Source organism: Lactuca serriola, chromosome 9 (assembly GCF_051521515.1).
Source record: "Lactuca serriola cultivar US96UC23 chromosome 9, Lser_US96UC23_V15, whole genome shotgun sequence".
Taxonomy (NCBI): Eukaryota; Viridiplantae; Streptophyta; class Magnoliopsida; order Asterales; family Asteraceae; genus Lactuca; species Lactuca serriola.
The window spans coordinates 198,005,003-198,149,181 of NC_136416.1; the positions used below are offsets into that span (position 1 = coordinate 198,005,003).

General features: G+C 37.4%; 1 protein-coding gene across 1 annotated transcript; it reads left to right on the top strand.

Annotated features, from left to right (window-relative positions):
• The first annotated feature begins 25,578 nt into the window (after positions 1–25,578).
• LOC145073410 (ABSCISIC ACID-INSENSITIVE 5-like protein 7) lies at positions 25,579–28,437 on the top strand. The gene is made up of 5 exons (XM_079019955.1): positions 25,579–25,729; positions 26,570–27,458; positions 27,560–27,622; positions 27,790–27,819; positions 27,988–28,437. Exons 2-5 carry the CDS (start codon positions 26,589–26,591, stop codon positions 28,057–28,059), a joined length of 1,035 nt encoding a protein of 344 aa, XP_078876081.1. The 5' UTR covers positions 25,579–25,729; positions 26,570–26,588; the 3' UTR covers positions 28,060–28,437.
• The last annotated feature ends 115,742 nt before the right edge of the window (positions 28,438–144,179 follow it).

Consider the following 144,179-nt stretch of genomic DNA (forward strand, 5'->3'; position numbering starts at 1 on the left):
TTTCTATACAGTCTTGTGGAACGCTAGTAGGTTCATAACCTGTAGGTGTTGTGAACGATGTGTTCACCGGTGTACTCTATCCCCCTCATGGTTGCCTTTAGGATATCTATTGTTGAGGAAACCCCTTAGCAGTAATGTCCGTCTCGATGAAAATCCTAGATTAGGTCCCTTGAGATAGATCTTGTTTTAGGGACGTAAAGTGAGGATAACGGGAATAGGTAATCGGGTTATTGTTGGTTGGTGAAATTAAATATAATTTATTTATTGTGGGTTGAAAACCCTATATGCTCACCAGGCTCCCAAGCCTGACCCACTCAGTTTTATTTGTATTACAGGAAGTGGCGCAAGGGGCATAAGGTGGATGAATCATCGAGTTGTTTTGTTTACAAGTCTGTATATGTATATATTTGTTGAATGACTTGTAATGTTATCATTTATGCTTTATGGTCTGTATCGGAACATGACATCCCGAGTTTTGATTATATAATGAAAATGCATCTCTTGATGAAATGCTTTGATAAATATTATTTTATCATATTTTGTTTTGGGAACAGATTCCACAACTCTTTTATATCAAAAGGCTCTGAAATTATTTTAAAAAGCATAAATGAAATCGGTCTTTTCTGGCTGTGATTTTAGGGATGTCACAGTCTACGGCTGCAATGTCGGCCCGTTTAGATAGCAGTAGTTCTGGACTTTGGTCCAATGCAGTAGTTCAGTATGCTTAATGTCTTTGTGATTCAGACATGTTTGTGTATTAGTTAGTCCGGACCTTGGTCCGATGCAGTACGTAGTATATGTGCTTATGTTATATGTTATGATCATGTTATGCTATGTTTAGTTAGTCCGGACTTCGGTCCGATGCAGGGGGCAAGCCCCTAGTAAGTCTGGACGTCGGTCCGATGCAGTGGACAAGGCCCAAGTTAGTCCCGATTTCGGTCCGATGCAGGGGGCAAGGCCGCAATTAGTTCGGACTTTGGTCTGATACAGGGGCAAGGCCCCAGTTAGTTCGGACTTCGGTCCGATTCAGTGGGCAAGGCCCAGTATGTGCTTTATATGTTATTGTATGGTATGTGGTAGTTTGGGGGAGCTTACTAAGCTTCGTGCTTACGGTTTCAGTTTTGGTTTCAGGTACTCAGTTTTCAAAAGAGGAGCTCGAGAAGATTGCAGTGCACACACCATTTGTTCAGCCTGGGATGTTTATACTCTGATATACTTGACAGTTGTTATGATATTTTGAGATACATTGCTTATGATTTTTATATGAGGTTTATTGACTATGGTTTTTATTATTAAATTAAACGAAATTTTCAGACTGTGTTTTTGGGATGTTACAAGTTGGTATTAGAGCCTTGGTTTGAGGGATTCAGGCACGCTTTCGGGTGTGTCTGAACTCAAACTAAGGATTGGTATAGAAATTTTCAAAAAGAAAACCAATTTTTTGTAAGAATGATATTGAGGAAAGAAAAAAGTCTTAGAAAAAGCGAAAAGAAATTTTAAAAGAAAAGAACTTTGAAAATAGAAAAGGGTGTGGTGCATGCAATCAGCTGAGCTCAAGTAAGTACTCCCAAATTACCCATACCAGTTTATGTTATTATTATCAGTTTCAGTTTTAGTAGGACAACATGCTAGAATAGGACTAAGGATCTAGGAGGATGCCTTATGTGCCTGTTATATGTGTTCCAGCTTTATGAGAATTGCATGCTAGTATTGAGTATACAGTAGTAGGATAGCCTGTTTAGGTTATGTCTGATAGTATGAGCTTAACATTGTATGCTAGTATAGTTTCTTGTCATGAGGATAGATTTGTTGGATTAGTGTCTAAGTTCATAACTATTTTGGTATGTACTTGACCTGATGGTGCATGGTCCTTTTGGGCTGCCTTCACCAAAGCAACTTGATAGGATGAATTATGGAGAGAAAGGATTAAATATGATTTATTAATATATTATGGGAATAATATATTAAAGGAGAAATCATATTGTTTAATTAATATTAGTCAATAATTAATTGGTAGTTAGTTTTGTGACTAAAAGAGATTAATTAAACTTAAGGGACTGGAATTGTAACTATAGGATAATTGCAATTTGGGCCATGGATTGCCTTTTATTATAAGGTGGACAAATTCTATGGGGGAAGCCCATATGAAATCGTCCAAGGCCTTATGGAAAAGGCTCCATGGGTTGCTTAGGGCTTAAGCATCCAAATTAGGGTTTCCATGTTAGATAACCCTAATTGCCTCAATATATATAGATCCCTTAAGGACCAAAAACGTGACTAAGCATCTTGCTAGGGTTTCACACGTTTTTGGGCAGCCTCCATCCTCTCTCCTCTTCATCCTCTTGCTTATTGTGTTTGTGAGCCATTAGAGGAGTGACACTTGTGACTCTAAGCCTTCCAAAGTCAATTCAAGGAAGAATTGGGATTGTTATTGCTACATAACAATCAAGGTAATATTATAAACCTATTCTTATGTTAATATGATTACTTGAATGCTAGAATTAGGGTTTATAGTCTTGGATAACTTGCATGTACAATAAAGAAACCTAGATCCAAGCATTAGGGTTTGTATGAGCACATAGGATGTTCTTAGGACCAAAACCCATCAGTGGTATCAGAGCCTAGACTGTTTTCAATTGTATTGATGCTTAATATGTTTGAAAAATTCGATTTTTTGGATTCTGGAGGCTGGACTCGCCGAGTCCATAGCTGAACTCGCCGAGTCCATGCAGACTCGACGAGTCCAAGCCTGGCTCGACGAGTCAACTCGTCAGATGGAGTATATCTCGGGATTTCTTGCTGTTTTTGCTTTGGGATAGTTACCTTATCATATTAGATCAATATAAATCCGACTTTATGATATATTTGACTATATTCTTGATCTAATTGAAGATATTTATCAATTAATAAGATAATTGTTTCCTTATGTGATAATTGATTAATTATTTTGACTAAATTGATAAATTGTTTTGCAAGAAATCATTAAATAAATCAAATATGGATAATTATGTAATTAAATGTTAATTTAGATTATTTGTTATTTGATCCTTGTTATTATGAAATGTTTCATATTTTCCCCTTTAGGTTTTATAGTTTAAATTTGAACCCAAAAGTTTTGTTGTTTTGAAATTTAAATAGTTAAAACCCTAATGTTTTGAAAAAAGGTTTCAAAACTTGCCCTCAAGTTTTGGAATTTAAATTTTGATGTATATTTAAATTCTAAACCCTAATGTTTTGAAATGTTTCAAAACTTGCCCTCAACTTTTGGAATTTAAAAGTTGATTAAAAGTTTAATTAGGAATGGTAAATTCTAAAACTTTAGTATTGTTTTGAAAAAGTTCAAATCACACCCTTATGGTTTTATTAATTAATTAAGGTGTATAATTAAAAGAGGTTTAATAAATCCATAAAAGTTTAGGTTTACGATGTAATTGAATTAAAAGTATAATTGTTAAATTAGACCACCTAGTATTTTGAAAGTATAAAATACACCCTATCCTATATCTAACATTAAAAGTCTAACATTATATATATGTATGAGTAAAAGTCAGTCTTACTGTTAGTAGGTCTCATTCACGAAGCTAGTCTATAAGGGGTGTTTAAGGAAATTGCCTATAAAATGGCGATTGAATGGGTATCCATTCTTACCCACTGCACTCTTGACTATTGGAGGGTCGTTAGCCGAACGGGTAGGATAGGACAAAAACCTTCCATTATAAGTATAATGAAGTATTAAAGTAACTAAATGTTTTCATCAAATTCCCAATCTTAGTTACTTAGGCAAAAGTGAATTGATGCAACTCCATGAAATTACACTTTGTGCCCTTGCGAAGACGTTAGTGGAGCATGTGTGGTTTACCGGCACACTAAATGGTTCTAAGCAAAGGTAGCAAAGGGTGACTCATTGTTTGTCATAGTTCAGTGGAGCGTGTGTGGTTTACCGGCACATCGAATAGGTGACTATAACATGTGAGGGCACCATGTAAGTTTGTATGGTTATTCACACCCGCTTTGTGATCCTCGACATCCCAGTCACAAACAAAAGGGGCATATCGAGATTTAAACATGCCATTGAAAGTTCAATGAATCTCAAAGGATCTAGGAGTTTTCATAGATTTAAAACTTAAATTCTTTTTCATTTTTCGTGGTGGAAATTAGTGAATTGTCATTCACTTACCTTCAAATATTCTGCAATTAGGGTTACGGCATCCCTCTCCCGAGTTGTAGAATATTGTGTTGGGTCCTAGCCTTAGTATCTCATTTGGGTGATTTACTAAGGACTCAATCAATCAACTAACTTGAATTCGTTTTCTCCCGTATTGTAGATGTCAAAGTTCGACAACTATGGTTTTCTCAAATCCCGTGGAACAAGCATTCCACATGAAGATGATATTCCACGATTCGATCAAGGAACAAGAGATCATACTTCACTTCCTCCTCCTCCTCCAATTATTCTCCCTAACCCACAAGTTCGAAGGCTTGAAAAGTTCAAGATCACTCAAGCCCTTTTGGCAAGTAAACATAAAGAAGGAAAGCTGGTGTGTGCACACGTCCTAGGGATGAAGTCACACATTGATAGGTTAAGAATGTTGGAATCCGTTGTCTGTGAGGAGATGGCTGTTGATTGGGTTCTTCAGTCACTTCCTAACTCATATAGTGAGTTCGTAAGAGAGTACTATATGATGAACCGCGACGTGACCCTTATAGATCTCACCTATATGCTTATTGCTGCTGAATCAGCAATGGTTTGGCGCAATGGAAAAGCAAAGTTGATTGGTGAATCTGCCTTTAAGACCTATATGGATATAGACAATGACAACGAAGATCGAAAAGTTTGATCATAAGAGAAAGGCAATGTCTGAAGTAGTTCCATGTCATGTTCCAAAAGAGTCAATTTGCTTTTATTGCCAAGAGAATGGGCATTGGAGACGAAGCTGCCCCATTTACCTAAGAGATCTAAGAGATGGGAGAGTCAAAACGTATGGCTCTAATATAGGTAAAATCCATTAACTAACTCTTTTAAGCTTCTATTTTAGATTCCTAATACATAATGTGATAAGATTACATTTGATGTTTTTGTAGGATCGAAGAAAAGAAAGGAAGCTTAAGGGAAGAAGTGAGCAGAATCTAACCGTGAAGGAATGGATTTCAATCGCATTTCTCGAATATTAGATTCTTAAGCTACTACTTAGAGTTAGAATTAGATTGCTAAGAAAGATGTATTAGCATAAGTTTTTTAATGAGTTGCATTGTAAGGACAAATTTTTCCGCATAAAATAAATTTTGATTGTATATTATCCTTGCAATGGCGTGTATGAAAAATTGATGTTAAAATGTTTCTATTATTAGCAATAATGGATTTGGTTCTTATTATGTTATTTATGGAAAGTCGAGAGTTTACCAAATAGGGAGAGTTTCTCATCGCCCAAGTTTCAATTGGACAGAAACTTGGAATCATGCAACTTGGTTGCACGATGAATGAAAAATTTCATATTTGGAAATTAGACAAATTCATTGACAAAGTGTCAAGTGAAAGACTAGGAGATCGGGCACACAAAGTTGCGTGTTGATCAAGTCCATGATAAGAGTAACAAAGATATTCGTTCTGTTTTACTAAAAGTTTAGTAAATGTGATTATACTTACAAGATTAAGTGTAATTATGAATTGATTGAAAAGGTTTAAATCAATAGCAAAAACGAATAAGAAGAATTAAGTAGGCAGAAAGATAAAAGTTTCTCCATTCTAAGAAGAAGGGAGAGTAGCTTTTATGCTTTATGATAGGACTTAATGATTAAGAACCATATCTCAATTGATCCTCTAAGTGAGTCTTAGTACAATTGTATGTATAAGAAGAGGAATCAAGAATTGAAGAAATGGTTAAATCAAGAAGTCAATCATACTTCGTTCCAAAACAAGTCTTAGAGTTGAGATTGTGACATTGAGTGGAAAAGTATTAAGAAGGTTTATAACATTCATCAAATGTGGAAAGTTGTGATGTCTTGGATTAGACAAAGACCAACTAGGACCAATTTATGAAGTGTTTTGATAAAAAACTACACTAACTCTTGAATATTTGTTTGTCAAGTAATGTTTATTGACAAGAGAATCTTATATGTCAAGGAGTCAGTGGGAATCTTAATGATCTTGAAAGGTTTCAAGAGCAAATCAAATAAACCTTATCGATCATCACTAGCACACGAGTTGAGGTTTACAACCTATCGTGTTGACATTATTTTGTTTGTGTGCCAATCCAATCGAGTTAATTATGCATGAGAGTCCTATGAGTTCTCATTTGAATGCATAAAAGGCAAGGACCTTGATCAATGGAAAGTACATTGATAAGAAAAGGTGAGGTGCTTAACTACTTGGAAGACATGGTGGGCAGCTGTGCTACCATAAAGGCAAGAAATCGAGATCAAGAAAGTTCGATCCATATGAGTTTGAATTTGTCGTAAACTTTGGTTTTGACAAATTCACATGGATAAGAACAAATACACCGTTTAAATCTAAGTGTCATAAGATTTCCTCCTTCATGAAAATGATTGTGAGGAAATGCTTTCACTAAGAAAGATTTTAAGAAGATAGTGATTGTAAAATTGCATTCTCGAATTCGATTATGGTTACGGTATCCCTTTCCATAATTTGAATTGTGGGGTTTGGCAATTGTTTACACACACATATGAACTATCTAAGGCAAAGGTGTATAAGTTCAAGAAGCCTTGATAAAAGATTATCAAAGCACTAAGTATTAGAAACATGGACTTAAGAAATTCAATAGGTATTGTTTTTCTGAAAGTTAAGATGTTTATGAATACATGTCGAAGCTAGTGGGAGCATAAGTGTTATGTTTATAATAATATCATGATAGTGGGAGCATAAAAGTTATGATTGTATGATTATTAAGGCATGTATTGCAAGTTGACAATATTAATTATAGGAAACAAGAGTTGTACTTTGCAAAGTCGCAATGGTTGTAAAGTTGTTTTGCTATAATTAAGGGAGAGAATATTATGCTTCATTTCAAATCTAAAGGATTAGGTTGAGAAATGTTAATATATTTAGTCAAGGGTACATAGTGTGTTCTTAAAATTTCGATTATGATTACGGCATTCCTCTTCACAATTCGAATTTTGAGAACATAGCAAATGAAATATTATGGCGGAAGATTGATAAAGTATCAAATCTTTATGTAAGACATTATGCATCGTGTCCCATGCGCTTAGGGTATATGATCGATTGCAAATGCTATAATATTTGACCATTCTAAAATTTTCCAAATGTCTAGCGCATTTAGAGGGAAAAAGGAAAAGAATTGGTTTTGACTAAAATAATTAAACAACTATCAAAGGACAATCCATAGTTCGACGAGGATTGGTTGCTTGTGAGTAGTTGGAAGCATGGTATTGAAAGGACCATATGAACATTATTATGAATAGAAAAGATTCTATTAATAATGAGTGGTCATATGGAAAATGTGGAAATGTTTCCATATTGGATGGACCATATCGACATTATTATGAATAGATAAGATTTTATTAAGAATAAGTTGTCATATGAAAAATATGGAAGTGTGTCCATACTGGGAATTGAATATTGAAAATCTATGTCTAGATTAGAAACTTTTATGCAAAAGGATGTTCAAAGAATGTACTTTGAGTGAGAGACATCGTATCTAAGGAATTGTCTTGTAACAATCTCCGATAGAAGACTTTGTAATATCATTGGCAATAGTCTTTGTGACTTTGGTGCAGTGACATTACGAAAGGATCATTGCATAGAATATTAGAATCTAGCATATTTTATAAGTAAAAAAATTTGATATTCTCACACTTATGAAAAAGGATTTGGAGTTGTGAAATGAGAATGATTGGAGATGTGTTCAATTTGATCTATTTCACAAAGTAAAAAACCATAGGTAAACATTGTGTGCATGCTAGGAGCATGGGACAAGTGTAATAATTCAAGTAAGAAGTTGATTACCCAAAACGACAAATAATGAGTAATCGATATGGTGATAAATAAAAGGAGTTTTATTTATACTCAAAAGTTTGAGGCCATATGGGATTAGTATTATTCTTGTGTTTCACATTTGCATGTTTTGACTTCCAGAATAATTGAATTTATTAAGAATAATCGAATTATTCGAACGGGCCACAGTCGTTCATATGTTGGAAGTAGATATGAATGAAAACTGTCGTGAATTGGTGTGTGGAATGTCTAAAAGAGTATTAGACATAAGTAAATGTTTACTGCAACGTTCATGAGTGCTTATGAATATGATTTGAGCATTGGATTAAACCCACGCTCACTTGGATCATTCCATGAACTGTATCACGAATGATTGGTGAGACGATAACATCTTATATTCTTGAAACCGAGATGTGTGAGTTGTATCTTGCAAATCGGTTACGCATTGATAATATGTAAATGCACTAGTAACTTGGTGTTATAAAACATATTATTGTGTGTGATTCGGTTAGTAAGTGCAAGCAAGCATTGTATCAAAGTTTATCTGTTCCTTTTATCCAAAGTAGGATAAAAGCGATATCTTTGGGTCCCTCGATGATTTTGTGATGACAAACGTAAATGCTCGGCCGGGCTAGGGCTAATTTGATTTGTTCAATTAGTCAGTCGTCATAAATCAGGAATCGAGATATAGTACAAAGAGAATGATTTGAAATCATCTCTCATATGATATCTAGAATGGAGGAATATATGATCCCATATCTAAGGACATGCGTATCTGATAGGATCAGAGTTGACAGCGGCTTTGGAAAGCTACGATTGCAAATCAGGATCTGAAGTCATATGCATAATAGTTATTAGACTTATCCGAGTGTGAGACTGTTGGATTAGTGTCTAAGTCCATAACTATTTTGGCATGTACTTGACCCGATGGTGCATGGTCCTTTTGGGTTACCTTCACCAAAGCAACTTGATAGGATGAATTACGGAGAGAAATGATTAAATATGATTTATTAATATATTATGGGAATAATATATTAAAGGAGAAATCATATTGTTTAATTAATATTAGTCAATAATTAATTGGTAGTTAGTTTTGTGACTAAAAGAGATTAATTAAACTTAAGGGACTGGAATTGTAACTATAGGATAATTGCAATTTGGGCCATGGATTGCCTTTTATTATAAGGTGGACGAATTCTATGGGGGAAGCCCATATGAAATCGTCCAAGGCCTTATGGAAAAGGCTCCATGGGTTGCTTAGGGCTTAAGCATCCAAATTAGGGTTTCCATGTTAGATAACCCTAATTGCCTCACTATATATAGATCTCTTAAGATAACCCTAATTGCCTCACTATATATAGATCCCTTAAGGACCAAAAACGTGGCTAAGCATCTTGCTAGGGTTTCACACGTTTTTGGGCAGCCTCAATCCTCTCTCCTCTTCATCCTCTTGCTTATGGTGTTTGTGAGCCATTAGAGGAGTGACACTTGTGACTCTAAGCCTTCCAAAGTCAATTCAAGGAAGAATTGGGATTGTTATTGCTACATAACAATCAAGGTAATATTCTAAACCTATTCTTATGTTAATATGATTACTTGAATGCTAGAATTAGGGTTTATAGTCTTGGATAACTTGCATGTATAATAGAGAAACCTAGATCCAAGCATTAGGGTTTGTATGAGCACATAGGATGTTCTTAGGACCAAAACCCATCAAGATTTGCCTGAGTAGTTTCCCGTGTCTGAATGTTGCTTGCTTTGTGCTTGGTGGGACTCTGAGTGATGGGAGTTAGCCATTAGGTGAATACGTCACGTCACATATGATCAGGGTTGAATAATCTCATAATGCTGGATTTGGCCCTATTGCGCAGCTCTCGTCTGAGTTTAACCGTTGTCGGGACGAGTATTTTACTCGAAGGATTATCCGAGCCTCGTCACATGTGATGGTATTCAGGTGATGGCTAATTGGCATTATAAGGAGGCCTTCAGCAGCTGAGGACTGGTTTGGGTGGAGTCAGAGATTTTCCCTAAGGCAAGCCTAGGATGAGAGTAGCAGAGATCAGTAGCAGTAGAAGGGACTTGGTAGACTCAAGGCAGTTCTTGAGGAAAGTACGGATAGATGTGGAATGTAGTATGGGCCCGTACTACTGAAAGCAAAGGATCCATACTCGATTCAAGAGGGGCCAAGACAAAGCCAGGGAACTTGTAGTGTGTATGTGTAATCCCTCAACAGTGAAGGTGTACTTTGATAGTTATTCTGATATGCTTTCAGCATGGTGACGTTGCGTGGAAGGCCAGTGGGAGGATTAGGCGCCGGAGAGGGATCATGCTCGGGTTTAGGGACCGAGCAGCTCGAGGAGCGTATGGGAGAGTTTTTATCAGCTGAGATCACGCGTAGTATCTTAGACCAGACTCATGTGATCTTTGGCACGGTCAAGGAGAGTATACTAGAGATTTTTTATGAGAGGCTTGGAGCCTTTCGCGCAGAGATGATGGATTTGATAGGAGCGCGTGCGTTGACATTTCGAGAGTTTAGAGCTTGTGGAGCACCAGATTATCATGGGGGTAGGGACCCCATTGCTAGCAGCAGGTGGTTAGCAGATCTTGCCAACGCTTTCCGCACGAGCCGGTATCCCGAGGGGGACAAGGTCAGACTCGCCTCCTATCTTCTGAAGGGCAGAGCGCGGGATTGGTAGGAGGAGGTTGTTCATGCCTTGGGGGATGATGTCGCATTGGACACGATGTCATGGAGTGATTTCTTAGCTAGGTTCAGGGTTGATTTTGCACCAGTTATTGAGGTGCATCAGTTAGCACGAGAGTTCCAGGATCTTCAGCAGACTACTGAGACGGTGGTGGAGATCACCGCCAAGTTCAGGGAGAGGGCTCTCTTGGTTCCGCAATATGTGGCGGACGAGGAGATGAAGAAAGCTCGATATCATGAAATGCTGAGATACGACATCAGGCAGTTTATGAGCAGGTCCAGCTGCAAAAAGCTGGAGGATATGATTGCTCGGGCCAGATAGAGGGAGATTGACCTGGAGCAGATCAGGAAGAGGAAGCCGGATGAGGTTCATGTAACCACAGGTTCGAGAAACAGGCCCAAGGGGTTATATTCAAGATCGAGGGATTATCAGAGCCGCAGCCGATGCGGAAAGTGTGGCAGGACGCACGAGGGTGCGTGTAGGAGTAGTAGTGGTGGTGATTCTAGCTGCTTCCGGTGCGGCCGTACTAGTCATTTTAGCAGAGGGTGTACTGTTAACACCACTCAGGGGTCAGATCTGATATGTTTCCTTTGCAGTCAGTGGGCCACAGGAAGGCCTAGTGTCCGAGTTTGCTTCCGGCAGTACAGATGATATCACCTGTCCCAGCCACTTTGAGGATCACCGACGGCCGTCAGCACCGCGTAGAGGCGCCTGCGTAGCCGGTCATAATACATCTGGCAATGGGGCGGGTTTGGAGTGAATCGACTTTAATCAAAACCCTTTTAACAAATTTCAAAATCCGATCCAAACCCGCTCCATAACCCGCAGGGTTTTGAATAATCAAATTTGTACCCTTATCCACCGAATCAACGGATATCCAAACATGCCCCATAACCCATAGGCTTTTTGAATTATCAAACACATTTTACTTAATTCATAAAATAATATTTCTTAAATAAAACAAGTGTTGATTTAGAAAACACATTACATACTTGAGGACTTCCGGTTGGAATTAAAAATTATTATTGTAGTAACTTCTGATTTATTTTTTACTGTCAAATGTAGTGATAGAGAATAGCAATGACAAACTTTCTTTCATTTGATGAATGAATTTATTGATTTATGAATGAAATATTGATTGATGAAATATAAATGAAATGATATCATAATTCTTAGTAGAAGACTGGAAGTCTAGATGTCGACTCCTTGATTCTTACGTATAAACAGTTTGGTCTTTGACATTTTCTCTTTGGACTTTTGATTGGAATCAAAATTAAACTTAATTCAAAATTTATATGGGACGGGTTATAAACGGAGGGGATCAATGATGATCCATATCCGACCCTTTAATAAAAACGTTAGCGGCTATGGGTCATTAACGCGTAAACGAATGAGGGTCAAAATCCGCTCTATTGCCAAACCTAGGTCATAAGGATTGATGAGTAAAGTTAAAGAAGTTGAAGTGTAAATATTAACGAAAAAACTCACATACCAAATATGTAAAGTTAAATATATTATTTTTATTTAATTCTTTGAGAAAAGTTAATTAATTTAGTAGTTTTGTCTTTTTAAGTGTGCCTGTGTTCATTATTTCTTAAAGTAGATCGTACGACCGCAAACACCACTTATGATATTCCTTTTGGTTCTCGTCTTTAAAGCTTAGAAATATCATAAAATATCTTATTTGGCACTAAAATCAGATATTTGTGTGTATTCAAAACCGAATGGGAGGATCATTTATTCATTTGGTGTAGTGTCGTTTACTCGTTGTTATACATCTGCCGACATCGCCGTCGCAATCACTTGTCGACCTTCATGTCACTTTCATTATTCAAGTGTATACATATTTTCAGGATGATGCTAAATACGGTACAAATTATGTAAAACAAATGTCTACATCATAAAGTCAAAGATAACAATTACAAAATAAATAAATTATTAAATAAAAACACATGTTATAAAAATATTATTTAGTTTTATTACCTATCATTTAGGGTAAATATGAACGAAAATACTTATTATGAGATGATATATGATGTTTTTTGAGTTATTTTATATGTACTTTTGATTGTTTGATATACACCATGAGAGTATGTTTTGTGTATTTTTTGTGAGTGATGAAGGTATATTTAATAGCGAAAATTATAAATTTAGCTAAATACACTAACTATTTTGTAGAAAATAGCAAAAAAAATATATATATATATTATAAATTTAGTCCCTAAAATCGATGATGGATTAAATACATCTGCGATTTTGTCATTGCATCCGCAAACGTACAAGTGCCTAAAGCACTTTAGGCATTTGTACGTTCACAGATGGAATAGTCAACCTCCGATTTTGGTATCCGATCTGGGATTTCGTTGTGGATTTAGTATAAAAATGTTTTTTTTCTTCATTTTTCATTCTCTAAGTTGGAGAAACTCTCTCTCTCTCTCTCTCTCTCTCTCTCTCTCTCTCTCTCTCTCTCTCTCTCTCCCTATGCGATTTCCTTTGACGATTTCTTCAATAATATGGACGATTTATTCAACAATCCCGAAAATATAGCAAGATGTTAACTCATTTTATGTTTTAATCAACATTTATCCGGTGTATGTTTTTTATTATTTATGATTTATTCTATTAGTTTTTGTAAAAAAAATGAAACTATATTGTGTGTTATTTGGTAATTATGTTATATTTGATAGATAAAATATTATTTATTAGTAGCCTTGAAGTTTTGATGTTATTTGGTTAGTGGTTGTATTAATATACAAGTATAGACTACGTAAAATGTGCATTGGGTTGTTGTATTTAGAAAAATGGTTTCAATATGTTATTGTTTTTTACTTGTCGTTTGTTTACTTGTCGTTTATGTTGAAAAATGGTTAGAATATGTTTTTGTTTTTCAGCAAGAATATAGAAATTAATGTTTGAATGTTGGTTTATGCATTGTTTATGTTTGTAATTTGAATGTTGGATTATTTATTTCATTTAATATCCGAATATTTTTAAAGGAAATGGTTGTTTAGTTTTCTAATATGTTGTTGTTTTTTCAGCATGATTATAAAAATTTAAATGTTAAAGTTATTGTCAACTTAAAAGGATCGGGGTGTAACATTTGAGAAGTATTGGAGGTGTTACATGGTGCACAACGTGATAGTTTGGACAAACTGTGTTTGGTTACTTGGTAGACGTCCCTCATTTACAAGGGGACAGATTGTTGTTCCATAAAATGTTTTTTCATCAAATACAGCCGGACGCCGTTTTATCCCCAGATAACATAAAACGGTTATATTTTAGAGTGGGGGATACGAAAATGATTTATGGCCCGAAAGAGTTGTGTTTGATAACCGAGTTTAATTTTGGCATGTATCCCAAAATGATTGGCAAAAAAGTCTTAGAAAAAAAGTTAGTAGTAAACAAAGATGTTTATTGTGTGAAAGTCTATTTCCGAACCATACAAATAGTTCGGTGAAAATCTATGACTTAAAAAGTTTTATTTTAAATCATCATTTCTTAGAAGCTACCGACGATGATGCAGTTACAGTCTGTCTTATATACATTTTGTGTGAATGATTTTTGGGAAAAGAAATAAATGACCCGGTACCGCAAGACTGATATTTTTTTTTTTTTGCCGAGAATTTGGGTGTGTGAAACAAGTTTTTTTTTTGTTTACTTTAAAAGTTTCATATTATTAATGTTAATGTATATTATAATTAATATTTTTTTTTTGCCAGATTTTCTTGGGGTAGTTGTTTGTGGGAGTTTACCTATGACGACCTTGAGGATATGTGGAACAAGAAATATATATATTTTTCACTGCTGGAGCGTCGTCAAACTTTTAAATACTCCATTTCAGGATTTACGGCGCCATTTAGGGTATACAAATTTATTATTATTTGTAAAATGTTCTTGCTATATTAGTTATTTTAATTTTTATTACTATAATTGTGAAAATTATAGATATGGGTATATAAGATGCTTCCAGTTGTTCGTGTTGTGGATTTGCGTTAAGAAAAAACAGAGACACACCTTGGATGAAACGATGAAGTGGTACCAAAAAATTGAAATGAGTTGATATGAATAAGATTTTGAAATGACAAAGGTTTATAAATATTATTTTAATTTTAAAAAATTCTTTATTACACTTTTATATGCATTTTTCGTATGTTAAATTGTTTTAGGAGGGACGACTGCCAAGAAATAACATGTCCCCGAGTGATGATGAGATGACGTCTTCTTGTTATATGTCATGTCAAGATTATGTGTATGGTGAACGGAATTCAGTTTCATCCCCAGTACGGGACCATTTTAGGAGACAAAACGAATCTTCGTCTAGTATGTCTTGTAGTGGTTGCTCTCACGGTAGAGGTAGACCTAATGGGAAACCAAGCTTAGAGGAGGTGTTGAAACGACTACATGCACTCGAGCAACATGTGTTTATGAACCGAGAACCTACTGAAGTGTTTGTAGAAGAAGTGGATAATGAAAACATATGGAACAACATCAGTTTTGAGGAACCTACAGTATTCCAAACCAATTTTGGTGAAACGATTAGTTACACCCAACATTTTTTTATATAATTTGTTAACATACTTGTAAATTTTTGTTAATATTTTATAGCTGAAAATGTAGGTCGTAAAAGATGAGGTGATGAATAAAAATAAAACCAATGAAAATGTTTTTAGTGATGTTGAAAATGACAAGGTTATTATATTTATTACAAATACGATTTTAATTGTTAAATGTTAAGACGCCTTTTGTTAATAATTATAATGTTTTAATTTTAATGTAGGAGTTGGACGAGAGGATAGACAAACCGGGGCGTAGTATGAATAAATTCGATGATGATGTGTTCACTTTTGATGATAATTAACCTGAACAGGTTGTTATACTTACATTTATTTTATTGTTTCTTAATAGATTCACACATTTTTTACTTAATGATTATATCTTATTAATTTAGGTGTTAGAGGAAGATGTAATAATTACAGAGACCGTAAATCATTTTGATGATCATTTTTTTGATGGCAACGAAGTTACACCCAATAGACCCAGGGTTCGAAATCCATCAAAGTATATGTGTCCTCCTTACACCGAGGTGTTCATTTAATTTGAAAGCTTATATTATAATTATACCTTTTATGTGAATTATTTGAAACATAATGATTTACACTTTTCAGTATTGTTTTAGTTGCACACGACACCAAAGCAAAAGCGAAGACCAAAGAAGAAGGTTGATGCCAAATCAACAACCCCCGTTCCTCCTCCAGCATTCGTTGTTGTTCATGACATCTCGATTTTGCGCTTGCAACCTTATGTAATAGACGGTGAGGGTGTGTTATAAAATTTATTTATTTCATGCATATAAAGTGGAGCACCGTTTCTACAATTTGGATTTAGATAGAGAGTTTTGGAGTGCGTTGTTTGGGGCATACACACAACAGATGGTTGGATGAAGCAGTAACTAACTTTTATTTTATTATTGTAATTGCTTTTTTTTTAATAATTAATAACAAAAGTATCATAACTTTCGCAACATATGACGATTCAGATTAAATTGTTGATGGAGAGACGATTTGATAGTGATCGGTATACAATAATGCCTCTTAACTTTTTTGCTTGCCATTACTTGGAGGATGGTTTCGATTGGAGAGTGTTTATGTCTGGTATTGCTACATACCCCAACTTCATGGTTCCTCGGTGGAATTTGGATACGGTAAACTGCTATTTAATTTTAGAAATTACTTTCATTATTGTCGTTTTGATTTTGTATCGTGTTATGTAAACAAAATTATTATTTTAAACTTTGTGTAGGTCCTAATGTCGATTAATTCATTTCCTAATCACTAGTTATTTGAGGAACTACGATTGGATTCAATGAAAGTCCATATTTATGACAATCTCGGTATGAGTACTTAGTAAAAATTAGAGTCTGATGGAACCTTTAGCAAATTTGTTGCTCGGGTGACAAATCATTTAGACAAGATAAACTACTGGGCACAGAGGAACATCCTAAGGATTCCATTGGATATGAAATTCATTTTTGAAATGAATGTTCCCCAACAAAGTAGTGAGATGGGAGATTATGGTGTTTTCGTTTGTATGTTTATGGAACAAATAGTTTCAGGCCAACCAATACGTGAACTTATTAACCCATAAAATGCAGCTTTAGAGTTCCGTCAAAGGATGACAAAAATTTATTGGGGATCATGTGCTTGTCCCATGTAGTTGGATTATATACATATATATATATATATATATATATATATATATATATATATATATATATATATATGTATATAGTTGAATGTTGGATTTGATTATCAAGCATTAAATAATAATTCATACGTAATGTAGTACTTCAACGGTTAAAACATAACAATGACTCCACCATTTTTTTAACGTTACAACTTTAAAACATTAAACATAACAACAAATAGACCAAGTTACTGACGTTACAACTTCAAACTTATCAAAAAATTAAAATGTTTACAATTTGTAAACATCAATTGCCAAAAACCACACCCAACTACAAACCAAGGCTATCTTCAACATCTTATTTTCTGATTGAAAGTGTTTATTAGACTTAGCTACCTTAGCTATCACCATAGAAGATTGGTTCTTCTCTTCATCAACCAAACTGATAAACCCGCATTTTGGTCCTGTAAATTTAAAGATAAACAATAAGAATAGTTGTCATATAAATATGAGGGCGTAAATATTAAAGAACTAAAGATCATGATACCATATATGGGCAAGGGTAAAATAATCTTTCTGGGTTTTTAGCTGTACTTGATATCCTAATGATATGTTCACCTCCGCAATTACAATATGCCATTCGCCTGATTTTTTCTTATAAAATAAGTCTGACTTCACATATAATTTTCATGGAGTAAGTATTACCCATTTATACAAGAATTATGAACTGTAGGCAAGTAAAGTTTGACTATGAAATCAACTGTTTTGACTATGTATCCAAAAAGTTGAACTGTGAACTGTAGACAAGTATAATGTCTTGTCTTGCCAATTAGTAAAGTTTGGCTATGAAATCAACTGGTTTGACTATGAATCCAAAAAATTGAACTCTGAACTACAGACAAGTAAAATGTCCTGTCTTGTCGATTAGTAAAGTTTAACTATGAAATCAACTGGTCTGACTATGAATCCAAAAAGTCGAACTATGAACTGCAGACAAGCACCAAATTCTGTATATTTATAATTGGATTCGTGTGATGATTGTAAAACACTATCATTGCTTGTGAAAATGAGTACTTACACCGAAAGAAGCTTTTGTAACCTACCAATAATTCTTTCATAATCTTGAAAGAACAAAACCTAATACCTTCACAGCCATCAAGAAAACAGATACCAACCACTTTCTATTTTGTTTCGTGGCTTTGGGTTGCATGGTATGAAATCTTTATTTTATTGAGTTAATTAATAGTTATAGGTAATGTACCTCATTTACATTTTGCTTTTCACTAATATAAGTATGTTTTTTTATGTAGATCCGTACCTTCCTTAGGTGCATGATACGTTAATATATGTGGATTATTTACCCCTAGTTGGCAACCATCTGACAATAATGTACTTTGCGGTGGCTTTAGATGGAAACCATGAATCCTTACTCTTAGCAATTGGTTTGGGAACCTTAGAGTGTGAGGAATCTTGGCAATGGTTCATGATGAAAGTTAAAAGAATGTTTATGTGACGATAGAGTGTGAGGAATCTTGGTTTCAAAAGCAACCTATGTGATAAAATAGACTTTGTCGTTGAAAGAGTCTACCCAGATTCATATCATGGGTATTATCCTAAAGATATAGCTCGAAAAATACGAGATTTCGTCAGACACAATGATACCGAAGTCGAAACGTTGTTATGGAAGTCATGCAATACATATAGGGTTCATGATATTTACTTGTTTTTGGAAAGCTTGAAAAGTACATGTAGGAATCCACATTTCTGCACCTTCCTTAAGAGTCCACTTTTAATGTTAAATTGATTGATAATCCTGAAATGGTGAAAAATATATCCACGTCCACACATGAGTTATAACAACGATAATTGAGTTAATCATTAAGTCGATACAATCGGCGTATGATGAACGAGATGAAATTGCAGGTAACTTCATACATACTTATAAAGCTAGCATTTTTCTTTAAACCTTATGAATTTGAAACCTCCATAAAAATTTGCCAACACCTCATTCATTTGAAACCTCCAATTTTAATGAATATCACTCAAAAGTCTCTTAATAATGATTAGCAATTCAAATGTTTTTATAACTTATATAATATATTTAATAAACAATTAATCTATACTCTACTATAAAAAGGTCAATCTTTTTTAGTAGACACACAAATACAAATCACATACAAAATTCACAAAGAAAACAAGTTTAAAGTTTTTTTTATGTTGGTTTGAGGGCTTTGAACAATTTTTGAGTCATGCTATTATGTTGAAGTTTTTAATTTGTAAGTTTGTTATATACTAATTCTTTTTTATATTTTCTTGATTTAAGCATTCTTTTAAGAATATCATTGTATGTTGTGGTTGAAATTTTAATTTAAATTATATTAGATTAATGTTATGGATCATATGTTATGGAAGATGATATATATAATATTTAATTAACTATTGTATACATGTTTGTATGTTTATGTTTCTTCAAAACAATAATCAATTAAAAATCATGGATATGTCATATTATCCATGTAAGCATTTTTTAAAATGCAAATCGTCTATCTTATCACTTTATATTTTAATATATGTTTAACATTTTAATTATAACAATAAGCGGTTTTTAAAAGTTTCTTTCACTTATTAATAATAACAAGTGGTTTTAAAATTAATAAGCAATAATTCTAAATAATCAAATCAAATTACATGGATATGTCATATTATCCATGCAAGTCTCTTTTGAAATGCAAATTGTCTATCTTATCACTTTATTATTTAGTGTATGTTTCACATTTTAATAATATTATTAAGTGTTTTTTAAAAGTTTTCTTTAACTTATTATTAATAATAAGTTGTTTAAAAATAATGAATAACAATTTTAAATGATAATAACATCAAATTATAAATTACATTAATGTAAATAATCAATAATAATAATTGTTAAAAAAAATACTAAATAGATAATTATATTTAATTCTATTAATGAGGAATGTGGGTCGATGTCAATGAATATTATTGTTCAAAATAATAGAGATTATATATATATATATATATATATATATATATATATATATATATATATATATATATATATATATATATTAGTGTAAAAATATTATCTCAAAGTTAATATCAATAACATAACCATTTTAAACAAATATTTTTCAATATTTTAACAATATATTTTTAATCTTCGCTGCGCAACGCGCGGGAATTCGTCTAGTACTATACTTATAAAGGAGACATTTTTCCTATAACCTCATGCATTTGATACCCCCACATAAATTTCCAAGAACATCATGCATTTGAAACTCTCACACCTTTCACCTTCAAAGTAATTAATCACAAATCATGGTGAATTTAGAGCATGGCATGAATGAACAATTGATTTTCTTCCTACGTACTTATAAATATGTTCCTAACATATATATATATATATATATATATATATATATATATATATATATATATATATATATCTTATAATAGAGACATTTTTACACAAACCATATTCATTTCAAACATCCTATTTGAATGAATACCACTCAAAAGTATCATTATAATGATTAACCATTCAAACGTTTTATAACTATATAATATGTTTAATAGTCAATTAATGGATAATTTACTATAAAAATATCAATCTCTTTGAGTTGACACACAAATACAAATCACATACAAAATTCCCAAAGAAAAAAAGTTTAAAGGTTTTGTGTTGGTTTGAGGGCTTTGGACTATTTTTCGAGTCATGTTATTATGTTAAAGTTTTTAATTTGTTCTTTTTTTATATTTTTCTTTGTTTAAGTATTCTTTTAAGACAATCATTGTATGTTGTGGTTGAAACTTTAATTTAAATTAGATTAGATTCATGTTATGGAAAGTGATATAGATAATATTTAATTAAATATTGTATATATGTTTGTATGTTTGTGTTGCTTCAAAGCAATAATTAATTAAAAATCATGGATATGCGATATTATCCATAGTATCTATGTAAGTATCTTTTAAAATGCAATTTGTCTATCTTATCACTTTATATTTTAGTATATGTTTAACATTTTAATTATAATAATAAGTGTTTTAAAAGTTTTCTCTCATTTATTAATAATAATAAGTGGTTTTAAAATTAATAATCAATAATTATAAATAATAAAATCAAATTATAAAAATCATGGATATGTCATATTATCCATGCAAGTCCCTTTTGAAATGCAAATTGTATAACTTATCAGTTCATTTTGTGTATGTTTCACATTTTAATAGTAATATTAAGTGTTTCTTAAAAGTGTGATTTAACTTATTAATGATAAAAAGTGGTTTAAAACAAAATAACAATAATTTTAAATGATAATAACATCAATTTATAAATTACATAATGTTAGCAACAAAGAAAATGTATTTTAAATGAACATCATTATTAAATTAGAAAATAATTGTAAGGAATGTGGGTTGATGTCAATGAATAATATTGTCAAAATATTATGTCAAAGTTAGTATCAGTAACATAACCATTTTAAACATATATTTTTCAATATTTTAACAATATATTTTAACCTATGCTGCGCAACGTGCGAGAATTAGTCTATCATCATTATATACTTATAAACCTTGCATTTTTTCTTGAACCACATTCATTTGAAACTCCCATGTATTTTTTCCTTTCACCACATTCATTTGAAACTACCATGACTTTTCAATTTCTTTCTAATAATTATTATAAGTTGGTTAATAAGGTTAAATAAATATAAAACATAAAGTGTAATCATATATAAACTAAATTTCAATATTAAAAATATATATTTTCTTCTACTTATAAAGTTTGTGTTTGACTTTTAACATATTATACTTAATTTATTTAGTCTAATATGTTGTATGTAAACCATTATCATTCTAAAGCTACAACTTTTGATCAATTTGTATAAAATACTTAAATTATTAATTTAAATATAACCTTACAGTATCAACTTAAATATAAAATTTAGTTCAACTTAAACAACCCAAAGAATATTTTGTAAATAGTTAAAAGTGACAAATTATAGTGTATTTGTAATAATGATTATAAATTGGTTAATAAGGTTAAATAAGTATCAAACCTAAAGTGTAATAAAAACTAAACTAAATTTCAATATTAAAATAATATTTTTACTTCTACTTATAAAGTTATGTCTTCAACTTTTAACATATTATACTTAATTTATTAGATTTAATATGTTGTTGTATGTAAATCATTATCAGTTTAAAGCTATAACTTTTGAACTGTATAGACAAAATACTTCAATTGTTAATCTAAATATAACTATATATGGTCAACTTTAATATAAATTTCAGTTTCACTTAAAAAAAACCAAAGAATATTTTGTGAATAGTGAAAAGTGATAAATTGTAGTGCTAAATGCAAAAACTAAATTGTAATATCAATTCACTAAAATATTTCCTAAATATATTTTTATTATCAGTGTAATCATATATAAACTAAATTTCAATATTAAAAATATATATTTTCTTCTACTTATAAAGTTTGTGTTTGACTTTTAACATATTATACTTAATTTATTTAGTCTAATATGTTGTATGTAAACCATTATCATTCTAAAGCTACAACTTTTGATCAATTTGTATAAAATACTTAAATTGTTAATTTAAATATAACCTTACAGTATCAACTTAAATATAAAATTTAGTTCAACTTAAACAACCCAAAGAATATTTTGTAAATAGTTAAAAGTGATAAATTATAGTGTATTTCTAATAATGATTATAAATTGGTTAATAAGGTTAAATAAGTATCAAACCTAAAGTGTAATAAAAAATAAACTAAATTTCAATATTAAAATAATATTTTTACTTCTACTTATAAAGTTATGTCTTCAACTTTTAACATATTATACTTAATTTATTAGATTTAATATGTTGTTGTATGTAAATCATTATCAGTTTAAAGCTATAACTTTTGAACTGTATAGACAAAATACTTCAATTGTTAATCTAAATATAACTATATATGGTCAACTTTAATATAAATTTCAGTTTCACTTAAAAAAAACCAGAGAATATTTTGTGAATAGTGAAAAGTGATAAATTGTAGTGCTAAATGCAAAAACTAAATTGTAATATCAATTCACTAAAATATTTCCTAAATATATTTTTATAATCGTTAAAAGTTTAGAAATAAGTAGCTTAAAATAACTTACAACAACAATAGTTAAAAATAACTCTATATAAATGATTGTATTGTTACCTTTAAAATAAAATAAAAATGTTTGATGTTTTAAATGATACACTGATGAAAATTAAAACGTTAAGCAAATAAATTTTGAAAATGAATTAACAATAATAACAACTCTAAATAATATTAAACCATATATTATATTTAATTTTATTTATAAGTAACCCGCAGGTAGAGGTCATTCAAAAGATTGAGATTATGCAGTTTTAATAGATGTATATATTATCATATAATTCAAAATAATCAATATAGTATATCAACTTCGTATACGAATTATTATATAAAATTTAACAACGACATTATTGTTATATTTAAAGAAACATATATTTGTAAAGATTTCAGATATATAGATGCTTCTGCGCAACGCGCGGGCATTCGCCTAGTTATACTTATAGTTTGTTTTTTATTGTGTTATTATTTATAAATTAACAAATATACTCAAAAAATATCAAAGCGAATTCAGAAATACCTCCTTGTGGGTATACGTATTCGAGATTTGTTTCAATAACTTCCCATCTCCCACCAGTTACAAGGCAACCAAATATTCGATCATATTTTTAGAGAGATTTTAAACAAATTTTACAAAGAAATAACAACTAAACTGATAATTATTTACAAAAATTTATATATAATAAGGTTATTTCGTAGTCAAACTCATCAATTTCGTAGTAAAAAAAACCATCAAAATCACAGATGAAAACGAAAGGAAATCGTAGATGGACATAGTCCATCTGCGATTTTAATCTGAAAAAACAAGCTATATATACAGAAAAAAACCACCTGCGAATGTACAAGTGGGCGTGCTTTAGCCACTTGTATATTCGCAGGCGACTTCCTAAAATTGCAGATGGCTTTATTCCATTTGTGATTTTAGTGGCTAAAATTGCAATTTTGGTTTTTTTTTTTTTTTTTTTGGCTATTTTCCACAAAGTAATTAGTGTATTTGGTTAAATTTGCAAATTTCTCTATTTAATACTCCCTCCGTCCCAATATTATTGTCCACAGACAAAAAACATACAGATTAAGAAAAACATTAATTACCACTAACTTTATATAATAAAATGACAGTTTTTTTCTTACTTTACATTTAATGTTTCATTAAATGCTTAGTTTGTTAAGTAACAATGAGTGACTATTTTGGTAAAAATGTTATTTCTTTTTAGAAATGAACTATTATTTTGGGACAAACTAAAAAGGAAAATTGACTATAATTTTGGGGCGGAAGGAGTAATACCTATTTTTTTGGAAAACTAAATAGTTTAACTCATATAAATGATCTTTTTGAAAAAATAACTAACTTTTATATTTTTTTGGAAAATGACTACTTTAACCAGAAAAGGTCATCCCGGAATTCCGGGATGCCACAGTAGTATTCCGGAGAAGCGCTCTCGAATAGTAATTTTCTTTTTTTGTTGTTGTTTTCTTTATTGCAAAGAATAATAGATCTTGAAATCTGTAAATCTAACAAAAGTAATAATTGCATAAAGTTAAATAGGCTTTTAAATAATACTACAACGTTCAAATACAATTCATATTTTTTCTTCATACCCCAAAACATTCATGTCAATCACTTGCGATATGATATGTCCTATTTTTAAGTTGAACCCTCTATCGTATATGATTTCACCGTGATCAACATCTCCATGAACTAACACAAAAACACCTCACAATCCCCTGCACTGTCAAATTGTCTTGAAATCCAAAACATACAAAGACCAATGAGCACTCAGTATATTGAGAGGGATATAAAGTTGCATAAAAGGTTAGAATTAAATAATCATCAAATAACATTATTTTGGACTAAGTTACTAAAAAGAAAATCTTAAAATATAAATAATTAAACTAGTTTTGGATTAGTCCTAATGTAATTTCCAGATGTATTGCTACTCCAGAGCGTCTGTGTTATGTGCATTCCGAAGATATTCTTTGTATTTCGGACTAAGTTACTAAAAAGAAAATCTTAAAATCAAGCTACTAATTAAAGTGTAAAAGTAAAGGGCTTACCCTTATAATATATCATGATCATGTTTTATATCTCAAGTTTGAAATGTGAAGTAGCACTCAGAATGTGTCAGAATGGGTTTGTAAATCGAGATCCGAAATGTGTCGGAATAAGACCTGGATAATGGTTTTGTAAATCGCTATCCAAAATAAGTTATATTAGTCTGAAATAGGAATTCCCGAAACTCTTTGATGGGTCGGCCCAACTATTTAGTATGAATGGACTCCGAAATGACCTATTCTAGAAACAATGGTTATTTTGCAAAAAAAAAAGATAATAATAAAAATAATAAAATACAATAATTATAAAGGTTTCTTTTTTCAAAAATATACCAAAAAATGATTAGATTACTCGATTTGTCTTTTTATCTGTACATAATCTATGAAATATAAACTAATATGAATATTAATGATATTTAATTATAAACATAGACTTTGCAATAATATTAAAAGTTGAAAGGGATGTTTATCTAAATATACCCTTAACCAGTTAAATAAAATTTTCCATAAATCTCTAAAAGTAGAAAGGAATAGGTGAGCCTTAAATCCTTTAAATGCAAGACACTGAAAGAGTGGAATGAACACAAGACACTTGTCATCTCATCCATAGTTCCACTCCAAAAAAGAAGACAGGAAACGACACAATGCTCATCTCCTTCTAAAAGGGTAAAATCGTCTCATCAAAAATTTTATATTTCCTCAAGATATTTTCCTTCAACCTGTTTGTCCTTGCATGTTTCCCTAATAAAGATTTGTTTTTTTATCTTTTATATTTGCCATTCGATCTTCTTGCCTCAAATCTCTGTGGGTTTTCATGGATATGGATCTTTGAATTTTCTTTTGGTTTCTTACTATAATTATTGTTGATGATATTTTTACTTTACAGAGGGAGTTTAGTGGTAATCATGTCCCTGGATAATGTTTAGCTCATTCTTGATTGAAATTGAGATCTTGGTGTATACGTGTTACTTCTTTTAAATTTTTATGATTTATTGTATGTGAATGTTTTATGTACTTTTCGTAGACTATATTGGAAATTCGAGGTAACTTAGCTATTTTAATCACATATATCTAATGATTTGGAATTGTTTCTTGAATTTTGAATGGGATAGAGGAAGCATGAAATTAAATGACATGGATTTTTGCTTAACGGATATAGTATATGGTAATTTATTTATTCCCAGTGCCACTGTGCTTCAATGATTTGTACTTCATTTAGAGGAACTTGTACATATTTATCAAGATTTATCCCTGAAAATGGTTGTAGACGTGACTACAATCCAATATTCCATCCCCATGCATGATTAAAGAGTTTAAAAAAAAAAATACCCTCTGAATGACACTTTGCTGGGTGAAGATATGATTTTGAGTCTTTATCTAATGTAAAGATATCAATAAAGTTTACTGCAATACCCTCATGCCTGCATTTAAATCTATTTCACGAATTTTGCATCTGTTATATCTCAAGAAACAATTAAAAAAAACTTTCTTGTTTGATTCCGATAGGTACTGAATGATGTGAGCAATGAATTCATTTATCAATTCTAAGAACTGTAGTCCAACGGCAAATTCGCCATTGATCAAGCAATCCTCCATATATGCGTTGACTTTTGATGAACTACAAAACACATTGGGTGGATCTGGGAAGGATTTCGGATCAATGAACATGGATGAGCTTTTGAAGAACATCGGGACTGCTGAAGAGATTCAATCAATGACATCAAACTTCAATTTGGACATAAATGTGAATTTACAAAAGCAAGAATCTTTGACTTTATCAAGAACCATTAGCCAGAAAACAGTGGATGAAGTTTGGAGAGATTTGGTTAAAGAAAATGATGAATGCAAAGATGCGGATCCCGTCAAAGAACCAAGTTTTCATCCACAAGAAAAACAACCAACTTTCGGTGAAATGACACTCGAGGTATTCTTGAAGAGGGCATGGGCAGTTTCGGAAAATAACCAAACTCAAGGGTACAAAAACATGATTCAGAATCAAGGGTTTCATCAAGAAGAATTCTTTCCAGAGAATAGAAATGAAGTTGACATTTTGCAGGGTGTTCCATCTTCAAAACTATCAAAACCACAGAAGGTTCTCCCAAAACCAGCTTCTTTCAGCTCCACCTCTTCAATAAATTTAGTGAATAATGCTCAGATGGGTAGTCGTGAAAATGGAGTTTCTATAAATGGAATGACTGATCTTCCAATAAAGACTGATTATCTATTGGATTTGTACCAAAATGGTAATTTGGATACATCTCCATCACCACCACCGTGTTATGGTGGTGGCCATAAAAGGAAAAAGAGTGATACGTTGGAGAGAAAGGTGGAGAGAAGGCAGAAGAGGATGATTAATAACAGAGAATCTGCTGCACGATCAAGGGCTCGAAAACAGGTCAACTTCATGAATATTCGTCCTCTCTTGTCTTCTGTAGTTTAACTCTAATCTTTCTATATATATGTTTATGCATATTCATGTATTAATGGTTCTAACAGGCGTATACGATGGAATTGGAAGCAGAAATTGCACACCTCAAAGAAGAGTTGCAAAAAAAGCAGGTATCTCTCGTAAAAAAATGTTCATTAGAAACAAGCGAGACTTCGGTTCTTGTCCCTATATATGTTAGCTACCTAGTAGCATGCAAGTGACGCCGACTGCAAGAAGAATAACCTATTATAGAAAGGTTCTGAATCTTTCTTTTAACTTGTTTTCTTGTTGTATTTAGGAAGAAATCATCGTGTTGCAGAATTTTCAGGTACGTAGTTGTACTTTTTTAGGTATCATGCATAAAACAAGTCCATTTTCGATGTTTAATATAGTAGTCGTCGTCTATTACGTTTAAAACCATATAATTTTTTATTTTGTTTTAGCAATTAAAACGTTGTTGCCAGTGAATATGATTAGCGTTATGCTTTTTTGGCAGATATCGGAGAATATGAAGTTGTGTGGAGGTGGAAAATTATGCTTACGAAGAACGAAGACAGGACCTTGGTAGATAACTCCACCATGAACCACCGTTATAATATGTTGAATATTAAAATAAAAAGGCTATGTTTTTAAAAGATCTAGTAGAAATGACCAAATCTGAAGCAACTGGAAACTTTTTAACCGTGAGTCAAGCATCAAGAAGCAGATTTGTCATTTCTGCTTTAGACATAAAGAGTTTAGTGTGTGTATATGTACATGTGATGTGTTTGTACGTACACATTGAATGGATGTGTTGGTGTACGTACCAAGAAGGGAGAACTTAAGGATACATAATTATTTCGGGCACCATAGGTATAATATGTTTTGGGGTTTTATAGTTTGATTCATCATGATGTTGTAAATGCCTTTGACATATATATTGAATTAAAATTAAGAAGATGTTAGTTATACCAAATTATTATATTTTCTTTGACCATAAAAGGCATAACAAGGTGGGGGCAATCACTCGTTTTTTACTTTTTGCTTTTTGTTTGTACAAAAATATGAATGTTCTTATCATCCAATATACCCATAGAAAATTTGTCGTGTAGAGTCCTTTCATGTGCAACAATCAACGTTTCAATCGTTTTTTTTAAGGTTTTAAAAGTTTTCGTTTATAAATATTTAGTGTGTTAAATAGGAGAGGAAACTACAATTATGTCGCCACGATAATATCCATCAAATGACAAATATCACGCCGAAAGAACTGTACAAATTCCCCGAAATGGGATTTTACAATCTTGATCCCACCCAACAAGTGGAATATGATAGGCAGACTCATTTTTTTTTTTAATTTCTTTTTGTGCAGAAAACATGAATTCTCTAGTTATATTATTTTTTTAGTACACAAATATAAATTCTCTCATCATCGGTATGATTAAAAATAGAATCGGGACAAATATTTTAGGCATCTTGAACCCCCTTCAAACTTTATTTTTTCTTTCATTTCTTTTTCTATTCTTGTTCAACCCTGCCCCTATTTTTATCTTTATTTTTTATAATATGAGCAGCATTCCCTCATTTTTAGGTGAATATTCCCTATTTTTAGGCGAATATTATTCATAAATCTTAGAATGGAGTTTGAAGTTTTAGTTGCCAATTTTAGTCTATTTTTTTTTTATCTTACACATTTCTAGTTTATTTTTATGTATTAATTATAATTTAAATGCAATATTTTAATATTTGTAATATCATGTTGTATATTAATTTATATTAATTAATCATAAATATAGAGTTTAATATTTATTTATCGAATACATATAAAAAAATTAAATATATATACTAAAAATTCATACACAGTAATATAATTTATAAAATATCGTAATCAAATATAATCGTGATCTTGATATATTTATTATAAATAAAATTTATTTATTTAATAATTATTTATAATAATGTAATACCTAATATAAATTTATTATATATAAACATTTTATTTATGATAATATAATTTGTAATACTTTTTTAATGAAAATATATATTTGTTAAAATCTAATTAGTAGAGGGATGTATTTGATAATATATATATATATATATATATATATATATATATATATATATATATATATATATATATATATATAAATAAGTTATAAAAATAAAATATTCTAGGAATATATTTTTTAGGATAAAAAATTGGATAGAAAATAGAATATGATTGGAGATGAAACACTATTTATCCCATTTTTTACTCCATTTAGAAGGGAAAAAAAGATATGTTAGAGATGGTCTAAGTTTAACAAAATGCAACTTAATATCCTATATTTAACCATTTATTACTTATTTATTATATGTACATTTAATAAGTATAAAAATTATTAATTAAATTTCAAATATTAAATTCATTACAAATTACATATATTTTTTTGGAGTTTTTTTTTTTTTTTTTTTTTTTTTTTTTTTTTTTTTTTACAAAAACAATGTAGTTTTAAAAAGTATTTACCAAAGATAGGTAGTTTAAAATTTATTTACAAAATAATTGTAGTTTTATTAAAAATAAAAAATAAAAAAACAACCAAACTTTGTTAAGATCATGATCCTATGTATGATCATTTTTAAGTTTGCAAGATCGGGATCATAAGATCCCGTAAAAAATGATATAGAAAGATAACTGATAATATATAAAACATTTTTACGTATCTCAGGGTCAAATAAATCAAAAAGTAATTGATCATATTATGAATAGCTTAAAAGAATATTAAAACATTTATAATTACAAATTCGTGTACATTCGTATCACAAATCAATATAAGTAGTTGTCAAGAAGATTTTACAATAACCTTGTGTAAGAATCCAAGTTAGACTTCGTTTTCATGCTACTAAATTTACTTGAACCTAGAAGACACAAATAAAATGGTAAGCTACAACTCTCTCTCTCTCTCTCTCTCTCTCTATATATATATATATATATATATATATATATATATATATATATATATATATATATCATCACATTGTTAACCGTATAATCCTAATGTGTCTTTTAATCATTCAATACACAATATAACATTACTGACATCAAGTCTGTCATTTATCATTAATACTAGCAATGGTGGATCTAGAAGTTTTCTTTGTAGGGGACACTATCGACTTGATCGTTTTTGGTTAAAATGGTAAAAATGATCGGGTCACAGTTGATAAGATGGTGGATTTTGACACTTTAAACTTTTAGTCATTCATGTTTGTTGATTGGTATATCAACTTAGACATATTTTAGGCTTTTTAATCATCTAATATGTATAATAATTCAACTCTTAATCTAATTAGTTTCGTTGATTAACCATTATTCATAAAATCGGTTTTGTTTATTGTAGTTGTTTAATTTATTTTACTTAGAATTTGTAATATTAAAAACACTTGTAATAGCTAATATAGGCATCACAATTTACAAAAATAAAAAACTAGGTCAAGCAATTTTGTGTACATAACTTCACTATTGATAAATCAAATATAAAAAACACAAAAACCAGATCAAGTTAATATAGAAAAACAAAGAGAAAAGACATAGACATATGTGTTGGATTAGAGAGACATGAAGATTGAGAGGGTTTTTGTGTTAAGCGTTGCATATATCATTTTCAAAGTTTGGGGTTAATTCCTATATAAAAATTCTAGTCCTAAAAATTTCATTTGGGGCATGTTCCCCCGTTGCTAACAAGGTGGATCCCTCCCTGCATACTAGACTTACAGTCAAGCAGACTACTATCAACTCTAATTAACCTCACCTAAGTAGAAATCAATACTATATATATATATATATATATATATATATATATATATATATATATATATATATATATATATATATATATATTACAAACTCTTCTAACCAAATTAAGGCTCTTTCTGGCATTACAGCCATTGAAGCTTTCACTATAACATATTCTTTCATGAGTATGCTAGTTTCACCAGCAAGGTTATGATTAATTTCTAATTCTCTAATGATAATATTACAAGTACCAAGGGTATTATAATAACATGATAGTAACATACAAGTGTTTGTATATTCTCATAACCTCGTGGTGTAACACTCACCAAGACTACCAAAAATAACTGATCCCAATACTATGGATGTTAAAGTCACGAAGACCACCACTAATTTTTAACGTCTCAAAAATAAGACAAAAAAAATCATTTTTAGTTTAACAAAACCAGTATTCCAAAACATTGTCATACAAATCCAGATGAAAAAATTTATTAATCAAGATGACATACCAGAGTAAATCAACAAAATGTGGAACGAGGTGGTGTGTGCCCTACAATCATCCCGAGCCCTTCCCTTTGGAATCTAAAACATAAACTAGAAATTGTAAGCACAGACCCTAGTGAGTTCCCCAAGATACCATATACCATACGTAATAAACACATAATGGGCCCTGTCCGTTATCGGGCCCCTCTTGGCATCGGGCCCCACCCGACTTTGAGGCCAACTCGGTATATAGATCGGGACCCGCCCAACATACATAAAATATATCAAAATAAAAACATACACATGCAATAATCACAAAGATACATAGCATACAAAATGGTCATCAGACCCCACCTAATAAGCATACAAGTACATAACACATGCAAGAGTCACACAGACAACTAGCATACTAACATATCATAATCATGGGTCGGTATTAGTGCCTTTGACCTGCTAAATACACTGAGGAAACTCACCTCGAGTTGTTGAATCACACTGATAAATCCCTAGGTGCTGGTATGACAAATCCCTGAGCAATCAATATCAAATAACATCCAATTAATAACTGGATTCCAAACCATAACCATTAGCCCAAGGCTAGGGTGGAAAGACCATTTTACCCTTTATCTAGTTTGGTCTAAGACTAAGGCCCAAAACTACAATCCAAAAACGCCTAATAACCAATTAATCATACAAGGTTGAAACATGGCTCAATTTTCCAAATTGGGACCCAATCCCTTTCATGGCCATAACTGAAGGCCTGATAATATTCCTAGACCAAAAATACTTGAAATCAGATGGCCCAACAAAGCCCTAAACTCTAATCCGAAAAGAATGGACAAAACCGAAGCCCAAACGATCCGAGGCCCACTCTGTTGAGTACGCGGGGCGTACTCAGCTTGTACGTGCAACATACTTACCTTAGGGCTTGTACGCCCAGCGTACCCTTGCATTCAACCATCTTCCTTATTAAACTCTTATTCCATAAAGACTTTACTCCAAAACCTAGGTTTGACTTCATTGAGCTGATTTATCACATAAAGTTTCTAACTTTACGTGCATGCATGGCTTATTGAAGCTCTTAAATTTAATAAGGACTTAATAGGTGACTTAATGAATGCATGTAACCATAAACCCCATAAAGCTTGCACCTTTATGCTTAAGAACCTCATAACATGCTCAGATCTAAAGACAAGCCCCATAAACGTCTTAACTCATCAACCTACCCAAAAAGGGACCAAAAGCATAAAAAATTAAGACATAAAGGAATCTAAGCATTCAAAATCGAAGGTATAAACTTGATACCTCAAAAATGTTGCAAAATGAGTGATGATTCTGGGTCTCTAAGCTTCCCACCAAGCTATACACCTTCAACCTTCTTCACTCTCTTCAAAATGATCAAAACAAGCACCAAGTTCTTCTTAAAAGCTCAAAAGGGCAACAATGGAGGCTAAAGGTCGATTTTAGGGTGTTAGGGCAATGGAGGCTGGTAAAGAGGCCATCCCTAGGGACTCAATGTCTTTATATAGGGTTAAACACCCTTAAATTAGGGTTTCATTAACCTCCGAGTACGCAAAGCGTAACCCTTGTACGCCCAACGTACGACGCCTCGTATCCACTATCAACATCACCTTAGTAGGCTAAGCGTACCATGTGGTATGCCCCACATACTACCTTCTCAGCTAGTACGCTAAGCGTACCATATGGTACACCCCGCGTACTACTCTAAGGACCATTATTGCAACAAATTAAACATAAAGGGAAAATAAGGAACATACCAAGATCCAAGTGTTACAAATATTTGTCAATGATATTTCAGTCACTAAGATTATTATGACTAACATTATTCCATCACAGTGGTATTCCCAGCACCAAGCATACCACTAACAATTAATTCTCACACAGCGGTAATTACAACACCAATCATACCACTAACAATTAATTCCCACATAGTCGTAATTATAGCACCAAGCACACCATTAATAATTTATTCCTACACAATCGTAATTACAGTACCAAGCATACCACTAACAATTTATTCACACAATGGTAATTACAACACCAAACATACCACTAACAATTTATTCATACACAATGGTAATTACAGCACCAAGCATAACACTAACAATTTATTCACTCACAATTCTAATTATAGCACCAAGCATACTACTAATAATTTATTCACACATAGTGTTAATTATAGCACCAAGCATACCACTAACAATTTATTCACACAATGGTGATTACAGCACCAAGCATACCACTAATTCATTCTAAATAATCTATAAAATATAATGTTAAAAATACTAAATCCACCATTGAATTACATTCCTCGAATAATAGTATTATAATCACCCATACTATCATAAATTCAGTCCTAGAAACTTACAATACGATGTCATTCTTGTTCTAATTTCATTAATGACATACAACCTTATCATATTACCTTACGGATAACAAAACTACTTTAGTCTAGCATATATATATATATATATATATATATATATATATATATATATATATATATATATATATATATATATATATATATATAGACACACACACACAAACACACACGCGTGCGCTAACGGTACACAAACATCTAGCTACCCAATAGGCATACAATGTTACTAACCATCCTATCAACATTCCACTCACTTGGAAGACATAGTAGCCTTCAAGGTTCTAAATGGCGTGAGGCGTGGCGTGGCGGCAAGGTCAAGCCTCAAGCTTAACGAGCCATGGCGTTTTTCAAGGCGTGATGTAAGACGACGATTTTGTATTAATTTAAAATTATATTACCACATAAATATAAATTTATATTAAATATAACTACTTTTTAGAAGTGTTAGATCAATAACTAGTAACAAAAATTTAACGAAAACCACAATACCTGTATCTTCGATTAGAAAAGACATAACAAACAGCAAAAAACCGTGTCTCAAACGAAAAAACACGCGCCATAACACGCCATAACGCTCCATGACGCGCCATATCACGCCTAGCCACGCGCCACGCATAAAAACAACGTTATGAGGCTTTTTGTAACGGTGGAGCCACGTCTCACGCCATGGCATGCCTTAGCGCGCGCCTTGGCGCACCTTTTAGAACACTGGTAGCCTTACAGTCACGTTAGCGACGATTAAATTCTATAATCTCTCTTGGTAATAATTAATATTACATAAACTACTAATTCATCCAGTAATAGTATTAGAGTAACCAAGACTACCATTACTATTCTATAACAATCCTTCAAACATAGTGTTGTAGACACTGAGTCCATCATTGATTTGTATTTCTCCACTGATGATATCACAACTACCAAAGCTACAATCATAAACTAATAATCCCAATCATTTTTGTAATTATGCTACTACAGAACTTCAATTACCATTACCAGTTCATGTTTCTTAACAATATTCAAGTATAGCGTTTAGACACTTAGTATGCCATTACCTTGTATTGACCGATATCAATCCACATGCATAGCGTTCATACATTAAGTCCGCCATTGACCTATAATTCTCCGGTACCAAACAACCAGTATAACCTTATGGCTTCCACTCCTAAATATAATTATTCACAATAATCATACTATTGTATTTATGTGACATCCTCTAAATTTCAGAACCAAAAAGAACTTTCTTTACGCTTTAAAAGTCATGATGCTTCATTAGTAGAAAATCCCAGTATTTAAAATTACCTTTTAGAACAAAGACTGTCTTAAATAAAATCCTAAGGTTTTCAAAATCAACATAGATAGATAAGTTACAATGTAAAGACCTAATGATCCTAAACACTATTGTAGGTTATCTCTTAATCACTTAGCATCCTAATTAAGTTCATGTAGTTTAATTCGTGATACATGTGATGCATACAAACTGAGTGGGTCAGGTTGGGAAACCTGGTGAGATACATAGGGTTTTCAATCACAAAATGTTATTATATATATATATATATATATATATATATATATATATATATATATATATATATATATATGTTAATCCTGCAAAACGAATTATTACCAAACAATATATAGATACATCTTTGAATTGGATAACTATAAACCAATCATACCTATCCCAAACTGATCCTTCTAGATCCTAGTCTACGATTATCAAGAAGAACTATCTCACCTGATAAACCACTTTAGAATAAGAGTTTGAATACACAACTAGGGGCTTCCTTGGTCGGTGTAGGTCCTAAAGGCACGCAAGCCATTAGAGTAAGCTCAAGTTACCTTAGGAGATGATTAGATATACCATTACAATTGTCTGATCTGGACCCACCATTTTCGGTCCTCCAAAAATAAATACTATTTGTACTCCGGTACGTATTTCATACCATTGACTTGAAAAGGAATTGTAACGAGAAATCGAATAGAATCAGAGTAAAACAAGCAAAAGATCAATTAAGAACACTAAATGTAAATAGAATCTAGTTTCAGCTCATATTACTCTCAAATGAACAAGAGTACAAAAGTAGACAACATTCAGGAAAAACTTGTTATCTAACTCTATGTTCAGTCCCTATTTATAGGAAACTGAGAGTACAAAAAATACTAAGTCTAAGAGTTATGCTTCGAACATAAAAATGACTTAGTAAATATATTACATACGAAATACAGTAAACACACTTCAACTCTTTACAACAAGATTTCGACTCTTACAATCTCCCCCTTTGTAAACGAGTCATACTACTCAATTCGTGAGAATCTGAGCAGTGAAGTGCATCATTCTCCTGATTTCTAAATTCCAGGTTAACACTTTCTTTAACTCAGTCTTGTCGCCTTCATTATTCTTCGTACAACTATTCATACGAACAATGAAATTCGTATATTGAGAAGTTGTGTATCTTTCTATCTAAGCAACTTGGAATAAGAATCTTTTGGCTTTCCCTTTTGTATATTTTCCTGCGAACACCATCCCAAATGGTTTTAAGAGTATCTCACAATCTTCATACTTCTTTAGTTCACGTTGTGGCTTCGAAGTAAACATAGAAAAAATTACTTTCCTTTCCATACTCGAAGCCAACTCTTCGTCAGTCAGGGCCAGACAATAATAATAATTGTCAATAAAAATTTTGATGTGAGCAAGACTAAGTCTGATCACCTCTTTGTCTGTACCCTTGTGTTGAGATGCTTCCATTTCCTTCAAGATTAATGCAACTTGAATCAGATCCTTCAAGTTCATTAGTGGGAAATCTGCAAGACTGAAGTCAACTTGTTGATTATTCGCACGAAAAACATGATACCTAAAGTTTTGTATCATGTTTTTGAACATCACATCTTTCTTTATTGCAACCACCTTCTTGATTTTGATGAGAGAACAAACTTCTTCAGGTTCTTTTCCATGTATAACATGAAAACGAATCTTCATGTGTCTGTAGTCATCAGAATTTTTGAACTTCTCACTTATCTTGTACTGGGCAGTTATTAACATCATTTCGTTGGTATGTAAATCAAGCTGACTCATGTCTGTGTTGGCAATGGAATAACTCTTCTTTGTCTTCTTTTCAAATGCATACATGTGATTGAATGCAACCCTTGACTCTATAGATTCGTAACTGTAGAGGTTCTTCGGATCTCCATTTTCCATGCCTGGAGGATCACTTTCCCTCAGCCTCATGATACTTTGAATATGCCTTTGAAGTTCTATCTTAACTTCGACTTCTGCTTTTTTTTTCTTCTTTAGACTTTTCGACTAAAACACCTTTCCCTTATCTTTCAAATCTGGATTCGGTTTTGAGGAACTTGAGCTTCCTCCCTCAATTGATGAACCAATTACAATTCCTTTGACAACAGGTCTTGCAAGTGGTTTTGTTGTCACAATCATTGTTGAAATAGAATTAGTGTTGATAGGTAATGAAATTGGAATTTGCGAAGTCAGTACCTTCCCTACAACCTTTGCATCTTCATTTCTATTTCCAATGCCTTCTCCCTTATTATCGTTTTTTGAACCTTTACTCATCCTCCTTTCTCCCCCTTGCACCCCTGTGACAGCAGGTGGGGCATTATGTGGTAACATTTGAGCAAACTTCGTGATATGAGCAACAGCCTTTAGGATGACTTGATGAAGAAGGTTTAACTTTTGAGTAAGAAACCAAGGAGTTAAGAATGATGTTGGATTAGGCTTGGGGACAACTTCTTTTAATTCTGCAAGAAGAGCATTCAGTTTCGCAAACTGATTTTTATCTTCATTTGCCTTGGCTTCGAATGTTGGAACAGTTGCTTGAAATGTTTGAATGAAATTAGTGACTTCCCCCGCTATAATATCAACTTTCTCCTTAATCGAATTTTAACGATCATTTACTTGATGAATTTCACTCGAAAATTCCTTCTTCAATTCTTCGAGTTTGAAATTCACATCCACTCATACCTTCTTCACATATTTTATGAAGAGAACATGCCTTTCTTTTGCAACATTTCGAAGCTCCTTTAACGAAGAGGTATACAGATCAATCTGAGCCTTGATCCGAAGTTCGTTATTTTTATCATTTACATGAATTTTATGTTAAAAACGATGCTCTACTGCTTTTAGCATCACATCAAATTTGATTCCTGATACATAATGCTTGGAGCCAGAGTCTACTTGAAATTGAAGAATAGAATTAAGCTTTCTATTTAGCACTTAAAATTTTTTTCCTGACATTAGCATATGATAAGGAATTTATTCTTCCTCTGAATCCAAATGCAAATATTCAATGTACCTCCGAAATCTCCTCCTTCGGTTTCATCATCAGAATTAGGTTTTTGTGGCTCAGTGGATTGTGAGGAAAACAAAGTTGTGATAGGTTGGTTTAGGATATTGTCAAAGATTGGTTATGTGGTGACAGTTGATGTAAGAAGAACAAATGGTGGTAACGAAACTAAGGAGGATGATGAAATGATTGGTAATGAAGTTGAAAGAAAAATGGGATGCGTAACATCGACACTCATTGAAGCATTTGCTCCCGTATCAAATATGTTAGCAGGGATGTTTGAAATAGGGACCTCGTCAGGAATTGACTTGGTCACCACTATTTCGAGTGGAATAGTTTTTGTGGTTTCAATAGAAATAATAGGAGCAGTGGATGAAATGATAGGAACAGAAGTTACCATGGGAGTAGACGAAATTGGTGGTGTATCAGAGACCACTTTGTTTTCGGACGAATCGTCACGAAGAACGATTTTATGTTTGTTCTTCTTCTTTGATATATGATTGATTACATCTTGAGCCCTTCGTTTTTTAGATGATCGAGAAGAAGGAGCAGGGATGTCACGAACAATAACCCCTTTACTACTAATTTGAACTTTACGAACTGTTTGTGAGTTATCAGAAAAATTTCATTTGTGATATAATCTTCTTAATCTTTTCAATACTCCTGTCCTCGAAGGGATCACCTCCTTTGAAGGCTTAACAAAACCAACCTCTTATGTTCGCTTCGTATCACTGTCAGGCTTGTTCATAGGAGACTTACGTGTAGACTTTTTCGTACTTATAACTGGTACCTCTGCTTCATCATCCTTCGACTTATTAGATTGTTTAGAAGTTCCAGCTTCGACTGTAAGCAAAACCCCGGTTTCCACATCTGGATTAATCTTCTGCAAATACTTCACAAGAATCTTGTGAGTAGGGTTCACCTTCTTTAGCATAGCATCAGGAATACGCGCTACACTTGGAAAAATATTCACATCATCCTCCACAACTTTCGGAAACTGATACTTAGCAAATTCAGCAGTAGGTTCATCACCAGGGACTTGGATTCCCTCTTTTTTATATACTTTCTCAAGAACAAGGCTCTAGTACCTTGCACACGAAATCCCCTTTACCATATTTTTGTTCTGCAAACTTTTGCCAAACTCCTTCCACAACTGAGTGGCATAGTCAACACTCAAGTCATAGTACAGACCCATTACCATTGCATACATTTCCAATCTGCCATTGTCAAGTACTACACTTCTTCCCTTCAGGAATCTAAGGTAAAATCCAAAGAAAAAGTTCCACATACACGGAAGTCCAGATTTCTTGAAATCACTAATCTTTTCGAGTGGGGGCTGGTAACCCATCTCGTTGAACATGTGTATGATTTGTGGATACGTAGGCTTGAAGAATGGTGGAGAGTTAGGAATATCCAGAAACTGAGTGAACATCTTCTTCGTCAATCAAACTTTCTTCTCATTAACCAGATTAAAAGTAATGACATCGGTAGCCTTGCTATAAGAAGCAGTTGAAGCAGCCATTAACAACCATGTCATTGGAACTACGAATGAGTTGAACATAGCAGTTGCTAATCCAGATCGTTTTAGGGAAACGATTAGCATCTTCAAGTCTTCTGGATATAATGAAACATTGGACTCAACTTGGTAATTTGTGCTTTGATTTTTCATCAATGGTTGAGATTCAATTTCTTCAGTGTTAGAGTTCTGAACAGCAGCCATTTGTGAGTTCTTGAAAGCTTTTTGGAAAAATTAGGGCTTTTTGTTCGTCTGTGAATTTTTGATCACGTAGTGATAAAAGGAAAAGGATTTTCCTTTTATATGTAAGCCCAAAATAATTTGAACCGTTTATCATTAATGAGTAGGCTACATCATTCCTTGAAACTCGCACCAGTAGCCGTTTATACCATCACGTCTGATAAAGTACCTTCAAACTAGGGCCAAGTTGCTAAACGATAACTTTATACTGTTCGTGAGTACAAAGTGGATAAGATCAAACCCTTCAGATTGGAGGTTGGGATCTTTCGTTTTTGGGATTCGAAACGAAGTCATTTTCCAATCTTGTGAAATCATCAGCCTAAGTTGGTATTACTTAGAACCTCAAGGATTGCGTGAGTGATGTGTGCCAAAGAAAAATATAAGAAGCAAATTAACAAAAATTTGGGTTCTGTGATGTCTAAAATTTAGACACGAAGTCAGTTAAACCCTAGGCAAAGGTTGCTTCGTTAATTATCAAAAGAGATAATCAAAAGCTTGTGTATGTTCTCGTGAATTACAATTGAATACTTATAGAGAAGTATCAAAGGGCTTCTTTTTCAAGGCTTCAAAGGGTGGCTTACAAATTTCGTTACATATCAACCTAAACATAAGGTGAGTAATTGTAACCGAAATTACTTGTTTGACCAATGTAGTCAGTGACAAGTTGCTTTGGCATATTATGTAAAAGTGACTAAGGAAAAGAATTGATACTCACACGGAAATCACATCCAAAGAAAAATATTTAAGCTGGATCTTGTTGGGAAACAAATGTCGTGGGCTTCAAACATTTGATCAAGACCTCTCATACGAAAGAATGTGATTTGGAGTATACAAAATTTTTGGTACTGAAAAAAGTGTTTTGTAAGAATCTGGACCGAAGTTCCCCGTCAATTCCTTAATGATTTTGTATATTTGGGTTTCACTTACATCACGATCTCATGATTTAAGATCATTAACACATATTTTTGACATGTTTAAGTCATGATTGGTTTTATCAATGACCTCTTGAACATGTGTCTTTGTGTGTAAAAAGTGTTAAGAATTTTGTGATGAACAATATGGTGAAAGATTCGAATGTACCTCTGTTAAACATGGACCAAACAATAAACTCTTAACTCATTTGAGAAGAGTAAGGTAGCTCAGTGACTAATATGAATGTAAACCTGATTGGGAAGAAACTTTCGTAGGAAAATTTCATTAAGGCTTTCATAAACACACATTGAGTCTTTGGAGGATTGAGTCGACATGCAACAACATGCTTCTAGGGACATCTTAATTAGTGCATAGTTTGAAGAAAAATACCTTCCCTAAGAACCATAAGCATGACCCTTGAAAAATTCTTTGTGTAAATATCTGTGATGCCTGATTAAAAAAATAACAAAGTAACAAAAATCTTTTTTTTTTTGGATTTTATATTTTTTAAAAGAAAGAAAAATATTTTTGTGATTTTGAATTTTTCGAAAAATGAAACATGCGACAAAAGAAATTCTTTTTGAAATTTTTGATTTTTCGAAAATGATTACAAAGTAATGAAAATATTTTTTGTTTTTCAGTTTTTCATAAAATAAAAAGACAAACTATTAAAGTTAAAAGATGATACCAAACACACGAAAATTTGCAGCTCCAATATACGAAAACGAAGCGTGTCGAAGCACTGAATGTGAACAGTAACCCCTGAATGGTTAATTCGATCAGCCTCTGAATGAAGTATTTTGCCTCTGAATAGACACCTTTTCACCAATAGACACTTCGTTAATTTTGTATGACTGATTCTGGTATAGAATTCGCATCTAACATTCTCAAACCTGCCAAAATTCTCATAATTTTTTTTCATCAAGAGGTTTTGTGAAAATATTAGCAAGTTGATCAGTTGGTTTTACAAAATTAACTTCAATATCTCCATCTTCAATGTGATCTTTTATGAAGTGATAACGAAGGGCCATATGTTTTGTTTTCGAATGTTGTACTGGATTATGACAAATGCAACACTTTGTGAATCACAATACAATGGAATTTTTTTCATATTAATTGCATAATCACACAATTGGCTTTGATTCCAAATGATTTGAGAAGTACAAGCAGCATCAGAAATGTATTCAGCTTCAGTAGTGGAAATTGCAACACAAGTTTTCTTTTTCGATTGCCAACTGACAAGCTTCCCATCCAATAATTGACATCCTCCAATTGTACTTTTTCTATTAAGAGTACATCCACCAAGATCTGAATCCGAAAATGCTTGAATGAAAAATCCAGACTTCGAAGGATACCACAATCCTAACGAAATTGTTTCTTTGAGATAACAAAATATATTTTTCACAGCTATTAAATGTGGTTCTCTTGGATTCGCTTGATGTCTAGCATAATTACATACAGAAAACATGATATCAGGTCTACTTGCAGTTAAATAAAGTAGAGAACCTATCATGCTTCTGAACAAAGTAAGATCAACAGCAGGTGTATCTAACGAAGGTGTTAATTTCGTTCCAACTGCTATTGGCACTCTTAGCTTCGTGCTATTCGTAATTCCAAACTTCTCAAGCAAGTTCTTCGTGTACTTTTCTTGGTTAATGAAAATTCCTTCTCTGCTTTGACGAATATTTAACCCAAGAAAATTGTTGATTTTACCCATCATGCTCATTTCGAATTGACTCTTCATCAAATTCTCAAATTCACTAGACAAAGCTGGGTCAATAGAGCCAAAAATAATATCGTCAACATAAATTTGAACAAGCATTAGATGATTCACAACTTTCTTACGAAATAATGTGGGGTTAACTGATCCTTGTTTAAATTTCGACTATTTTAAGAAATTGGTAAGTGTTGCATACCATGCTCTTGGTGCTTGTTTTAACCCACAAACACCCTTATCTAAGATGTATACATGATTAGGAAATTCTTTGTTAATAAAACCTGGTGGTTGTTCAACATACACAGTTTCTTCAATCTCTCCATTCAAGAATGTACATTTGACATCCATTTGATAAAAATCAAAGTCCTTATGAGCTGCATAGGCTAAAAATATTCGAACAGCCTCGAGTCTTGAGACAGGGGCAAAGGTTTCTTCATAGTCGATACCTTCTTGTTGCGAATAACCTTTAACTACTAGCCTAGCTTTATTTCGAATGATATTGCCTTCTTTTTCGGTTTTGTTTTTGAAAATCCATTTTAACCCGACAATCGAAACATATTTTGGTTTTGGAATCAATCTCCAAACCTTATTTCGTTTGAATTTAGCAAGTTCAGATTGCATTGCAACAACCCAATCTGAGTGTTCCATAGCAACCTTAACTGTCTTTGGCTCAATTTTCGAAATAAAAACATTAAACATGCATAATTCTTGATTCGTATTGAGTACCTTATTTTTCACACGAACTTGAGCTCTTGTTAAAACTCCATCTTGTGGATTTCCTATAACCTACTCTTTTGGATGATATTTCGTCCATTTCTCTAGTGGTGGATATGCTGGATCAAATTCCAATGGTGCATCTTCATATATATCTTCATTTTCAGATCCTGCAACAGAAATATTATCATTAATTTCATGAAATTCATCATTTTGATCAAGATTTATTGTATCTATTTCATTATGCACCCCCTCAAGATAATTGTCATTTTGATGCTCCCCCTCGAAATTATCATTCATACTACTCTTCTCCCCCTCGAAAGGATGCTCCCCCTCAACACCTGAAGGTATATTCGTATGCTCCCCTTCGAAACGAACATCTTGCATTCTTTCGCCATTTGTAATAGTATTCGAAGTTGAATCTCCAGTATGTTTCGAGGATTTGGGTATTTGATTATTCGAATGAGACTACCCAATATTAAACTTAAATGAACTAGGCATCTATAATAAGTCTTATTTCATTAATAGGTAAAACTACTAGGCTTCCAATATGTAATACCGTAAATTTTGAAACAAAAATTTTCATTTAAAATTAAATTTAATCTCATTAAAACAATCACAAAACTCCCAAAAATATTGAGTTATCAAAACACATGTTCATAAATTGTTTAAAACAAAATCCAGGATCCTCCAAAACATATCTTCAACTCGTGTGTGTGTACAATCAAGCCGGTGCTTTCCCGTGATCCTGAGAAGTACCTGAAACACATAACACATAACACGGTAAGCACAAAGCTTAGTGACTTCCCCAAAATACCACACATATCTCATTAGCCTCTCATGGCTATACTAAGATAAGACCCTCCGGTGAATGTGTCTCAATGGGACCCTCCGGTCCCACAACTCGGGTGGACCCTATGGTCCTAACTCAGTAAGCTCAGGATAATACACATCATAAATCACAAAGTCATAATGCAGGATATCACAATACTCAATATAAGCACATAAGACCATCCGGTGACACAAGATTACCACTCTAGGTAAGTATAGTGAGAAGACTTACCTCGTAAGCAAGCAAATGAATAACCTCGTACGCGAATCTCGAACTAGCCTTCGCCTAACACATAGGATAATCATCTCTAATCAACACTTAAATCATGAATCTAAGTAAACTACGTTATTTTCTCTCTCAACTCTTGGAATGGGTAAAAGACCATTTTACCCCTCCATTGTCCCCATAATCCCTGCCTTGACGAAACCCTAAAGTCAACAGAAGTCAACACTCAAGTCAACAGTCCATGTTGACCTGACTCGCCGAGTGCATCTATGTGACTCGTCGAGTCCCCTGGATTCCTCTGTAATGTCGCAAAAAATCAACTTAACTCGTCGAGTTGTCTCATCAATTCGCCGAGTTGCCCATGTCCAGACTCATCGGGAGAACCCAAGCTGACTCAGCGAGTCCATTTAGTCTATTTCCTTATTCAGAGGTTTTAACTTAGATCTACAATCCCAAACTCTAGATCTAGCCTCCCAAGGCTCGAATGTCACGTAAAGCTGCAAACTTTACGTTGATGCATGGCATATTAGACTCAAAATGCCAATACAAACTCCAACAAGGGTTAGATGCACAAAAGTTAGACTCTAGCTCAATAAAGCTCAAATCTTTGGGATCTCAATTCCTTCTACCGTCCAGATCTGAGGTTTCAACCTCATGATATGTTCAAAAAACTCATTGTCAAGGATGGATGGGAGAAAACCCATAAAACCTCCCTAAACTAAGATCTCACAAAGGAAAGGTCAAGATAGGAGCTTTTTACCTTTGCACTAAAGCTAACCACTGAAGAACTCTGAATCTACAGCCCCTCCTTGATCGAACACACCAAGCTCTCCAAATCCCCTTCAAAGGATGCACAAAACCACTTAAATTAGTCTCTCTTTCTCTCTCCCAAATCAAAAATCAATTAGGGTTTCACATAGGGAAGTTGGGTGGCTGGTGAGGCGGAAATGAGGGCTTAAGGCCCTTTAAATAGGATACAAACCCGAGAGATTAGGGTTTCTAATCGCAGCACCAACTCGCCAAGTTGGTTTAAAAACGCACGTGGTCAATTCGTCTCTACTCGACGAGTTGGGGCACCCACTCGTCGAGTCTCCCACTTAAGTCATAATTAAATATTTAAATATTATACCTGGGATTCGGGATGTTATAATTCTCCCCCACTAGAATCAGACTTCTCCCTCAAAGTCATGCTCCAGAAATAACTCTGGATACTACTCGCGCATCTCGGATTCCGGCTCCCAAGTCCACTAGGATCCCTTCCGATGTTTCCATTGGACCTGAACCAGGGGCACCTCTTTATTCCTCAAAACTTTCACTTTCCGATCCAATATTGCTACCGGCCTCTTAATGTAGTTAAGGCTCGCATCTACCTGAATGTCCTCTAATGGTACCACTTCTGTCTCATCGGCTACACACTTCCTCAATTGAGACACGTGGAAGGTGTTACGAATCTTGCTAAACTGTGCAGGTTGCTCCAACTGGTAAGCTACCTTACCCACTTTGGCAGTCACTCTAAAAGGACTGATATATCTGGGATCCAACTTTCCCCGCTTCCTGAATCGGCTCACCCCTTTCCACGGGGATACCTTCAGGAGGACAAAATCTCCAACCTGGAACTCAAGCTCGGATCGTCTCTGGTCTGCGTAACTCTTTTGACGACTATGGGGTTTCAGTAACCTCTGTCTGACATACTGAGTTTGCTCGATCGTCTTTAGCTCTATCTCAGTGCAACCCATCACTCGATGTCCTACATCTCCCCAAAAGATGGGAGTCCGACATCTCCTACCATATAAGAGATCGAAGGGAGACATAACAATACTGGAATGATGGCTGTTGTTGTAGGAAAACTCATCCAAAGGTAAGTAGGTGTCCTGACTTCCTCCGAAGTCCATAACACATGCTCGCAGCATGTCCTCAAGCGTCTGAATCGTCCGCTCACTCTGCCCGTCAGTCTGTGGATGGTATGCTGTACTGAAGTGCAATCGGGTACCCAACTCCTCATGAAACCTCTTCCAAAATCTGGAAATAAAACTCACATCCCGATCTAAAACTATCAATGCCGTCACTCCACGCCGTGCCACCACCTCTCTCACATAAATCTCGGCCAATCACTCTACAGAAGAGCTCTCACCGATAGCAAGAAAGTGAGCAGTCTTCGTCAACCGGCCCATAATCACCCATATCGCATCGACACTTCGCACAGTCTGTGACAACCCAAGTTGTCCCGTTACATTTCCCCGTTAATGTTAACGGAATATTCCACTGTATAAAAGTTCTGTTAACTAGAGGTCGTCAATTTAATAAACATCCTAATTGTTTACAGTTAAAATGCCGTTAATTCGTGATAAACGGAAATAAAACACAGGACACACATTTCCATTTATTTGGAAAATGTTAAGTTTTATTTTTACGACCACTAAATCGGGTGCAACTAAAAGCCCCGTTTAACGGCAGTATCGGGTAAAATTCCACTAAGCCCCGACTCGGAACCCTATATAAGGGTGAGTGGAGTCCATTTGGAGACTTTTTACACTCTCTCTCTAGACCCGTTTTCGCCCCGAATCCGCAACCATACGCTTCCAAATTGTAAGTCCGCTTACCCTAGCTTGTTCTAAACATTTCTAGCTGTAATTATAGCCCAAAAACCATCCAAGAAGGCATGGGATAAGGAGTTTACGGCCCAGGAACACTCTAGGGCCATAAACCCCCAAAATGGTGCCAAACATGCCTTTAAACTTGCCCTTAAGCTTGGAAACTAATAAGGGATATAACCTAGGAGTGTTTAAACATCAAAACACAATGAATTGGGGCATAAAAGTGAGTTTACGGCCCAAGCTCATGCGTAGGCCATAAACCCTTCAAAACCTTGTCTAAACGCCTCCAAAACACTCCCAAACCACACTAGGGATTAACATATAAATTAAGGGCTTAGTTCTTTGGCTTTAGATCACTTAAACACATAAAAATGAAGGATAAAAAGGAGTTTACGGCCCAGGTCTATACCAAGGCCGTAAACTCCCCAAAACATGCCCAAAAGGTGGTTTTTGCCCCCCAAATGACCTTAGGCTATTGCTATAAAATGCTAGGAAGGATATAAGGACTTAAACTCATGAAATGGTGGGGTAAAAAGGAGTTTACGGCCCAAGCAAGTGTCTAGGCCGTAAACTCCCCCAAACACATCCAAATGTTAGATTTAAACCCCCAAAATAGCATCACACTTCATTAGAAATTGCTAGAAAGGTAATAGGGGCTTGAAACTTCACAAGACACTAAGGGTGAGAGTTTACAGCCGTAAACTCCCTTAGGAGTGTCCCTAGGCCGTAAACTCCAAGTTAGTGCCCTTAGAAGCCTCAAACCCACTCTTGCCTTTTGGGAAAAGTGCTTAGACTAATTCCATGATGCAAGTAGAAGCTTTAAACACCCTAGAACCCATCACCATGAGTTTACGGCCGTAAACTCATGGTGAGATGTCCATGGGCCGTAAACTCAACATTGGGAGTGTACTCTTGGATAGTAAGCTCCATTCCTTAGCCATTGACACCCTTAAACGCTACCCGGGACACCCAAACACTTAACCAAAGTGTTTTCCCCTCCTGTGAGCGCGTATATTTGTTTAATTAGTATTAAATATACTAATTGTATGTGAACATATGTTATCATATGTTAAATAGGTCATTGTGTGTGTTCAAGTCCTTGCGTGACACTGAACGCCCAAACGGCACCTTCGTCGGACCTACTTACACCAGGTGAGTTCATACCCCTGAATGAACCTTTTAAATGTTTTTACATGTTTTATAGGGGGAAATACAAGTTAAACATGACAGTTATCGTATCAATCACATGTGATTGATAACCTGCATGCACAAGATTTTACCACTGAACACTGTTTTACCGAGTAGGACACTATAAATGGCTTTAAAAAAGGGTTTTCACTTGTTCAAGTTCTTACTTTTATTGCTTTATCAAAGTTCCATTTTCAAACTGATTTATGAAAGATTCCCAAAGATTTCTAAGGGTTTTCACACTTATTTTACCAAAGAATACAAATGCAATTTTCCTGAGTATAAAGGTTTTTCCAAGGTTTTCATATATACTTTTAGTTACTGCTGCTTCGCTTATACATATTTTATACTCCTACTCTGTAACGCTTTCACTTATACCTGAAGTCACTTATACCTGATGACGCTTATACTTATTCACACTCTTACTTAGTGATACGAGTCTACTTCGCTTATACTTGAGATTGACTCTACTTCACTTATACTCGATACGCTCTCACTTCACTTGTTGTCATCTCCACTTCGCGATACGCTTATACTTATTCGACACTTATACTTCACTTGCGACCACTCTTACTTCACTTATTGTCTTCTCTACTTCGCGATACGCTTATACTTATTCGACACTTATACTTCACTTGCGACCGCTCTTACTTCACTTGTTAGACACTCCTACTTCACGAGAATCACTTTTACTTGATACCCACTCAAGCATAGTTAGATGTATGTCTGTGCTTGTGTAGATGCATATAAATAATGGTTGAAGGACTTAGGAAGGTTTGTCCTCCCTATTTCCTTTTCTTCGTTGAGATGTGGTCTGGTGGGATCGGATGTCCATCCGAAGGTCGTTTGATTCATTAGTTATATACTATGTGTACAAGCTTAGGCATACGGGTTACTTCAGTCAGTTCAGTTAAGAGTCTCTACCTCAAGTCTACACTTACATTAGAAACCCACTATTGGGAAGTCTCTACCTCTAGTTCGGCACTTTCATTAGAAACCCACTATTTGGGATGCATCTTCAGGACATAGCCTTCTCCGTCGTCTAGTTGGTAACCAGAGTCTCCTGTAGGGAGAGCGGACATTGTGTGTATACATCTATACGGGATTGACACCCCCGCACCCTGACTGCTAGCTACAGTCCACGGCTCACCAAGCCAAGGGGTGACAAATGTCACATTATATAGATGCTTGTAGGGCGTCTGGTACTCTAGTTTCGGATAGTATGGTTACGAGTATCCCGGGTTACCTTATAATTCATGGCTTTAAGGTAACGGTATTCCGCTAGCTATTTACACGGTATGCTGGTAACTTATTTCAGAGTCACACTGTTTTGACCTTACAAGACGTATCTTTCATTTGATACTGTCTGGGGTCTGTCTCCTCTGTTTTGACCTCACAAGGCGTATCTTTCTGTTGGGCTGAAGATTATTTTGATGTTGCGTCTTTTGGGCTCGTTAGTTTAGCCTTGTATTCTTCGGTTTGGGCCTGTCCAACCGAGAGCCTTTTATGTATTGTATATAAGTTAAATGCTTGCATGCATATTAGGTTAAGATTGCTGAGATTATCGACATAGTGATTCATCAAGAGTACAATATTTTTCTTTAATCGTTCTTGTAATCTTCTAATCCTCTACAGTTGATGTTCTTAATCGAGCTCTTCTGAGGATTTTATTTAATCATTCGACACGTTTGATTCAAGCTGTTTAGTTCTTATTATTGCGTTCTTATTATTTTACACTCATAAACTTGTTCAAGATCTAATCGATCTTCATAGATTAAAAGTTGTTTTAATCCCATCAATTGGTATCAGAGCAGGAGGCTGTGTAATCGATACACATCTTTTCTGTGAAAAAGATTTCCATTAGGGTTTTTCCGCATTCATCAATACTTATTGAGCCGTCATATTAATTGACCTATCTTGATACTTATTGTTTTGCCCTAATCTGCTTTATTACAAGTCTGATATTTGAACAGGTTTTTACGATCATAATGGATGCGACGCAATCAAACCCTATTAATATTTCCAACAGCATCGGTTCAACGACAAAGATTCCGATCTTATACACCCATGACTATGAAGTATGGGCGCATCATTTTGAAGACTACGTGATTGGATCGGAGGATAATGGGTACCTCATTTGGGAAGCCATCATCAATGGACCGTTTTCTCATTCTGCAACATCCAGAATCATTAAGACACAAAAAGAGTACAACGATATGCTTAAGGATGTGAAGGATATTGCACAAGATGAAAAGGACAAATTCCAGTGCAATATTAAGGCTTTAAGGTTGATCAGATTCGCCCTTCAGTCCGACACGTTCAGATTGGTTAGCTCATGTATGGCGGCAAAGGAAGTTTGGGATAGACTTCGTGAACTGTATTCTACAGACGAGGATCTTGAACATTCTATCCAAACCTTGCTTCTATCTGAGTTTGGAGAATTCAGGCAAGGGGCCGAAGAAACAGTGACCCAGACGTTTGATCGCTTCAATCATCTTCTCAGCAAGATGATCAAACACGATATTGAAAGGAAGCTTATCGAACAGAAGGTTACTTTCTTGAATGGATTGAGGTCTGAATGGAGAGCAGTGGTTTCGACAGTCAAAGCTCATGAGCAGTTTAAATCATACTCTTTAGCAAAACTGGTGGGTATTCTGAAGTCCCAAGAGAAGATTGTGGTTCAAGAAAAGAACGTTGTTTCTAGTCTTGGTTCGTTGGCCCTCCTATTTAAAAGTAAAGCTGTGATGGAGGATGAAGAGCTCAACTTGGAAGAATATGACCTCACGACTGAGGATTATGCCATGATGGTATCCAATCCTAAGAGGTTCATAAAAAAGAGATTCCCCAGCAACAAAAACCGAAACTGGCAGGGGAGTTATAGCTCAGAAAAGGTGAACAATGAACCGAAGGCTGAGGAGCCCAAGAGGGAACCGAAGGCAGATGGCGATTCCGGAGTAAGTTGTTTCTACTGTGGTGGCAAAAACCACTACGCTAAGGACTGTGTTCTTAAGAAGATGGCTGAAAAGGAAGATGGGAATGATGAGGAAGCCGTGCTGCAGAAAAGACTGGATGAGTTGAGAAAGAAGAAGTCTACCGCTAACCCTTATATTAATGCTCTTATTGTGCAGGGTTCGGTCAATGACGATGAGTTCGGTAGCACAGAAGTTTGGTCTACTGACTCAGAAGACGAAGAAGTAAGGAAGCCTACTCATGGAAAGGCTTATGTGGCTAAAGAGGAAAGCAGTGGAGGAAAATGCTTCATGGTGACTGACGTGTCTCAAATGAGGGGATACAACACCGATGGAGGAAGTGATGGACCGAAGGTACAGGAGGATATGTGCTTTACGGCCAAACCACTCAGCCAGCAATTCAATGAGCTCGATGAACTGATAAAGAAGGTACAATCTGTTTTTATTTCATCTAAAGTACCACCATCCTCATATGAGAAAGAACTAAAAACTGTTAATACAAGAATTTCTCATTTAGATAGTTGCTTAACTCAAACTCGAGTCACCAATTCTAACCTGACTGATCAATTAAGCAGGGTGGCGTCGAAGAGTGAAGAGCGGCGAATGTGGATTGAGTTAAAAGAGTCGGAATTAGTTAAAGTTAAAGACGAAAACATTTATTTGCAGAGAGACAATTTAAAATTGTTAAAACAACGAAATGTTTTTTGTTTAATAGCTAAACGTTTATATTCCAATATTACTCAACTTCACTTGGATTGTGAGATAGGCCAAAAGATCCATCGCATGATTTTGCCCTTCCTAGAATTTAAGGAGGATGAAATCGATTCCGAAGCCTACAATTGTGAAAGTGTGATATCGTCTGATGATGTCAATCCAACCTACATGTATGGACTAGACAAAATTGAGTCCTTCATTAAATCCAAAGACCACAAGGACATGCTCAAAAATCTTTTGGATGAAAATGACAGACTTAAACTGAGAACCGAAACCATGCAAAAATTTGACTCTCTAAACGCCAACGTAAGCTCAGAAAACAAAATCGATGTTGAAAATGCATCTGAGCTTAACGAGGACGAAAACATGAGTGAAATTTCTGTAGAGGATACGGTTGACTGCTCAGAATATCTTAAAAGCGAAACTGAAAACCATAAAAATCTAATTTCTGAAAATTCTGTGGAGTTCGCTAGATTGTCCAAACAAAAGTCCCCGAAACTAGTAGAAAAAGCTGTTGTGTATCAAAAGGTCAGGACCACTCCGAATCAAGTATACAAAGTGACAGGAGTAACCGAACATCAAACAGCTGAGCTCACAGACATTGTAAACGAAGATAATGCTGATGGCTGTGATGAATACTTCTGGGAAGCTCCAATAGATAATGGAAACGAAACCGTTGGGCTATCTGAAAGAACCTCCTGGATGAGAAAAGGGAGATACATACCTGAACCATTGAATAAGCCCGATAATTTCAGTGAGCCAAGCACCAGTGGTACGAAAATTATTCCTCAGGAGGATGGGAGATCAGCAAAAGAAGACATTCCCTCTACTCCAACAGCACAAAGTGAAACCTCTTCAGACATTCCTTCTACTCCCTCAGTGCAAACTGGATCTTCTTCGGATATTCCCTCTGCTCCCTCGGCTCAAAGTGAAACTTCAAAGGAACCAGCCAAGGAGAAACCGAAAACGAAAGCTAATGTTCATCATCAACCTAAGCAGATGAGGGATAGGAAGATTGAAAGGAACCAAAGATACAGGAAGAACCTTTCTGAAAGGAAACAATTCTGGCACTCCCAGAATGCATACTACTCACACCAAGACAAGAATTTGAAGTATGAAAACAATCCTGTAAGAAAGCCTGAATGTTCCAACAACCGAAGGTCAAGGTTCGGTTCACAAGAGAATACCAACCGAAGGCAAAGGTTCGGTTCTGAAAAGGAATTCAACCGAAACCAAAGGTTCGGTTCCAAGAACAACTCCAACCGAACACAGAGGTTCGGCTCTAAAGTCAAAAGAGAACAAGACTCTAAGGTTAGTCCCTCCAATGATCAAAAGCAAAAGGGTCACCTAGAGTCATCAGCCAGAAAGTCCTCTCCATCCAAAACCTCTCATTCTAACTCTTCTCGTTCTTCTAATTCTTCTACTTCCACCAATTCATCTCCATCTTGCTCTAAAGCTAATCCCGCATGCTCTCAAAAACCTCATTCATCAGCCGAACAGAAGGGAAAGCAGAAGGTCGATGAATCCAAACCAGTGTCCAAAACGAACACACCTAATGCCAACAAAATAAAAGTCTTTACCATTAAAAAGAAAGATGAAACAACTCTAATAAAACGAGCATATCTAGTTGACATCTCTCTTACTATTCCTGTTCCCATGAAAAGCTCACATGGACCCAAGAAACTTTGGGTTCCTAAATCTGCTTAATTTTTGCAGGTTATAAGTGACGAGCAGTTTGACGAAGAATGGTACATCGATAGTGGCTGCTCGCGTCACATGACAGGGAGGAAAGAGGAGCTCAGGGAATACAGATCTCTTGCAAATGGAGGAAAGAGGAGCAGTTTCACGATTTACATGGGTTTTCTTTCTAAAGCTCAAATCTGAAGCGACTCAAAAGCTGAAAGTGTTTATCAATCTAATTGAAGTCCAGCTCAAGAAGGTCGTTCGCAACATCAGGAGCGACAATGGTCTTGAATTCAAGAACAGGGAGTTTGAAGAGTTTCTTACAGAAAAGGGAATTAGTCACAATTTCTCAACTCCCTACACACCACAACAGAACGGAATAGTTGAAAGACGAAACCGATCTTTGTGTGAAGCTGCCCGAACTATGCTAAGTTTTGCTTCCTTACCTCTTTATTTTTGGGCTGACGCTATTTCTGCTGCTTGTTATACACAGAACAGGTCCTATCTCAATAAGCGTTTCACGCTCACACCATATGAGATAATAAATAACAGAAAACCCAATGTGAAATTTTTCCATGTGTTTGGCTCAAGGTGTTTCATCTTTAACTCTAAAGAACACCGCAACAAGTTTGATGTCAAAGCCGACGAGGGAATCTTTCTGGGTTACTCACTCACATCCAAGGCGTACAGGGTCCTAAACAAACGTTCAAGAAGGATTTAAGAGACATACTATGTGACTTTTGATGATAGCTATGTCAAAAAGCTAAAGGCCATAGAAGTCACTGCCGGGGAAATCTTTCCTCAAACTGGCCAAGTCACAGTCTCGATCGCCAATTTATACGAGAAATTCCTGGAACTCTTTGATGAACCGGAAAAAGCTTCTCTCTCAGAAGCCGGTGCAGCTGACAACAAAGTTGATCATATGAAGCAAATTGTCGAAGATGCTGCAAGAAGAATGCATGAAGGAGAATCGCCCACTAATGAATCTCCATCCAACAATGCCTCAGTCGAGGGGGAGCCAAGTTCTCATGTTGAGGGGGAGCCAAGCTCACAAGTCCAGGGGGAGCCAAGCTCTACTACTTCAACCGAAGGTCCTTCACCAACCGAAGGTGCCTCTCCAACCGAAGGTCCTTCACCAACCGAAGGTGCCTCTCCAACCGAAGGTGCTTCAACGCCTGAAAGTCCTGCACCACAAGAAACCCCTGAATCTCATGTTTCTCAAGACTCATCATTTGAGGGGGAGCATGATGATATGACGCTTGATTACGATAGCCAATCTGAACCAGAAGAAATGATCAACGCTGAACTAGATCCAACCTTCGATCCGAATTACCCTCCTCTTACCAAATGGACCAGAGATCATCCTATTTCTCAAGTAGTTGGTGATGTATCTGAAAAGGTTCTGACCCGATCTCAACTGAAGGCAAAACAGACATCCTTATTTTCAAAGGTTGAGTTTTGTATGTTTAACTCATTCGTATCAAAAGTTGAACCGAAGACAGTGAACACTGCCCTCGATCACTCTGATTAGGTTCAAGCAATGCAAGACGAACTGAACGAGTTTGAAAGGAATAAAGTCTGGCGCCTAATTCCAACTCCTCCAGATGCTTCGGTTGTTGGTCTCAAATGGGTTTTTAGGAACAAAATGGACAAGGAAGGTAATGTCATAAGGAACAAGGCTCGTCTGGTGGTTAAGGGATACTGTCAGGAGGAAGGGATAGACTATGAAGAGACTTTCGCTCCCGTAGCTAGGCTAGAATCCGTTAGAATATTTCTGGCTTATGTTGCTCACAAAAACTTTGAGGTTTTCCAGATGGACGTTAAGTGTGCATTTCTCAATGGAGAACTCGAAGAAACTGTATATGTGGAGCAACCTCCTGGGTTCGTGAACGAAAGGTATCCAAATCATTGCTATATTCTGGATAAAGCTGTGTACGGCCTTAAACAAGCTCCAAGAGCCTGGTATGAAACGCTTACAAAATTTTTAAAGATGTCTAAATTTAAACAAGGTTCGGTTGACCCAACCTTCTTTCGCAAAAAGGAAGGTAACCACCTTACGATAGTTCAAATTTATGTCGATGACATCATCTTTGGCTCCACGAATCCCAGCTTAACAGCTGAATTCAGAAAGTTGATGGAGACTAAGTTTGAAATGAGCTCAATGGGTCCTATTAACTTTTTCCTTGGTTTAAACATAAGACAGGGACCCGAAGGCATATTTATTAATCAGGAAGCTTACACGAAGACTCTCCTAGCGAAGTTTGGCATGATGGGAGACTCAAAAGTCAAAGTCCCAATGGCATTTGGCACCAAGCTTACCCCATCTCTAGACAAACCGGCTGTCGATATCACACTCTATCGTCAAATGATAGGCTCACTGATGTATCTAACTGCTAGCAGGCCTGATATCATGTTTTCTGTGTGTTATTGTGCTCGATTTCAGGCAAACCCACGCGAACCTCACATGCTTGCAGTGAAGAACATCTTACGCTATCTCAAGCGAACCACCTCCTTAGGTCTATGGTATCCATCCAATTCCGGCTTCTTCGTTCAAGCCTATTCTGATGCTGACCTTGGAGGATGTGGACTCGACCGTAAAAGCACAACTGGTGGCTATCAATTTCTTGATGGGAAATTGGTCAGCTGGCAATCCAAGAAACAAACATGTGTGTCGCTGTCTACTGCCGAAGCGGAATACATTGCCGCTGCATCCTGCACATCACAAGTGATTTGGATCCAGAGTCAACTTCGAGACTATGGACTCAATATGAAGAAGATCCCACTATATTGTGACTCTGAAAGTGAAATTAGGATCTGTCATAACCCAGTGCAACACTCTAAAACCAAACACATAGCACTGAGGTATCACTTCATCAAAGATCATGTGGAAGATGGAAATGTCGAAGTTCACTTTGTAAGAACCACTGATCAACTGGCTGACGTCTTTACCAAAGCTCTTCCTGAAGCATCATTCAACAAAATATTGCAAGGGCTAGGTATGATGGAATCAGAGTCAGTACCTCACACTACCTCTCAACCTCAAACGTAAGAAGCGAAACCAACCGAACGTTCGGGTTCGGTTCAACCATCTGACTCGCTCATTACTTCAAAGGTAGTTTTTCTGTGTTGTATATTTCTTGTGCAATTTTGTTTTTCTTTGTGTTAAAAGTATTTATTTCTTGTATATCTAAATTCCTTCGTTTCTCAAAATTTTCCAAAACTGCAACCTACCAAAGGTTCGGGTTCGGTTTTTCAAAATTTTGTGGAACCGACACCAACCGAAGGTTCGGGTTCGGTTTTTCAAAATTTTGTGGAACCGACACCAACCGAAGGTTCGGGTTCGGTTTTCAAAATTTTGTGGAACCGAAACCAACCGAAGGTTCGGGTTCGGTTTTTCAAAATTTTCTAGAACTGAAACCAACCGAACGCTCGGGTTCGGTTTTTCAACTTTTTTCCAACCGAAACCAACCGAACGTTCGGGTTCGGTTTTTCATTTTTTTCTCAAAGTTTTTTTTTAAGTTTTACTTTTATTTTAGTCTTATTTTTTTTATCTTTTATTTTTTTTATTTTTCTTATAACTTTCAAAAACTCCAAAAATATTTTAATTAATTTTTCTTGTGTGCTTATTCGTTTATGGGGATATATTTGTTGACTTCTTACGTGTCCCTAGAAGCATGCTGTTGTATGTGTCCCAAGCCTCATAAGATTTTGAATAATAGCCTTCATGACCTGGTATACACAAACCTTGTCTTCCCAATAAGGCTAACCCATTTATTCTAATCGTGAGCTACCTCACCCTCTTCTCACATGAGTTAAGAGTCTCCTGCTTGGTCCTTATTTTCGCAGCAGAGGTACTATGTTTTCTTCAACCATCCCCATTACTCTTCTCCATTACATTCATTTCATCACTGTAACCCTTGAGACTCTCAGAAATTACCACTGAGGTTTATGGTTACACAACATCTGTGTTTATGATCTCAGTTTCGTGTCACTACGAGCTGAGTGTAACCCAAAAGTCAACACCAATGAGTTGATGGTGACCAATTAATTTGATCAAGTTTTCACCGATGCATTGACGAATGTACCCTCAAGGAATCTCAATTTTTCTTTTGCGTGATTCCAATGAAATTGTTACACACCATAACATTTCTTCCCAAGGAATCCAGTTTTACATTTTTTTTATCTGAGATTTCATATTAATCCAAGCCACTATAAAATCAACTCCTACCTACTTGTTCAACAGACTACACCGGTCTCACAAGTACTTTGTTCACTTTCATTCTTATATCAAGAATTGAATTGATGCATCAAAGCGAAACCACCCTTATTTAGCCTAATTAAAAGAAGCCTTTCAACATTTATTAATAAGTGTTTGATCGTAATTCAACGGGATTCCACACTAACACTTTGAGGTCTCTCTTGACTTTGAAGGAAGAGATTTGTGCCCGGGATCATCAGTTTCGTGTCATTATTGACATCACAAAATATCGTTAAAAGAGTTGCTTTATTTCTTTTTCTTTTACACTCTTTGCACGAAAATCTTTGATTTTCCCAAACTCCGTTACTAATTATTTTACAGGCTGGATTATTACTGGATGGTTACTAATGAAGTTGTGGTCAAAAATTAGCCACGTGGGTCATTAATTGAAAACAGCCGTTTAAAAGGGGAAAAGACAAAAAGTTGCTGACTCGGCGGGAGTTAAAAGGATAGAAATTCAAACGACGGTAAAAGGAGGGCGCGTGAATTTGAAACGGCAGCGCTGTTTCTGACACTTAAAGGACGCTACCCTCAGACAACATATTAGCGACGACAACTCGGCACTTCGTGCCTCCATCGATGCCCGCCTGGCGAAGCTACAAGAGGATCTTGCAGCTGAAAATTCTCTGATGGACGTCTTGGCGAGCAAAACTACTGCCCTCAAGGTCAAGAGCACGCAGCTTTCCAACTCCGAACAACAATTGGAAGCTCTTCGATCCGAAAGGGAGGTTATAAAAATGTGTGTTTCGGATGTCCACGCAGTATTATCAAACATCCTGGAAGCACACGACCCCATCCTAAACTACTTAGTGAGGCGCACCCTCGCTGAAAAAACTCTCTCCGGCCATGGACCTTTTAAGCAAGATTGAAGGCCTACCGAGTTTCGTGTCCATTCCGAAACAAGGGGGAGATGAGAAGAAGGGATCGAAACCACCTCCTTCCTCCAAAGCTACTCACACAACCGAACCAATCCCAACTGGTCATGCCTCGGGTTCGGGTGTGAAGAACAAGGGCAAAAACATAGTTGAGGGAGGAGATGAAGAAGAAGATGAAGACAGGGAGACCATTGCTGACATGTTAAAAAGAAAGAACAGTCGCAATGTTGATAATGATGCCAGTCGTGTGGCGCGTGAAGCTGAAGAAGCCGAACGAAAGCAAAAAGAAGCCCACGATCTCCTTGAGAGCCGAAAGCTGCTCTTCCCTGCCTGGACCAGGGATCGTTTGATAAAAGAGGCTATAGAGACTCCTAGCATACTATGGCTCGAGCCGGTGATATCATTCGACTGCAGCAACTCTATCGATTCGCAGTTTGACATGCCGCTGACTCGAAAGGCGTTTATCTTCCACGCCTTCTCTAACATTTTTGAAGTCCCGCATCCAAACGATGAGCTTGACAGGGAGCTTATTGACTTCTATCTGGAGGCCGCTCGCCCACAATACCTCACCTGGAGCGCCCAGAAGATTGTTAATGTTCGGGTGCTGAAGCCTTATGCCGTGGGGAGATTCACAAATGTTAAGTTCAAGCTCATCCGAGGATCTGCAAGAACTGCCCACATCATCTCCCTGGCGGATCTGCCGAATCTAAATCCTCATGATTGGATTGTCCTGTACAATATCCTGCTGACAGATGAAACCGAATATGGTCCCATCATAGACCATGTCAAAAGGATGTTGGCCTGCTACATCATGGAGGTTGCCCTAATGGATCAGGAGGTCGCCACAGTCTTCAAGAAGAAACCGAAGGTAGCTCCTGTGGGATCGGCCAGTGATCTCAACCAAATGAAAATGGGCAAGATTGATCCGAGGCGCAACTCAGTCATGTTCACTAGAGCTGAAGGACAGAAATGTCTCTTCGCTTTAGCTGACAAGCACCTTTACACCACAACTTGCTTGGAGCACATCTTATCAATTATCAAGCGGTGTAAGGAGAATTCGGCTGATGACATCAAGTACTTCGATGATATGATCAATTGGTACATCCGGTTTAGACAGACCATCCTCTCCATAACCAAGTGTCTGTTTAGCACCGTGAAAAAGAAGGTACCTGCTTCAGCTGCTGGCCCAAGTAACAAGTGAAGGTCTCGCTCCAAATTGACGCAAAGGGGGAGATTGTTGGGCTGAAGATTATTTTGATGTTGCGTCTTTTGGGCTCGTTAGTTTAGCCTTGTATTCTCCGGTTTGGGCCTGTCCAACCGAGAGCCTTTTATGTATTGTATATAAGTTAAATGCTTGCATGCATATTAGGTTAAGATTGCTGAGATTATCGACATAGTGATTCATCTAGAGTACAATATTTTTCTTTAATCGTTCTTGTAATCTTCTAATCCTCTACAGTTGATGTTCTTAATCGAGCTCTTCTGAGGATTTTATTTAATCATTCGACACGTTTGATTCAAGCTGTTTTGTTCTTATTATTGCGTTCTTATTATTTTACACTCATAAACTTGTTCAAGATCTAATCGATCTTCATAGATTAAAAGTTGTTTTAATCCCATCACTTTCATTTTATGTTGTCTGGGGTCTGTCTCCACTGTATTCACAGAATCCACTGTATTCACTGTGTTCACTGTTTTAGACCTCGCTAGACGTATCTTTCATTTGATATTGTCTGTGGTCTGTATTCATTGTCTTGGACCTTACTACTTGTACCTTGCATTTTCTACCTTCTGGGGTATGTGTCTTCACTTGTTAGACTGAACCAGGCATGTCGTTCGTTTGATACTTTCCTGGAGTCTATGGTTCCTTGCCTTAGTCAACAGTCCTCACTGCTGAGGCATATGATATTCCCTGATGTCGTTTGCTTTCCTCAATAATCAAAATCAGTATGTTGATAATGATAGCAACTTAGGGAAAACTACTTTTTACCACACATCACTGACCAATCTTTGTAAAAGGCTGCTTTATTTAAAGAAAATATAGGATTTTCTGGAAAGGACTCTAATACACTGAAATCTCTTAAACTATTACTTTATTAAGTTATTTGAATGAAATGTCACCAAATTCTTATGAACTCACCAGCATTTGTAAAAATGCTGATACTCGCTTTTCAAATAACTTGTATTCTCAGGTTAGCATTAGACAGGTACATCCCCGGAGTTGTTGATGAAGATAGCTTAGTACCATGCTATATTTATTCTATTACTTGTATTACTTTGATACCTTGTAATGTAACCATGTAAAATTATTCTATTAATGCAATGTTTTGTTGTACTTTGATTACTATAATGCATGTGTTGTGATACTTGACATGACGTCATCCACCCCAGAACGTTTACGCCGTTCCGGTTTTGGGGTGTGACAGATTGGTATCAGAGCATTGTTTATTGTGAGCTAAGTATATCAATTCATAAAAGATATACAACCTATAAACACAATGGAATAAAACACTCTGACCAAGAATTATACTTTAAAATATAACCATATTTTACCAAAGTATAATAACATCCAGAATCTAAACACTCGAACAAAAGTATCACAAGAAGAACAATAATAAAAGTCTTTGGATGTTGAACCCTACAGTCAAACCTGGGCAGTTATGTAATTGTAAGCTGGAATAAATGTAACCTGATCAACTACATTTATTCGAGATGCGATGAACGTGTGCTCGGGAGTGGTAGTGGTGTGCAACAGGTCTAAAACTTACCAATTAGGATTGTTAGAGCCAAACATAAAGTTAAAATACTATAGGAGTATTTTAGAACGCTAAAAGATTCACACTAATCCCAGAAGTCATATTCAGAAGATAAGAAACAAACAAGAATTAAAATACCATATGGGTATTTTAGGACGCATAGACAACCTTGCGTGAATAACTAAAAAGATCGTTATTGATATACCTACAACTACAGAGGGTGTACTCCCAAGGTTATATATAATAAGGACCCCATAGGCTAAGAATGTGTGGTTTCGCTCTATTTCCTTTTCCTCGTTGGGATGTGGTTCTAGAGTAGTATCACATATTCGAAGGCCTATCGGATCTAAGCTATATATGATTTGTATACCTTGTGTAATCGTAGCAGGACTCGATATGGATCATCCAGTGAAATGTTAATAATCTCTTAGGATTCTTTAGACATTTCCATTCTCGCACGAACCCTGTAGAAAACCCTACCCACTTCAGTGCTTGACAGAAGAGTTGATTTCGACCCCGAAGAGGTTTATTGAGAAGATTTCCTGTTCGGAAATAAATGAACTGGGTCGAGACTATTAAATTCACCAAGTGCCCGTATCTTTTAGGGACAACGGTGAGAGATTCGCCTAAACTTCGGAGATTCCCAGGCATCCATCATGAAGTGATGACACCCATAGTTGGAATCCGAAGAAAGGCGGAGTAGAAATTCAATATGTCCATACGAGAAGAGAACCCTAGGAAACTACCTGAAGGAAACCAACGCCGATTCCAGTCAAAGATACGAGACAGACAGCGGGAGCCGGTGCATGGAACCCGAGAATTGTCTTTTCCTCGTATTCGTAACGATAATTCACCCTTAAAATAATACAATTTAGTGAGTTAGTGGTTACACTACTCATGCTATGTGTTAGGTAAATCGTCGTTTCCCGTTGCCAGATACACGATTGGGGCGGATCCCCGCACCTCTATTGAGAGAATTTTAGCCATCTGCCCTTGTGAGCCTCTCTTTCCACAGTTTCGTTCTGAACTGTTCTGAAATCTCTCCCGGTTGGAGAGTGAAACCTTCTCCAGTATAAAGGTAACTTAGTAGGAACGACTCGCATCTTATGGCCTTTTTCCGATACTCATACACTCACTTCGATTACCAGGACTACATCATAGGGATGTAGGTCGACACTCAGACAACCAGTACCCGAGGCATGGGAAACATTTATGCCTAATACGTTCAGGACAGAAATGTACAGGGTTAACTATCGTCTCTCATTATCTTGTATTCCTTTCCACGTAGGAAAAACCATGCCACCGAAGAAGCATAACCAATCCACAAGCAAGAAACCTGCTCTCTTATTCGATGAAGCTACGTTCCAAGCTGCAGTCTCAGCAGCCGTAGCAACTGTCATGGCTCACCTGAACGCTAACACTGCCAATGTTAGCAAGGGCCCTGTCAGGATTTCAAATCCTGGCAATAGACAGCAGCAACCAACACTTCCACACTCAGGTACCCAAGAACCTCCACTGAACCCACTAAAGAGAAAACTCAAGATAGAGGAGGGAAGTACGTCGGCTCAAGGACCTTCCGAATGGCAACGAGCGGAGGCAGTCTATACCCCTGTCAATCCTTCCCTCCCGACTCCAAGAAGACCGTACCTAGGAGACCTTCCCCACTGCAGCAAGTGCAGCTACCATCATCATGGTGCCTGCCGGGAACTCTATTGTGCTAGGTGCCACATGTTGGGGCATATTGATCGCATCTGCAGAACCCCGATTGAGTTCATTACATCAACCACCAATGTGGCGACCCGTACAGTTTGCCACCTATGTGGTAAAATGGGACACTTCAAGAAGGACGGCCCAACCGAGGCAAAAGACAAAGACACAGAAGGAGCCTGACACTACTGCCTAGGGAGAAGCGGCAAGGAAACTCGTTAGATTTTGGTACGTCTCTCGATCTCGGATAACTAAACTAAGAACAATAAAAGACTAATTCAAATGTAAATTCTTCCCAGTAAGGCGAAAGTCGCAGCACTGTTATAAAATTTAAAATTCATTAGGTAAAACTATAATGGCTAAACATATAAGTTACGACCATGTATATTTAAGATGGACAGACCTAGAGTGAGCGAATGTCGTCTCATTTCCTGTTCCTCATTTGGTTGTGGATTTAGGGCGGGGTCGCTCAGTCAACAGTCCTCGCCACCTTAAATATACATGACTAGTATATGTGAGGCGATTATAGAAATGCCTTGTGAGAATTCATTCATGAAAAGATACTCTATTCGGAAACACTTAGAACTCTTTATAGTTCCGCGTCGACTCTATTGGTCCAAGTATCCACAGTAGTGATACATAGGACGAAACCCCGAGACGCCTAGAACTTGTATGCCTGTTCGGCACATGACTCTATCAATCTTCACTTTATACCAGGTTGAAGTGTGCCAACTTCGACGACCCTATCGATCATGGTTTGACTTCGTTCAACCATGTGTTCACCTTTAGTGCTGTGTAAAAGAACTTTCTCCGAAGCCATGTCGGCAAATAAAGGTTCTCCCAAACCTAAACCTAACACAAATAATCAAACACAATGCGATCTGTCAATCGTCCCTCTTAACTCAAACTTTCCGAAGTACCCAGGAGAGGCTACCGTACACTGTTGATCGACCCCTCGTAGTCAGATAAACACCGAAGCGAAAGACACGGCAGATACTCTAAGAAGACGACCACCATCCGAAGCATACTCCGTAGAATCCCCCGGGAGACCCTTCGCACCTTGCACATCAGGTTCGTGAACCCAGAGAATAGAACTCATGAGGCTGACCACTATAACCAGGTATACTGCTGGCATCCATCAAGTATTGGCGGTTAAGCCAAGCATGAGCTCTACCACGAAGCTCTTCGCAAAACGCTTTCACCCTATTCCATAAAATAGGAGCCGGAGTCAAGAGAACCACTGCGGGATGAACTAGTAAAGTCCCGAGTGATGAAGACCCTATACCCACTAGATTTGACCTAGACCGAGAAAACTTAGAACCTTCGGAAGAGTAGTTGCAGTAGATGCTCGCACTACTCATGCACCTCGTCCACCCAGTTATAGACAAGTGGTGCTTATCATCCTCCACCCTCTCGCATGGAGGAATTCGTCGTCGCCCAGTAGACTTTAAAATGCATTCTCCGAAGTGAACACTAGGATACCGAGAACCACAGGATAACCTTCGCAGCCAAGAATACTTGGTAAAGTGCGAACGTAGTTGCGTTAAGCCTCGTGACCCTGATCCCAAAGAGATTGTAGACTCGACACCAGCCTTGGTGTTAGTGGAGGGGTTATGCAGGAGCATACACTTTCCACGCTAGAATAAGCCACAATCTTAGAGATTCATTGGACTATTAGGTGTTCCACGAATACTATCTCACGCAGAGATAGTAGAACCACCTCCCGAGATAGTCCAACACTCGTCTGGTGAAACCCTATCTCCCCGACCCTCAGGGTTTCCGTATCTCAAGGTTCGTTGGTGCAGGTCCATTTTGCACAAGCTTGAGATAGACACTCTACAGCAAACCGATAACCATAGTCATGCAACGCACTCGATGATCTAGAAAGTCTCTATCAGCCAGTTGACGGAAAACACGAAACCAAAGACCACTCGAGATTCCTAAGAACCAACCTGAAGGACTACACACACAGTACGAGTGAGAACGTTAGGAACTTCGAAATGGCAATCACGCCAGTGATGATCTTGCCATAGAAGTACCCTATGTTCTAAGTGCTGAAAAGCTCTACCCTTCCGAGAGCTTAGGACCATATGAGAATCCCCATGGAGACTTGGTCCAACCCTTTTCAGGCTGCCACTACCTTTGGATATACCACGAGATTCACACCTGATCGATCCACTTCTTAGACTGGATATGTGATCTCCCGACAACACTCTTCGTGCCTCACTCATCTCGATAGAATCCATGAAGAACCCTAACCTCGTAGATACACCAGTTGGAAACCACTAGCTACACTAGACGGAATCCGCATCCCGTACGTGAGGGTCTGTTGGAATGACAAACACAGACCAGAGACCATATGGGAATGCGAGGACAACCGTATAGGAAGTACTCCCTTACCGCTACTCAGCCATTCATACCTACTTCCTTGCCTAGACCTGAATTTCGGGACGAAATTCCCTCTAACGGGGGGATGATGTGACAACCCAAGTTGTGCCGTTACATTTCCCCGTTACTGTTAACGGAATATTCCACTGTATAAAAGTTCCGTTAACTAGAGGTCGTCAATTTAATAAACATCCTAATTTTTTACAGTTAAAATGCCGTTAAGTCGTGATAAAAGGAAATAAAACACAGGACACACATTTCCATTTATTTGGAAAATGTTAAGTTTTATTTTTACGACCACTAAATCGGGTGCGACCAAAAGCCCCGTTTAACGGCAGTATCGGGTAAAATTCCACTAAGCCCCGACTCGGAACCATATATAAGGGTGAGTGGAGTCCATTTGGAGACTTTTTACACTCTCTCTCTATACTCTCTCTCTAGACCCGTTTTCGCCCCGAATCCGCAACCAAACGCTTCCAAATTGTAAGTCTGCTTACCCTAGCTTGTTCTAAACATTTCTAGCTGTAACTATAGCCCAAAAACCATCCAAGAAGGCATGGGATAAGGAGTTTACGGCCCAGGAACACTCTAGGGCCGTAAACCTCCAAAATGGTGCCAAACATGCCTTTAAACTTGCCCTTAAGTTTGGAAACTAATAGGGGATATAACCTAGGAGTGTTTAAACATCAAAACACAATGAATTGGGGCATAAAAGTGAGTTTACGGCCCAAGCTCATGCTTAGGCCGTAAACCCCTCAAAACCTTGTCTAAATGCCTCCAAAACACTCCCAAACCACACTAGGGCTTCACATATAAATTAAGGGCTTAGTTCTTTGGCTTTAGATCACTTAAACACATCAAAATGAAGGATAAAAAGGAGTTTACGGCCCAGGTCTATACCAAGGCCGTAAACTCCCCAAAACATGCCCAAAAGGTGGTTTTTGCCACCCAAATGACCTTAGGCTATTGCTATAAAATGCTAGGAAGGATATAAGGACTTAAACTCATGAAATGGTGGGGTAAAAAGGAGTTTACAGCCCAAGCAAGTGTCTAGGCCGTAAACTCCCCAAAACACATCCAAATGTTAGATTTAAACCCCTAAAATAGCATCACACTTCATTAGAAATTGCTAGAAAGGTAATAGGGGCTTGAAACTTCACAAAACACTAAGGGTGAGGGTTTACAGCCGTAAACTCCCTCAGGAGTGTCCCTAGGCCGTAAACTCCAAGTTAGTGCCCTTCGAAGCCTCAAACCCACTCATGCCTTTTGGGAAAAGTGCTTAGAATAATTCCATGATGCAAGTAGAAGCTTTAAACACCCTAGAACCCATCACCATGAGTTTACGGCCGTAAACTCATGGTGAGATGTCCTTGGGCCGTAAACTCAACATTGGGAGTGTACTCTTGGATAGTAAGCTCCATTCCTTAGTCATTGACACCCTTAAGCTCCATTCCAAGGTTTTCATGTTTACTTTTAGTTACTGCAGCTTCGCTTATACTTATTTTATACTCCTACTCTGTAACGCTTTCACTTATACCTGATGATGCTTATACTTATTCACACTCTTACTTAGTGATACGAGTCTACTTCGCTTATACTTGAGATCGATTCTACTTCACTTATACTCGATACGCTCTTCACTTGTTGTCATCTCCACTTCGCGATACGCTTATACTTATTCGACACTTATACTTCACTTGCGACCGCTCTTACTTCACTTATTGTCGTATCTACTTCGCGATACACTTATACTTATTCGACACTTATACTTCACTTAAGACCGCTCTTACTTCACTTGTTAGACACTCCTACTTCACGAGAATCACTTTTACTTGATACCCACTCAAGCATAGTTAGATGTATGTCTGTGCTTGTGTAGATGCATATAAATAATGGTTGAAGGACCTAGGAAGGTTTGTTCGCCCTATTTCCTTTTCTTCGTTGAGATGTGGTCTGGTGGGATCGGATATCCATCCGAAGGTCATTTGATTCATTAGTTATATACTATGTATACAAGCTTAGGCATACGGGTTACTTCAATCAATCCAGTTAAGAGTCTCTACCTGAAGTCTACACTTACATTAGAAACCCACTATTGGGAAGTCTCTACCTCTAGTTCGGCACTTTCATTAGAAACCCACTATTTGGGATGCATCTTCAAGACACGGCCTTCTCCGTCGTCTAGTTGGTAACCAGAGTCTCCTGTAGGGAGAGCGGACATTGTGTGTATACATCTATACGGGATTGACACCCCCGCACCCTGACTGCTAGCTACAGTCGACGACTCACCAAGCCAAGGTGTGACAAATGTCACATTATATAGATGCTTGTAGGGCGTCTGGTACTCTAGTGTCGGATAGTATGGTTACGAGTATCCCGGGTTACCTTATAATTCATGGCTTTAAGATAACAATATTCTGCCAGCTATTTACACGGTATTTTGGTAACTCATTTTCAGAGTCACAATGTTTTGACCTTACAAGACGTATCTTTCATTTGATACTGTCTGGGGTCTGTCTCCTTTGTTTTGACCTCACAAGATGTATCTTTCATTTGATGCTGTCTGGGGACTGTCTCCACTGTATTCACAGAATCCACTGTATTCACTGTGTTCACTGTTTTAGACCTCGCTAGACGTATCTTTCATTTGATATTGTCTGTGGTCTGTATTCATTGTCTTGGACCTTACTAGTTGTACCTTGCATTTGCTACCTTCTGGGGTATGTGTCTTCACTTGTTAGACTGAACCAGGCATGTCGTTCGTTTGATACTTTCCTGGAGTCTATGGTTCCTTGCCTTAGTCAGCAGTCCTCACTGCTGAGGCATATGATATTCCCTGATGTCGTTTGCTTTCCTCAATAATCAAATTCAGTATGTTGATAATGATAGCAACTTAGGGAAAACTACTTTTTACCACACATCACTGACCAATCTTTGTAAAAGGCTGCTTTATTTAAAGAAAATATAGGATTTTCTGGAAAGGACTCTAATACACTGAAATCTCTTAAACTATTACTTTATTAAGTTATTTGAATGAAATGTCACCAAATGCTTATGAACTCACCAGCATTTGTAAAAATGCTGATACTCGCTTTTCAAATAACTTGTATTCTTAGGTTAGCATTAGACAGGTACATCCCCGGAGCTGTTGATGAAGATAGCTTAGTACCATGCTGTATTTATTCTATTACTTGTATTACTTTGATACCTTGTAATGTAACCATGTAAAATTATTCTATTAATGCAATGTTTTGTTGTACTTTGATTACTATAATGCATGTGTTGTGATACTTGACATGACGTCATCCACCCCAGAACGTTTCCGCCGTTCCGGTTTTGGGGTGTGACACAGTCCTTGGTAATTTGGTGATAAAAAATCCATGGAAATTTGCTCCCACTTCCACTGGGGAATCTCTAGAGATTTTAACGGGCCATGTGGACGCTGGTGCTCCGCCTTAACCCGATGAAAGTTTAAACACCTCTCAACTACCCATGCCACATGCCTCTTCATACATGGCCACCAGTAATCTCTCTTCAGACCCAAATACATCTTAGTGGATCTTGGATAGATCAAGAATCTAGACCTATGTGCCTCCTCCATCAATATGCGCCGAGCTTCACCTGTATAGGGCACCCAAATCCGCCCATGGAAAGTCATAAGCCCCCGACTATCCGTCTCAAACTCGAAAACATGTCCGATCACTTGCTCCTACTTGAGGTTCTCTGGCCTCACAGCCTCCACCTAAGCCTCTCGGATGGTATATAGGATTGGAGTCATCATTGTCATCCTCATGAACACATCTTTAATAGGAGAACTCTCTGCTCTACGGTTCAAGGCATCGGCTACCACGTTAGCCTTTCCTGGTTGATATAAGATCTCGCAGTCATAGTCTTTCACTACATCCAACCACTTGCTCTGTCTCATATTCAGGTTGGGCTGATCCATGAGGTACTTCAGACTCTTATGGTCTGTGTATATGGTGCACCAGACTCTATAAAGATAATGGCACCAGATCTTGAGGGTGAACACCATCGCCCCTAGCTCCAAATCGTGGGTGGGCTATCTCTTCTCACGAGTCTTCAACTGCCTCGATGGATAAGCTATCACATGCCCCCCTCTACAAAAACACTGCACCCAACCCCGATATAGATGCATCACAGTAAACTATAAAGTCCTCCACTCCCTCAGGAAGGGATAACACTGCTTCGCACAATCTCTGGCGAAGAGTCTCAAATGAGGCCTACTGCTCGGGACCTAGGCAAAAGTAACACCCTTCCGGGTCAATCTGGTGAAAGGAACAACGATCTTGGAGAAATCTCTGATAAATCTCCGATAGTAGCCGGTCAAACCTAGAAAACTCCTGATCTCAGATGGGGATCTCTGCACCTCCCATGCCATAACCGCCTTAATGTTGGCTGGGTCAACCAATATCCCATTTTGATTAACGAGATGCCCCAAGAACCGGACCTCTCATAACCAGAAATCACACTTGGAGAATTTGGCATAAAGCCTCTCAGCCCTCAATACTCTAAGAATCTCTCGCATATGCTCCTCGTGCTGCTCTTTGTACCTCAAGTACAATAAAATATCATTGATGAACATGATCACCTATCGATCCAACATGGGTTTGCACACCCGGTTCATGAGATCCATGAACGCTGTTGGTGCGTTGATGAGCCCGAAAGGCATCAACACAAACTCTTAATGCCTATAGCAAGTTCTGAAGGCTGTCTTTTGGATATCCTCCTCGTAAACTCTCATCTGATGATATCCATATCTCAAATCCATCTTGGAGAACCAATATTTTCCCTGCAACTGATCGAATAAATCGTCGATTCTCGGTAACGGATAACGGTTCTTGACCGTCAGCTTGTTCAACTCCCGGTAATCGGTGCACATCTGGTGTGAACCATCCTTTTTCTTAACAAAAAGGATAGGTGCTCCCCACGGAGAGCTACTCGGTCTAATGAAACCCTTCCCCAGCAGCTCTTGGAGCTGTAAGTATAAGTCCTACATCTCGGGTCGCACCCGGAACCAAATCGATCCGGAACTCCACCTACCTCTCAGGAGGCACACCAGGCAACTCATGGGGAAAAACATCCAGAAACTCGCACACTATCAGGACCTTGGAGATAGAACTCGGCCTCTCTTTAGCAACCCGCGTATCCATCACGTACGCCAAGAAGCCCATACATCCCTGTTGTTGACTTTGTCTCACTCTGGCAGCAGAGCAGAAAGCTGATCTAGATCCGGTACCCTCGCCATACACCGTAAACTCTCCCCCAGTGGGGTCTCTTATGGTCACCATCTGACGTTCATAGTCAATCATATCTCCAAACCGACTCAACCAGTCAATGCCCACTATAACACAAACATTACCCATCGTGATAGGTACCAGGTCTATCGGGAACTGAACACCAAAAATCTCTAATACACATCCTTGGAATACATCAGTAGCGAAAACCGCATGCTCGTCGACTATAGAAAGCCTCAGAGGTCTACTCAACACCTCACGTTGGATACTGATGTGACGAATAAAAGCTAAAGACACGAAGGATCGACAAGCACCCGAGTCAAATAACACTAAAGCAGGCACATAACTCACTAGAAAACTACCTATATACAGCATAAAATAAGCACAACAAATCTCAAAAGAAAAATAAATTAGGAAATACGTACCACGAGCCCTTGGAGCCTCGGCCTTCACCGGCCGAGTATCAGTAGCACGCAAAGCAACAAGAGTGGAACCCTACGCTGATCCCTGAACAAGCTGAGGGCAGTTGACCTTCCGATGGCCCATCTAGTTGCTATGAAAGCAAACTGCAAACCCCTTGGGGCAACCCTTCGCCATGTGCCCTTCTTTGCCACATGTGTAGCAAATCCCTGCCCGACAAGATCCCTCGTGACTCTTACCGCACTTGCCACAAGTGCGGCCCTTCTGGCCCCCAGCTCTCACATCAGCGGACTTTGCCCGCTTTGTCATTGGCTACGACTATACCGGTATCCAGTCCCTCCCCTAGGACTCCCCTCCTCCCTGGCCTGTAACTCTGGCTCAATCTCCCTTCGTCGGGCATTGTTCTGCAACTCGGCAAATGTTCGGTAAGATGCGTTAGTCACGAACTCCCATATATCCCTCCTCAGAATACTCAAATAACGACTCATATGTGCCTGCTCAGTAGACACGTGCTTAGGGCAAAACAATGCCCTCTCACGGAAAATCCTCGAAATCTCAGTCACAATTTCTGTCTTTTGCTTGAGAGACTAAAACTCATGAGCCAACTGGTCCTCTCCACCTGGGGAACATAATCGTCTCGAAACAACTGCGTAAACCTCTCCCACATCAGTGCAACATGGTCTGCAGGAGTAAAACTAGCTGTCACAAACTTCCACCAGTCCTTCGCTCCCAAGTGAAGCTGGTTCAGTGCAAACCGAACTCTCAAGTGATCTGGTCATGAACACGTATAAAAGCATCCCTCAATATCGGAAATCCATCTCATGGAAGTAATTGGATCCCATGTCCTATCAAACTTTGGTGGCTTCGTGTTGCTGAACTCTCAGAACAACAATGAGTCAACTCCTAGTGGCCTAGCAGCAGCTACAGTTGTGGTGGCTATAGCAGCAGCAACCTCAATAACAGCAACGTAGCGCTCATCAAATGTCTCAATCAATATGGTATTAATAGACCCAAACATCTCCGGTATCGCTTCTCGAATAGCTGCGACCACCTCCTCATAAATGATCCGACAGATCTCCTCTTCACTAGCGCTACCGCCATCGGGGTTATGGCGCATACCCACCATGATGTCTCTAAAACCCAACAAAAAAATCTTTAGAGACTCACTCGAGCATACTCACACTCGATTTCCCATGCCTACATGCTCCTTAGTACCCTAAGGATTCGTACTTGGGCTGCATACAGATTTGGTGTTTTCAGATGTACGGGCCCAATACTACCTGCCACACCAACCTGTAGTCACCCCAAGTCCTCCTCCTTGGATCCTAATTCACACATACTCTATTATTCACGAATAACAGACTACTCTCTCAGTAGACCCCTCATATTCTCATTTAGGTACCCCTACTAGATTATCCCTCGACTCAAAACTCCTTCTACGTGATTCTTGCTAGATACTCCTACTCAGCACATACTCATGGCAACAAAAGAAAGCAGCAACTCCTAGGCTAAGGCATCACAAATCAGGCAACTCTAGCCCTAAATATGAAATACCTAGCCTATCCTCTAGCATGCATCCTTAACATCTCATAAATATCTCATAACACAAATAAGTAAAGGTATTTTGGGAAATCATCGTTCCGGCTCTGGCTGATTGTACACACTGCTCCAACTCGTTTTTCTCTTAAACTCTTTCTCATTTTGGAAAAATCATTTCTTTTAAAAAATCCCTCAAATCCTCAGTTTGAGTCTAGACACACCCGAAGGTATATCCGAATCTCTGAAACTAAGGCTCTGATACCAACTTGTAACACCTTAAATTTTGAAACAAATTTTTTCATTTAAAATCCACTTTAATCTCATTAACACAATGACAAAACCCCCAAAATTATTGAGTTATCAGAACACGTGTTCATAAACTGTTTAAAACAAAATCCAGGATCCTCCAAAACATATCTCTAACTTGTGTGTGTGCACAATGAAGCCGGTGCCTTCCCATTATCCTGAGAAGTACCTGTGTAAGTCCCCAAAATTGCTTGTGTATCAATCAGATCCAATTGATGGTGCGGAATCCCAATCAATTGGATGATGTCAGATCAATATAGAAGAGAAGGAGAAGAAGAATAACTTGAATCTAATGTAATGATGATATGATTGATGCTCCTTACAATAGATTCTCTCTCACACACACTTCTTTTCTCTAACTTTCTCTCTCTTCTCTAGCCGTCTTCTTTTTCGGACACTCCCACATGCACTCCTCTATTTATATGGACCTCTAGCCATACACATGTGTACAGTCGCACACCCTGTGTACGGCCGTACACAGGGTGTACGGCCGTACACAGGGTGTGCGGCCGTACACAGGGTGTGCGGCCATACACACGTGTACGACCGTACACACAAACCGCAAACACATACAACATTACATAAAAATATATTTTTCTGGAAAAGCAAAGTATAAACCATATTTTTGACCCAAAAATCTCCCCCTTGGTTTATAACTTTCTTTTCTAATTGGCCCAACAGACGCCGCCTAAAAGTAGCTGACTTTTCTTTTTAATCTTCATTGGGAGCTTGGCTTCAGCATTAATCTTCAAATTTCTTCACAGCATCAAGATGATCATATGAATCTTCAATAAATGACTTCATCTTGAGCAGTAGGTATTTCTGCAGAATTTGACATTGAACGCACATTGGGTGAGGAGGCTTCTTGTAGAAATTCATGAAAGATGGTGCTTTCAGCTTGAGAACCTTCAGAGAGAACAACAGAGAGAAATAATCTTCTGGATCACTTCAGCAGGTTCATAGATAGCAGCAAATTGATTGAGGAGAGTTCAATGCAATATGTCACATAATCTTCAAGTACAGCTTCACCATGCTTCTGGGGTTGACAGATTGAATATCGAAAGAATAATCTTCATTTCTTGCTCCTTCAAATGCGAATTCTTCGATGCTCATGGATGAAGCCTTGGCTCAGAAGATCTTCAATACAGTCTCCACGGGTCTCATCTACGCCTGAAATCACTTTTCAAGACAAAACAAAACTAAAAGAACAATTAGCACACATTTTTTTTTGGATTTTTTATATTTTCTGGAAAAATAAAAACAGAAAAAAAAATATTTTTTTTTGGATTTTCTGAATAAGAAATAACACTATTTTTGGATTTTTAATTTTTTGATTTTTGAATTATTTTTAATTCTCCCCTTCCTCTATGCACAAATTTAACAAAAATAAAATGATATCTAACTTTAAGAATGATTTGGGATCAAAGTTTTTAGACAGCCTTTATCCGCTTGTCGGTACCTTCCATCTTCACGTCTTTGTCTAGTCGATCGCCGGTATTGTTGTCCACTTAAACACGAACAATTGTGACAAAATTAGCACATACTATAAGTGACAAGACAATGTGATCCTAAGTTCCTAGATATTATATCTGATCCTAAGTTTCTAGATACTATATCTTAAGGACCATTCAGCTGACGCCGACTAGGGATATTGTTGTCCACCTAAATTGAGCAGCGAGATCTATAGACAATCTTTGAGTGTTCAATTTTAATTTGTACTGGAACATGTTTTCCGCTTCTAGATATGCCCCGGTAATCAAGGACTTCCAGAGTACTCCTTACATCGGATGAGCAGACCATCATTAGGGGAGAAGACAGATTCAGAGTATTATCACTTATAGTGTATATGCTGTGTAGCAAGTTGGATTGTTAGTCACGCAAAGGAGACAACATATGGCTAACAGATAAGTGGAATTTCATATATATATATATATATATATATATATATATATATATATATATATATATATATATATATATATATGAATAATATGCAGAGAAATAGAGTTGCATATGTTACAGTCCAGGTCGGATCTCTTCCAATCATGCAGTGGAGGTAACATATAACTAACAGACAGAAAGAAAGAAATTGATTTTCTACAGACCTAATTTATCGGAATTTACCAGTTGCCCCATCAATACCGGAATTAAGGACATAATCCGCACATGGAGGAAAAGTTAAACCACGGTTCCAGATACGGGTTCATTTAATGTGACGAGTAGATTCTCATATATATATATCTCCTTGCTCAACCTATCCAAGCGTCGTATTGTCAGGCTAAACGGATCTAACTTGGTCAAGATTTGTCAAGTCATTTGATTTCTTAAGTTCAACTCTACCTAGTCATGTCCATTTAGAATCTTTCGTGCCTAGCGACGCATCAAACCAGAGCATAGACCCTTCAACTTTGGGTATGTTACGCAGACTCAGGTTGCCTGTTATCACATAATCATATCACTTCCGAAAACATCTCCCTCAAGCACATTCTATAACCAACATATTATTATTTTTTGATTTTTGAATTTTTTTTAAATTTTCTAATTTTTGTTTTTGTTTTTATTTCTCCCCCTAAATTTGTGCATCGGAGAGAAACGAAAGTAAATGCGCAAATTTAAACTATCCTAAAACAAAATTTGTCTTTAAAGCGAATCAGCTTAAGAAAAACTCAGGAGGTCACCGATTGAATTTGCATCTAGAGGGTCTGAGAGCAGCACGCGTAATCTCAGAACAGATCCGAAAATTCTTCATGTCATTAAGCACAAACCCCATGTGATCCCTTCCTTTCTTCCCTTCCCGCAAAGGACACATACTCTCAAACAAAATTCCGAGTGTGGTACAGTTGAGAGATTCCTCCTATCAAGTGTCTGGAACAACCACTATCAACAAACCGAAGTCTGATGATATGCCTCCATAGCTGCTCCGACACATAGCGGGATCAGTTTGTCTTTGGAACCCAGTCCATTTTGAAACTGGGTCGACCTTTGTCATCTTTGCACGATACTCTCTCCCATGACAGATCATGTTTATCACAAACAGAAAATGTAGAAATATGAGAAGCATTAGATGATTTGGGAGATTGCACCTTCGGTACCCATCTGTAGTTGGGTTTAACCCATTTCTTTTTCGAGCGGATGGGTGCCTCGGCATTTGATTTTGAACTTGAAGCCGATCGTCGAGATGACCTTTATTTTGGCTTCACGGGAGCATCTCTTGTATTTGGCTTCTTGGCCGACATTCCCTTCTTGACCTTGGGATTTGATTTCTTGGCCTTGTGGGGTTGATTTTTAGCCTTCATGGCATTCCAGTCGCTATTTTCTAAATGTGGCCTTGAGGGGTTTCTTTTGGAGTATCTCCCTCTTGGTGTTTTCTGCCAGCCATGTGCGTAGTAGGGAACATATGCATGATTTGGACAATTTCTGGCAATGTGTCCAGGTGTTCCACAGTGAAAACATGTCTTTTTCTTCACTGTGGAGTTGTTTCTTCCTGCCCCTGGTGGCGTGTCCATGCCTTGTCTCTTGTTGTTCCCACATGCACACTTGCAACAAGAACTCTGCTGCGTTGAAATTGGTGGCCTGTATGTCTCAACGACAGGTTGATCAGAAGCAGTTGAGTTCGAAGCAACAGATTCAGAGTTCAAGGAGATGTTGGTTTGTTTAATGGTGTTCTCCTTGTTCTCATCCTTTGCTACTTTACCTGCACATAAAGTAGAAGCATTAATATATTCAACTTGAATACCTCCTGACACAAATCCAGCTGGTTTGCCATATCAAAGATGTGCCTCCCTGTCAATTTCGTCCTGTGTCATAGGGATGGATGTGTAGTTATGATTGAAAGGTGGAGGAACACTATCATACCCTAGACCCTTGTTTTGATTTTCTTTGAATTTTAATTGGGTTTCATATAAGGAGTCGACTGTCTTACTAGACGCAGTGTAATTTTTGAAACTAACATCTATTTTTCCACACTTAATTTTCAAAGCGTCAAATTCTTCAGTTACAGCATCAAGTTTTTTCTTAATGTGATCATAATTTTCACACTTGTTGCTGTAATCTTCTTGTAATTTCCGGAAATCCTTGATTTTGGTTTCTAATTGAGCTTTTAACGGTTTCTGTCCTTTCCTAAGAGTATAGCCTTCGTGTTTGAGGTCTTCATTTTCTCTTTTTAATAAATCGATTTGATCTCGGAGAAATTTAATAGTAGTTTCACAAGATGGAGTACATGAAACTTTATTTACCGGAATTGATGCGGAACTCATTTTCTTTTCTTTTTTTTCATTTTATTTATTTATTTATTTTTATTTTCCCTTTGACTTAAAAGCCGAGAAAGTCAACTTTAAAAGTCAAATTTAAAAAGTCAAACTTAAAAGTCAAACCGAAAAAGCTAAATTTGAAAATTTAAAAGTTAAATGAAAAAGTCAAAGATTAAAATCAAAGATTAAAGTCAAAGGTCAAATTTTAAAAGTTAAAGTCAAAATTTAAGGTCAAAGATAAAAATAAAAAAAAAAATTAAAAAAAAAAATTGGGTTGAAAATAGAATTTAAAAATAAAAAAAAATGATTTTTAGGGTTAAAAGTGCTAATTTTCGAAAATAATAACCGAGAAGCAGAAGTTATGTTTTAAATTTCGGAGGAGTGACACAAGGAGTATTCCAGATGTGATGGTAAGGCGCTGGGGCAATGACCTGGATGTCCAGGGTTCGATCCTTGGCACCTCAACTTTGTTTCTTTTTTTTTTTTTTTTTTTTTTTTTTTATGAAAGGGCTGCTGTGCGAGGTTGCTGCTTGCAAGGTGAGCCAAGTGCGAGCCGAAGACGCTGTTGATACGAGAGCAAAGCAGCTGAGCCGAGAATCCGAGGCGAGACCGAGCAACACACTCCGAGGCGTACACCGTGACCGCACACGTCCGAGCCGCACACTCCGAGCCGCACACCGAGCCGGCCGCACACACCGAGGCTGCTGAGCCACACACCTTCAAAGTCTGGCCGCACACCTTCAACATATTCGCGAAAAAAAACGACGTTTTTCACCCTTTTTTGCTCCAAAACTCGATCAAAAACTCGTTTTTATGAAAAATGCGAAGAAGTAACCCCCCCTATTTTTGCGAGATCTATCCAAAAACGCTATTGTCTTTTCAAAATAAGATCAAATAAGCTCCAGATCTGAAAAAATTGATTGATACAACCAAGCTTTGATACCAATTGTAAGTCCCCAAAATTGCTTGTGTATCAATCAGATCCAATTGATGGTGTGGAATCCCAATCAATTGGATGATGTCAGATCAATATAGAAGAGAAGGAGAAGAAGAATAACTTGAATCTAATTTATTGATGATATGATTGATGCTCCTTACAATAGATTCTCTCTCTCACACACACACTTCTTCTCTCTAACTTTCTCTCTCTTCTCTAGCCGTCTTCTTTTTCGTACACTCCCACATGCACTCCTCTATTTATATGGACCTCTAGCCATACACATGTGTACAACCGCACACCCTGTGTACGGCCGTACACAGGGTGTGCGACCGTACACACGTGTACGGTCGTACACACAAACCGCAAACACATACAACATTACATAAAAATATATTTTCCTGGAAAAGCAAAGTATAAACCACATTTTTGACCTAACAAGCTGAAATACATAACATAGTAAGCACGAAGCTTAGTGTGTTCCCCAAAATACCGCACATATCTCATTAGCATCTCATGGCTATATTCAGATAAGACCGTTCGGTCAACGTGTCTCAGTGGGACCCTCCTATCCCACAACTTGGGTGGACCCTCTGGTCCTAACTGTAAGCTCAGGATAATACACATCATAAATCACAAAGACATAATGCAAGATATCACAACACTCAATATAATCACATAAGACCCTCCGGTCACACAAGATTACCACTCTAGGTAAGTGTAGTGAGAAGACTCACCTTGTAAGCAAGCAAATTAATAACCTTGTACGTGAATCTCAAACTAGCCTCCGCCTAACACATAGGATAATTATCTCTAATCGACACTTAAATCATGACTCTAGATAAACTAAGTTATTTTCTCTTTCAACTCTTGGAATGGGTAAAAGACCATTTTACCCCTTCCATGGTCCCCATAATCCCTACCTTGAACAAACCCTAAAGTCAATAGAAGTCAACACTTGAGTCAACAATCCATGTTGACCCGACTCGCCGAGTGCATCTATGTGACTCGTCGAGTCCCCTCGATTCCACTATAATGTCGCGAAAATCCAACTTAACGCGTTGAGTTGTCTTGTCAATTAGCCGAGTTACCCATGTCCAAACTCATTGGGGAAAACCCTAGCCAACTCATCGAGTTAACTCATCGAATCGGCGAGTCCATTCAGACGTTTTACGTCAGATCTACAACCCCAAGAAGATTTAGGGTTATATATCTTTTGATTAATGTAGCAAATAATCAACCAAAATCTCATTTGAATTCCTTGGAAAGGAAGCACCAAAAGATTGGATGCATCTAATGGCTTTTACCCAAAACCCTAGCAACTATAAGACTTTAAAATAGGGAAATGAGAGAAATAATTTAGATATTGTATTAGGGAGTGGAGGGATGAAAATAGAGAACCCATAAAGGGGGTATTTATAGGTGAATAAGGAAGCTTAACTAAGGCAGATAGACCTAGATAACCCACACCCCAGTTCCTGGCTCCTAAGGCTCCTAGAAACCCTAGGAAGCCTCTAAAAACCGTCCTCCCTTATGGAAAGGTTCTGGAGGCCTTCAACATTGAAATTTTAAACATTATCACCTTTAGTCCGTGCACTTTCAATTAATTTAATTAATCACAAAATTAATTCCAATTAATATATGATTAATTATAAATTAATTAATACCATTTCTTATTAATATATTAATCATATAATATATTAGTAAATCATTTATTTTGATTTATAATTAATTCATCAATCATATAATAAATTAATAATTTTTCCTCTATCTCTAAAAATCATTTTATTCAGTTACTAGTTATAAAGGCAACCCAAAAAGGACTTTGCTGCTAATTCAAGAATATACCAATTTTTTTATTGGCTTAGACACCTTAATCCAATAGTCTCCCAAATGGATAAGTCTGTAACTACAATTGCAATTATTGACATTGAAGTAAACAACAAAGAGTGCTTTCCAAAGCCACTGCCAAACTCATAGTCAAATAAGCAACTAGCCCTAAGATAAGCGATCAACTGTCCCTTTGTTATACAAGATATCGTATGGACACGATACGTGGATCAGAATCAATCTCATTGTCCAAGATCCAGTTTCTTGATTTCCTGATTTGTAAAGACTTTATTTGACTCCAATTGAACACATCAATTAGTCCTACCTGTTCCCAACACTTATAATTTCAACATCAAATCATCAAGGGGCCCAATGATATTGCCTTTTCCTTGTTAGAGCAAAAGGAACGAATTTGTAACGTCCAAAAAATCGTAAGTAAAAATTTCATTTTTAATTCAACAAAAAACCATCAAATATTCATATCAAACCATCTAAGAGTATGTCAAAGCAAAAACAGTTATCAAAGTACAATACCGAAATCATAAAAGTGTGGAAACATGGGTGGACGCGTTGCGATCAAGCCAATCTCTTCCCCTTCGAATCCGAAGTACCTTAAACATAAACTCAAACCATAAGCACAAATATTAGTGAGTTTTCCCCAAAATAACACAAACCATACTTACAATGGGCCTCGCTCGAAATTGGGCCCCACCCGGTATAGATTTGTTTATAACATGAGATGGGCCCCACCCAACACACTCATCAGGCCTCGCTTGGCATCAGGCCCCGCCTAATATACATGTAAACATGTATGATACATGCAAGAGTCACACATACAACTAGCATTCTAATAACAATAACCAATGGGCCGACATTGGTGACTTCGACCCTCCAAAACACTGTGAGAAGACTCACCTCAATCAAATGATGAACAGTTACATAGGCTATTGCTATGATGGCTCCTCAACTGAACGCATTCACACTAACCCTAATAAATAATCAGGGTAATAACCCATAAAAAATGGCCTATATTATCATCTAACATACTAAGGGTAAAAGACTATTTTACCCTTTTCTCAATTGACCATATAATCATTGCTTAAGCCCAAAAAGACCTAAGGCCCAACAATGGTCAAACCCATAAAGTCCCAAGGCCCAAAAAGACCTAAGGCCTAACAATAGTCCAAACCCATAAAGAACCAAGGCCCAAATAATGACCCAAAGGTCCTATGGTGAGTACGCTATGCATACCACCCTATTATGCATCACGTACAAGCTCTAATAGAAAGGGAAAAATAGGGTTGCCTTGCCTTACGTTGAGTGTACACCACCTTACACCCAACATACTCCCTTGGTGACTAAAAATCATATTATGCACTTAATGCCTTAAGTATAACATTCAAATCACAAATATAACTCTTGGGAAACGTCTTAAATGATAAAGTAAGCTACTTGATGACTTTGCATGGCTCAAAGAGGCCTAACACCCATCTTATCATTCTAATTCCATAATATGAACATCAACTCTTGTAGGGTTGAGTTAAATCAATCCAGATGCCATTTTTATGAACAAGGGGCCTTAAAAAACACCAAAATATACTATTCTAAGCTTCTGGAGTAACTTATACTCATATGAATCAACCCAAGGGACCAAAAAACACCAAAAACCCTAACTAGCCTAGGTCTAAAAAAAGAATCACCTGAGACTTTATACTTTTTGGAAGATGATGAAGGTGAATAGATTTTGGATCCATAAGATTCTAGCCAACAAATGGTTCTTGAAAGGGTTCTTCTTGATGGGTTTTGAGCATTCTAACACTTCCTAAGTGTACATGCAACCCTAATAAACCTTGGATCTATGTTTGTCTAAGATACATGCAAATCATTATTTTTCCAAGGTTCATATCTTAACTAGCATGGCATGGGGAACATTGTAACAACGTAGATTTTTCAAACAAATTTTTCATTTTCAAAACCATCATTTTTCACAAAATAACATCAACATATTGTTTCAAATGTAGTTATCACAAGACATTTCCCCAGAATCAAAAAACATAAACTCCTCAAGTGTGTACGAATCATGCCAGCGCCTTCCCGCGCTCATCACTGGTACCTGAAACACATCACACAACAATTGTAAGCATAAATGCTTAGTGAGTTCCCTAAATATACCGCATACAACACATACGCCACTCAAGGCTATAATACAAGCTTTCGGGCGATATGTCTCAGCGGGACCCTCTAGTCCTGTAGCTCGTTGGACCCTCTGGTCCGGTCATAGCTCGGTGGGCCCTCCGGCCCGGTCTGTATCGTTGGACCCTTCGGTCCGGTCTATAACAACATACAACATACACATAGCACATAACACATAATCTCATACATAACACATAAGACCCTCTGGTCTACACAATATACCAGTCTAGGTAAGTATAGTGAGAAGACTCACCTCGATGTCTCGGTAAATATCTGTCTCGGAATAAATGTGATCTAGCCTCCGCCTAATCACACAAAGTAATACACTCATAAATACAACTGTACTCAACCCTAAAGGTCAACAGGTTCAACGGTCACTTTGGCCGGACTCGGCGAGTGCACTAGGGCGACTCGGCGAGTCTATACGTGTCCACTGACTCCCTTGGATCATCTCTTGACACGCCGAGTACTTCTCTGACTCGACGAGTTTCACCTGGCATGAATCGCGGGGCTACCACGACTCAACTCGCCGAGTCTCAAGAACAACTCAGCGAGTTCCGACTTGACTCAGTCCCCCCCCCCCGGACTCTCCCTGACTCACTCAGTCGACCCCTCAACTCGACAAGACCACTCGCCGAGTGGTTACGGGCAAACTTCATGCTACTCGCCGAGTCTGTTCTTCAGACTCGGCGAGTCCATGCCATGCATAAACTCAAACTCACTTCTGAGGTCAGATCTGTTCCATACAATCATAGATCTGGCCTCCCCAAGCATGATAATCACGTAAAGTCCAAACCTTGGTGTTCAAACAACAACTATTTGCTCCTATATGATGTTTTAGCCCCATATCTCATAACCCTTGGTCAAAACTCCCATGAATCCTCATAAAGCTTAAGGAATAAAGCTTCTCTGGACCTCTATGGATCCCATCTCAAGCCTCATCACAAATAGGGACAAAATGGACATCAAATATAACCAACAAAGGGGTCAAGAAACCCTAAACCCCCATGTTCATCATAATAACAGAAAAGGGAGCCAAAATATACCACCAAAATGATGCTCTGAGCTCCAAAACCGAAGGATGTCGACCTCCCTTGCCTCCTCTTAGATAGAATATCCTTTTCCTTGCCAAACAAGGCTTCAAAGGTAAACAATGGCCTCTTCTCTCTCCCAAAATGCTCAAAATCTCTTTAGGGTTTCTCTTTGGGGTTGGTGGCCGCAAATGACGGCCATAAGCCCCTTTAAATAGGTCTCAAACCCTGGAAATTAGGGTTTCATTAAACAGCGTGGACTCGCCGAGTCCAGACGCGAACCTGCGTGAAAAAACCGCGATCCTACTCGGCGAGTGTAGACTCCAACTCGCCGAGTCTCCTCACATCACCCAAAAATAAAAGAATAAAATTAATACCTGGGAATCCGGGGTGTTACAAACATGAATCAAATAAAGCTAGTAGAAATACTTACCTTGTAGTAGTAGTTGATTGCTTGGAGTTTTAGAGCCTAGCACCAATAGTGTGAATGCCTCAAATGGAAATCACAAATCACCACAAACTTGGAACTTTGAGAGAATAGTCATTACTATCTTGAAATCGACCCTCTTTCTTTTCTCACTTCAACTAGTGTGATTTCAAGAACCAAAGCCTCCTTTGTATAGTGTGGTGGATTAGGGTTACATCCATGTAAACCCTAATACCCATGTCTCTTCATTTCCATGAGATCCGTGGGTTCAAGCTCCATGGAGTATCCATGGACTTTCCATGAAAGCCTAGCCCATTCGAAATAAGCATTAGCCCACACTATATAAATATAGAAGCCCATATTTAATTAGTAATATCTTTGATCTATAAATTAATCCTAGATTAATTATAGATCAATACTAATTAAATAATATGATCTTATATTAATATATTAGAACTTATAATATATTAATAAATCATAACTTGTAGTATCCTCAAAAGATAATCCATAAATTGTTCGGGCGAAGTGCAACCTAAATGGACCATGCCGGGTCGGTTCAAGTACATACCAAATATAGTTATAGACTTAGACACTATATCCAACAGTCTCCCACTTGGATAAGTCTAATAAGTATAGTTGCAAGTATGACTTCAGGAACCGATCAGCAATCGTAGTTCTTTAAACTCTATTGAACTAGAACGCGCCATTTTGGATAAGTGATCATATAATCCTTTGTTCTAGATATCAGCTGGACAAATACATGGAACATGGTCTTACTTATTGTCCAGCATTTGTTTCCTGATTTCCGATTTGTTTGACATAGAACTTAACTAAACACATCAATTTAGTTCTGACCGGGCCCGGTACATAGGTCAAAAAAAATCATCGAGAGGCCCAGATATCGCTTCTAATTCTAGAAGGAACAGATAAACTTCGACTCATATGTTTGTTCTACCACTCATTGAATTATACACAAAGGCACGTTTTATAACATCCAGTTACCAATGCGTTTTCGTACAATCAATGCATAACCAACTTGTAAGTAACAAATCATATCTCTAGGTTTGAAGACTTATATGATATTACCGTCTCATGATCACTCGAGATAAAATTCCATGAAGTGATTCTAGTGAGCGAGGGTTGAGTCCAATGCTCAGAACTTATGAGCACTCATGATTGTTGTAGCCATGTCCAACACCTTAGACCTCTGCAACCAATCATGACAATCTTGATTCATACCTACTTCAGACATATGACCGACTATGGAGGTTTGAATAATATGATATACCAACCATAATTATTCTGGAAGTCAAAACATGCAAAAGAAATATAGTAAACGATTGACAAGAGATAGCAACACTTTACTCATAAATAAAACACCTTTTATTCATCATCTAATGTCAATTACACTTTACAACTGTCATAATTTATGTAACTACTAAAACTTATATCATCCTTCAGCCCTATGCTCTGAGCATGCTGGAGATGCTTAACCCTACTAGTCCCTTCGTGAGGGGATCTGCTGGATTCTCATCCGATGATACCCTCTTTGCCACGAGGATTCCTTCTTTTATTCGATGTCTGATGAAGTGATATTTTCTGTCAATGTGTCTGGATCTCCCATGATCTCTTGGTTCCTTGGCTAAGGAAACCGCACTATTGCTGCCATAGAAAATCTCCATTGGCTCCTTCATAGCTAGCACAACTCCAAGGTCTCCGATGAAGTTCTTTAGCCATATAGCCTCCTTTGCTGCCTTGCTTGCTGCTATATACTCTGATTCACAAGTGGAATCAGCCACTGTCTCCTGCTTGGAACTTTTCCAAGTAATTGCCCCTCCGTTTAGGGTAAAGATCCAGCCCAACTGAGAGCGGAAATTATCCCTGTCAGTCTGAAAGCTAGCATCACTATACCCTACAACTCTCAAGCTATCAGTCCCACCAAGTGTAAGGACCCATTCCTTAGTCCTTCGCAGGTACTTGAGGATATTCTTTACCGCAGTCCAGTGTGCCCTGCCAGGGTTCCCCTGATACCTGCTCACCATGATCAAAGCAAAAGCTACATCAGGTTGAGTACACGTCATAGCATACATGATCGAACCTACAGCTGAAGCATAAGGTAGTCGACTCATTTCTGCTATCTCAGCCTCAGTACTAGGGCTTTGTGTCTTACTCAATCTGGCGTTACTCTGAATGGGTAACTCATCTTTCTTGGAGTTATGCATGTTCAATCTTTTCAACACTTTGTCCACATAGGTGCTTTGAGTAAGTCCAATTAGTCTTTTACTCCTATTTCTCAAAATCCTTATCCCTAGGATATAGGCAGCTTCACCAACTTCCTTCATAGCGAAACACTTCCCAAGCCAGGACTTTACTTCCTGCAGGGTTGGGATGTCATTTCCTATGAGTAGTATGTCATCCACATATAGTACCAAAAAACTGACTATGCTCCCACTAGCCTTGATATAGACACAAGATTCATCTTCACTCCTTGAAAAGCCAAATTCCTTAACTTTCTCATCAAAGCAAAGATTCCATCTGCGAGGTGCCTGTTTCAATCCATAAATGGATTTCTCGAGTTTACACACTCTATTGGGGTACTCTGTACTGACAAAACCCTCTGGCTGAACCATGTAAACATCTTCAGCCAACTTTCCATTAAGGAAAGCAGTTTTGACATCCATTTGCCATATTTCATAGTCATGAAATGCAGCAATGGCTAACAGAACCCTAATAGAATTTATGTTGGCCACTGGTGAAAAGGTTTCATCATAATCAACTCCCAGAGTTTGAGAATAACCCTTTACAACCAGTCGTACCTTATAAGTGTGTGCATTACCATCCATGTCGGTCTTCTTCTTGAAGATCCATTTGCACCCAACTACCTTACAATCAGGTACATGGTCAACCAAGTTCCAAACTTGATTGTCATACATGGAATCTATCTCGCTATCCATAGCCTCTTTCCATTTAGCAGCCTCAGGGCCTGCCATGGCTTCCGTGTAGCTGTTAGGCTCATCCAGACCTACTAGTGTCTCATCACTAATAAGTGTCTCACCTTCTGCAGTAATATGGAAACCATAGTAATGCTCAGGTGCATTCCTAACTCTTGTGGAACGTTTCAGAGGTACAGACTCATCAATTGGCTCAACAGGAGTTTCCTCCTCAAGTTGAGGGCTAGCGTTTGAAGTTCCTTCACCACTTGACTCTTGAATTTCTTCAAGATCAATTTGCCTCCCACTGTCTCCTTGGCTTATAAACTCTCTCTCTCGAAAGACTCCTCTTCTTGCTACAAAGACCACATTATCACTAGGTCTATAGAAGAGGTAACCAAAGGATCTTTGTGGGTAGCCGATGAAAATACACCTCTCGCTTCGGGGTTCTAGCTTGTCATGAGTCTCGCGCCTCAAAAAAGCCTCGCAACCCCAAATCTTGATGTGGTCTAGGTTGGGTACTTTACCAGTCCACATCTCGAGAGGAGTTTTGGCAACTTTCTTTGTAGGGATTAGATTAAGGATATGGGCGGCAGTCTCTAAGGCATACCCCCAACATGAGATTGGTAGCTAAGCTCGACTCATCATGGAACTAACCATATCCAACAAGGTTAGATTACGCCTCTCAGCTACAACATTCAACTGTGGTGTCCTGGGAGGTGTCAATTGTGAGACAATCCCACATTCCCTAAGATAGTCGAGGAACTCTGAACTAAGATACTCACCACCTCGATCGAATCGAAGCATCTTAATGTTCCTGCCCAATTGATTCTCGACTTCCTGTTTAAATTCCTGAAAGCTTTCGAAAGTCTATGACTTATGCTTGATTAAGTAGACATATCCATATGTACTGTAATCATTAGTAAAAGTCAAATAATAACGATTAACATCCCATGTGGCATGTTTGAATGGTCTACACACATCCGTGTGTACAAGGTCCAACAAACCTTCACCCCTCTCACAAGAGCCTGTGAAGGGTGACTTTGTCATTTTTCCAGGTAAGCATGATTCGCAAGTATCGTCTGACTTTAGGTCAAACGAATCCAAGACTCCATCCTTTTAGAGTTCGCCTATGCGTTTCTTGCTTATATGTCCAAGACGACAATGCCATAATGATGCTTTATCCAAGTTATTATTATTAATAGAATCAATACACATCACATTATTTCCTAAGTTATCTATAACAGACATAGCTTCGTAAACACCATTACAAGGTAATGCTTTAAAATAAAGAACATTATTAAAGAAAGCATCAATAGAACCAACTTCATTATTAAATGAAAAGGTAAAACCTTGTTTATACAATGCATGAAAGGAAATAATATTTCTTGCCATTTATGGCAAGTAACAACATTTATTCAAATTTAAATTTAACCCACTACTTAGCGACAAAGTATAAACTCCAATCTTGGTGACAGGTGTAACTTTTCTATTCCCCATGATTAAGTTTATCCTTCCTTGCTCCACATTCTCACTTCTTCTTAGTCCCTGCAAGTCACAACAAATATGAATACCACAACCGGTATCAAGGACCCAAGAGTTAGAATTGGGTGAGTTATTAGAAATGGTAGTGTAAATACCTGCATGGTTGGGTTTAACTTTCCCATCCTTCACATCTTACTGGTACTTTGGGCAGTTCTGCTTCCAATGTGCCTTTTCATGGAAATAGAAGCATTCAACCTCTTTTGGGTCAGAAGAAGGAGTGATGAAACCTTTCTTGGTTCCACTTGAAGAAGAGCCATCAAGGGTCCTAACCTTGGTACCCTTCGAAGAACTCTTTCTCTTCTTCCCTCGTCCTTTCTCGATTGCCAAAACAGGGGCGGTGTTGGTAGAAGTAGGAGTAACAATCGACTTACCCTTAAGACCACTTTCCGCGGTCTTTAAGAGTCCTTGAAGTTTGCTGAGTGTGACCTCTTCCTTGTTCATATGGTATGTCATGCGGAATTGCTCATAACATGAAGGTAAGGAGTGCAAAATGATATCTATTGCAAGCTCCTCAGGGAAGTTCACATTTAGCTTCAGCAAACGGTCCATAAATCTTTGCATTTTCAGCATGTGGCCTGTGATGGGTTCGCCATCCTTCATGCGAGTTGTTATCATGGAGGAGATGATTTCATACCTCTCTTGACGAGCACTTTGATGGTATCTTTCCATCAAGTCTTGGTGCATCTCATAGGGGTAGAAATCTTCATAGGATTTTTTGGAGATCCGCGGTCATAGTGGCCATCATGATGCATGCCACTTTGGTGGCATCCCTTTCATGTGCCCTAAACTCAGCGATCTCTTGAGGAGTAGCAACTGTCTCATCAATCTCCTTAAGCTCCTTATCGATGACATATTCCTTGCCCTCGTAGCGAGTAATCATTCTGATGTTTCTGATCCATTCATTAAAGTTGGAACCATCAAAAGTGACTTTCCCACACAAGTTCATAAGAGAAAAGGAGCCACTAGGATTAGAGCCAAAAGCAGCGTTGTTTGCAGACATCTGATAAGAGAAGAAAGAAGGATTAGTTTAGATATATAGATAGTCCATAATAAAACACCCAAATGTAGTATTAAGGCTAGGACCCAATCACAATATATTATACTTAGAAGAGGTATGCCGTAATCTAAGTAATAACATATTTGAAAGGTAGGTGAATGACGATTCACCAATTCCCACCAAAGTCGAAATATTAATAAATATTTAATTTGGTTTTTTTAAGAAACTCCTAGATTCTTTTGAGATTCAATGAACTTTTCAAAGGCATGTTTCAATCTCGAGTGTGCCCTCCAAGTTTTGTGACTGGGATGCCGAGGATCACAAAACGGGGTGTGAACTAACCATGCAAATTACTTGGTACCCTTAATAAATTACCCCTCAATCGATGTGCCGGTTAACCACAGACGCTTCATCGATACTATGATAAATATTAAGTCACCCTTTACCTACCTTGTTAAGTCCAAGTTAGTGTGCCGGTTAACCACACACACTCCACTAACAACTTAGACAAAGTGTAAAGTGTAATTTCATGGGTTAGCACCTTATTCACATTTTTCCTAAAGTAACTAAGATTGGGAATTTAATAAAACATTTAGTTACTTTATAATATTCATCATACTTTTAATGAGAATTTATAAGTCCTTGTCTTACCCGTTCGGCTAACGACCCTCCACCAGTCAACCAAGCGGTGGGTGAGAGTGGACACCCATTAAGTTGCCATTTTATAGGCAACAACCTTATACCTACCTTATAGCCCGGCTTCGTGAATGAGGTGTACTAGCGGTAAGACGACTTTGATCTTATACATATATATTATTATTAACTTATAGTATTATAAGTATAAGGCTTGAATTTTAACTTTTAAAATTCTAAGGGTTGGAACTAAAGTTTTTAATATGACTTTACTTGTTCCAAATCTTGAGGGCAAGTTTTGTAAACTTTCAAAACTTTTCATTTCTTGTAACTTATGAGTTAAATAGTGTAATAAAAATGAAGACTCTTCATTTTTCTAACTCTTGTGTTCTTTTAATGGTTTTAATTCAAGTGTGACTCTTGGTTTTCCATAACTTGAGGACAAGTTATGGACTCCATTAAAACACATTATGATCAAGAATTAAACTACCAAGAAGGTTACAAGTAATTCCTATGATCATCTAAATTCATAAGATCAAGAACATAAATATCCATATCAATGTTTCAAGACCATATGAACACATATAATCATGAAAAATTGATATTAGCCATTGTAAATGGATTAGAACAAACATTACACCATCTAAAACAAGTTTTATAACACCAAAACAGTTTAGGGTAATGTTTCTAGTCCATTTCCAACAGCAAAAGTCGAAAATCTGCACTCTATGGCTTCTACTCGCCGAGTGCACAAACCTACTCGCCGAGTAGGATGAAGATATACATGAACTCGGCGAGTCCCCCCATGGACTCGGCGAGTTCATCAGGCAGACAACAAGTTTTTCGACTTTTTCCAATATTTTGCATCAAGTATCAAACAAACAAGCCTAGGCTCTAATACCACTGATGGGTTTTGAGCATTCTAACACTTCCTAAGTGTACATGCAACCCTAATAAACCTTGGATCTATGTTTGTCTAAGATACATGCAAATCATTATTTTTCCAAGGTTCATATCCTAACTAGCATGGCATGGGGAACATGAATCAAATAAAGCTAGTAGAAAAACTTACCTTGTAGTAGTAGTTGATTGCTTGGAGTTTTAGAGCCTAGCACCAATAGTGTGAATTCCTCAAATGGAAATCACAAATCACCACAAACTTGGAACTTTGAGAGAATAGTCACTACTATCTTGAAATCGGCCCTCTTGCTTTTCTCACTTCAACTAGTGTGATTTCAAGAACCAAAGCCTCCTTTATATAGTGTGGTGGGTTAGGGTTACATCCATGTAAACCCTAATACCCATGTCTCTTCATTTCCATGAGATCCATGGGTTAAAGCTCCATGGAGTATCCATGGACTTTCCATGCAAGCCTAGCCCATTCCAAATAAGCATTAGCCCACACTATATAAATATAGAAGCCCATATTTAATTAGTAATATCTTTGATCTCTAAATTAATACTAGATTAATTGTAGATCAATACTAATTAAATATTATGATCTTATATTAATATATTAGAACTTATAATATATTAATAAATCATAACTTGTACTATCCTCAAAAGATTATCCATAAATTGTTCGGGCGAAGTGCAACCCAAATGGACCATGTCGGGTTGAGTCAAGTACATACCAAATATAGTTATGGACTTAGACACTATATCCAACACTTCTTTCTTCAAGATGCGCAAAAACACACAAAATGCTCAAAACTCTCTAAAAAGGGATTAGGGTTTTGTGGGAATTGATTTGGGACGAATGAGGCTGATGATAGAAGAGGCCTTGAGGTTATAAAGTGCTTAAATAGGGTCTAAACCCTTAATAGGTACCCCCAGTGTACCATGGGGAAACCCCGTGACCATGATTTTTCAAGGTACGGCCAACGTAAATTGATTACACACTACGTAATAGGCCACCATGAAAAATAAATGAACACTTACAATTTTAAGAAATTTACTTAGGAATCGGGATTTATAATTCTCCCCCACTTGAGTCAGATTTCGTCCTCGAAGTCCGCCTCCACAAACAACTCTGGGTAGTGCTCTCTCATCTTCGCCTCAGGCTCCCGTGTCCATTTTGAACCCTTTCGATGCTACCATCACACCTTTACAAGATTATCAACCTTGTTTCTCAAAGTCTTTGTCTTATTGTTTATGATCGCAACCGGTCTCTCTATGTAATTAAAGAGACCATCCACTTGAATATCCTCCAAAGGAACCATTGCGGAATCTTCAACCAAAGACTTCCAGTGCCGAGAGACGTAAAAAGTGTTGTACATCTAACTGAGCTCATCGGATAGCTCCAAACGATAAGCAACCCTGCCCACTCGGGCAATAACACTGGAACGACTGATATATATAGGGCCCAACTTTCCCCGCTTCCTGAACCTGATGTCACCTTTCCAAGGTGACACCTTCAAGAGTACCATATCCCCAACATGAAACTCCAATTGTAACTGATGTCTATCTGCATAACTCTTCTATCGGCTATGTGCGGTCTGTAATCTCCCGTGTACATGCTGGATCAACTTAGTAGTCCGGAGCACCACCTCCGTGCTACCTATAACTCATTGACTGAACTCACCCCAGCAAATCGATTTCGACACTTTCTCCCATAAATCATCTAAAAAGGAGGTCGATCAATACTGGCATGGTAGCTGTTGTTGTAAGAAAACTCATCCAATGGAAGATACATATCCCAACTACCATCAAAATCCAACACACATACGTGAAGCATGTCCTCCAAGGTCTGGATAGTCCGCTCTCTTTGACCATCGATCCATGGATGAAAAGTTGTGATGAAGTGTAAACGAGTACCCAACTCCTCATGGAAACTCTTCCAAAACCTGGAAGCGAATCGAACATCCCGATCAAAAACCACCGAGACTGGAAGCCTGTGCCATGCTACAACCTCCCGGATATAAACATCCGGTAACTTCTCCCCGTAAATGCTAACCTGAGTAGGAATGAAATATGCACTCTTAGTCAATCAATCAATAACAACCCAAATCGAATGCACCCCTCGTGCAGCCTGTGGTAGCTTCGTGATAAAATCCATTGTATCTCTTCCTATTTCCAAACGGGACCACCCAACGGATCCATCTTGTCGTGAGGTTGTCGATGCTCCACCTTTACTTTCCTGAAACTCAAACACCTCTCCACATACCAGGCCACATCTCGTTTCATGTAAGGCCACTGATAATCAAGTCAGAGGTCTATATGCATCTTTTTTGCTCCCAAGTGAATAGAAAACCTTGACTTATTTTCCTCTTCCATTAAAATATGCCTCGTACCCCCAGAATAAGGGAACCAAACTCTACGGTGAAGGGTCAACAATCCCCGACTATCATAATCAAAAGAGGACACCTAAGCCACTATATGGTCTCTCTTCTGGTGCTCCTCCTTCATAGCATCCATCCGAGGCTCTCGGATTTTCTCCAAGAGTGGGGTAATTATAGTCATCCTCAAAAAGAAATATTTGATTAGAGTACCAGCCTCCTTGCAGCTAAAAGCATCAACCACTATGTTGGCCTTCCCAGGATGATAAAGGATCTCAGAATCATAATCCTTCATCACATCATGGCACAGCTGCCTCATGTTCAGATTTGGGTGATCCATCAAATACTTCAAACTCTCATGGTCTGTGTAAATGATACAACAAACCCCATCCAAGTAATGATGCCAAATTTTGAGGGAGAAAAAAACCGCCCCCAACTCCAAATCATGAGTGGGATAATTCGCCTCATCAGGCTTCAGCTGCCTCGAAGCATAAGCTATCACACGAATAATACCCAGCTTAACCAAGGAAACTATACATCTCGGATGGAGATCTTGGAACCTCCCAGTGCATCATAGAATCGATCATGGCTGAATCAACCAGAATACCCTTCTGATTGACAAGGTGCCCCGGAAACTGCATCTCATGCAACCTAAACTCGCACATGGAAAATTTTGCATACATCTCTGTAGAGTCTCCAAAACCAAGATATCATCAATGAACACAATGACTGACCGATACAACATCGGTCTGCAAAATCGGTTCATGAGATCCATGAACATTTTCTTATGCATTAGTGAGCCCAAAAGGCATCACTACAAACTTGTAACGACCATAACGATTCTTGAAGGCTGTATTTTCAACACCTCATCTCGAACCCTCATCTGATGATACCCTAAACATAGATTAATCTTGGAGAACCAAGATGCACCCTAAAGCTGGTTGACCAAATCATCAATCCTGAGAAGCAGATAATGTTTTTCACCATCAACTTGTTCATCTCTTGATAATTAATGTACATCCTGTGGGAGCCATTCTTCTTCTTCACAAATAATACCGATGCTCCCTAGGATGAACTACTCGGTCTGATAAATCCCTTCTGTTGAATAAGGTGTCTCAGTCCATAACTATATTTAGTATGTACTTGACCCGATTTGGCATGGTCCATTTGGGTTGCATGGCATTACAACAATTGGATAGACAAAAGGAGAAAAGGAAACTTATGGTTTGTTAATATGTAATAAGTTCTAATATATTAATAATATTATTTGATTAGTATTGATCAAGAATTAATTTGGAATTAATTTGGTGATAAAAAAGGAGACTAATTAAATATAAGGGGACTGATTTGTAAATCATTCATTCTTATATAGTGGGCTTATGGTTCATGATTCACTAGATTGGGGTAGGACCCCTTGGGTGCTCCGTGGATGCTCCATGGAGGTTAAAACCATGGATCATGGGGGAAATGAAAATCCATGCACATTAGGGTTTACATGGTGTAACCCTACATGTGGCACACTACATAAAGAGCCCCATAGCTAGGAAAATCGGCATCTAAGACAATAAGGTGAGCAATATCTGATTTTTGTGCTCAAGTGATCTTCTCTCAAGTTATTCCAAGAGTTGTGGTGTTTTGTGAAACATTTGAGGCATCACATTTGGGGTGCTATGCTCACAAAGTCTTAAGGAATCCACTCTATATGAAAGGGATGTCATTCTACTAGTTTTATATTACAAGTACCCCATGCCATGCTAGTTAGGATGTAAACCTTGGAAAAACAAATCGGAAATCAGGAAACAAACTGCTGGACAATAAGTATGACATTGTTCCATGTATTTGTCGGACTGATATCTAGAACAGAGGATTATATGATCACTTATCTTAAATGACGCATCATCATCATAGTTCCGCGAGACTTTGAAAGAGCTACGTTTGTTGGTTGGTTCCTGAGTCCAAAGCTGTAACTATAGTTATTAGACTTATCCAAGTGGCAGACTGTTTGGTAAGATGTCTAGTCCATAACTATATTTAGTATGTACTTGACCCGATTTGGCATGGTCCATTTGGGTTACATGGCATTACAACAATTGGATAGACAAAATGAGAAAACGACACTTATGGCTTTTTAATATATTATAAGTTCTATTATATTAATAATATTACTTGATTAGTATTGATCAAGAATTAATTTGGAATTTATTTTGTGATAAAAAAAAGAGACTAATTAAATATATGGGGATTGATTTTTAAATCATTCATTCTTATATAGTGGGCTAATGTTTCATGATTCACTTTATTGGGCTAGGACCCACTGGGTGCTCCATGGAGGTTAAAACCCGTGGATCATGGGGGAAATGAAAAGACATGCACATTAGGGGTTACATGGTCTAACCCTACATGTGGCACACTATATAAAAGCCCCATAGTTAGCAAAATCGGCATATATGAAAAGACCTTAGCTCAATCAATTTATCAAACAATGAAAGTAAATAAGAACAATAAGAATTCACAAAGAAAAACTTTCACTAAGAAAGATAATCTCACAAAGAGATTATCGTGTGCACAAAGCGGCTATTAGGGTTTGTGAAAGGTGTAACCTATTACAAACTGATACAAAAGATTATATACTACTATTCTGGACAATCCCTATAAATCAGGGATATGTCAGCTTACTAATTTATGCTAACTATGGAAACAAGATAAATACAAAATCTGTTACAATGCACTGAATAAATCTAAATACACTAAGCTATTGAAATGCTGATGCTGATGCTGAGATACGTGCTGATGCTGAAAGATTTATTTCAAACATCATCATATTTCAAGGTTTGACCTTACAATCTCCCCCAATATGATGATGTTCAAAACCAACTAAATTAGAACACCTCTGGACAAGAACTCTTCATACTCAGCTTCAACTTCTATTTTTACTGGCCAGTAAGGACTATCCAGCAACTCTTGTCTTCTATTCAGCAACTCCATAGCAATAAGGATGTGAAACTCTCCGGAGAGATCTTGATGACTCATGCACATTTGCCTTAAGCCAACGAGATGAGTGGTTGGAGCCCTTGGAATCTCAGCAGTTCGCTGAAAACACATTTTTCTGTTTTTGTCGAGATAGAACATCCCGTGTTCAAGAACTGAGATAAATTTATGTTGAACTGGGTCAACACCGATAGGAAGAGAGTTGTTTATTCCACCAGCACCAAAGTTCAGAACCAACACATGTTCACTATCAACTTGAAATTTGGTTCTTCGAATTCTAGGAACAGATGAACTTTGGCCTTGATGTTGTGATCGTTCTTTAGGAACAAGGTCCAAACGCTGAACTTTCTTGATCAGCAGATGAAGAGCACATGTTAGTTCAGAGGAGTGAGCTGAGGTTTGCTTGGATACTAATTCGAGTAATTCCATCCATTCAGAATATCCATATTTGATCAGCTCATCCCTCTTGAAAACTTCAGTGTATGGATGTTGTGGACCTTGACGAGTGATCAGCAACGTAAGAATTTTAACATTGCGTGGTTTGGAAGCTTTAACTTTGATGATTTTATCACTACACACTCGTCGTATAAGAACATCTTCAAACCTTTTTCGATCAATCCTGTCTAGAACACTATCAGTCTTAGACTTACTGCTGCTAGGAGGAGCCTGAGAAGATTGAGATTTGGACTGAAATTCTCAGAATTTCTGCATCTGAGCTTCAAAAGATCCTTTGACCTGAAGTTTATGCTGAATGAGAGATTCATCAGCTTGAGCAATATTCTTTAGAAGCTGAGCTTAATTGGCTTCATCAAGAATTTGTTTAACTTGATCAGGAGACATGTTCCATTCAGCCGCCAAATTTGATATACTGACAATGGACTTGGGTTTCTTGCAGGACAGAGAAGTATCAGTGTGTGAAGGAGCCAAGTCAGTATCTGCTGCCTTGCGCTTGCGAGATAGCGGGTGAGTATCTTCACTAGCAACGTCTGAATCTTCTCCTTGGACCGGAATAATAGGATCAATGAATTTCATGTCTGGCCTTTGAGATTCATTATCAAGATAATATGAATCTTCTTCTTGGACTGGAATAAAGGGATCAATGAAGTTCATATCTAGTATTTGACATTCATCATCTTGTTCATCATCATGCTCACTATCTTCAACAAGCTTTTAAGTATCTGCTGGACTATTAGGCTCCGCATAGTCAGACTCGTGCATCAGCATCGGCTTTGGTGACTCAGTCTGAACTAAGGTGTTGTTAACATATTCAGTGTCTCTCTCTTTTGGATCATCAGTATTATCATCAGTATCAGTATTATCATCAGTATCAATATCTCCCCCTTTTTGAGCATCATCATTCTGGGGGCTAGAGGAAGGAGTATGCAAGAGGACTTCCTTTAGCTGATGAACATCAGCCTTAATGCGTAGAAGACGTTGACTCATGTACCGAGTCAGTGTCAGAAGTTCATTAAACGCTGTGGCCGGAATTTGAAGGAATGAAGTACCTGGAGCTGTTTGTGAGTGTGGCTGCATCCCCTGAGAAGGTTGGTCCCCCTTGGGTAGATTCTCCCCCTGGGAGGGATGCTCCCCCTGAGATGGGTGCTCCCCCTGAAATGGTTGCTCCCCCTGAATCAATGGTTCCTCTTGAGCTGAGTGAACTTTCTCAGTGACATAGACCATATGATGAGAAAGTTGAGGGGAGAAATGACCACCATCATGCGGTTCAGCCTCTTGACCGGCATGATCTGCATGGTTACCATCAGCTCCTTCATCAGTATCAGCGGTGAGTGAAGGAACAGTGTATGGATTTGCAATCCATTCTCTCATCCTATCAGAGATGCCGATGTCAGTATCCAACGGATCATCTTGATACATTCGGATTGACATGTGAGGGCATTGGATGGGATTTCCAGGATGTGAGAAGTAATCTGAATCAAAAAATTTATCGAGCACAAGAGCAATCCAGCGTGGGAAGGGAACGTGATCAGCGCGTACATTCGCATGAAGAAGTTGAACAAGTTGATCAAAGAATAAAGCCCCATAATCAAGCCTTTTATTGAGAAGAAGTGAGCAGACGACTTGTTGCTCATAAGTGCTCAGTTGATCACCACTTCGAGACTTATGACCCACACATTTGCACAGAGCACTGGTGAAGAATTTCCATCATGGGGTCATACATTGGCGCAGAACAAGAGCTGATCGAGCACCAGCCTTTGAGTGATCATATCCCAGTTGATCGAATAGATGTCGACAGTGTTCAATAGGAGGAAGTTCAGAGAAGGGTTCAAAGATTGGTAACCTGAGTGCAGCACTGAGGAGTTCAGCAGTAATAAAGACTGAGTGTCTTCCACGGCCAATAGTCCCGGTGATGACATTGTTTTCATCATTGACTGTTGCGGTGTAGTAGAACTCACAGACTTGTTCAGGGAAGAACTCTGATGGAATGTCACTGATGGCGTATCGGAGGCGGCAGGAGGCTAAGAAATTAACGAAATCATCGAGACAAGACCTCGATGAACATCTGGAATATCAGGGTTGAAAATAACGTTGGTGGATTTGATGTATAATGGAAGAGGAGGAGAGTTTGGGGCAGGGATTACCCTTCGTGAAGTAGAGGAGAAAGTGAACAGAGATGCCGCCATTAAAGAGTTTTAGGGTTCTAGGGTTTTGAATATAAGCGAAGGAAATTTAAATTGTGGAAGGAAAGTTTGAAATAGGGGTGGAAAGTGGTTTAAATATGGAACTAAACGGGCTTTTAAAAAGGCAATGATTATCTTCTTCAAAAATAACTACGAATTGTAACAACCTGTCAAATCAGAAAAATAGCCATTGGGTAAAAAGAGTCGTTGGACTGAAGATGAAATGTCAATCAGTGTCTGCGGAAGCGCTGAGATCAGTGTCACAAAAGTTACATGCTGAGGATGGTTCTCCTTCAATTCAAAGTACAACTTGCTTGATTAAGGCTAGCAAGGAGATTGGTGCGTGTGATAGATACTAGTTGTATTATCTAACTATCGGCACAGAGTGTTGTGTCTTTATCAGTGAGTGGTTTATCTTACTGAATCATTAGACACTGAATGAGAAGAAGGTAAAGAGAGGATTGTTGCGTGTGATAAACCTTGGTGTTTTGGTCTAACCATCGGCAAAGATTGTGAAATTCTCATCAGCGTGTGTTTTGTCATACTGAATCACGGAATCAGTGTAAGATTGGTAAGAAGAGATAGTTGTGTGTGATAGATCTTGGTGTTTTGATCTAACCATCGGCAAAGAGTTTCAAGTTGTTATCAGTGTATGGTTTAATACATTGAATCATTCAACTTTAGTTTAGAAGAGTTGAAGAAGAGAGAAAGATAGGAGATCATACCAAGTACTCAGTATGCAAATATCACCAGCATGTCATCATCAGCAAAATGTACATCAGCTTATAGGACAATACCAAACATTAGCAAAATTAATTACAAAGTAATCATTCAAAGTCCTCCAATAATGTAAGCAGTTGTTTGAGAATCCAGTGCCTTAGTGAAGATATCAGCTAGTTGTTCTGAAGTCTTGACATGTTCAAGAACAACCTTGCCCTTCTCAACATTATCTTTGATGAAGTGATGTCTGATTTCGATATGCTTCATCTTTGAGTGTTGAACAGGGTTTTGTGTGATTTGAATGGCACTGGTGTTATCACAATATATGGGAGTCTTTGAGAACTTGATTCCATAGTCTAGAAGCTAATTTTGAATCCATAAGAGCTGAGCACAACATCTCCCAGCTGCAACATACTTAGCTTCTGCAGTCGAGATGGCTACTGATGTTTGCTTCTTGCTAGACCAGCTGATGAGATGATTTCCAAGGAAATGACATCTACCTGACGTACTCTTTTTTCTAAGTTGCATCCTGCATAGTCTGAATCAGTGTATCCAAAAAGTTCAAATGATGAGTCACGAGGATACCACAATGCTAAGTTCTGAGTCCCTTTCAAGTATCGAAAAATACGTTTGGCGGCCATGAGATGAGATTCCTTGGGATTAGCTTGAAATCGAGCACAGAGAATGGTTCCAAACATGATATCAGGATGACTTGCCGTGAGATACAGAAGAGATCCAATCATTCCTCAATACAGAGAGTGATTGACATCAGTGCCAGTTGGATCAGCGTGCATCTTATCAGTCTTGGATACTGGAGTAGAGGCTGGTTTGCAGTCACTAAGAGAATACTTCACAAGCAGGTCAGAAATATATTTACTTTGGAAAATAGAAATACCTGATCTTTGTTGCTGAACTTCAAGACCTAAGAAAAAGGTCATCTTCCCCATCATGCTCATTTCGAACCTTTGAGACATGATCTCTGCAAATTCCTTACTCAGTTTCTCATTTGGAGAACCAAAAATGATGTCATCGACATAGATTTGAACAAGAATCATGTCTGAGCCTTTGTTTTTGATGAAGAGAGTATTGTCGATTGCTCCTCGTCTATATCCATTTTCAAGAAGATATGATGTCAGCGTCTCATACCAAGCCCTGGGTGCTTGCTTCAGTCCATAAACAGCTTTGTCTAATCGGTACACATAATATGGGTGATCTTTGTCAACAAAGCCTGGGGGCTGATTGAGGAATACTTCTTCTTCTAACACACCATGAAGAAATGCTGTTTTCACATCCATCTGATAAACAATGAAATTCATGTAGGATGCGTATGCGAGAAACAGTCTGATTGCTTCAATGCGAGCAACTGGAGCAAAGGTTTCCCCGTAGTCGATGGATTCAATTTGAGTAAACCCTTGAGCGACAAGCCTTGCCTTGTTGCGAGTAATGATTCCATCTTTATCAACCTTGTTGCGATAGACCTAGAGAGTTCCGGTGATGGTCTTTCCTGATGGTCTTGGAACAAGAGTCCAAACCTTGTGCCTTTCAAACTCATTCAGTTCTTCTTGCATGGCTTTAATCCAGTCAACATCTTGAAGAGCTAAGTATATCTTGTCAGGTAAGATCATTGAAACGAAATTAACATACATGCAAAAATTATTAGATACACGAGATCTGGTTCAGACACCATCATGAATATTCCCAATAATTTGATCAACAGGGTGATATCGATGTTCAGAAACTGATGTTGATTCCCATGAATTTGACACTGACGAGTTATCAGTTGCAGGAGAATCTTCAGTTTCAAGGGTTTCATCAGTACCTGACGAATTACTTGATGATCTGGTTGCAGTATCTAGATTCAAGGAACTTGGAACTGAAACGATAGAATTAGAAATAGTAGCTTCATCTTCAGCATGAGGAACTTCATCATATGGGCAAGAGAGAAGCTCTTGAAAAATAGATGAAGAATGAGTGACTTTTTCATCAGTATATGATTCCTCATCAAACTTCACATGAATGGATTCTTCAATGCATTGCCTGTTCATATGAAAAACACGAAAAGCCTTTGAAATAGATGAGTACCCAACAAAAATACCTTTGTCAGCCTTGGGTTCAAATTTTGATCTTGGGTCACGCTGATTAAGAATATAACAGATACATCCGAACACGTGAAAAAAGGATACGTCTGGCTTTCGACCTTTCAGCATTTCATATGGTGTCTTCTTGTGAATCCTGTGAATTAAAGATCGATTTTGAGTAAAGCACGTTGTATTAACAGCTTCAGCCCAAAACGATATAGGAAGACCAGCATGAATCATTAAGGTCCTTCCTACCTCAATCAGTGTTCTATTTCTTCGTTCAGCAACTCCATTTTGTTGAGGAGTGCGAGGAGCTGAGAAGTTTTGCCCAATGCCTTTATGATCACAAAATTCTTCAAGAGCTGAATTCCGGAACTCAGTGCCATGATCACTTCTTAGCTGCTTAACTTTGAGACCTGTCAGTGTCTCATTTTTATGAATCAGTGAGATAATTTCTTGTGCAGCATGACTCTTCTTCTTCAGGAAAACCACCCATGTAAATCGAGTGAACTCATCCACAACCACTAGAGTATACTTGTTTCCACCTAGAGAACGGACAGGAATAGGTCCAAACAAGTCCATGTGGAGTAAATGAAGAGGAACAGATATACTGGAACATGACTTGGGTTTGAAAGATGACTTGGTTTGTTTTCCTTGTTCACAAGCTGAGCACATCTTGTCTTTAACAACGCTGAATTTTGGGAGACCTCTAACTAGATCTTGATTGGATATTTTGGATAGATTCTTGAAGTTCATATGAGAAAACCTTTTGTGCCAAATCCAGTTGAGATTGGTTTGAGACTTTGTAAAGAAGCATTGCATCAGTGCCTTGTCACTTGAGAACATATCAAGAACATATATATCATCTTTTCTACTTGCTGAAAGTACGATGTTCTTGTCAGTGTTGACAACTCTTCCTTCCTTCTTTGTAAAGTGAACTTCATATGAAACGTTTTGAAAAACTACGTTATTGCACTTGATATTTCCATATCCTTTAGTGAACCCCTTTCCATTGTCTCCGTAAGTTACTGCAGGACCAGTTTTCTTGACATAGTCTTCTAGGAGAGACTTGGATCCTGTCATATGTCTTAAGCAACCACTAGTTAAGTACCAAAGATGCTCCTGACCCTACAGTGCTGAGAAACTAGTTAGAACACATTGACTCATTCGAGGATGGGTCATTCATAAAGTTATTTGATAATAGGTTATAAAACTCCTTAGGAAGACAGTTTAAAGAATTTGACTTAAGAGTCCATTTTTCATTTCTAACTTTAATATTATCAGCTCTTAAAGATAATTTATCAAATGAACATTCACTGATCTTATGAGAGGTATCACCACATCTGTAACAAACTCTAGTACCAAAGTTCTTTTTGGTGAGCATTTTTTTTTTGGACTTAACACATTTTGACTTGTAAGATTCACCAAGAGAGCTTGGTGTCCTTTTGTTTATCATTGAATCACAACTGAATTCAGTGTCAGACAAATTATGATCAGTGATAGATGATAAGCTATCATCAGTGTCTGATTTGGACTTATTCACAAATGCATTGCAATCAGGAAAATGCTTAAGTTGTTCATGAACAACGTGAAACACTCCATTTGAGATAGGGAAGGCAATAATATTCTCAGTGAGAGGAGTTGGTTTTACAAGATGTGCAGGGTAAGAGGTTGGATCAATTCCGGTAATTTCAACATTGCACTCAGTGACACCATTAGAGTTAGTAACACAGTATTCATCAATTAGACTCTGATTAATAAAAGAGTTACTGACAAACTTGTTTTTGAAATTGTTGTTCATCTCATTCATGGAATAAAATTCAGATTCTTTTTCTTGTGATTTAAAAACCTTTTCAGCTTCTGCAAAATTACCCCCAAGAATTTTCTCCCATGAATGTGGAATTTGAGCAGAAATAATATAATTAGCATTTTTGTGAGATTTTGCCCAAGTTTGAAGCACAATTTGTTCTTTGATCAAAAGATCTTTAACATTATCAATTTCAGCAGACAAAGATGAGTTTGACAAACTAGTGATTCTAAGATTTTCCTGAGTGGAATCAATAATGTTATTTTTCATGGATATTTCAGTTTTAAGAAGATCAAGTTGATTTTGCAAATCCCTTATTGTTTGATTCTTCTTAGAATTAATAACACCCAAATACTCAAACATTTTGATTTTTTCATTCATGGAATAGGAAACAAAGTTTTTAACCTGATACATTGAAGGAGAGTCAGTGTTGTGCTTCCTAGAATTTTCAACTGCATCAGACATATCAGCATCAAATGTACTTGTGCTTTTTTCAGAAACAGCAGTGTCTTCTATCTTTACCATCAGACACTTGACTTCATCATCTGATGACTCCTCATCAGTCTTCCATTTTTCTTCTTTAGCAACAAGAACTTTATGTTCCAAGTTCTCTGCTTTCAGTTTCTCAATCAGCTTGCTGTACTTCTGCTTCCAGTATTCATCTGAGCCTTAGGTTCTTTGTTTACATTCTTTTGCAAAATGATGAGTGCTGCCACAGTTAAAGCACTGAGCTTTCCCTTTCTTATCAGTACCAAGCTTTTTATCAGCTTCTGATCTTTTTGAAAACTTTCCACCCATCTTCTTCTGAAACTTTGAGAAGTTTCGGCCTGATTTCTCAAAAGTCTTTAGAATCAAAGCTGCACTAGCCACAACCTTTTCAAGATCATCAGTGTCAGTTTTAGAGGAATCAGTGTCTGAATGGCTTTCAGTGTCTGAATCTGACACTAGCTTTTTGTTTGAGAACAAAGCTACAGATGATTCACGCTGAGAATCCTTCATCAGCTCCTTTCTCTGAAGCTTGGATTCCTCATAGTATCGAAGGTTTCCATAGAGACTTTGTAAGTCCATAGTGTTGATCTTCTCACTATTTTTCAGCACATCAACATGGTTCTCCCAACCTGCACCCAAAGAATCCAAAAACTTCTGCACTAGAACAGTTCTATGCTTCAACTGATCTAATCTCCGCAGATCATTAACAAGAGTATTGAACCTATTAAAGGTTTGAGTCAAAGTTTCACCTTTCTTTGCAAAAAAAATGTTCATACCTTCTGTTAAGATCATTTATTTGAGTAGCCTTGACTTCTTCAGTGCCTTCGAAAGATACAGTCAGAGTGTCCATCATCTCTTTTGCTGAGATGCAATTTTGAACCAGCCCAAAGATATTGTATGGCAGAGCGTAGCTGATTGCAGCACGAGCACGAACATCTAGACCATTTTTTCTTTTGTCATCTTTCGTCCAGTTTTCTCTAGGCGTTTTCTTCATAGCACCATCAGGAACGTTGTTTTTCAGAGGCTGATACATCGGGACGTATGGACCCTTTTCGACGATGTCCAACATGTCTTCATCTACTGACTCTAAACCATATAGAGCCTTTATTTTCCACATAGCAAAATTTGTTCCATCAAAAGGAGGAACTTTAGCGGAAGGATGATTTGATGAGTTTGACGAAGAAGAAGATGAAGCCATTTGTTTGATAAAAGAAACCTGCTCTGATACCAAATGAAAAGACATTAGATCAATCAATTTATCAAACAATGACAGTAAATAAGAACAATAAGAATTCATAAAGAAAAACTTTCACTAAGAAAGATAATCTCACAAAGAGATTATCGTGTGCACAAAGCGGCTATTAGGGTTTGTGAAAGGCGTAACCTATTACAAACTGATACAAAAGATTATATACTACTATTTTGGACAATCCCTATAAATCAGGGATATGTCAGCTTACTAATTTACGCTAACTATGGAAACAAGATAAATACAAAATCTGTTACAATGCACTGAATAAATCTAAATACACTGAGCTATTGAAATGTTGATGCTGATGCTGAGATATGCGCTGATGCTGAAAGATTTATTTCAAACATCATCATATTTCAAGGTTTGACCTTACAATATAAGATAATAAGGTGAGGGCTAGCCGATTTTTGTGCTCAAGTGATCTTCTCTCAAGTTATTCGAAGAATTATGGTGTTGTGTAAAACATTTGAGGCATAACATTTGGGGTGCTACACTCACAAAGTCTTAAGGAATCCACTCTACAAGAAAGGTATGTCATTTTACTAGTTTTATATTACAACTACCCCATGCCATGCTAGTTAGGATGTAAACCTTGGAAAAAAAAATGAACTTTGCATGAATATTAGAGAAAACATAGATCCAAGGTTTCTAGGGTTGCATGTACACCATAGGAATGTTAGAACGCTCAAAACCCATCAGTAGTATCAAATCCTAGGCTTGCTTTCTTGATATTTGATGCAAAATGCTTGAAAAATCGATTTTTCTACCCACTATTCAGTGGACTCGCCGAGTCCAAGGGGTGACGCGACGAGTCCAAGAGAATCTGCATCCTACTCATCGAAGTCAGTCTTAGCGTCAGTAGGCCACATTCACGAAGCAATTCTACAAGGGTGGGGATATATGGTAGTTGCCTATAAAATGACAGCTTAATGGGTGTCAACTCTACCCCACCGCTTCCTTGACTGGTGGAGCATCGTTAGCCGAACGGGTAGGACAAGGACTATAACTCTCATTAAAAGTATAATGAAAAAATATAAAGTAACTTAACCTTTTATAAATTCCCAATCTTAGTTACTTTAGGAAAATGTGAAGTTGGTGTTATCCCACGAAATTACACTTTGTACCTTACCAAGTCATTGGTGAAGCGTGTGTGGGTAACCGGCACACTAACATGGACTAGTAAGAGTGGCAAAGGGTGAGTTAATGTTTATCATATATCGGTGGAGTGCATGTGGGTAACCGGCACATCGATTTGATGATAAAGATTAAGGGGACCAAATTAATTTGCATGGTTATTCACACCTGGTTTTTGATTGTCGGCATCCCAGTCACAAACTTGAAAGGGTACAATCGAGATTTAAACATGCCATTGGAAAGTTCATGGTGGAAATTAGTGAATTGTTATTCAGCTACCTTCAAATATTTTATAGCTTGGATTACGGAATCCCTCTTCCAAGTTATAAAGTATTGTGTTGGGTCATAGCCTTAATATTACATTTAGGTGTCTTATTAAGGATTCTATATCTAATGTAAACTTGTCTTTCTTCTTTTCAGATGTCTTCCAACAATGCTGCTTCTAGCTTAAACCCTACTGACTCCTTCTTTCTCATGAACCTTTGTAGGAGAGTCATCTTTGGTGGTTCAAACTTTAATGATTGGATCAGTAACATCAAGATGATCACGCCATACGAGGACAAGGAATATGTCCTCGATAAGGAGCTGAAGGATATTGATGAGTCAACTACTACTCCAGAGGAGATCGCTGACTTCAGGGCACATGAGAGAGATGCTACCAAAGTGGCATGTATCATGTTGGCCACAATGACAGTTGAACTCCAGAAGTCCTATGAGGACTTTTACCCTTTTGAGATGCACATGGACTTGATGGACCGCTACCATCAAAGTGCTCGTCAAGAGAGGTATGAAATCATCTCTTCCAAGATAACAACCCGAATGAAGGATGGTGAATCCATCAACGTCCACATACAGAAATGCAAAGGTTTGTGGACTGTCTGTTGAAGTTGAATGTGAACTTCCCCGAGGAATTGGCTATTAATATCATATAGAAATCCTTACCTACATGTTGTGATCAGTTCTGAATGACCGATTACATGAACAAGGAGGAGGTTACACTCAGCAAAATTCAAGGACTTTTGAAGACCGCTGAAACCAGTCTCAAAGGTAAATTGGTTGTTACTACTCCTACTCCTGACACCACCCCTATTCTGGCAATCAGGAAAAGTAGAGGGAAGATGAGGAAGACCCCTTCGAAGGGTACCAAGGGAAAGTATCTTGATGGCCCCTCTTCAAGTGGAACCAAAGGTGGTTCTGTCACTCCTTCTGCCAACCCAAAGGAAGCCCAATGCTTCTATTGTCAGGAAAAGGGGCACTGGAAACGAAAATGCCGCAAGTACGTACAAGAGGTTAAGGATGGGAAGGTCAAACTTACCCATGCAGGTATTTACGCTATATTTTCTAATAATTCATTACATTCTACTTCTTCGGTTCTTGATACAAGTTGAGGTATTCATATATGTTCTGATTTGTAGGGCCTAAGAAGAAGTGAGGACGTCGAGCACGGAAAGATAAACTTGATGATGGGGAATAAGAAAGCTTCACCTGTCACCAAGATTGGAGTTTATTCTTTGTTGCTAAGTAGTGGGTTAGTGTTAGATTTGAATAAGTCTTGTTACTCGTCTGAAGTGGAGAGAAATATTACTTCTTTTCATGGTTTGTACAAACAAGTATTTACTTTTTCATTTTATAATGAAGTTGGTTGTATTAATGCTTTTTGTCATAATGTTCTTAATTTTAAAGCATTACCTTGTGATGGTGTATATGAAACTGTGTCGGTTGTAGACAAGTTAGGAAATAATGTATTACTTATCGATTCTTCCATTAGTTTGGATAAAGCATCCTTGTGGCATTGTCGTCTTGGACATATTAACAAGAAGCGCATAGGCCAACTCCAGAAGGCTGGAGTCATGGAGTCATTTGACTTAAGGTAAGATGATAGTTGCGACTCTTGTTTGCTTGGAAAAATGAAAAAAATCACCCTTCACTGGTACTTGTGCTAGGGGTGAAGGTTTGTTAGACCTTGTACGCACAGATGTGTGTGGACCCTTCAGAACTACCACACGGGACTATGTGACTTTTTTTTATGATTACAATAGATATGGTTATTTCTACTTAATCAAGCATCAGTCAGAAACCTTTGAAAAGTTCAAACAGTATAAACAGGAAGTCGAGAATCAGCTTGGCAGGAACATTAAAGAACTCCAATCCGATCGAGGAGGAGAGTATCATAGTACAAAGTTCCTTGACTATCTTAAGGAACGTGTAATTGTTTCACAACTGACACCTCCTAGGACACCACAACTGAATGGTGTAACTGAGAGGCGCAATCGAACCTTGTTGGACATGGCTTGTTCCATAATGATTCGAGCTTCATTACCAATTTCATTCTGGGGGTATGCCTTAGAGACTGTCGCCCATATCCTAAATCTAGTCCATACCAAGAAGGCTTCCAAAACACCTTACGAGATGTGGACTGGGAACGTTCCCAATTTAGAACACATCAAGATTTGGGATTGCGAGGCTTTTGAAAGGCGTGAGACTCAGGACAAGCTCGAACCTCGAAGTGGGCAATGTATTTTCATCGGCTACCCACATAATTCTTTTGGTTACCTCTTCTATAGACACAGTGAGAATGTGGTCTTTATGGCAAGAAGAGGCGTCTTTCAATAGAGAGAATTTATAAGCCAATGAAACAGTAGGAGGCAAATTGACCTTGAAGAACTTCAAGAGTTAAGAGGTGAAGGAACCTCAAACCCTACTAATCAACCTGAGGACAAAACTCATGTTGATGAGTCCATACCTCTGAGGCATTCCACAAGAGTTAGGAATCCGCCTGAGCATTACTATGGTTTTCATATTACTACGGAAGGTCATGCATTTATCAATGACAATATACTGGTAAATTTGGATGAGCCTAACAGCTTATACGAAGCCATAACAGGCCTTGAGTCCGCCAAATGGAAAGAGGCCATGGACAACAAGATTCAATCCAAGTATGGCCATCAAGTTTGGAACTTGGTTGATAATATACCGGGTCGTAAGACGGTCGGGTGCAAATGGATCTTCAAGAAGAAGACCGACATGGATGGGAATGTAAACACTTACAAAGCGCGACAGGTTGCGAAGGGTTTTAATCAAACTCTGGGAGTTGACTATGATGAGACCTTCTCACCAGTAGCTAAGATTAAGTCTATTAGGGTTTTGCTAGCCATAACTGCATTTCATGATTATGAAATATGGCAAATGGATGTCAAAACTGCTTTCCTTAATGGAAAGTTGGCTGAGGATGTTTACATGAGTCATCCAGAGGGTTTTGTTGATGCATAGAAACCTTATAGAGTGTGTAAGCTTGAGAAATACATCTATGGACTGAAACAAGCATCTCGCAGATGGAATCTCTGTTTCGATGAGAAAGTCAAAGAGTTTGATTTTTCGAGGAGCGAAGATGTGTCCTGTGTATATGTTAAGGCTAGTGGGAGTATAGTTAGCTTTTTGCTATTGTATGTGGATGACATACTACTCATAGGAAATGAAATCCCAACCTTGCAGGAGGTTAAATCCCGGCTTAGGAAGTGTTTCCTATGAAGGACCTTGGAAAAGCTGCCTATATCTTAGGGATAAGGATATTGTGCGACAGGAGTAAAATACTAACTGGACTTAGTCAAATTATCTACTTGGATAAGGTGCTGAAGAGGTTCAGCATGCAGGATTCCAAGAAAAGATACTTACCAATCCAGTGTAACGCCAAAATGAGTAAGACTTAGAGCTCGAGTATAGAGGCTCAGATAGTTGAGATGATTCGAGTACCGTATGCTTCTGTTGTAGGCTCAATCATGTATGCTATGACTTGCACTCGCCCTGATGTGGCCTTTCCTTTAAGCATGGTCAGCAAATATAAAGGGAACCCGAGAAAGGCTCACTAGACTGCGATGAAGAATATTCTCAAGTACCTACGAAGGACTAGGGACTGGGTCCTTACCCTTGGTCGGAGTGATGACTTGAGAGTGGTGGGGTATAGTGATGCTAGTTTCCAGACTGATAGAGATAATTTCCACTCTCAGTCGGACTGGGTCTTAACCCTAAATGGAGGAGCAATTACTTGGAAAAGTTCCAAGCAGGAAACAGTGGCTGATTCAAGTTGCGAATCAGAGTACATAGTAGCAAGCGAGGCGGAAAAGGAGGCTATATGGCTAAAGAACTTCATTGGAGACCTTGAAGTTGTACCAGCTATTAAGGAGCCTATGATGATTTTCTATGACAACGAGTGTGCAGTTGCCTTAACTAAGGAACCAAGGGATCACGGTAGATCCAGGCACATCGACAGAAAATACCACTTTATTAGACATCGGATAGAAGAAGGATTCCTCATGGTGAAGAGGGTATCATCGGATGAGAACCCAGAAGATCCCCTCACGAAGGGACTGTGTAGGGTTAAGCATTTGCAGCATGTGAGGCGCATCGGGCTGAAGGGTGATATTAGTTTTACAGATTAGATAGCTATTTCTAAAACTTGTAAAATGTAAATTGAAATTTGATGATTGAATAAAGGTTGTTGTTTATTTATAAGTAAGGTGTTGCTATCTTGTGTCAATTATTTACTATTGTTTCAACTTTGCATGTTTTGACTTCCAGAAAAATTACTTTATTCAAACACTCCACAGTCAGTCATATGTTGGAAGTAGATATAAATCAAGACTGACATGAATTGGGCTTGTAGATGTCTGAGGTGCAAGACATAGTAAAAGTTGCTACAACATTCATGAGTTTTCATAAGTTCTGAGTATTGGGTTCAACCCACACTCACTTGTATCACTTCATGGAATTTATCTCGAGTAATCGTGAGACGGTAATATCATATATGTCTTCAAACCTAGAGATATAAGATGTTGAGTATGAGTTGGTTACGCATTGATTGTACGAAAACGCATCGGTAACTCGATGTTATAAAATGTGCTTTTGTGTATGATTCAACAAATAGTTACTACAAGCATATGAGTCGAAGTTTATATGTTCCTTCTAGTCCTTGTAGGATTAGAAGCGATATCTGGGCCCTTCAATGATTTTGTTTTGACCTATGTATCAGGCCCGGTCAGAACCAAATTGATGTGTTCAATGTAGTTCTATGTCAAACTAATCGGAAATCAGGAAACAAACTACTGGACAATAAGTACGACATTGTTCCATGTATTTGTCCGGCTGATATCTAGAACAGAGGATTATATGATCACTTATCTTAAATGGCGCATCATCATCATAGTTCCACGAGACGTTGAAAGAGCTACGATTGGTGGTCGGTTCCTGAGTTCATACATGTAACTATAGTTATTAGACTTATCCAAGTGGGAGACTGTTGGATAAGGTGTGTAGTCCATAACTATATTTAGTATGTACTTGACCCGATTTGGCATGGTACATTTGGCTTGCATGGCATTACAAGATTTGGATAGACAAAATGACAAAAGGACACTTATGGTTTGTTAATATATTATAAGTTCTAATGTATTAACAATATTATTTGATTAGTATTGATCAAGAATTAATTTGGAATTTATTTTGTGATAAAAAAGAGACTAATTAAATATATGGGGATTGATTTGTAAATCATTCATTCTTATATAGTGGGCTTATAGTTTATTATTCACTTGATTATGATAGGACCCATTGGGTGCTCCATAGAGGTTAAAACCCATGGATCATAGGGAAATGAAAAACCATGAACATCAGGGTTTACATGGCGTAACCCTACATGTGGCACACTATATAAAGAGCCCCATAGCTAGCAAAATCGAAATCTAAGACAATAAGGTGAGGGCTAGCCGATTTTTGTGCTCAAGTGATCTTCTCTGAAGTTATTCGAAGAGTTATGGTGTTGTGTGAAACATTTGAGGCATCACATTGAGGGTGCTAGGCTCACAAAGTCTTAAGGAATCCACTCTGCAAGAAAGGTATGTCATTCTACTAGTTTTATATTACAACTACCCCATGCTATGCTAGTTAGGATGTAAACCTTGGAAAAAAAATGAAATTTGCATGAATATTAGAGAAAACATAGATCTAAGGTTTCTAGGGTTGCATGTACACCATAGGAGTGTTAGAATGCTCAAAACCCATCAGTGGTATGAAAGCCTAGGCCTGCTTTTTTGATATTTGATGAAAAATGCTTGAAAAAATCAATTTTTCTACCCAATGTTCAGTGGACTCGCCGAGCCCAAGGGGGGACTCGACGAGTCCAAGCGAATTTGCATCCTACTCGTCGAAGTCAGTCTAAGCATTAGCAGGCCTCATTCACGAAGTCGTTCTATAAGTGGTGTATAAGTTTGTTGCCTATAAAATGACAACTTAATGGGTGTCAACTCTACCCCACCGCTTCCTTGACTGGTGGAGGATCGTTAGCCGAACGGGTAGGACAAGGACTATAACTCTCATTAAAAGTATAATGAAAAAATATAAAGTAACTAAACCTTTTATAAATTCCCAATCTTAGTTACTTTAGGAAAATGTGAAGTTGGTGCTATCCCACGAAATTACACTTTGTACCTTACCAAGTCATTGGTGAAGCGTGTGTGGGTAACCGGCACACTAACATGGACTAGTAAGAGTGGCAAAGGGTGAGTTAATGTTTATCATATATCGGTGGAGTGCATGTGGGTAACTGGCACATCGATTTGGTGATAAAGATTAAGGGGACCAAATTAATTCGCATGGTTATTCACACCTTGTTTGTGATTGTCGGCATCCCAGTCACAAACTTGAAAGGGTACAATCGAGATTTAAACATGCCATTGGAAAGTTCATGGTGGAAATTAGTGAATTGTTATTCAGCTATCTTCAAATATTTTATAGCTTGGATTACGGAATCCCTCTTCCAAGTTATAAAGTATTGTGTTGGATCCTAGCCTTAATATTACATTTGGGTGTCTTATTAAGGATTCTATATCTAATCTAAAATTGTCTTTCTTCTTTTCAGATGTCTTCCAGCAATACTGCTTCTGGCTCAAACCCTACCGACTCCTTCTTTCTCATGAACCTTTGTAGGAGAGTCATCTTTGGTGGTTCAAACTTTAATGATCGAATCAGGAACATCAGGATGATCACGTGGTACGAGGACAAGGAATATGTCCCCGATAAGGAGCTGAAAGATATTGATGAGTCAACTACTACTCCAGAGGAGATCGCTGACTTCAGGGCACATGAGAGAGATGCTACCAAAGTAGCATGTATCATGTTGGCCACAATGACAGTTGAACTCCAGAAGTCCTATGAGGACTTTTACCCTTTTGAGATGCACATGGACTTGATGGACCGCTACCATCAAAGTGCTCGTCAAGAGAGGTATGAAATCATCTCTTCCAAGATAACAACCCGAATGAAGGATGGTGAATCCATCAACGTCCACATACAGAAATGCAAAGGTTTGTGGACTGTCTGTTGAAGTTGAATGTGAACTTCCCCGAGGAATTGGCTATTAATATCATATAGAAATCCTTACCTACATGTTGTGATCAGTTGTGAATGACCGATTACATGAACAAGGAGGAGGTTACACTCAGCAAAATTCAAGGACTTTTGAAGACCGCTGAAACCGGTCTCAAAGGTAAATTGGTTGTTACTACTCCTACTCCTGACACCACCCCTATTCTGGCAATCAGGCAAAGTAGAGGGAAGATGAGGAAGACCCCTTCGAAGGGTACCAAGGGAAAGTATCTTGATGGCCCCTCTTCAAGTGGAACCAAATCTGGTTCTGTCAATCCTTCTTCCAACCCAAAGGAAGCTCAATGCTTCTATTGTTAGGAAAAGGGGCACTGGAAAAAGAAAATGCCACAAGTACCTACAAGAGGTTAAGGATAAGAAGGTCAAACTTACCCATGCAGCTATTTACGCTATATTGTCTAATAATTCGTTACATTCTACTTCTTGGGTTTTTTAATCAGGTTCATATATTCATATATGTTCTTATTTGCAGGGCCTAAGAAGAAGTGAGGATGTGGAGCATGAAAAGATAAACTTGACGATGGGGAATAAGAAAGATTCACCTGTCAGCTAGATTGGAGTTTATTCTTTGTTGCTAAGTAGTGGGTTAGTGTTAGATTTGAATAAGTGTTGTTACTCGTCTGAAATGGCGAGAAATATTACTTTTTTTTCAAGGTTTGTACAAACAAGGATTTACTTTTTCATTTTATAATGAAGTTGGTTGTATTAATTCTTTTTATAATAATGTTATTTATTTTAAAGCATTACCTTGTGATGGTGTATATGAAACTATGTCGGTTGTATACAACTTAGGAAATAATGTATTACATATCGATTCTTGCACTAGTTTGGATAACGCATCATTGTGGCATTATCGTCTTGGACATATTAACAACAAGCGCATTGGCTAACTCTAGAATGCTGGAGTCTTGGACTCATTTGACATAAGGTAAGATGATAGTTGCGACTCTTGTTTGCTTGGAAAAATGACAAATTCACCCTTCACTGGTACTTGTGCTAAGGGTGAAGGTTTGTTAGACCTTGTACACACAGATGTGTGTGGACCCTTAAGAACCGCCACAAGGGACTATGTGAATTTTACTGATGAAAGCCTAGGCTTGCCTTAGAGACTGCCACCCATATCTAAATCTAGTCCCTACCAAGAAGGTTGCCAAAACACCTTACGAGATGTGGAATGGGAAATTTCCCAATTTAAACCACATCAAGATTTGGGGTTGCGAGGCTTTCGAAAGGCGTGAGACGCAGGACAAGCTCGAACCTCGAAGTGAGAAATGTATTTTCATTGGCTACCCACATAATTCTTTTGGTTACTTCTTTTATAGACCCAGTGAGAATGTCGTCTTTGTGGCAAGAAGAGGAGTCTTTCGAGAGAGAGAATTTATAAGCCGAGGAAACAGTGGGACGCAAATTGACCTTGAAGAACTTCAATAGTCAAGCGGTGAAAGAACCTCAAACCCTACTAATCAACCTGAGGAGAAAACTCCCGTTGATGAGTTCGTACCTCTGAGGCATTCCACAAGAGTTAGGAATCCACCTAAGCATTACTATGGTTTTCATATTACTACGGAAGGTGATGCATTTATCAGTGATAGTACGCTGGTAAATTAGGATGAGCCTAACAGCTTTAAGGAAGCCATGGTAGGCCCTGAGTCCGTCAAATGGAAAGAGGCCATGGACAGCGAGATTCAGTTCAAGTATGACCATCATGTTTGGAACTTGGTTGACGATGTACCAAGTCGTAAGACGGTCGGGTGCAAATGGATCTTCAAGAAGAAGACCGATATGGATGGGTACGTACACACTTACAAAGCGCGACTGGTTACGAAGGGCTTTACTCAAACTCCAGGAGTTGACTATGATGAGACCTTCTCACCAGTAGCGAAGACTTAGTCTATTAGGGTTTTGCTAACCATAACTGCATTTCATGATTATGAAATATGGAAAATGGATGTCAAAACCGCTTTCCTTAATGGAAAGTTGGCTGAGGATGTTTACATGAGTCAGCCAGAGGATTTTGTTGATGCAAAGAAATCTTATAGAGTGTGTAGGCTTAAGAAATCCATCTACGGACTGAAACAAGCATCACGTAGATGGAATCTTTTTTTCAATCAGAAAGTCAAAGAGTTTGATTTTTCGAGAAGTGAAGATGAGTCATGTGTATACGTTAAGGCTAGTGGGAGTATAGTTAGCTTTTTGGTATTGTATGTGGATGGCATACTACTCATAGGAAATGACATCCTAACCTTGCAGGAGGTTAAATTTTGGCTTTGCAAGTGTTTCGCTATGAAGGACCTTGGAAAAGCTGACTATATCTTAGGGATAAGGATATTGAGAGACAGGAGTAAAAGACTAATTGGACTTAGTAGAAGTACCTACTTGGAAAAGGTGCTGAAGAGGTTCAGCATGCAGGATTCCAAGAAAAGAGACTTACCAATCCAGTGTAACGCCAAACTGAGTAACACTCAGAGCTCGAGTACAGAGGCTCAGATAGCTGAGATAAGTCGAGTACCATATGCTTCCATTGCAGGCTCGATCATGTATGTTATGACTTGCACTCGCCCAGATGTGGCCTTTGCTTTATGCATGGTCAACAGATATAAAGGGAACCCAAGCAAGGATCACCGGACTGCGATGCAGAATATTCTCAAGTACCTACGAAGGACTAGGGACTGGGTCCTTACCCTTGGTGGGAGTGATGACTTGAGAGTGGTGGGGTATAGTGATGCTGGTTTCCAGACTGATAGGGATAATTTCTGCTCTCAGTCGGGTTGGGTCTTTACCGAAAATAGAGGAGCAATTACTTGGAAAAATTCCAAGCAGGAAACAGTGGCTGATTTAACTTGCGAATCAGAGTACATAGCAGCAAGAGATGCGGCAAAGGAGGCTATATTGCTAAAGAACTTCATTGGAGACCTCGGAGTTATACCAGCTATTAAGGAGCCTATGGAGATTTTCTATGACAATGAGGGTGCAGTTGCCTTAACTAAGGAACCAAGGGATCACGGCAGATCCAGACACATCGACAAAAAATACCACTTCATTAAACATCGGATAGAAGAAGGACTCCTCGTGGTGAAGAGGGTATCATCGGATGAGAACCCAGCAGATCACCTCACGAAGGGACTGTGTAGGGTTAAGCATTTGCAGCATGTGAGGAGCATCGGGCTGAAGGATGATATTATTTTACAGATTAGATAGCTATTTCTGAAACTTGTAAAATGTAAAATTTGTTGTTTATTTATAAGTAAGGTGTTGCTATCTTGTGTCAATTATTTACTATTGTTTCAATTTTGCATGTTTTGACTTCCACAATAATCACTTTATTCAAACACTCCATAGTCAGTCATATGTTGGAAGTAGATATGACTCAAGACTGTCATGAATTGGGTTTGTAAATGTCTGCGGTGTAACACATAGTAAAAGTTGCTACAAATTCATGAGTGTTCATAAGTTATGAGTATTGGGTTCAACCCACACTCACTTGTATCACTTCATGGAATTCATCTCGAGTGATCGTCAGATGGTAATATCATATAAGTCTTCAAACCTGGAGATATGAGATGTTGATTATGAGTTGGTTATGCATTGATTGTACGAAAACGCATCGGTAACTCGATGTTATAAAACGTGCTTTTGTGTATAATTCAACAAGTAGTTACTACAATCATATGAGTCAAAGTTTATCTGTTTCTTCTATTCCTTGGAGGATTAGAAGCTATATCTGTGGCCCTCGATGATTTCGTTTTGACCTATGTATCAGGCCCGGTCAGAACCAAATTGATGTGTTCAATTTAGTTCTATGTCAAACAAATCGGAAATTGGGAAACAAACTGCTGGACAATAAGTACGACATTGTTCCATTTATTTGTCCGGCTGATATCTAGAACAGAGAATTATATGATCACTTATCTTAAATGGAGCATCATCATCATAGTTTCGCGAGACTTTGAAAGAGCTACAATTGTTGGTCGGTTCCTGAGTTCATACCTGTAACTATAGTTATTAGACTTATCCAAGTGGGTGACTGTTGGATAAGGTGTCTAGTCCATAACTATATTTAGTATGTACTTGACCCGATTTGGCATGGTTCATTTGGGTTACATGACATTACAACAATTGAATAGACAAAATTAGAAAATGACACTTATGGTCTGTTAATATATTATAAGTTCTAATATATTAATAATATTATTTGATTAGTATTGATCAAAAATTAATTTGGAATTAACTTTGTGATAAAAAAAAAGAGACAAATTAAATATATGGGGATTGATTTGTAAATCATTCATTCTGATATAGTGGGCTTATGGTTCATGATTCGCTAGATTGAGCTAGGACCCATTGGGTGCTCCATGGAGGTTAAAACCCATGGATAATGGGTAAATGAAAAGCCATGCACATTAGGGTTTACTTGGTGTAACCCTACATGTGGCACACTATATAAAGAGCCCCATAGCTATCAAAATCGACCTCTAAGACAATAAGGTGAGGGCTAGCTGATTTTTGTGCTCAAGTGATCTTCTATCAAGTTATTCCAAGAGTTGTGGTGTTGTGTGAAACATTTGAGGCATCACATTTGGGGTGTTAGCCTCACAAAGTCTTAAGGAATCCACTCTACAAGAAAGGTATGTCATTCTACTAGTTTTATATTACAAGTACCCCATGCCATGATAATTAGGATGTAAACCTTGGAAAAAATCAAATTTGAATGAATATTAGAGAAAACATAGATCCAAAGTTTCTAGGGTTGTATGTACATGATAGGAGTGTTAGAATGCTCAAAACTCATCACCTTGTCTCACAACTTCTGCAGCTATGTACACAACTTCTGGATCTCCAGTGGTGCCAAAAAATAAGGTGCCTTGGCTATCAGAGCTGGACCTGGGATCAAATCTATGTTGGAATAGTATCTAAGGCTGTAACTATATTTGGCAACTATTTGACCCGGTTGAGCATGGTCCTTTTGGGTTGCCTTCACTATAGCAACTTAACAGGATGATTTATAATGAGAGAAGAAATATTATTAATATATTATGAGAATAATATAAGGAATAATAATATTGTTATTTGATTAATATAAGTCATAAATTAATTAGGAATTAATTTGGTGACTTAAAGAGGTTAATTGAATAAAGGGGCATAATCTGTCAAATGTGTGATAGTTGTATTTTGGGCTATGAATCTTTATGGATAAGAGGGTGGACGATTTTAGGGTTTGGAGAAACCTAAAAATCGTCCAAGGCCTAGTCTATAGGGATTATTGGATTTCTTAGGGCATAAGTTATTCAATTAGGGTTAAGGTGTAACCCTAGTAGCCAATAGTATATATAGACCCTTTGGGTGAAGGAAATCGACACTGTTGCATCTCAAGAAACCCTAGAGCCGATTTTCTCACCCTTCTCTCTCTCTATTAGCATCCTCTTGCTAGTTGGTGTTTGTAAGCCATTAGAGGAGTGAAAATTGTGACTCTAAGCTCCAAAGACAAGAAGATTCAAGAAAGCAACTCAAGGTATTCCTTTAGATCTGATTTCATATGTTATGATTTGAATGTTTACACTAGATCTATCAATATAAGTATTGGATACATTGCATGTTCAATTAGGGAAACCTAGATCCAAGCATTAGGGTTTGCATGTGCACATAGGAAAGTTCTTATGGCTCAAACCCATCAGTGGTATCAGAGCCTTGATTGGTTTCTATTGAATTGATGCATTGGTTGATTGCTTGTTGATTGCAAAATTCGATTTTTGGCCATCTCCCTGGTGAACTCAGCGAGTTCCATAGTGGACTCGGCGAGTAGGCCTCAACTCGGCGAGTCCATTGTGGTACTCGGCGAGTTCGAGCGTCAGATGGAGCTAGTTTCGGGATTTCTTGCTGTTTTTCTTATGGAAACTTGCCTTAATCTTTATGGGTCAATAAAATTTGAATTTTAACATATATGTGAGTATATTCTTGACCTAAAAAAAGATAATTACCAATTAATTGAATGAGAATTTCCTTATACGATATTAATTGATTATTTTAATTGAATTGGTAAATTGTTTTCCAAGAAGCATTTAAATAAATCAAATATGGATAATTATGAGATTAAATGGTTAATTTAAATTATTTGTTATTTCATTTCTTATGTTTTGAAAAAAGTTTAAAACTTGTCCTCAAGTTTTGAAATTTAAGTTTTGTGATTAAAAGTTTAATTTGGACAATTTAAATTTCAAACCCTAGAATTTTACAAGTTTAAAATTCACACTACTAGAAAAACAGCCTTTTACGACACTCATTGCGCGTCGTAAAAGGCTCAGACGACGTGCAAATGCGCGTCAAGGAAGGCCCTGTCATAAAGAGAGACGACGCGCTTTTGCGCGTCGTCTATAGACGACGCGCATTTACGACGCTCGTTTACGACACACAATTGCGACGCGCGTTTATGACACGCAATGTGTATCAAGGAAGGCCCTGTCATAAAAGAAGACGACACGCATTCGCGTGTCGTAACCTTACGACGCGTGTGTTAATGACATGCAATGCATATCAAGAAAGCCCATGTCAAGAAAGGCCATGTCATAAATGAAGATGACACACATTTTTGTGTATCATAATTTTAAATGTTTAAAAAAATATTATTTATAGGCTTACTTATTTTCAAATTAAATTTGTATTTAATGTTTCATAATAGAAATTAAAATATAATATAAAAAAAATAGAATCCATTGCGTAAATTTAATGTCATACAAATAATCGTTCCATGGAAAGATAAAACAAATCAATAGAAGTTGTAACAAAAATTTACAAATGAATTAGATACAAAAAATACAATCCATTGCCCCTTTGCTTATTCAAGATCAACCTGGAAGTAGCTAACTAATCTGTACAAATTCACCCTTGTTTCTAATCATTTTCTTAAATACTTTACAAACATAATTCATCCATATATAGTACCTGAACTATAGTTGTAGCTAGCCTTGTTTCTTCTTCTTCTGAGCTCATCTCTTGCAACCATTGCTCTAAGCCTAGTATGAATAGATACAACAGCTCCTTGTCAATTATGTGAAAAATACAACCGGTGAGTGGCCTACCTTCATAATAGCAACATTTAACGAAGCGGGAATGAAAGAGAAGGCAATACTCACAACAATAGCTGCAGAGAATGCATCTAGGTCCTACAAGATCATAAAAATCACTATTTAAATACACACTACATATAAAGGTTTCAATATTCTGATTGCATGTACTTAATATATAAAGACTCCAACAATAAATAGATATGTTATGTTACCATGAGACACCTTTGAAGGGGATCCAAAAGATAATCTGTAGTCTTATCAACTTGTTTCTACTTCTTATTGTTATGCTTCTGTATTGTTTGTCTTAACAGCAAAGGAGTCAAATTGCCAGAAGCTTTTCCCGTCCATGGGTCCTAGATTTGGATTTCTCCATACTTGCTTCCACTTACTAGATGTTTGCCATCTGGTGACCATGCAACAAAGAGAACCCAATTCTTGTGCCCTGAATAGATATGTAAAAATATAACAATTTGTTTGGCTTTTGTGATTATGAAGTTATGATAAACCTACACAAACACAATAAATGAGTAAATAACACTTTTGGTTCCTAAGTATAGCTATTTTTTGCAATTTTGGTCACAAAAAGATTTCTTTTGCAAATTTGGTCCTTAATTTTGAAGTTTCCTAACGACTCTGGTCTCAATGTCATATAAGTATACCATAGGGACCAAATATATAATTTTCTCTTATCTTCTAAGTAAAGCATTTTATGTGCGTTTGATTTCTTTTCTTAAATTTATAATAATTATAGAGTAAATAAATTTATATTAATATATTAACAAATGATTCAATTTACAATATACACCAAAAATATTATGAATTTAAAAAGAGTATTATGCACGTGTAAAATGTTATAAACCTTAATTTACAAACATATGAGAATTACAAATCTGGCCCCTGTGGTATATTGTTTTATCAATTTTGGTCATTTGTTTAGGTTGTTAAACTTAGAGATGTTGAAGTTCACAGTTTTCTGTTCTATGAGATGTTGACAGGTACACCAACACAGATGCTAAACCAACTAAAAGGGCCTAGTAAAAGAAATTGTAAATGTTTGTTTTGAAATTAAAAAAAGTAAAACAAATAAATAATTACATACCTGTAAGTGAAATAGGAAGGGGAACTTGGGTTTTGAGACATGGTTTATGAGATAAAGCCAATACTTGTTATCTTTGGTATGCATGTCTAAATACCTACTAACTCCTCCTATTACAATACTTACAACTCCACTCATAGATCTGAAAAAAAATCAGATGATGTCATCAAATGATGATCTTTAACTAATGATGATAACTTACACTAGAAATGTATTTTCAGGAATCTCTGTAAAAATTGACAAAAACCAACATTACCTACAAACACAAAATTTGAAGAAATGAAATAATAACAACGTATTGGGGTGTATTTGATGGGGATAAAAGGAACGCATTGAGGTGGAATTCATCTTCAAAAGATAGCCACCAATTTTATCAGCAAAGTGTTAAAAAGGTGCCTGCAATACAAAATCATTAACAAACATAATATATTTTATTTTTTATTGAAGTATATGAAAATTGAAGTAGTTAGTTTAGTTAGCTACCTCATTTTCCTGTTTGATATCATGTGTAAAGAATTGTTACATATACATCCTATACAGAGTAATAAAGTAGGAGGTTATTTCCTGTAGTTTACCCATAAAAGAAAGGAAAAAAAAACTTACACGTTCTGTAATATAGACACGTGCCAGGTCCTTCAAAAGGTGAATTGAGAGAAACAAATACGTTTGCAGCATTCATGAGATTAATACTTAACCTCCTTCCCATAATTATTCTTTGCATTTCATTGTACAATCTGTTAATCAAATTTGTATGTAAAAGGGTCATCAATTTGAACTCACATTCCAACACCTTCTTTGAATAGATGACTATAATTTCTAGCCACAATTCAACATATAAAAAGGAAAGAAAACAACAATCTAGCTTATAAAAGATTAATAAATAGAGGGCCTGAAATTGCTTAAAGCTCAACACCAATAATCGCTAATCAATAAGATAATACTTTGTTTTTTTAACTTCTCCAACCATTGGTGGTTGTTGACTTGACCCGACATCTTATTGGAAAAATCAGGGCTTCCTTCAACTTCTCTCACTTTGTCCATAAGAAGGGATGATGGGCTTACTTCCTTCAAATCAACATTCAGATTCTTAAACAAAACCTGAAAGGCCAGAATAACAATAGTGAATATAGTATATTATCGGAATTGATGTTATAAACTTTTTGATTATGATGTGTGTAATATGATGTGTGTACAGAAGAGTAGGGATCTTGCTGGGTACCATAGTTTTCAGCATAAGTAACCTGAACAGGAAGGGTTTGTCCGCTTGCAGCCCCACCGTATGCTTGGTACATATCCACCACACCATGTGTGGCTGCAACTGCAACTGGTTGTGCATACGAATCTTGACTATTCACCATTGTCCTGCAACCTATATATATATATATATATATATATATATATATATATATATATATATATATATATATATATATATATATATATATTACAACAATTCATAACTTCAAGTGGGAAAATTACTAAATTACCCCTGATTAAGAAAAAACTAAGTAACCGACCTCACTAGGGTTGTGAACTCCAGGGGGAACCGGAACCAAACCTTGTCCACTGTTTGCCACATTCATATCAACACCACTTGGATATCCGATTAAAAGTAAAATATAGATATTAATGTATAACAAAGTACAGAAATATGAGAAATGACTAAAATACCCTGATGCGTGTGAAGGAACTGGATAAGCATGGGTTGCATATTCCACTGGAGGGGCATGACAACTAAGAGGTTGATACTCTCTTGGAGGAGGGGGAGGAGGAAGAAAACTAGGAGGAGGATGTTGATGTTGATGCTGGTGTAGATTAAATTTGCGCTTCATAAAAACATAAACAAATATTTAATTATTTAATTAATAAATTCCCATTTCCCGATTTTAAATTTTACCTTAAAAGGTTCATAACGACCACCTCGTGGGACCACCTCTGTTCCAAATTTTGTATCTCTAAGATATTTTGCCCTAAATCTTGATGCAATCTCAGCCAAAGCTTCTGTTGCAATACTGTAACTCCCAGGCACCAAGAAGGGTATTTTTGGAAATTGTAAAAGATCAAAAGGAGTATTTCAGGAAAGTGAAAAACCCAAAAGGGTATGTCTGCAAATTGAGATACCTGAACAAGCTCTTCATTTTCAGCAGCACACTTGGGTTTATCTTCATTTTCAGTAGCACACTTGCAAAAATTTTAAACTTTTAAAACCCATCTTAGAAGGACTAAAGGTTAGAAAGGAGAAGTAATGAAGCTATGAGTTGAGAAAAGAGTAATCACAGCAAGGTCTCTAAAACAGACCTGCTGTTCAAAATGGATTTACTCCAAAATCTAAAACAGAAACATAGCTTTAACTAAATTTTATAGGAAACTATGATTGTTCAGGATTCCAGAACTATAAAGAACTCCTTCTAACTACAAAGGATGAATTAAATATGAATTTTACAAAAAGGTGTATCACTTTTGTCTCCAACAAGACAGTCAAGTGAGGTTGGCCAATTCTACCCAACTTGTGAGTAGAATTCGTCCATACCAAAATTCAGAGAAGTAAAGGACATACAAATGAAAGTCTCAGAGTTGGAATTGAATGAAAAGCATTTCCCAAGCTCCGGATATAAAATTCACATTGTGGACAATCACAACACTAGTAAAAGCTAGTGACTGCCCACTGATCTGGAGTCTGGATCAATTCTAACCAATTTATAATTGGAAATAACACCCCATCTGCTCCAGATCTTAAATTCATAATATCGGGAACATATAGAAACTTGGAATCACTCTGGATCCTTTTCCAAGCCTTATAAATGATGAAAACAAAATGACATATCAAAACAGACCTGGATCAGACCTAACAGCAAAGATTCCATTCTTGCACATAGATAAAGTCCTTACCAGTGAGGTTGGCCTGCTTAAGAAAGTTAGCCAACTCAATTTGTGAACTTTGGGAACTGGTTTAGGGTCCGTTTGAGTTCTATAGCTCAAGGAATGATTTTTACAAACTGACTATAGATCTGATGGAAAACAGAATCATAGCCCCCCGTGATTCCTTTTTGGCTTGTCCATCCTTCTCCATTGTTAAAAAAAAGTTCTACTAAGAACTGATACAGATACAAGACATGAAATCTAAGTAAACCATTGAGATGAACATGTAGTCAACATTTCATAGATGTAAACATGATATCCCATGCCTCTAACATGGAACATGATATACACATATCAAAACTTTTAATTGAATTTACAAATACATACACTAGCCAAAATCAAGGGATATCAAGTACCTTAGTTGAAGACTTGAGTAGTGAACTACAGTCATTTTCTGTGCAATCCATCATGTAGATCATTGGAACTGGGTAAAAGAAGAATAAAAACCAATGAGTGGACAGAAAAAAAAAGTAAACAGGTAAAAGGAGCTAAACAGAAAGTTATACCAAATGAAAATACAAATGCCATCTACGCCTTACCATTCCTTGAATGTCTGATATACCTCGTGAACCATAAGTTCTTCCAGCTTATGATCATCAGGTTGAACATTTGTTACTGGCATTGTGATATCAATATCATCAGAGAGTAGCTGGAAGCCTAAATCTTTAGCAAGTGAAAGAGGACATTTTGGGACCAAACTAAAAAAAAACTAGCTGCACTCAGGGCCAAAAGTGTAGTTTACTATATCTTCTTTATAAACCATCATCTGAAAAAACTATTAAAATTACTAGTACAAAACAATTAAGCAAAATGTATAATTAAGTTGGATGCCATGTTGGCATGGAAAACTATTTAACCAGCTATAACAAGTTAGGTTGCCATGACCCATTTTAGTCCAACAAATCAGCTATACAAATCAGTACCTACCTGGTGTGATCATGACCCATTTTAGTCCAACAAATTTGGAAAAAGAATCCATACTGGCTTGCCCTGTATGGATTCGAGTGCAAGGTGTGATTAGGTACCATATCACTTGGTCTTGTGTACATCATGTAATGTTATAAGGTATGAATTAGGTGAGATTCTTCTTTTAAGCATTTCTTCGAACACTTGGAGTGCATAGCTCATCTTCTTCATTTTCTGCGAGTTCCCAGAATCTAGGGTTTGATATTCTATTCTCAAAACATATGTTCAATATTATCAATACGAGCAGAAAGTAAAGAGACCACAAGAACATAGAAAAATACCTGCTTATTTTTTTGAAAGAGCGAAGGACCGAGAATTTTGAGGAATTGTATATCTCGGGACGGAATCCATCAAGAACATCTGTGAATTTCGACACATAAATGTACCTATACAAAATTCTGAATGGTAAGGATGATGACGATGCACTGGCTGTGAGCATACGCGAGCAATAGAAATGGGCAAATGAAGGCAGAAAAATTAGGTCTAGCCAGTGTTTGCAAACACATTTGAACCTAAAAATTGATTTCAGGGGAAATCTTGTGAGGATTTTGAGAAGGAGAGACTCAGTGAGGTTTTGAATATCGTATGAGAATGTATGAGCAAGGAGAACAAGCCCTAGAACTGATGATTCGAAAAGAGGGTTTACTTGTGTTGAATCGATTGGTGTGATTACCTGAGATTGAGAGTTTTTCTCTTGCTTGAATAGGTGATGATCTGATGACGGTGGCTTGGAAATGAGTTCTGATCACCATCATCGTCGATGTGATTATCAATTTGATTGATTGAATTCTTGGGTGCCATTTAGTGGTGGTTTGAGGTTCGAAATGGAAATGGAAAGAGCGCCACCATGGAGATTGGGGAGCGGAAGAAGAGAGAATCAAAGATGTTCGAAGTGTGGATTGAGTTTTTATTGTTCAATTTCAACTCAATTAATAAAGAGTCCAAAACGATTACACCTCCCTGTACCTTACTCAATAATCGAAACCATAGAAATTCTTGCGTTTTGTATGAACTTTTCTAACGAATGATGTTCACGTCGCCGGCTCCAAAGCGCCATAATCGTGTCGAGATCCAGAATCATATACGTTTGTTTTTTACAAATCTGTTGTTGAACACTGAAGAATCGACCTAGGTATTCCCACCGCTGAAGATGAAGATGAGGGCCCTAGGGCTTTTTCTTGCTAAGTAGAAGAGGCAGGGGGATTAATTTTTGGGATCCAATAGGCGGGGGTAATTTTCGTCGATTTTATTTCCCGCCTAAAACACGTGTTTCACTTATAAATTATAAAGCGACACATTTACATGACACACATTTTATTAAAGGCGCCCTCCGCATTTCTTTTTTTTTTCTTTTCTGACACTAATTTTAGGGCACGCACAGATGCGCATCCTCTATCAGCGAGTGTCATTGTTTGCGCGTCATTAAAGGGTTGTTTTCTTGTAGTGTCAACCCTATACTATTATATAATTACAAGCTTAATATATATGTATAATTAAAATGCTAGTCTTACCGTTGGTAGGCCTCATTCACGAAGCCGGTCTATAAGGTGGGTATAAGGTTGCTGCCTATAAAATGGCACTTAATGGGTGTACACTCACACCCACCGCTTGCTTGATCGGTGGAGGGTCGTTAGCCGAACGGGTAGGATAGGGCAACCCTATCTCCTCATTAAAAGTATAATATTAAAATACAAAGTAACTACATGTTTTTCAAGTTCCCAATCATAGTTACTTTAGGAAAAGTGAATTGATGCAAACCCATGAAATTACACTTTGCACCCTTGCTAAGAAGTTAGTGGAGCGTGTGTGGTTCACCGGCACACTAATTGGTTCTAAGAAAAGGTGGCGAAGGGTGATTCATTGTTTATCATAGTTCGGTGGAGCGTGTGTGGTTTACCGGCACATCGAATAGGTGATTCTAACAATGAAGGCACCGTGTAGATTTGCATGGTTATTCACACCCACTTTGTGATCCTCGGCATCCCAGTCACAAACGAGAGGGGCATATCGAGATTTAAACATGCCATTGAAAAGTTAAATGAATCTCATCAAAATCTAGGAATTCTAAATGCATTTAAAACTTAAGGTTATGTTTTGTGGTGGAGAATTAGTGAATTGTCATTCACCTACCTTCAAATTGTTTTCATATTGGATTACGGCATCCCTTTTCTAATATGTAAATAATGTTGTTGGATCCTAGCCCTAATTTTTCATATTGGGTGATAATTGGGGATTAAATTCTAATCAAACTTTGTCCTTTTTTCTACTTGAAGATGTCGAACGCAAATAACGCTGCTGCTAGCTCGTTCACGTTAATGAGCCTTTGCCAAAAGGTGACTTTTGATGGAACGAACTTTAGCGAATGGATAAGATACATTCGCACGATTGCTCACTACGAGGACAAGGAGTATGTCCTTGACGAGAAGCTCAAAAAGATAAATCCAGAAATCGCTACACCGGCTGAAATGTCTGCTTTTGAGACTCATGAGCATGATGTAACGAAGGTTCATTGCATCATGATAGCCACAATGAATGCCGAATTCCAAAAGTCCTATGAGGACATGTATCCGTACGAGATGCATCAAGACTTATTGGAGAGATACCATCAAAATGCGAGGCAGGAACATTACGAGATCTTCACTAACATGATCACTACTAAAATGGGTAATGGAGAATCTCTAACCGTTCACTTGCAAAAGATGCAAAGGTATGTCGATCGTCTTCGCAAGTTGAATGTCGACTTTGGGGAAGACTTGGCCATTGACATGGTCCTTCACTCCTTGCCTCCGTGTTACAACCAATTTAGGATGACCTACCACAGGAACAAGGAAGAGCTCACCCTAAGCAAGCTCCAAGGGCTCCTAAGGGTTGCTGAGAGCAACCTTAAGAACAACTCTGTTGCACAAACTCCCAATCCAACCGTTGCTCCTGTTTTGGCTATAGGGCAGGGAAGGGGCAAAAAGAGGAAGGCTCCGTCGAAGAGCCACCGCAAGGGAAAGTCCCGAGATGGTTCCTCTTCCAGAGGACCAAGGTAGATCCTGCTAAACCCAACCCTAACCCAAAGGAGGCAGAGTGCCACCATTGCCACAAAATAGGGCATTGGAAGAGAAGCTGCCCAGAATATCTGCAAGCCATCAAGGATGGAAAGATCAAGCCGTCTTTCGCAGGTATTTACACAATTAAATCTAATGATTCATCTCATGTTATTTCTTCGGTTCTTGATACTGGGTGTGGTTACCACATCTGTTCTGAATTGCAGGGACTAAGAAGAAATAGGGATGTGGAGCATGCAAGAATAAATCTAATCATGGGAAATAAAAGATCGTCGCCTGTCACCAAGATTGGAGTGTATTCTTTAGTGCTTGGTAATGGATTAAGTTTGGATTTGAATAATTGTTGCTACTCGCCAGATATGGGAAGAAACATCATTTCATTTCATAGTTTGTTTAGACAAGGATTTAGATATTTGTTTAATAATGAGAATGGTTCGATTTATGCTTATCTAAATGGTGTTTTATATTTTGAAGCAATGCCTTGTAATGGAATTTATGAGACTATTATGATTGTAGATAACCTAGGAAATGATGTTTTATGCATGGATTCTTCCAATAGTATGGATAAAGCATGTTTGTGGCATTGCCGTCTTTGACATGTCAACAAGAAGCGCATAGCCCAACTCCAAAAGGATGGAGTGTTGTACTCATTCGACCTTAAGGAAGATGACACGTGTGAATCTTGTTTGCTTGGAAAGATGACCAAGTCACCCTTCACTGGTACTTGTGAGAGGGGTGAGGGTTTATTGGATCTCATACATACCGATGTATGTGGACCCTTTAGATCCACCACAAAGGATGTGAACCACTTCTATGTAACTTTCACTGATGATTATAGTAGATATGGGTATATTTACTTAATCAAGCACAAGTCAGAAACGTTTGAAAAATTCAAAGAATTCAAACATGAAGTGGAGAATCAATTGGGCAGGAAAATCAAGATGCATCGATCCGATCGAGGAGGAGAGTACCTAAGTCTTGAATTCCATGACTATCTCAAAGAATGCGCAATAGTTTCGCAATTGACGCCACCTAGAACACCGCAATTGAATGGTGTCGCAGAAAGGCGTAATCAAACCTTGTTAGACATGGTTCGTTCTATGATGAGTCGTGCTTCACTACCTATCTCATTCTGGGGGTATGCCTTAGAGACTGCCGCCCATATCCTTAATCGAGTCCCTACTAAGAAGGTTGCCAAAACACCTCACGAGATGTGGACAGGGAAAGCTCCTTCGTTGGCACATATCAAGGTTTGGGGTTGCGAGGCTTTCGTAAGACGAGATACTCACGACAAGCTTGAACCTCGTAGTGAGCGATGTATTTTCATTGGCTACCCGCAGAAATCCTTTGGATATCTCTTTTATAGACCGAATGACAATGTTGTCTTCATTGCGAGGAGAGGGGTTTTTCGAGAACGAGAACTCATAAGCCAAGGAGACAGTGGGAGGCAGATCGAACTTGAAGAGATTCAAGAATTGAGTGATGAAGGAACCTCTACCACTGGCGCTCAACCCGAGGAGGAAACTCCGGTTGAACCGATTGACGAGTCCTTACCTCTTAGACGTTCCGAAAGACTTAGAGTTCAACCCCAGTTTTATGGTTTTCATATTACTACCGAAGGGGAAACGTATATTAGTGATGGTACACTAATAAATCTAGATGAACCTAATAGCTATAAGGAAGCCATGACAGGCCCGGAGTCTGCAAAATGGAAAGAGGCAATGGACAGCGAGATTCAATCCATATATGACAACCAAGTTTGGAATTTGGTTGATAATGTGCCCGGACGTAAGACTGTTTGGTGCAAATGGATCTTCAAGGAGAAGACCGATGTGGATGGGAATGTACACACATATAAGGCGCGATTGGTTGCGAAGGGATTTACTCAAACTCCCAGAGTTGACTATGATGAGACCTTCTCACCAGTTGCGAAAATAAAGTCTATTAGGGTGATGCTAGCCATAGCTACGTTTCATGATTATGAGATATGGCAGATGGATGTCAAGACCGCTTTCCTTAATGAGAAGTTGGCTAAGGATGTTTACATGGCTCAGCCAGAGGGTTTTGTCGAGACAAAGCATCCAAATAGAGTGTGCAAGCTTGAGAAGTCCATTTATGGGCTTAAAAAAGCGTCTCGCAGATGGAATCTTTGCTTCGATGAGAAACTCAAAGAGTTTGGATTTGTACGAAGCAAAGATGAATCATGTGTATATGTCAAAGCCAGTGGGAGTATAGTTAGCTTCCTTGTTTTGTATGTCGATGACATACTACTCATAGGAAACGACGTCCTGACACTGCAGGAGGTTAAGTCCTGGCTCAGGAAGTGCTTCGCTATGAAGGACCTCGGAGAGGCCTCCTATATCTTGGGAATAAGGATAGTGAGAGAACGAAGTAAGAGACTAATAGGACTTAGTCAGAACACTTACTTAGATAAAGTACTGAAATGTTTTAGTATGGAGAATTCGAAGAAGGGAGAATTACCGATACAAAGTAATGCCAAGTTGAGTAAGACTCATAGTCCGAGTACCGAAGCCGAGATAGCAGAGATGAGCCGAGTACCTTATGCTTCCGCAGTTAGCTCAATCATGTATGCTATGACTTGTACTCGCCCAGATGTAGCATTTGCTTTGAGCATGGTCAGTAGATATCAAGGGAACCCTAGCAGAGCTCATTGGATTGCAGTCAAGAATATCCTTAGGTACCTTCGGAGGACCAAGGAATGGTTTTTAGTCCTTGGAGGGAGTGATGACTTAAAGGTGCAACGGTATAGTGACGCAAGCTTCCAGACCGACAGGGACAACTACCGTTCGCAGTCGGGCTGGGTCTTTACCCTTAATGGAGGAGCAGTAACTTGGAAAAGTTCCAAGCAGGAAGCCGTAGCTGATTCAACGTGCGAATCAGAGTACATTGCAGCAAAGCAAAGCATTGAAGGATTCAATATGGTTGAATAACTTCATTGGTGATCTTGGAGTTGTACCTGCCATAAAGGAGCCTATGGAAATTTTCTGTGATAATGAAGGAGCGGTTGCCTTGACCAAGGAATCAAAGGGATCATGGTAGATCTCGTCATATCGGCAGAAAATATCACTTTATTAGACATCGAGTAGAAGAAGGACATCTCGTGGTTAAGAGGATATCAACAGAAGATAACCCAGCAGATCCGCTTACGAAGGGACTGAGTAGGGTTAAGCACATGTAGCATGCTAGGAGTATTGGGCTGAAGGATGATATTGGTTTAGATTATATAGTTTTAGAAACTTATAATAGATAAATGTAATTGACATTTGATGATTAAATAAAGGAGTATTATTTATAAGTAAAGTTACTATCTTATGTTAATTATTTAACTATTGTTTCGCTTTGCATGTTTTGAGTTCCTGAATAATTAAGTTATTAAGAATAATCGAATTATTCGAATGGTCCACAATCGCTCATATGTTGGAAGTAGATATGAAAGAAGATTGTCATGAATTGGTATGTAGATTGTCTAAATGGTATTAGACATAGCAAAGGTTTGCTACAACATTCATGAGTGCTTATGAACTAGTTTTGAGCATTGGAACAAACCCGCGTTTGCTGGAATCACTTTAAGGTATATATGTATATTGTAAGTGATCGCAAGACGATAATATCATATGGTCTTAAAACCTAGATATATGGTTTGTTATTTGTTAATTGGTTGTAGATTGATGATGCGAAACCGCATCAGTAAATTGATGATATCTCGGCCGCTCGATGATTTGATTTGACTTATGTGTCGGGCCCGGTCAGAACTGAATTGATGTGTTCAATTAAGTTCTATGTCAAATAAATCTATGATCGAGAAACTAAACGCTGGACTATGATTGTGTCCGCATGATATCTGAACAGAGGACTGTATGATCCCTTATCTAAAGGACATGACTGATAAGATCAGAGTTTGATAGCATCTTTGAGAGCTACGATTGCTAATCGAATTGTGCTTGTGTATATAGTTACTGGGCTTATCCAAGTGGGAGACTGTTGGAATAGTGTCTAAGGCTGTAACTATATTTCACAAGTATTTGACCCGGTTGAGCATGGTCCTTTTGGGTTGCCTTCACCATAGAAACTTAACATGATGATTTATAATGAGAGAAGAAATATTATTAATATATTATGAGAATAATATAAGGAATAATAATATTGTTATTTGATTAATATAAGTCATAAATGAATTAGGAATTAATTTGGTGACTTAAAGAGGTTAATTGAATAAAGGGGCATAATTTGTCAAATGTCTGATAGTTGTATTTTGGGTTATGAATCTTTATGGATAAGAGGGTGGACGATTTTAGGGTTTGGAGAAACCTAGAAATTGTCCAAGGCCTAGTCTATAGGGATTATTGGATTGCTTAGGACCTAAGTTATTCAATTAGGGTTTAAGGTGTAACCCTAGTAGCCAATAGTATTTATAGACCCTTGGGGTGAAGGAAATCGACACTCTTGCATCTCAAGAAACCCTAGAGCCGATTTTCTCACCCTTCTCTCTCTCTATTATCATCCTCTTGGTAGTTGGTGTTTGTAAGCCATTAGAGGAGTGACAATTGTGACTCTAAGCTCCAAAGACAAGAAGATTCAAGCAAGCAACTCAAGGTATTCCTTTAGATCTGATTTCATATGTTATGATTTGAATGTTTACACTAGATCTATCAATATAAGTCTTGGATACATTGCATGTTCAATTAGAGAAACCTAGATCCAAGCATTAGGGTTTGCATGTGCACATAGGAAAGTTCTTATGGCTCAAACCCATCAATCTATACAGAACTCCACTCGCTTCTCTGGAGGCACTCTGTGAAAGTTGTCTGGTAAAACATCGTTATACTCTCAAACAATTGGCACATCATTAATCGTACTCTTCTTATTCTCTCTAGTGTCCAACACATAGGCTACAAACTCGAACAAACATACTATAGATATCTCCTAGCTCTCGCATCCGAACAAAGAGTCGGTCCACGTTGGGCACCCTCACCATGAATAACTAGTTCTCCTCCACTTAGGGTTCCAACCTGAATTAATTGGTGCCCGCAGTCAATCATCACCCCATTATGGCTCAACCAATCTATCCTTATGATCACCTTGCTCTCACACAATGGTTTGGGAACCAAATCAATCGGATACCGCTCAGCAAATAACTCTAAATCACAACTCCGATGTTCCCTCGATACCCACAATGGACGATCATTGGAAATCTCTACCTCTAAAGGATAATCAGGCTCCCATGGAACATCACCAAACCTCTTGCTAAGCGTAAGAGATACAAACGATCGGGTGGCACTTGAATAAATTAGAACGAAACTTGGAACACCGTTCACTAGGAACATCCTTACATAACAGCAATTATATGCAACTATATATACTCACAAACTCTTATATCTCATCCTTCAACATATCATGGTATCGGGCCTTCTTCATCTTCTTGTCTGCCACATACTGCGGAACCAACAAATCCCTCTAACAGAACATGGAGGTGACCTCCACCACAATCTTGGTAGTCTTGAGAAGGTCCTGAAACTCCCTTTCTAGCTGTTGAACCTCAATCACGGGCACAAAATCATCCTTGAATCTCATACTAAAATCATCCCAAGACATCGTCTCAACTGCCTCACCTCCCAAATCCTAATCCACCTCTTCCCACCATCACGAGCTTTTTCCTTCAAAAGACGGGATGCAAATATGACCTTCGACCGCTCGCGGCATAAGTTAGTCCGGAATGCATTTTTGATGTCCACCAAACACCGTCTACTATAAATGCGGTCCTTCATTCTGAAGAACTCAAGAGCCCCACATGCATGAAACTCTCAAAATGTCAGAGAGCGTGCACCCACCATAGCCACCACGTCAGTGTGAAATGCACCCAAACGCTCATCCAAAATCTCCATGATACCCTACTTGATCGTACCAAAGATCACAAGAGTCTACTCCAAAATGTTGTCGGTAATCTCAGAAGAAATGAGCTCCCGCATCTGATCATCCAATGGTCTGGCTCAAGAGCCCGCACCTGATCCTTCACCAAGAATTAAACCACATCAAGTGACCACCATACTGAAAATAGAGCATACAAACCATCAAAAAAACACTCGAAGGATCTTACACCAAGCGGGTCCCTTAGTATCCCCGTGACTCCCTTGACTCGAGTATAGATCTTGTGCTTCCAATAATACGGTCCCAATACTACCTTTCACACCTATCCATACTTTCCTCAAGAGTCGTCCCGATTCTCCTATGTGACTCCCTAAATAACATATCCGATAATGCTAACATGCTTTCTAGGTTCTCCTAGGATTCCCTTCCCACCACTCTCCGACATCATTTGTAGAAGAAACCCCAAATAACACCTATTATCTACTTTACGAATATAATTACATGCCACAGACACTAGATAATTATTCAACTGCAGGGTCTCATACTACAATGGTTGGACTCAAACCAGAGTTGTGCATTAGAGTTAAAACTAAGATTCTAAACTTATCTAATTTTTGTAACATATAACCTAACTTATTCGATTGATAGTCAGCCAACAGTAGTAGTGATTCCTACAAGCACAAAGCAAGCAGAATTCGACCATCGAGTTCTAACCAGAGCACTTCCTAACAGGCCATTCTAAGACATCATCAGTAATCTATACCAACATGCAATTCTATGGGATTATACAGTAAGCACACAAGGCATCTCTCCTATCATACAAATCCCGAGCAGATCCTTAGCCCTAATCTAGTATGCTATTCACATATTGAATCAAATAAATATATATGGGTGTTTTGGGAAAACTTACTGGATCTCAGCCGACAGCATGCATCACACCCTTTCATTCTAGTAGTAATGCTTTTATAAAATCAATTTTTTATGGAAAACTTACCAAATCCTCAATTTGAGTTCAGACACACCCGAGAGTGTGCCTGAATCCCTCAAACCAAGGCTCTGATACCAACTTGTAACGTCGCAAAAATAATAAATGAAAATTTCATTTTTAATTCCACCAAAAACCATAAAATATTCATATCAGACCATCCATGAGTATGTCAAAGTAAAAATATTTATCATAGTATAATCCCAAAATCATAAAATTGCAGAAACATGGGTGGATGTGTTGCGATCAAGGTATACCCTTCCCTTTCGAACTAGAAATACCTGAAACATAAACTTAAACTGGAAGCACAAAGCTTAGTGAATTTTCCCCAAAGTACCACATACCATACATACAGTGGGCCTCGACAAACATCCATCAGGCCTCACCCGACATTGGGCCCCACCCAACACGATCTGTCCATCATACGTGATGGGCCCCTCCCAAAACACTCATTAGGCCTCGCCTGGAATCAGGCCCCTCCCAATATACATATAAACACATACGATACATGCAAGAGTCGCACAGACAGCTAGTACTCTAATAAGAATAATCAGTGGTCTGACATTGGGGCCATCGACCTACCAAAACACTATGAGAAGACTCACCCAAATAAAATGATGAACATTCACACACATGTTGCTGCTATGATGGCTCATTAACTGAACACATTCAAACTAACCCTAATAAATAATTAGGGTGATAGCCAATACAAAATGGCCCAAAATATTATCTAACATAATGGTCCAACAATGGTCCAAAACCATAAAGACCCAAGGCCTAAAAATACCTAAGGTCCAACAATGGTCCAAACCCATAAAGATCCAAGGGCCAAATAATGACCCAAAGGTCATATGGTGAGTACGATATGCATACCACCCTGCTATGCATCGCGTACAAGCTCTAACAACAAGGGAAAACAGGGTTGCCTTGCATTACGCTGAGTGTATGCCAACTTACTCCCAAAGCTTTCCCTTGATGACTAAAACTCACATTAAGCACTTAATGCCTTAAGTCCAATGTCAAAATCATAGATCTTACTCTTCGGAAACGTCTTAAATGATAACATAATCTACTTGATGCCTTTGCATGGATCAATGAGGGTTAACATCCATTTTTATCATTATAAATCCATAATATGAACATCAACTCTTGCATGGTTGAGTTAAGTCTATCAAGATGCCATTTTATGAACAAGGCACCTCAAAAACACCAAGATATACTATTCTAAGCTTCTGGAGTAACTTATACTCACATGAATCAACCCAAGGGACCAAAATATGCCAAAAACCCTGAAAAGCTTAGCTCTAAACAAAGAATCACCAAGATTGAGACATTATACCTTTTGGAAGTCGATGAAGGTGAATAGATTCTGGATCCACAAGCTTCTAGCCAACAAATGCTTCTCCAAAGGTTTCTTCTTTCTTCAATATGAATTAATGTGACATCCCCAATTTTCTCGGCCAGAAAAGACCGATTTAGTGTATGCTTTTAAAATAAAATCAGAGTAATTTTCCAAAGGAAGTTGCGGAATTTGTTCCCAAAACAAAATATAATAAAAATTTATCAAAACATTTCTTAAAGAAATATATTTTCATTTTATAACAAAACCTCGGGATTTCATGTTCCGATACAGACCAAAAGTATAAACAATACATTATAAGCCTTACAAAAGTTATTTACAACTACTGGCCTATAATTAAAAAGTCTCTCGTTGTCATCCAACTATGCTCTGGGTCCACTACCTATAATACAAAAAGTTGGGTGGGTCCGGCTTGGGATCCTGGTGAGCATATAGGGGTTTCAACCCACAAATAATAAATTTATTAATTTTCAACAACCAAAAATAAATTTATTAATTTCATCAAACAACAATAACTTTGATTACCCGTTCCCGTTATCCTCACTTTACGTCCCTAAACACCTTTCATAAGGGACCTAGAAGGATTTTCATCGGGGTGACAAAACTGCTTTAGGGGATTCCTCAACAATTTATGTCAAATAAGGAAACCACGTGGGGGATGGAGTATACCATTGAACACTAAGTTCACGAACACCTACAGGTTGCGAGCCTGCTAGCGTTCAATTGGACTGTCTAGAAAGGTCCGTGGTTGTCATCTATACTCCGGTAGATGACTGAAACAATAACAATATTGAGGCCTCTCATCATTTTAACATAGATCAACTATTTCATCTACCCATGTCTTACCCAACATATTTGTAGATAAAAATACATATATAGTTTAAAACTTGTATAAAATATCTATTCAACAACCATCTCAAATAAACAAACAATATAATTACACATAGCACGTAGTTTATAGAAAATACTTCATATATCTATGTGTAAGAAGAAAGTGACTATACACTCACTTGATAAAATGGTAATCAGGCAGCACCTCGTCTCTTAAAATAACATTCTTCGATGAAACCAGGATGTTTTCTCAAAAACCGGGCTCCACACGGGAAGAGTTTCGGCTCGATAACTCTTATTCTCGGGATCTTCGGGGCTTTGGGACTTGCTTTGGGTGTCGGGGAAGATACCGGGACCTCCGGAGTTAAAAGTAGCTAGAAAAGTAGTAGAGAGTGAGAGAGAATAGATTTTGTAAACAAAAACCAGGAGGTCTTGCTTTCTATTTATAGGGGTGGAATACTTAAGTTATGTTGGGCGTGACTTTACAGTACGTTGGGCGTAATCCCTCTTCACACAGTACGCTGGGCGTACATCGAAAACGTTGGGCGTACAAAGGGATCATCCCAGATGTGTCAAGGCTACAAACACGCGTCTATCATGCGAATGAGTAGGCGATGTGGCCAACTTCAGACTGAGTACATGAGTAAGCTGGGCGTACTCCTGTACACCGAGCGTACTCCGAATTTTCAAACTTCAAAAATTCATAACTTTCGTATACGAGCTCGATTTTTGACATTCTTTATATCCACATGTACATGATACTATGCTCTACAACTTTCGTTTAGACTCGGTTGGCTAATTTTGACTTTATTTTTAAAGTTATATTTTTAACAGGCCGGGACAAGCAAAGTCTGTCAACAAATTCATTACTTCTTCATCCGACGTTCGTTTTCTTCTGTCTTTTTATCGCTAAGCTACTAATGATGTGATCTTCGATTCTCGTGTAGGTTGTTTTAGCTAAAAATCACTCGATCTAAAATTAGAGTTTCGGGCTGCATACTACTATGCTGAAACTTAGAAAAATCATAACTTTCTCATACAAAGTCAGATTTAGGCATTCTTTTTATGCACACTCTCGGTTTAATGAACACTACGACTTTCATTTAGATCGCTAAGGCTAAAAAGCACTTTATCGTAAATTCACTTTTACGTCATACAGCGTCGTGCTGGTTCTGCCGCGAAACATTGACAGGTCATAACTTCTTCGTTATAACTCGGATTTTGGTATTCTTTATATCTCTGGAATCCTTGTTTCAAACACTACGACTTCGTTCATAGATATCAGGTTTATATAACGTTTATTTTTTACGCTTATTTTTATTCTGAACTTATTAAATCATAATAATTAAGTAAATAAGCACATAATTCACATAATATTCACATAATTCCTCTTTATTATTTTAAAACTAGTTACAATGGTTGACCTAGACTGATACATCATCATTTATACTTTGACCCAGAAACATGGGTGTTACAACTAAAAACACACCAAAACACACAAAATGCTCAAAAGTCTCTAAATTGGGATTAGGGTTTCGTGCGAACTGCTTTGGGATGAAGGAGGTTAATGATAGAAGAGGCGTTGAGGTTATAAAGTGCTTAAATAGGGTCGAAACCCTAAATTTTAAGGTTTACACCTGACTCAAGTATGCCCAACATATGCTAGGTATGCCCAACATACTAGGGGGAAAACCCTATGTCCAAGATTCGTCAATGTACGCCCAGCAAACCTTAGTTACGCCTGGTGTAATAGGCCACCATGAGAAATAAATGAACAATTAGAATTTTTAGAAATTTACCTGAAAATCGGTCTTTAAAAAAATTACTTTAACTATATAGTCATACAATTTACATATCAAATCACACATGAATTAAGCCTTTATATCATCCAGTTACGAGATGCATTTGAGTAAACCAATGCATAGCTGATCTGTTAACTATTAACTATATATCTATGCTTTAAGAGTAGAAGATATTGTCGTCATAGAATTTCTCGTGACAAGATCCATGAAGTAATCTCTAAGCATGGGTTTATGCAATACTTAAAATCCTTATTTTCAAAGTACTCACGAATATTGTAGCAATTCTAATTGCAATGTGTTAACATTAATCGTCAATCTACAATCAATTCATGACAGTCTTAATTGAGTACTTACTTCCAAAAGTATGAATGACTATGGAAGTTTGGATAATTCAAATTACTTAGGAAGTATAAACATTCAAAAAGAAACACAAGAATAAATAATTGAATAAGGCAGTACTAAAAAATAATTCTATATTATTCATTCACCAAATCAATTACAATTATTTTGTTACAAGTTTCCAAAATATCACCGAACTACTAAAACTAATATCGTCTCTTAATTCTATTCTCCTAGCATTCTAGTAGTGTTTGACTCTGCTCAGAGCCTTTGTGAAAGGATTTGCAACGTTATCTTCTGATGATACTTGCTTCACCAGAAGGTGTCCTTCTTCTCCCCGATGTTGAATATAATGATACCTTATGTTAATATGCTTGGATCTACCATGATTCTTTGGTCCTTTTGTCAAAGCAACCATACCTTCATTATCGTTGAACAATTCTATTGGCTCTGGAATAGTTGGAATGACTTTGAGATATCCGATAAAGTTCTTCAGCCAAGCCACTTCCTTAGATGCTACACTCACACCAATGCACTCTGAATCACAAGTGGAATTAGCCACCATGTCTTTCTTGGAACTCTTCCAAATGACCTCTCCTCCATTCAATAAGAATACCCAGCCAGACTACGAACAAAAATTGTCTTGGTCTGTTTGAAAACTGGTGTCACTGTAAGCACTCACTCTTAACGTATCACTTCCTCTAAGAACTAGGAACATGTCTTTCATTATTCGCAGATATGTAAGAATATTCTTCACCTCAATCCAATGGGCTTTGCCAGGATTTCCCTAAAATCGACTAACCATGCTCAAAGCATAAGACACATTGGGGCGAGTATAAGTCATTGCATACATCATCGATCTTGCAGCCGAAGCATATGGGACTCGACTCATGTCATCTATCTCTTCATCAACACTTGGATTTGAGTCTTACTTAAACTGATAGTACTATGAATAGGCAATTCCCCTTTCTTTGAATTCTCCATACTGAAACACTTAAGTATTTTATCCAAATATGTACTATGGCTATGACTAATAAGATGATTCTTTCTATCTCGATGAATCATTATTCCTAGAATATAGAACTCTTCCCCTAGATCCTTCATAGTGAACCATTTTCCAAGCCAAGACTTACTTTTTAAAAAGTTGGAACGTTGTTTCCTTTAAGTAGTATGTCATCAACATATAAGACCAGGAAGGTCACTATACTCCTACTTGCTTTGACACACACACAGATATATATATATATATATATATATATATATATATATATATATATATATATATATATATATATATAAGACTCATTTTCACTTCTAGAGAACCCAAACTCTTTTACTTCCTCATGGAAGAAAAGATTCCAGCCGCGAGATGCTTGTTTGAATTCATAAATGGATTTCTCAATCGTACACATTCTATTACGAAACTTGGTATATATAAAACCCTATGGCTGACTCATGTAGACGTCCTTAGCTAACATCCCATTAAGAAAAACGGTTTTACCATCAATCTGTCAAATTTCATAATCCTTTAACTTAGCAACTGATGAGTCAAACACCTTATGATCTAATGAGTCAAACACTCCTACACGCTATCTGTCAGCGTCAGTGTCTATACCATCAGCGCCAGTCTTTCAAGCCTATCAGCGCCAACGCTTAATATATTTATTATATATAATCTTTTGTATCTTAGGTAATGATATAGATAAGTATATAATAGATAGTAGATCCGATATCTTTGTTATGAAGATCTCTTCTTAGTATAGATAAGATATAATCCATTCAATAAAGGGGTATACTTGTATATATTTGTATATATTGGACATTAGGTTGAAACTCTAATGTAACCATGGCTTGGTGTTGTAATCGTCTTGGTGACAAACCATCTTCTTGGTGAAGACAAAACACATTCTTGGTGAAAGAACAATTTGGATAATTCTCTATGATATTTACTTTCTGATCTTTGTTTTTCTTAGATTAGTTTTGCTTTTGTTCTTTATACTTGAAGTGTATCCGATCGATACAAACCTTCCATTGGTATTAGAGCAGGTTTTTGATACACTCAAGTAAATCATGTCGACCTCTTTTATTCCAAAATCAGATGTCTGCAACATGGAATGAACCATATCTAGTATGGTTTGATTATGCTTCCCAGCCACAACATTAATTTGTGGTGTTCTGGGAGGAGTCAGTTATGAAACCATTCCACATTCCTTGAGATAGTCGTGCAATTCGATACTAAGATACTCACCGCCTCTATCAGATCTGACTACCTTTATCTTCCTACCTAATTGATTCTAGACTTCGTGCTTAAACACTTTAAACTTTGCAAAGGTTTCCAATTTATGTTTGATTAAGTATATATAACCATATCTGCAATAATCATCCATAAATGTCATGTAATCTCGATTAGCATCCTTTTTGGTGGATCTAAATGGTACACACACATCTGTATTGTTGGGAATAAATCTGAGATGACAAATGCGGAATATCAAGCATCAATCACCATAATATGCAAGTAATCTGATAAAGGTTTTTGTGTATATTGATTATGATATGAACATACAGAGAAAACCCTAATCTAGAAAAAGCTTACATCAAAATCTAACCTAATGATTATTTATAGGGAACATAAAATATTTACCATAAATATAAAACTAATGCCTTAATATAAAACCAATGCCTTAGAAGAGCTCGATGAAGAACTGCTACTGTAAAGGCACCGTAGGGATTCATAAAAGATTAACCCTAAAAAAGGCTTCCCTAAATAACCAAGCATGCCAGATCAGTTTCAATATCTCAAATACTCAACAATCTCCCCCTAGATGTTGAAACTGATGAAGATCACGATTTTCAATCTTCTTGGCATTTCTCCCCCTAGATTGTGAGACTCATCAGCACATTGGGTCTTCAAAGCAAGAGAAACAAATATTATCTTCAAAGTGATCGTTACCCGGGATCCATCTGCTTCAGGTCATAACAGACATCACTAGAATCCCATTAAATAATGTTAATTTATTTCATTATCTTTGGCACACTCTCGCACGAAGATCCTTGTGATTTTCCAAAGTCTAGTTTGTTGTACTTATGATTATTTTCAGTTTCATAGAACAATTGATGGCGACTAATTGCGAAAGGGTGTAACTGACTCGGTTGCCGAAGCGTAACTGAAACGGCATTTTAAAAGGATAAGATTTGGGCACGTTAAAATTTGAAACTGACACTGATGTCATGCAGCTTGACACATGCCACAGTTGTCACTCACGCTTTTCTATGCGACTTTTCAGTGATTGAAGTAACCAACCGTCAGATTTCTCTCTCTTACTATATGGTATAAAAGGATTTTGATGGTTCAATATTCAATAATTTCAAAAGAATTCAAGATCCTCCCGAAGATTATTATCTTTACTATTCATCATCGTCTTCATCAAGCTTCCATGACAGCTTCATCAAAGACACCCTCCGTCGCAGATCATATGGCGCAATCTTCTCTTCTCAACATTAAGGCAAACCAGAATCTTATTCGGGACCTTGATCCTGCCAAGTACGATGGTTTTCTTTAACCTGTTGTCGAGTGTCTCCACTATTCCCCACTGGTCATAGCATTGACGAAATCTGATATTGTACCCTTGGTTCATTTGTCCAAGGCATATTCTACTGCAAGCTACAAAAAATGGGAGGAACAAATTACCTTTGAAATCGCTGGTAAGAAAATCCACATCTCAAAATCGCGACTCTATCACCTGCTAGGGCTTCCACAAGGGCGTGGTTTGATAGACCTAGAATCCATCTCAAACTCTAACATATTTGCGATGTTTTACCAAATAAAGAATATCAAGAACAATCACCATAATATGCAAGTAATCTGATAAAGGTTTTTGTGTATATTGATTATGACATGAATGTACAAAGAAAACCCTAGTCTGGAAAAAGCTTACATCAAAATCTAACCTGATGATTATTCATAAGGAACATAAAATATTTACCATAAATATAAAACCAATGCCTTAGAAGAGCTCGATGAAGAACTTCTACTGTAAAGGCACCATACGGAATCCTAAAA

Coding starts and splice junctions, on each gene's coding strand:
- LOC145073410 (XM_079019955.1), top strand. CDS start 26,589: ATGAATTCATTTATCAATTCTAAGAACTGTAGTCCAACGGCAAATTCG. Junction 27,623..27,789: donor AAGAGTTGCAAAAAAAGCAG/GTATCTCTCGTA, acceptor TGTTGTATTTAG/GAAGAAATCATCGTGTTGCA. Junction 27,820..27,987: donor TCGTGTTGCAGAATTTTCAG/GTACGTAGTTGT, acceptor CTTTTTTGGCAG/ATATCGGAGAATATGAAGTT.